Source organism: Tachypleus tridentatus, chromosome 13 (assembly GCF_004210375.1).
Source record: "Tachypleus tridentatus isolate NWPU-2018 chromosome 13, ASM421037v1, whole genome shotgun sequence".
In the NCBI taxonomy this organism is placed as follows: Eukaryota; Metazoa; Arthropoda; class Merostomata; order Xiphosura; family Limulidae; genus Tachypleus; species Tachypleus tridentatus.
Genome location: NC_134837.1, coordinates 119,885,925 through 120,012,110, shown reverse-complemented (window position 1 = coordinate 120,012,110; position 126,186 = coordinate 119,885,925). Strand labels below are relative to the sequence as shown.

The 126,186-nt window shown below is 32.4% G+C and overlaps 4 protein-coding genes across 12 annotated transcripts; 2 read left to right on the top strand and 2 right to left on the bottom strand.

Annotated features, from left to right (window-relative positions):
• The first annotated feature begins 10,676 nt into the window (after positions 1-10,676).
• On the top strand, positions 10,677-28,420 carry LOC143240353 (polyadenylate-binding protein 1A-like). 2 transcript variants are annotated; one of them, XM_076482664.1, is made up of 11 exons: positions 10,677-11,597; positions 14,640-14,833; positions 17,356-17,474; positions 18,415-18,574; positions 21,399-21,473; positions 21,902-22,135; positions 22,248-22,454; positions 23,158-23,314; positions 25,292-25,575; positions 26,606-26,830; positions 27,797-28,420. In XM_076482664.1, exons 1-11 carry the CDS (start codon positions 11,405-11,407, stop codon positions 27,881-27,883), a joined length of 1,935 nt encoding a protein of 644 aa, XP_076338779.1. In that variant the 5' UTR covers positions 10,677-11,404; the 3' UTR covers positions 27,884-28,420. The 2 variants fall into 2 exon arrangements, with proteins under 2 accessions (XP_076338779.1, XP_076338780.1); XM_076482665.1 differs by lacking the exon at positions 14,640-14,833 and having other exon boundaries at positions 10,896-11,597.
• A 153-nt stretch (positions 28,421-28,573) lies between these two features.
• On the top strand, positions 28,574-40,426 carry LOC143240354 (beta-1,4-mannosyl-glycoprotein 4-beta-N-acetylglucosaminyltransferase-like). 2 transcript variants are annotated; one of them, XM_076482666.1, is made up of 4 exons: positions 28,574-29,315; positions 32,964-33,009; positions 34,350-34,540; positions 35,914-40,426. In XM_076482666.1, the coding sequence occupies exons 3-4, from the start codon at positions 34,505-34,507 to the stop codon at positions 37,309-37,311; spliced, it is 1,434 nt and encodes a 477-aa protein (XP_076338781.1). In that variant the 5' UTR covers positions 28,574-29,315; positions 32,964-33,009; positions 34,350-34,504; the 3' UTR covers positions 37,312-40,426. The 2 variants fall into 2 exon arrangements, with proteins under 2 accessions (XP_076338781.1, XP_076338782.1); XM_076482667.1 differs by lacking the exon at positions 32,964-33,009.
• Positions 40,427-44,651: 4,225 nt separating this feature from the next.
• LOC143240352 (diacylglycerol kinase theta-like) lies at positions 44,652-98,604 on the bottom strand. 2 transcript variants are annotated; one of them, XM_076482662.1, is made up of 21 exons: positions 98,089-98,604; positions 96,276-96,355; positions 90,639-90,741; positions 87,606-87,694; positions 85,706-85,837; positions 84,540-84,696; positions 83,519-83,617; positions 82,805-82,923; positions 82,518-82,584; positions 79,759-79,900; positions 78,928-79,070; positions 74,900-74,964; positions 73,313-73,463; positions 70,383-70,567; positions 66,457-66,581; positions 60,336-60,593; positions 59,837-60,031; positions 59,397-59,552; positions 58,486-58,651; positions 57,559-57,657; positions 44,652-56,144 (listed from the first exon to the last, which is right to left on the bottom strand). In XM_076482662.1, the coding sequence occupies exons 1-21, from the start codon at positions 98,288-98,290 to the stop codon at positions 56,055-56,057; spliced, it is 2,823 nt and encodes a 940-aa protein (XP_076338777.1). In that variant the 5' UTR covers positions 98,291-98,604; the 3' UTR covers positions 44,652-56,054. The 2 variants fall into 2 exon arrangements, with proteins under 2 accessions (XP_076338777.1, XP_076338778.1); XM_076482663.1 differs by having other exon boundaries at positions 82,829-82,923; positions 98,089-98,603.
• A 5,133-nt stretch (positions 98,605-103,737) lies between these two features.
• Positions 103,738-121,819, bottom strand: LOC143236767 (tumor protein D53 homolog). Of its 6 annotated transcripts, none has more exons than XM_076475307.1 (7): positions 121,034-121,819; positions 119,892-120,019; positions 116,965-117,107; positions 116,278-116,379; positions 113,168-113,248; positions 112,293-112,353; positions 103,738-111,552 (listed from the first exon to the last, which is right to left on the bottom strand). In XM_076475307.1, the coding sequence occupies exons 1-7, from the start codon at positions 121,251-121,253 to the stop codon at positions 111,460-111,462; spliced, it is 828 nt and encodes a 275-aa protein (XP_076331422.1). In that variant the 5' UTR covers positions 121,254-121,819; the 3' UTR covers positions 103,738-111,459. The 6 variants fall into 6 exon arrangements, with proteins under 6 accessions (XP_076331422.1, XP_076331424.1, XP_076331423.1 ...); XM_076475309.1 differs by having other exon boundaries at positions 103,738-111,547; positions 121,034-121,818; XM_076475308.1 differs by having other exon boundaries at positions 113,183-113,248; positions 121,034-121,818.
• Between the last annotated feature and the right edge of the window lie 4,367 nt (positions 121,820-126,186).

The window sequence follows — 126,186 nt, the reverse complement described above, 5'->3', positions numbered from 1 at the left end:
CACTGTATCCACCACGGAGATATAACCAGAATTCTAAAGCTATCGATGATACCACCAGGAAGAGGAGAAATTTACATAATAAATGAGACAACTTATTGAATTTAATGAGAATTAAATTTAACCCTAACCTTCCCCTATGTCTGAATTATGTTTTCTGAAGAATCTAACGTCAACAAATTCAGGATGACACAAACTTCTGTCCTCATCATTGAGTCAAATATTATTTGATTTTGAAATGGTTCTGAGCCAAGGAGACAGTCACAGTTTTTATTACATCTGAAAAACTCTTGAGAAATGTGCGGAAATATATATTTTTTACTGTTACAGTTTAAAGCCTGTCCGTAATATTTTCCCTTGTTTGTTTTGAATTTCGCTCAAAGCTACTCGAAGGCTATCTGTGCTGGCCGTCCCTAATTTTCCAGTGTAAGACTAGAGGAAAGGAAGCTAGTCATTACCACCCACCGCCAATTCTTGGGCAACTCTTTTACCAACTGATAGTGGGATTGACCGTTATATTATAACGTCCCCACGGCTGAGAGGGCGGGCATGTTTGGTGCGACCGGCATTCGAACCATAGGCTCTCAGATCAAGAGTCGAGTGCCTTAATAACTGGTTATACTGGGACGAGTTTGTTTCAACTTAAAAAACAAGCCGAAACATGAAACGCTGCACGAGTTAAAAAGACCCCAGGGTACAAGCTATAATATGGGATTATAAAATGTACCTTAGGATTTGGAGGTAACTGCGGAAGTAAGACCCACAGTGATGTTTAAATACTGATACAAAAATTAATAGTTAGTGGATTTAATAAAGAAACGTTGAATAAAATTATTAAACTATTCTATAACAAACACAAGAATGTATTAAATAATTATGAAGAAATAAAAATAAGAGAAATTTTACTTAAAGTTTCCAGTCACCATTTTTAGCTATAAATAAAAGTATTTAACAACTTGACACTAATTTATGTGGATGTGAACCTTGCCGCATGTAAAGGCTTCTTTAGAACATGATAGTCACAGTAAACTTGGTGAATGGGTGATGGTCGGAAGGTATACCAGTTTGTTTGGACAGCTGGATAGGACGCTTCATGCTGGTATGGTTCGTTTGCTGTGCTGTCAATTAGTGCCTTTCTATCATGTTGGGGGCTGGAATGATAACTTCAAGAAGTAAGTTTTCAAGTTACTTACCCCCAAATGATAGTACCTTATTTCCTTATTTTTTCCTTCTTTTCTTAGGAGAGCAGTCACATTCTCACAACTGTCTGCAGGTGGTGGAGGGTGATATAAATGTGGAACGTTGTAGGCTTGAGCACCCACGTCTCGTTATCCTAATTTCTATTTCTATTTCTATTGTTGCTCTTTTATTTCTTATGTGAAACTGCTAAATGGAAGTTAAGACTGACAGACGGTGTATCCCCACCGCAATGCGAGTCCTATTCCACAGAAATCCAAAACCTATGGTACATTTCATAATCCTACATTATAGTTTGTTCCCTGGGATCTTTTCAGTTAGTGTGGCGTTTTTTTGTTTAATTTATATTTGTTTTAGCTTGTTTTTAAGTTGTAACAATAATATAATTAATCAGAGATTTTGATTTGTTGTTTTTAATACAGTTCTTCCTCGTGAGTTTGCTTATTTAACTTCATTAAAATGTATTCATTTTCCCTAAAACATAGTTATATGTATATATATATATATATTCACGGAGGGGGTCATCTCAACCTCAGAACAGTGAAAACTCAAGCATAAGAATCATTGAAAGTTGAAGAATGTTGGTCAATATAGATAATCGAAGGGATGTATTAGGATGTTTACTCCAATGACATTCTAGAATTTTTTGTAATTTTTTTCAAATAATTTATTATTTTTCTACAGTAAACTTCAGTTCAAATAAATTTAACAACTAGAATCCAAACTTTTGTTATATATATATGTCATGTATTATTTCTTGCTCCGTTTGTTACAAATGAAGAGACCACAGCCTAGGTGGTTGTTTAACTGACACATACAGATTATTTGATTTGATTTGTTTGTTGTTGTTATTTAGTTAAATTTTGCTAAAAACTATTCGAGGGTTATCTGGGCAAGTCGTCCCCAATATAGTAGTGATAGACAAGAGGATGGGTTTTTATCATCACTAAATCAAAGATTTGGTTGCATTTTTTTATGTAAAAAATCGAACTTTATACTTTTCTTTGAGAAAATGGACGATTATAGTTAGTTTTTTAAAATTAAAATAGCCACCTAAACATGACAATTGTTGCACTATCAAGCCCAGATTTTAGAATTGTATTATGAAAATATATACAAATATAAAAATTAACGCCTACTTATTAAATGAGCACAGTAAAAGCACAAATTAAGCCTAAAATATGAGAATTTAGATTAGTTTCGAAGCTGTACAGCCAGTATTTATAACCGTGCTGTTGTAGAAAAGCTTCATTGAAGGTCTCTTGGAATGTCACTCATTGGAGAAGCCATTGCATTGCTAAAAGTCACGGATTTTGAACTTCGTTTGTGTTTGCCAACATTAAATAATCTAAAACTGTGCAATGAAGTCTAGAAAAATCTCCAACCCATATCCATGAATATAACAACTGTTATCTTTTCATCAGTGTTACTTTCTCAAATTCTGGACCCCAGAAGAAGAAAAAAAATCAATTTTCGACCCATTGATGGATATAATATAGCTTAAAACTTAAAAACAAGAAGAATTTTTTTAGCCTATCTAGACTGTCTCATTAATTAAACTATACTTTAAAAAACTCGGAATCAGCCATCATATTTCATATTTTTACCACGTTTTCTCTTACAATTCTTTACTGCATCTATCACATATGAAGTCAACCTATTTCAAAGACCAACTGTCCTGTCGGAAAAAAAAAATTTATCTGAGCTGCAGATGATTCTTACCCATCCAAAATTCATATCTGTGTTCCCTAATCCTCACATTCTTACCACTTATCATAAAAAAGGATGATTCAAATACTACCAATTCCCTTAACAATCTTAAACATTTCAATTAGATCTCCCAACTCTCTTTTAACAGTTGTAATTTCAGATATCTTTACATGACAATCTTTTCATTCCAGGTATCACTCTAGTGACCATTCTCTGAATCCTTCACAAGAGTTCAATGTCTTTTTTTAAGGTAAGGAGCCCAAGACTGAACACAATACTCCAAGGATGGTCAAACCAGTGTCCTATACAATGACTCTGTATCATCTTTGCATTTGTGTTCGTTATTAATAATGTGGATGCAATATATGATTTTATTTTCTCCTCTAGCAATAGCTTACTGTTCTAACGGCATTGATGTAAATTAAAAAAAAAGAAAAGACTTATAACTGAGCCTTGAAGCACCAAACTTGTAACATTAATTCTGTTTAAAAGAGGTCCATTTGTAACAGCCCTCTACTTTCTTCCATCCAGCTACGTTTTTATCCAATTAATTCATCACACCTATAGAGATAATTTATGTAGCACCTTATCAAATACTTTATGAAAATCCAGATACACCATATCTACATCCTTGCCCTCATCTAAATTTTCAAATAATTTCAAAAGACAAATCCTCACATGGTGGACCCACGTTGGCTGTCCAACAAATCCTTAAGTTTTGTTAAATTATATATCAGCACATCTGTTATCCAGCTTTTAAACATTGTTTTCTGTCACTAATATAAGACTAATACGATTATAATTACTGTAACAATTTTATCACCTCGATGTAAAATAGTAGTCATACTGACCAACTTCCAGTATTCTTCCACCTGTCTGCTACTCAATGATATAACGCGTGGCTATATCACATTATTAACCTTCTCCTTAAACCTTAGAGATATATAATCTACTTTCGGAGACTACTGTTGTTTACATTTCTAAATTTCTTCAGAATAAGTTTAAAACTAATGTGATCATTTGATTTCCATCTATCAACTATTTAGAGTAAGGAATATTGTATAAGTATTCCTTTATAAAAACTGGAAGAAAACGTTGAACTCAGTAACCCACCCATTACATAATTAACACGAAATGAAATAGAGATTCTATAATCCGAACACTTTCGAAAGGTGGACCTTTCATCTTCAGGGGTCAACTGAGAGTGATGGTGTAATTGAAGGGTTGATATGTATATATAGAGAGTGTACTGACATCATGAAGGTCATAGAGTCTTCAAGAAATGTTTATTTTTCTATGTACTGTTGTAACTGTTTCATTTCCGGTACAATGTAGTCGATAGCGAGAGTGTATGTGAAAAGGTGTTAGGGATATTTTAATTTAGAAATGGCTAAATATATCAATATTTAAAACTAGAGACTTATTGAAAAAGATATGTTATACTAATCGATATATAAAAACAAACAGAAATTCAGCTTTCGTATGTCATGAAAAAATAAGCAAAGATAAAGTTATTTTTCTTTTTCTGACAGAGATGAAACCAGTAAATGGAGATCATTGATCTAGATTAATTCCGATAGGTTGAATAGTTTAGATTAACAACCAATAAGCTTTTGTTTTTTCTCTATCTGCTTTAGTGTTTAATCCTGTTTGAATGCCATTGAGAGTAACATCGTTAATGGAATAACCGGGTTGGTTAAAGTATTGAGTAACAGGGAGATCGTTTTTTGGTGTTAATAGAATATTTATGGTTGTTAAAACGTTCTCTAAGAGCTGTTTATGTATGTCGTAAGTACTGGTTATTCGTAAGATAAATTGTGTTTTTGTCTCACAAGTGAGCTCTTTATATATTTTAAAGTTTCTTTGATTGTGATTGTTAGAAAATGAGTCAGTGGTTTTTATGAACTTGAAGGACGAAAACCATTTTAGGTGGGTTGTAATTCACTTTTATGTGAACAAGGATATCTTTTAGAGTTTTGATATTTTTTGGAAAGAAACAGTGGGGACTTCATAAAATATGTGTTTGAGAGGATAAGCTGTAGGAGATGAAAATGTTTTTTCCCCAAATTTGTGAAATGTTTCTGAGCTTAAAGTTATAATAAGAGGAATTATATTTGAAAGTTTAGTATTACTCTGAATTAGGATATCTTTCCGCTGTAGCATTTTCAATCTGTTTGTCGATTTTAATATAGCTACATTCTCTTTGTTAAAAGATTTTAATGTGGACTTTAGAGTTTCTAGTCCTTTATCATGTGGAATGTTGGTGTGATGAAAAGAAACATCCATCGTACAAATAAGACTATTGGGTGATAACTGTCTTCTATAGAGTTAAGAATGTAAGTAGTATACTTTATGGAAGGGAGTATACAGAAAATACATTTTATGTGTCGGTTAAAAAAAGTGGACAGTATCCATATTTATATTAAAAAGTATGGATCGACCAGGATTGTTTGGTTTGTGTACTTTGGATAAGAGATAAAACGTACCAAGGAACATTTGTCTGGGTATTAAATACTGAAATGTTTCTTTGCTAATTTCATTATTTTGGATGAGTTATCTAAACTTATCAGTTGTAGTTTTAATAAACTCAATTGTAAGATCATGTGAAAGTTTTTTTTTTATATAAATTAGTGTCTTTTAGTTTTCTATTAGTTTCCATGGTACAGTCGTCTTTGTCGAGAATAACAACAGCTCCATCCTTCTCTTTCATTTTGGTTAAGGCCTGGCATGGTCAAGTGGTTAGGGCCCTCGACTCGCAATCTGAGGGTCACGGGTTCTAATCCCCGTCACATCAAACATGCTCGCCATTTCAACCCTGAGGGCGTTATAAAGTGACTGTCAATCCCACGTTTCCTTGGTAAAAGAGTATTCCAAGAGTTGACTGTGGATGGTGATGACTAGTTGCTTTCCCTCTAGTTTTACACAGCTAAATTAGGGACGACTTGGTTAATATTATTAGAACACTGCTTGGAAGATTTTAAAGTCTACATTATGTCATTTTCTACAACTTTAATATAGCTTTTTAAATGTGGTTCTCTCTGTGGCGGAGGTATCCAGAAAGACTTTTCTTTAAAGTTCTGTGTATGTTGATTTCAGTTGAGTGGGAACTGTTGTAAATAAATTCGCAAAGTCTTAATTTTATAGAGAATTCATGAGGGTCAGAAAAAAGTTCGGGGCTCATTAATATAGCTGTTATTTATTTGGTTTGTTTTGAATTTCGCACAAAACTACACGAGGGCTCTCTGCGATAGCCCTCCCTAATTTTGCAGTGTAAGACTACAGGGAAAGCAGCTAGTTATCAACACCCACATCCAACTCTTGGACAACTATTTTATCAACGAATAGTGGGATTGACCGTCACATTATAACGCCCCCACGGCTGAAAGGGCGTGTATGTTTGGTATGATAGGGACTCGAACCAGAAGCCCTCAGATTACGAGTCGAGTGCCTTACCCACCCGGCCATGCCGGGCCAGGCCTCATTAATATAGCTGTTATTTGGGCAGAAGTTGAGACCTATACTTGGGAGACGAAGTTCTGTTTCAGAGAGAGTTATGTCTGAAATATTAACAACATTAGAGATATGTTGGGAGTGTTCATTGTTATTTGTATGTTTTATTAGGTCACTGTTATTTTCAACAGATTTGTGAGAATGGGAATGTTTAGGGGTATTAGGGTATAAAGTGTTTTTAAACAGTTTTTTTAGGCTGTTCGTTGAGATATAAAGGGATTTTAATAGTTTCTCTTAGACTGCTTAACGATATGCCAGTTTTATATTGCAAGAAAGAATGCTGTTAGAAGCGCTTTTTGATTTGGTATTCTAGTAAAAAGCTAATTTTTGTTACATTTTTAAAGAAGGAATGAATAAGTTTTATTTGTGAATTTTTGTAGATTTCTTCCAGCGAAGGATTAGACAGGTGATGATAGTGGGAAATATCTTTTTCAAGAATATAGACAAACGTTTGACAGAATATTTTAGGGATATTCACGAGTTCTAAGAAGGTGTTTTGAACAATCTATTGCCATTTGTAGCAACAGTTTGATCATGCACTCCTATTATTATCAGTTCCTTTAATGCAAGAGATGAGGTATATTTCTGTTTTTTTTTTTTATGTCATTCACTAGCGGCTTAACATGTTGGTAATGTTTTGTGAATTTCTCAGTGAGTTTTCTAAGTTTCTGAAATAGTTATTTTCTGCTGTAATTGAGTGATTCGCCGCTAGGTTCATGACGGATGTTGACAGATATTGGTGTGAGGAAGTCGTTATAATCGTCCCTAATTTAGTAGTGGAAGACTAGAGGGAAGGCAGCTAGTCATCACCACCCACCGCCAGCTCTTGGACTACTCTTTTACCAACGAATAGTGGGATTGACCGTCACGTCATGACGCCCCCACGGCTGAAAGGGTGAGCATATTTGGCGTGACGGGGATTTGAACCCGAGACCCTCAGATTACGAGTCAAGTGCCTTAACCACCTGGCCATGCTGGGCCAATATTTAGAGGATGGTTGAGTTTAAAGGAAGAATGCAACTATCTTCTTCATTGGTTTCATCTCTGGCAGTAAAAGAAAAATAACGGGCCAGCATAGTTAGGTGGGTCGTTCGACTCGTAATCTGAGAGTCGGGGGTTCGAATCCTCGTCGCATCAAACATGCTCACCCTTTCAGCCGTGGGGGGTGTTATAACGTGACGGTCAATCTCACTATTCGTTGGTGAAAGAGTAGCCCAAGAGTTAACGGTGGGTGATGATGACTTGCTGCCTACCCTCTAGTGTTACACTGCTAAATTAGGGACGGCTAGCTCAGATACCCCTCGTGTAGCTTTGCGTGAAATTAAAGAAACAAAAGAAAAATAACTTTATATTTTGCTCATTTCTTCATGAAATACGAAAGCTGAATTTCTCTTTGTTTTTACAAATTGTTTACTATAACATATCTTTTTCAATCAGTCTCCAGGTGTCATCTTTATTTCACTTAAACACTTAAGTATGGTATAAATATAAATATATTTAGCCATTTCTAAATTAAAATATCTCTAAGATCTTTTTACATACACTCTCGCCATCGGCTACATTGTACCAGAAATGAAACACTTACAACAGCACATAGAAAAATAAACATTTCTTGATAAACCGGATGACCTTCATGATGTCACCAAACTTTCTCTATATACATATTCATGATGTTCTAAAAACATGTAGGTCCAAAAAGTTTGATAAAAATGTAACAGAAACCCTATGACCCGAGCGCTTTTCAGAGGTGGACTTTTGGAAAGTGCTCAGGTTATAGGGCTCCGTCTCTATATCTCACTTTTTCGACTACACCACCACTCCCAGTTTGCCCCTGAAGAAAAAAAGTCCACCTTAGAAAGTGCTCGAATTATAGGGTTTTTATTTCATTTTTATCAAGACTTTTGAACCTACATGTTTTTCTAACATCATGAATAATCAAAACGAATTAGCTTTCTTTTATCATCTCTCAAAAGACCCTGGTCTCATCATAATAGTTTGCTAAATCTTAATGTAATTAAAGGAATTATTTTTTATATTCAGTTAAAATCAACCTATATACGTTGCACCATTGAATGTACAACGTCTCTTTTCGTAAATATAAAATAATAGTTAAAATATCGATTCTACAAGAAGTAAAAAGATAAATTTACAAAATATTCGATAGAAAAAAGAAAGAAACTGCAGTAAGAAAATAGTGCAGTAAAAGTAATTATAAGTACAAGTAATCTAGAAGTAGAACAGGTTGGTGGCAACACTATAGAAATTTTCCTGATGGCAAAGACAGATGTTAACTTCTAGACAAAACAAATCAATTTATTCTGCTAAGTTGAACTTAGCAATGGTTTAAAAAGAAAAAAAAATGGCAACAATTTAAAATGCTAATTGTGTATACACAGTCTAAAACTAATTTTAAATGAAACGTCAGTAGTCCGTCGAAAATATCAAAATTATATGACATAAATTTTAAGGACAACAGTGGAACTAATTATCAACCTTGGCTACCCTTCTAACAAACTAAACTTTAACATGAAAATAAAACATTCAAAGTTAGCCCTATCGTTCAAATATTTATCAAGCCTTAAATTTTCTTAAATTAACTGCGTTTATGTAAAACTGGCTTGGAACCCGCGAAATTTATATTTAATCTATCGACTGATGGTTCGCTGTAAAAGGTACAGTATTCATTCGGCGGTTGAATGCAAATGTGCTATGTTCAGTGAACGACTCGAAAAATTTTGCGCGCGTTTAAAGCAGCCATAATCAAATGATTTGAAAATTAAAAATGTAAAGGTAAAATGTATCACGTTAAAAACAGCATTTTACATAAATTAAGGCTCACCAAATAAAAAAATTCTAAAACTACACTTGTTCAAGCCACACTCAGGTCCCTATTGGCAATAAACAGGTTATAGGAAATAACAAGAAGTACCTTACATTCAAGAATAAAACAATAACTTTAGATTGTTTCTATAATTTGTTTGTTTGTATTTAATCACAAAGTATACACAACGGGCTTGGATTTGGTCAGTATATTTATCACAGAGTAATTTTAAAACTCTGAACATCTAAATTTGAAAGAAAAAAAGAAACGTTGCACAAGGTAGTGCCTGAAGTAACGTATATTTAATGAAATCACAAATAAAGCGAGTGTCATCGCTGTTGTTACAATTCATTTCATTATATTTTCGCTGAAACTCCTGATTTTTTGAAATTCACAATCATGTACCAGTATTACTAATTAATTACGACGTTTATTACTTCAGGGGAGACGTCATATTTTACATAAAGCGACTAGCAGTAACAACGTGACTGGTCATTCTTATTCAAACAAAGATGAAGTTGTAATCAACTACCATTGAAGGACACTGTTGTCAACATTTGTGCACAATAAGCAGTGCGGCAACAAATACATCCTGGGCAGAACAGCCATAATCTTCTAGAAAATATCAAAAAATAAAGGCAGCTTGAACAAAATTAATTTTATCGACAACAGTGTTCCACTGTAGGTCATCGGCAAACGTGAAGGCAACAACGCTAAAAAATAGTTTTATGTGCTAGCCCTAATGAAGCCACAGAAGCGAAACATTTTTTTTAAATAAAGGTTCTTTTGTAATTATTTGAAGTTTAAATATAGTTTTGTAACTTTGTTGTCAAAACATTTAAAACCGTGTTTTGTTACCCTGCAGTTGCCAGAGAAGTATAACCCGATGTGTAATTTTATGTTTAAAAACTATATGCAAACAATTGATGTAACGTTATATGTGAAACCTGCACATATATACAGAATAAATTAAAAAATTAAAATAAAAGCTGTAATTAGACAGAAGACACGGTATATTCATGTTCCACATTCTTTAAATATATTCTCATATAACAAGGCTAGTCTTTTTTAATATTCATTTTTATACAAAGGTTCTCAGGATTACGACGTTAAATTCCACGTTTTCATTCATCCAAACTAAACAAAAAGTCCTTTTTTTATTACAGTTTGCAAATTATTTCAATAAATATATCTTTCATTATATAATTAATTTGATTTTACATTTCGCACCTGATTTACAACTAATATTATTTTAAACAGTTAAACATCTAAAACATTTTTATGTTTGTAATTTTAAAAAGCCTGATATCTTAAATTCGCTGAAGCGAATGCACCCATGACCTACTTAATGTTGTTGTATTGTAGTGTACCGCTAGGGAGAAATTTGTAGACCCCTCATTCGAGAAATGTAACCCCGTTTGAGAAAAGACGTTTAACGCAGTAGTAATCCGATAAATACAAATAATTAGATAAAATAGACAGGAATACAGACTTATAGTTTAAAATTTTATGATCATCTATGTAAAATGGGCTATATTTCTCGTTTACAAATACAATTAAGGGATCAAATAGTCAAAACATTAAAAAGGAATATTAAAATAATAATTTTCAACTCTTATGTGCGGAAGGATATATCCTTCATATATATAAACTTCTTTCGTAGAAACGTAGAGTCTCTTCCATCTTGTCGTTTATGAGTTAGGTTGTTCACGTGGGGTAAAAAAAATATTTGTACGCTTAAGCTAATAAAAATAAGTTTTAAAAAAATAAAAATAACAAAAAAATAGAAAAAGTGTAAAAATAACCAAAAAATTGTGGAAACAACAAACTAGAGAAGCAACTTAACGTTACTAGTTAGGCTAAATGAGAAATCTATAACTTGTATAAGACTACACTTTCTTAGTGACTGAGAGAAAGGCCTAACTTCTACGTAACATTTGTTGTATTGATATTATTAGCTTAAGCTTAATTCGTATTTTAAATAAATATTTGAGAATCTGAGTGAGTAGTTTGATCTGCGATTATTTACTCAAGTTACTGTACTTTGTAAAGGGCACACACGCTAAACCTTGTGGTCTGTCTGACATATTGACACTGTGACAGTATAGTTAAAAAGGGCGTTTTTCTGTGTTAGTGTAACTGTGAGTTTGAGATCGCTAACAAGACATCATGAACCCAAGTGGACCAAATTATCCAATGGCTTCTCTGTACGTTGGAGACCTTCATCCTGACATTACTGAAGCTATGCTGTTTGAAAAGTTTTCTTCTGCTGGACCAGTTTTATCAATTAGAGTATGCCGAGACATGATAACTAGAAGATCGCTAGGATATGCCTATGTAAATTTTCAGCAGCCTAGTGATGGTAAGAACAGTTAAATTTTAGATCTGAAGAAACTTAATTTGAAAATTACGTTTATATATATATATATATATATATATGTCTAAAATGAAAGTAACGGTTATTATGGTGTTACTTTGATTTAACAACTTTCCAAGACCAAGAAAACATACTGTATTTAAAAATCTACATGTTGGAGTTTGTGCGAGTAAATGGACTGTGTTTTTATGTTGTGAGTAAGGAAAATAAAGTTTGTTAATTTGTTGTACAAAAGAAATGACCATCTTTTATTTTTTAGCACAGTATAAAGTTGTAATTTTATGGAAGATGTACAAGAAAGCTAAAATAACCTAAAAATAATAGGATTTACTGTTTAAATAAAGACACTGCCAGAGTTGTACATCAGCTCTTATTTTCCAAAGCATGAAGTTTGTATCCCTTGCAATATATTTTCTGTAGTCTGTGAATCTTTCTTAAACCAAGAGGGCTGACAAAACACAAGTAACATTTCTTGGTGCGTTTTGTGAGAAATTGTCTGTTCATATTCCTATTATCAGCTTTAGTTGTGTTCAGGAGGGGGTAGGCTATTAGGACCATTTTGTATCTGAGCTGAACAAATTGTATTCACTAACTAAATTTATTTCTATTTTATAATGCATGGAACTGTCCATGTGCATCTTCATTCAAGAGAAGTGAATATTTAAACCTAAGCATTATTTTTCAGAAAATCTGTCTGCAGTTTAAATTCTTGTAAACTACTCATGACAACTTGTACTCCCTGGCAGTCACTTCCTTGAAAAAAAAAAAAAAGAAAAAAAAAAAGTAGCTTGAGGGAAGATTATTCTGTCTTACTGGGGTTTTTCATATTCTTAAGTGTATATCCTGAGAATTCAACAAAAACAACTACCACTCTCCAGATAATCTTGTGAACTTGTGCTGTTATGAGATTAACCTACCATCCACAGAATCGTCCTCCAGAGGTCTGCAAGAAGAGCTCTTATCTGTACATGTGAACTGCTAGATTTTGTGATCTGAGTAATAGCACACAGCAAAGATTGTTTTTTCATGATGATGAGAAACTCGCTTGAATGAAAAATGTATCTCATGATGGATATTAAGTTTAAAATAAAGAACAGAATGTTTCGACCTTCTTAAATCATCTTCAGGCTAACAAAAAATATCAAAGTTGTTCTGTACTTTATTTTAAAGTTTTAATACCTGTATCAGCTGTCTTGAGAAAGACAATTTTTTTATCTTTTTCAGAAAATGCTTAAATAACTTCAACATGCTGGATGTGTAAAAATGTCACTTACAAAACATCTACCCAGAATGGATGGTGAACAGAGTAAAGCTGGTGGTAAATTAGAAATAGAGAATAGAAAGGAAGTGGTGTTATTAAAATTATGTTAAGAGAAAATACGGTAGAGATGGAAACACCGGATGTAGTCTGTGATTGAAATTTCTGGTGGCATGCTGTTTGATGTTATTGCCTTTTCCTCAAAGGATCAATATACTATTTATTTTACATCATTAGACAAAGGTTTAGTCATTTATGTTAACTAATGGATAATAAGGTACGGTGCAAGCACAAAGGTTACATAAACTTTTTTTAAAGCATGGAAATATTGGTCTTGAACACTAGTTCTACATGACCTAACACACACTAGGTAAAGTCCAGTACTTAAATTATGATTTTTTTTCTTCCATTGCACTTTTATAAAGATGCTGCTACTTTTTTTATGAGTAACTTTTTAAAATTTACTACTAATTTAAATGAAATTATTTTTAAGCTGAATTTGAACTTCATACTAATTTTAACAGTTATGTTTATTCAGCTGAAACTTGTGTGAAAATGCTTTTAAGTGCATGTGTACTTTTGACATCAGCAGTAGATGGTAATGTGGGAAGTCTCATGTATGTGCAAAGGTATGCGCTTTGTGGCCACCAGGAAAGTGTAGAAACACTTAAGAATTGAAGTGAGTTACATTTTCAGGAAAATTCTAAATCTCCATTGGAAAATAAATTTGGTTAAGAATGATTGTATATCAGTATGTCCTATAGCATTAGGAAGCTGTCATTTCACAACTGTGCACAAGTGATGTTGATTCAATGGTAATAAGAAGCAATGAAAGTGTTTATGCAAATGCTTAAGGTTGTTTTAATGTACTGGATTATGGTGCATTTTCTCCTTATGTAGATTGTACCTTATTGTAGCTGCTGACTTTGGGACTGTTCATATAGCATCGTTTTAGTGTTATTCTCTTGTTGTAACGTACTTCTGAACTTTTTTTTTGTCACTTTGTATATAAATTGACAAGTGATGTAAATAGTTTGTTCTCCAATAGATCTGTAGATTTACTGTTTGATCCTTTGTGTATGATTTCAAGGAAACATCTGACAGTATGACTTTGCTTTATTTTCCTGCTTATTTGTGGAGTGTTGTTGGTATCCATGGCTACAAGTGATGTACTGGTGCCTTGTACTTTATTAACATCTGTAATCTTGTAGTGCATGACTTGTTTTACAGTATGTGTGTTTTTTGTGAACATGTATGATTAGTTTCTATAAATGGATGTTTCTGAACTGTGGTAGTAGGAATGTATGCTAAACATGTTTCTCCCTAACCATGGCCCTCTAAATTTGTTTTGAATTTCACACAAAGCTACTTGAGGGCTACATGCACTAGCCATCCCTAATTTAGCAGTGTAAGACTAGATGGAAGGCAGCTAGTCATCACCACCCACTGCCAACTCTTGGGCTACTCTTATCAATGAATAGTGGGATTGACCGTAACATTATAATGCCTCCACTGCTGAAAGGGTGAGCATGTTTGGTGCGACTGGGATTCAAACCCATGACCCTCTGATTATGAGTCAAACTCCTTAATACGCTTGGCTATGCTGGGCCTATGGCCCTCTGAAGAGCTTTTTGAAGGGTACTAATGGTAAAATGTTTGAGTTTAATCAGTATCCATGGGTTGAGTTTTTTGTTAATAGTATTGTTCCTAGATGCAAGGTGTGTTTTGATACAGAAAAAAAATAAAAAATTGTCTTCTAAATATTTTAGCGGAACGTGCCTTGGACACCATGAACTTCGACACAATTAAGGGTCGACCAATCAGAATCATGTGGTCTCAGCGAGATCCCTCACTAAGAAAGTCTGGTTTAGGAAATGTCTTCATTAAAAACTTGGACAAAAGTATTGACAATAAAGCCATGTATGACACCTTCTCAGCATTTGGAAACATTCTGTCCTGTAAGGTGAGATAGTAACCATGTTTGTATTTGTAATAGCATCAGTACTTGGATAAAACAAGGCAAAGTTAGCCATGCTGTGTCCATGCATCATAACAGTGAGTCTGCTTGTCCCATAGTTTCACATTAAACTTTAGTAAAAACTTAGTGTATTTCATCAGACTTGTTTTAAGACTGTGGAGAAGTAATGTACTTGGTACACAATGGTTTTTAATTCAGGTTTAACTTGATTATTTTTATCCCAAAAGTAGAGCTGGGTGATTAGCAGTAGTTAATTCTACTGTTTGGTATAATGTTCCATAAACAGGGGGTGCACATGGTAGAGAATTTAAAAAAAGATCATGAAAATACCATTGCTTTTCTTCTGAGTGACAGTTCACGTATGGTAGGTTTTATCATAATAGATTGGCTCTATTTCAGTTACCTGTGCAGTTGGAATAATTAAAAATAGTATTAATTTGCAACTGTAATGTGAGTGAGTTGGTTATCATGATAATCAAATTAATCATAATTATTAACTGCTAGTTTTATGCAGCACTAACTGATGTGATTGCTTATGGGTATTACCCAGTTTTACCTAAAGGGGTAAATAAATGGTAGTTATTTGAGCATTGTCACAGTTTATAACTGGTTACATTTGTAGGGAACTTTGTATGTGTCCATTTTCTCACTACATTCTGTTTAGTGCAGAGTACCATAGCTGTCATGTTATTTCTTAGTTTTGATTCCTACCATTTTTTTTGTGTAAACTGACAGTATTATACATCTAATTCAGTTTGAACCTATTCTGTCACTTTTTTATAAAATACTAGAGTATAGTCTATTAAAAAAAATATAGGACAAGTACAACCACCCTCACCCTGTAATATATCCAACCTCACATTTCTTAGATAGCTAAATAAACGAGTTTTGTGAAATTAACCTTGATCAACAAGGCAGAAAAGTACAGTCGAATGTTGGTAAATTACTTTTCAAACCAATAAAAACTTGAACCTTGTGTGTAGAACATTTTCTACATTGTTTAGTGATAGTATGTCAGATTATTGTTATAGGGAACACTAAAATGATGTACAAAAATTACACAAAAATATATTAGAAGTGAAAAATAATCCAAGAGGTATTCATCATTTAATTTGTCATTGAACTGATCTTGTTCTGAGTTATAGTTTGACTTGTGTAATTATAGTGTAACTAATGTATAAATATATTTTGTTTATTGAATGGCAAGCAGGCCTAATTTAGTACTCAGTTACTAATACCTCCTTGGTGGGTTAGGTTTAAGTCCCAGCTTTTCATTACTGTGTGCACGAGAAGACCAGGGATACAGTGAGTTTTCGTATTGTGGTATGTTTTCAGGTAACTGTTGAATAACATATGTGGCTGTAAAGCTAATCAGTTGGTGTTCTCTCATGCCATGTGAAATATGTGGCTGAGGGTCTAGCCCCCCTCCCCTTTATTGTATGTCATACATATTACACTGGTTACATTTGCAACAAGTAATATGGAAGCAGTATAAAGTTAGAACTGCAATATTTATTTTGAACAGGATACATTGTTGTGTTTTATGTATGGTATATAATTATTGTGGTTATTTAACTTGCAACTATATGTTTACAGGTAGAACACAATTACAGAAATGTTACTAGCTATGTTGTGTGAAATAAATCTGAACCTAAGCAAGCTGTGAGTTACAGAAAAAGTTACCTCTGATTTTGAACTGTTAACTAGACAAAAGACCATTGTATGGCAATATCCTTAAGTTGCCAAACAATTTGCCCATCCAACCATAAGGGAATTACAGTGTGATGGTCATTTCAAGTATTCATTGAGAAGAGATACCCTCTGTAGTTGGTGGAGAGTGTAGCTGGCTGGCAGTTCAAAATTAGGGTTAGTGGCAGCTAGAATAAATTAAAAAAAAAAAAAAAAGTTACTTCCATAACTGAAAAAGTAAGCATGTCTGAATGTAAAAGGAATTTAGTCCCAAGAACAGCTAATCACATCACCAAGCTGTCTTCCAGAAGCTGTACTTTAATAACTTGGATACTCAATGGCTGGTTATTTTATGATGTTGATTTCATTTTCATAAAAGATTTATTAATACTTTGGTTATCAGTTCTGGTTTTTAAATTACGTGTGTTTTTTGTGATTCTTCTGGGTGACATCCTTTAAGATCTAATCCTGTTGAATTGTCTTCATACTTTTTAAACTTCCCAGTGAAGAGGTTTTGGGTGACCAGTTGCTTGTGATCAGATCTGTTATCTTGTGTTTCTGTTAAAGCATGACATGTTGATGGTATAAAAATAAAATATCATGAAATTCAAAACAACTGAAGTGTACAGTTTCTTTATTTGTCTGCTAAAAGGTTATTGGAACAATTACTATAATTAAGTTATGAAGATTGTCTTGTTTCACATGTTCATAGTCACTCTAATTTGTTTTGTCAGTAACTATGGATGACAAAGGGAACTCCTAGAGGATGTGGATTTGTACATTTTGAATCAGTTTATGTAATCATTTTTTCATGTCAGGTAGCTACAGATGAGGAAGGGAACTCTAAAGGTTACGGATTTGTGCATTTTGAGACCGAAGAAGCTGCTAATAATGCCATTCAGAAAGTTAATGGGATGCTGCTTAATGGAAAGAAAGTGTAAGTACATGGTTATATTTAGCTTTCTTTTAATCAGTGAAAACAAAGTACAGGTGCTGGTTGTCTATAAAAATTACCCAGATATGAGTTGTATTTTTCTTTCCTTTTTCAGAATTGCTTAACATTTCATACTTTTAAGTGAAGAGTCGGAAAATTGTGATTGTTATTAGACATTATCTGCATTGTATGTGTTCTGTAGCACCTTATTTAATTACATAAGTTTAGTGTTGTAGTACTATAGTACAAAAAATGTTAAGTATTATCAACAGTTTGTCAGCAAATCCAAGTGACTGCTTGTTTTTTTTTTCCTTTTTCAAGTGTTTTTATTTATTATAAAGTTAACTGAAATCTAAAAATTGGAAGCTTTTTAGGTTAGATTAGTTCAGATAAAGAATAATACATTTTCACAAAGTAGGCTTGAGATAGTGACGTACAGCTGGTGTGGTGCATGTATTAGTTGAGATACCATTCAAAGGGCAATAAAACTTAAGTAGAAATAGATGTATACTGTTGCAGGCTTGAAACTATTTAGGATAAATGTAATTCCTTGTTAGTGTGAAGTCATTTATAAAGAAAGGATTTTTTTTTTGATGGGTTCCAAGGCCAATTAAATTGACTAACTTGGTATACAGTTAAGGTAGAGAAAATAAGTTGTACAAGAAAAAAGTTTGAAATTTATTTAAGGTTTTAGAAATTATGCAGATCAAAAGGTTTTTTTTTTACATGTGAAGAAAAGTATTTTTAATCTTAACATGAAAATCATTTTTCACTCGGTTGATGTTTTAAGGGGGGTGTAATTTAAAAGTACCGAACTTAATACCATATGTGGTAACTGATATGTACATACTTATCTGGTGATTAAGAGTGGTATTTTTGTTTGTTGTATTTTTCACTCATCTAACTTGAATCTGAGAGTAACAAATCAAATTTATATATTCAGGTTTGTTGGAAAATTTATACCACACAATGAACGAGAGAAGCTAATGGGTGAAAAGGCTCGTAGATTCACTAATGTTTATGTGAAAAACTTTGGAGATGATCTGGATGACGAAAAGCTGCGAGAATTTTTTGAAAAGTATGGAAAGATCACAAGTGCCAAGGTAAATGTACAAATATTTGTGATTCAAGTTGCATTGTATATTTCTGTGGTAGTTTTTGTGAACTACAGAATTGGGTCCTCTCTTCTGTACAGATATTTCTTCCATTAGGTAAATTAACGGTTCTTAATTTGTTTTTCAAGACTATCATTTAAGATGCATCTGTTGAAAAAACAATGTTCTGGAACAGCTTGGAATTGTTGGTCTCTTGGCTGCTGCTTTCTCTTAAACTAAATTAATTAAAAAAAAAAATTGTAAAGCAAAATCTACTCATTCATATACTTATTAAGCTTTGCCTTTAACTCTTTTAAATTTAATCTATACAACATCTGAAAGTAACACATTCCAAAACTAACCACTGTGTTAAAAAGTGAACCTTTCTTATCTGAAGGTGACTGCTATCCCTATTTCTACTATTCTTGTTATTAAAAGTGAGAAAATATTACCCATCAACACTGTCAATTTCTTTTACAATCTTAAACACCTCAATAAATCTCCCTCCCACTTTTCTTTTGTCAAGATAAATGTATTGGCCTCTCCTGTATAACACTTCCAACCCAGGTACCATTCTAGTCACTCTTCTCTGAACCCTTTTCAACAATTCAGTGTCTTTCCTAAGGTATGGAGTCAAGACTGAACACTACTCCAGATGTGGCCTAACCAGTGATCTTTACAATGAAATGATAACCTCTATAGACTTGTTTGAATATAACCTAAAATCTGACTTTATCACTAGCAATAAGACTCTGTTTGGGTGGTTTATAGATTGATCAACCATTATACCAAGATCTTTTTTTCATGTCAATGTTAAGATTATTTCTAACCCAATTATAATCAAATTATGATAATCCACATGCATTATCTTGCATTCATCATAATCAAAACTCGTATGCCATTTATTCACCAACTCTCTAAATGATCTAAATCCTCTGGTAAATCAGCATCATTCTCTTCACAGCTACCAACACCTAAGACCTTTATCATTATTAATTTAAATAATTTATTAACAATTTCTTTATCTGTGTCTCAATGACACAGTAAAATCAAAAACAGCAAAGGTCCTTACACTTGTTCTGACGTACCTCACTTTTGACATTTTAGTTTTAAGTGGATTTCATTTTGTAAGTCTCCTGCTTTCTTTCTTGATGTCCTAATTTCCTGTTTCACTAACTTTCTTCATCTTCTAAGAGTCCTGTAATACCACTCAATTTTGATTTATTTCTATAATTCTGTCTCCTAAACTCTGAGCTAATGTTATCTTTAAACTTTTCCACATCTGATCAGCGTGTCTGAATAACTCAGCTGTCCAATTCACAACAGATAATACTTGTTACATTTCTATGAAATTTACTTTTGAAATTTGTAACCAAAATATCATCATTCCTTATCTCCATATGCAGCAAAACAATGAACCCTGATAGAGCAATGATCACTTGTACCTAGGTGTTCTTCCATTTTCTACCCTCTCACTTATTTCTGTTTTAGAAGTTAACAATAAAATAGCATTGTTTCTAGCAAGTTCCTTGACCAATTAGTGAAGAAAACCATCCTGAACAGTTTCCAAAAAAACCTTTCTCCATCAAGATTTGACTTAAATATTTCGAAGTCAGTTTTCCATGAATTTAAGTCGCCCATAATTTTGACTTCTTATTATGTCAAGTTTCTCATTTATTTTATCACTATCATTTGATGGTTTGTAACAGATTCCCACTTAAAGTTTTTCCTTTTATGTCCATTAATTGAATCCTAAATGCATCTAGTTTTTTTGCAGTTATCTGTTCTCAACTTTAACAAGGTGTTACTCGGATATTGCACATCAAATGTTTGCAACTCTTGTGAGCTTCTGTGTGTGTCAGTTTGATACGGTGGAAGTTTTTCAAAAAAAACTTTAAAGTTAAACTGTTAAAAATTCCGTTTAACAAAAAAGGTGGGAAGGGTTTAGCACTTGGATATGTTGGCTTCTGAAAATCTATACTGTGTGACATTATCAATAAGGGTTTCATAATTAAGGTCCTTTCTTTAGGAAGTATTGTGTACTTGCTACTAGTCATGAATATCCTAACTTGTATTACTTCTGTAGCTTTCACACAAGTTAATATAAACAAGGAAGTTTTATGAAGCTATTTAAAAATCAATAATGATAATTATTTTTTATTGAATTTTATAAATTTCAATTAAATTATTAAACAGTGTTCTTTCAACTTGTGACTTAAATACAGCTTAGTTACTAACTTGATAAATTATAGTAGAATTACATAGTACTAATGGAGTAACCAAAAAAAAAATTTCAGATGTGTATCTATCTATCTACGAAATGTAAAGTGTTTTGTTTTAATCTATAGCAAGCAAATTCAGAGATTTTAACTATAAGAAATAATTGTTTGTTATACTTCATGTACTCTTGTATGTTTTAAGAAAAAAAACAAAACTGATATTTTGTGATTGAAACCTTGTGATGTTAACTGATAATATAACAGTTAAGGTAACTTACTGATTTAACTTGTATTGTGAAAAGTGTAACAAGCATGAAATGTTCAGTCCCAGGGACCTCTCCTGGGCTGACAGTGTTTAAGTTTTTCTAATTTTTGAGTTACATATAGCATTATTATATTGCTTGGAAGTGTTCATCGGGGTTTGAATTGGTACTTCCCTTTGTCTTTCTGCTAACTCGTATAGTTTTTGCACTTCTGCTTTCCTATCTTATGAAATGTCTGTTAATAACATAAAATAAAATGATTAGAAGTATAGTTAGGTAGTTCTTTGTGTATTGAGAACTTAATTAACCAGGCAAGGGTAATTTAAAAATTCTCCATTCTGTAATTATCAGGTAATGTCAGACAACGAAGGAAAATCTAGAGGCTTTGGTTTTGTAAGTTTTGAAGATCCAGAGAGTGCTGAAAGGGTGAGTTGCATTTATTAATCTGTTCTAAAGCATGATCACAAAGTTATGGTTTGCTAGTGTACTTTGATCCAAATATTTTAAACAGAAGTACGACGTGCATGTATTCTACATTTTATAGTAGTTTGAATAAACATCTCTACTTTCATAATACAACCAGTATAGAACGAGTGTTGTAACTAACAGTTACTCTGTTAAACAGGTTTATTTTGAAAAAATGTAAGTTTTGTTCTAGCCACAGAGGTGGAATCCAAATGTATCCTAGACCTTTATTTCACATGTATGAACTGACTTCTGGCTAGATTCACAGAAGTGTTAAGTACTGTTTAAAAAGACTGCTAGAAACATAATTCAGTATTTACCACCCATTTTAATAGAAGATAAGAATAGTACATTGATGTGTCCAATTAACTTTTTGTTTGTCTTTTAAGGCAGTTGATGATATGAACACTAAGGAAATGAATGGCAGACTTCTTCATGTGGGACGAGCCCAGAAGAAAACGGAACGTCAGGCAGAACTGAAGCGGAAGTTTGAACAACTCAAGATTGAACGTATCACACGATATCAGGGTGTCAATCTGTACGTGAAGAATCTTGATGATGTCATTGACGATGCTCGCCTGAGGAATGAGTTTGCTCCATACGGAACAATTACCAGTGCAAAGGTAGGGATAACCTTGTTGGGGAAAAAAATGTGAAGAACAGGTGCATGTTTAACCACTGATCACAAATTGGTTTGGAATGGATGTTTATCAGTGCTGCTCTCTTGTGTTTTAGGTGATGACAGACAGCAATGGTCGCTCCAAAGGTTTTGGGTTTGTGTGCTTCAGTTCACCAGAGGAAGCTACCAAAGCTGTGACTGAAATGAATGGTCGTATTGTTGTTTCGAAGCCCCTATATGTGGCACTAGCTCAGAGAAAGGAGGACCGCAAGGCACATTTGGCTTCCCAGTACATGCAGAGAATGGCTGGCATGCGAATGCAGGTAATTCTAATAGTGAATTAGAGATTGTAACTTAATGTTGTTTTTACTTTTAAAAAAGATGACAGTATAATAAAGGTGTTAAAGTTAATCCTTATTCTACTTTTAATGTGTTGTGACATAAGTAAATTGGACTTACTCCAGCACATGTTGGAACAGTTGCTACCAAATATTTTATTAATAGTTTGTTAACCACATTTCTGTGTATCAGCTAGCCTGAAGTGCACTGGTTTTGAGCAAAAGGTCTTATTGGCTCAAAATGTACAATGTGCTTTGGTTGTGATTTTGTTGTACTCTTTTTTTGTATTTGCCCAGAAGTTGTTAATTTAATAAATTGGAGTTGTTTGTAATTTATATAATACTTTTGAATATCAGTATTTATAGTTGGTATGTGTATTTTTGTGTATTTACCTTGGAAACTTAGTCTCGTAAACCTTGGCCAATCACTGTTTTATTTGTGATGCTAATGGATTGTCAAATGTTAGTTGATTTAAAAGAGCTACTTTTGTCATCTACCATCAGGTCACATATTCTAAGTTGTGAATTAGGTTATAACAGTATTTTTATAGCTCTGTTACTAGACAGTGCATGTTTTGTAGTATGAGAAAAGGTTGAAACATAGTTATGTGCACCTGGTAGTGCTAATGTATCCTAAAAAACTTGGACAGTATGACAGAAGGCTAACTATGACACCATCTCCTTCTAGCTTGGCCAGATGTTCCAACCAGGAGGAGCAGGTTATTTTGTACCTACCATGCCTCAAGCTCAACGTGGCTACTTCCCCACACAGATGCCTCAAATGCGAGCCGCTCCTCGCTGGCCAGGTCAGCCAGCCATCCGCCACAGTGGTCAGCCAAGTGCAGGTTTGTGACTATTAAGCCTAAATATTTTATTGCCTTTTTGAAAGCAACCTAAGATCATGTGAAATGAAATATTTCTTAAAATACTATTATATTTTTACAGTTACGACAAAGTGTTCGTACCCCTGCGTCCTGAGTGGTTTTTTGCTCATAACTTAAAAAGTATCATGAGTAAGCTAATAGAAGTATAATATATTATAAATATATTGACACGTATCTACATGAATTTTTATGTAAATTAAATGACAATTAAACTGTTTATAAACAACCAAACATAGGAGCAGAAAGTGTTTGTATAATTTAGAATGTGTGAAAAAACTGATACTCTTAAACATTTTGTTTAGTTTGGCAAACTACATTACACCATTCCAGAACTAGACACGGGGTTCATAATTATTGGAATTTAGCCAGCAAAAAATGTACTTCTGGCAATTTAGCGCAGTCTTCGTCATTTTCTGTTTGGTCATTATGGTAAACAGGAAACAACTGTCCAGTGATTTAAAAAACCGAATTATTGTAAAATACAAGTCTCGTGTGTCTCTTTCCGGTATTGCTTCACAACTTAATGTGCTGAACTCTACTGTTCAAAGCATAATTGTCAAGTTTAAGCTTAGAGGATGAACTGCTAACCTCCCTTGTTCCAGATGCCACACCAAAATTCCAGAGAGAACCAAGAGGAAGGTTCTCGGAGAAGTTAGTAGGAACCTTTGTTTAACATGTAATAACATACAGAAACCGATAAGGAAAACTGGGGTTGAAGTAAGCACCTCTACAGTTAAGAACGTTACGCTCTTCTGGGTTCAAAGCATGCCGTCCTTGTAGAACTCCATATTCAAAACCTGTTCATTTAGAAGCACGATTGAGGTATGCAAGAAAGCATGTAGATAAACCCTTTACCTATTGGAAGAGTATTCTTTGGTCAGACGAGACTAAAATCGATCTTTTTGGCCACAATAATGTTTGCTTCATTTTCCGTAAGAAGGGGAATGAAATCTTCCAAAGAACACCGTCCCTACAGTTAAACACGGAGGTGGCTTGATCATGCTATGGGGTTTCTTCAGCTCTTCTGATGTAGGCAGCTTTACCGTGTCAATGGAATCATGAAAAAAGAAGAGTACGTTGACATATTAGGCACTTGTACCAAGTATGATGCTCGGAACTTGTGGCTTGGGCATCGTTGAATCTTCCAGCACGACAGTGACCCTAAGCACACATTGAAAAGTAATTCACCTTAAAGGCTACACAACTGACCGTTAGACGCACAAACTCTTTCTGCCTCTCCTATGTTTGGTTATTTGTTTATAAACAGTTTATTTGTTGTTCAATTTACATAAGTTTATGTAGATGTGTGTTAGTATAGTATTTATGATACATTTTACTTCTATTAGCCCACTCGTGATGCTTTTTAAGTTATGAAGAAAAATAACTCGGGATGCAGGGGTACGAACACTTTGTCATAACTGTACATTAAGCAGACTTTTAAAAACAAAAATGCTTAAATTTATCATTTAATTTGTTAACAAGTGTGTTTGTTTCTTGTTACTTGCTTGGTTGTGATTATGGTAAGAATTTTGTCTTTTAATAATCATATTAATAGAAATTACATATCCATACCTGCTTTGTTTCAGTTGTATAAGTAAGTGTAGCAACATACTATGTGTTACGTGATAAAGCTGACAAACCAATAATCTCTGGAAACTGTAAGATACTTGGTATCTTTTTATCTTTTCAGCAACTTTTTCTTGTGTTATGATTTTTCTGTGGGAATAGTTCTGTGTGTGTGTGTGTGTAAAGGTTTTGACCAAAGGTTTTCTGCTTTTCATATGGTTCTATTGGCTATGGGTATATGTGTGTCAACATATTTAATGAACAGTAAAGAACAGAAAAACAGAACTTTGAAAATTAATTAAGAGAAAAGGAAAAGATGTATTGCTATTAGTTGAATACTTAAAAATATTGTGTATTTTGTCTATTTTAAAGCATTCCAAGGAGTTCACTCTGTTCCATTCCCTCGACAGTCACGACCTCCAGGAGGGGCTCAACCTGCAATACGAAGTGGAATGAGTGCTCGGCCAATTACGGGTCAGCAGGGAACAGCCCCAGGTCGTGTAGCAGGAATGCATCCATCTGGGGTACCTGGAGCTGGTCCAGCAACTATTCCAGGGGCTAATGTGAACCATCCTCGACCTGCTACCTTCAAGTATACAGCCAACATCCGTAACCCCCATCAACCAGTGCCTGTAGGCCAGCCAGCTGTTCAACAGGTAAATAAGGTTCACCGTGTGTTGCATATATAAAATTGTCCAGACGCATGGTTATGTAAAGTGATGTATGACTAAGTTAATATGAAGATCTGTCTGGCAGCATGGTTGAGGCAACCTTTGTTCTATACTTGTAGATAATGCTGTCCGAAATGATTGTTTGAAGCTTCCGTGCTAACTTATTTCTCTACAAACAGTTAGCTATATAATGTGCTGTTATGTATAAACCTTTAATGATTGACTTAAAAGCCAGCTTCTACACAATTTATTTTACAGATTCTGTGACTTGAGGTTCATTAGTATCTGTTATTTCACAAAATAATTAACTGCTGTTAAAATACTGTCTTTGTAGAATCATGTAATTTATTAAATGGTTCATCATTTTTAACAGCATCAAATTACAGTTGGACTGTAATGTTATTGAACTTTGTTTTAAAAAGAGAATTATAAAACTGCTGTGCTTAACATCTATGATTAAAATTTAGGTAAATTGACAGATGTTTTCCTTGTCTGCATTCCTCTTAATTTGTTTTTTACAAATTCAAAAGTATAACATATTTTTATTAGATTTATTTTGTAGGTGATTTGTTGTTATTAAATAAACAAGTCATATTATTAACTTAGATTTCTTTCGGTGATACCCTGGGAATTAACCTGTTGGTTTTATATAAAAACTAACAGGTTGTCTCTTTGCATTTTTGAGGAATTGAACTTGGTTGTTATGTTGTATTCTGAATTAGTGTTTTTTACCGTTTTAAGTTCTTGGAGTAGTAAGGGGCATAATGTTTGTGAATGTTAATGTTTGAAACCACCATGATCTTAATGAAATTGAGTTTTATAGTGAAACTGGTGTGGCATTAAAGATAATTGTAGTAATGTATTGTCTAAAAATAACTTTTTTATTCTTATGGCTCGTTATGAATCAATCAAATCATTTCATAATATTGCTTATTTAGCTGTAAGGAAAACTTGTGTCGATAAGAAACAAGGTAATTTGATGTTTACTGAAATGATAACTGCACGTATATTTCAGGTACCACAACAAGCTGTACACATTCAAGGACAGGAACCACTGACTGCTTCTATGTTAGCAGAGGCTAACCCTCAGGAACAGAAGCAGATGTTAGGAGAGCGTCTCTTCCCCCTAATTCATCGTATGTACCCAGAATTGGCTGGCAAGATCACTGGCATGCTACTTGAGATTGACAACACCGAACTACTACACATGTTGGAACACCATGAATCTCTGAAAGCTAAAGTACGTTAAATGTTAGTTGTATCTCGGTGGGTGACAAGTTTTGAACGTAGTGTTCACATGAGTATATTGAATATTTTAATAAATACTGTTTTAATTAAGTGCTATTCCAAAGAAGTTATCAGTTTAATTACAAATTGTTTCACTGATCTCTTTTTTTTTTTTTCCGTTTTTAGTTCATATATTTAAGCAAATTGCATGAAACTTGTAATAGAAACTTTTCTATCCATTGGATCCTGCAATAGAATGGGATATATGATGCTAGTATAATATTAGTAATTGTTAACCATTAGGCATATTTTGTTGGGCTTATCCATGACTTGGACTATCTGCATGTTGATAGTTTGTTGTTAAACTAGTTCTGTGTCTTTTTAAATCTTTAGTTGTGATCATGGTATGCCTTAAACCTGTTTTCTATAACCAAAGATGAGGTAACAAAAATTTATTGTTTTAATTAGTTACCTACTCTGTATATGTTTATGTGTGTGGGAAGGGATCATTGTATAATTTTATTCTGAAAATATATTTTTTGCAGTGTATTTAGATTAGTAGTTACAGTAATTTTTTTGTTTACAATGCTAAGATAAAACTAAGTAGGCAATAAAGATAGCAGTGCTTTGTATGTGTTGCTCAGGATCTGTCTGAATAATGACATCCCTGTCCCATAACTTGACATTTTAAGTCTCATCTGACTAGAAAAGTACCATACTTGGTACATGATTCATCATATTTCTAAAAAATGATCTTTGTGCTATAGATAGAAGTATCCTTGTATATTCTTTGTGTTCTTAATGGTTTACTTTATACACAAGTTTAGAGTAATGCAGATATAATTTTGTAGATGGAGTACCATGGTAATCATGTTTTAATGCTAAACAGTAGCTTATATGGTGGTAGTTGGTTATGCTTGGTCTTAACGCTTCTGTTGTGTGATGACACTGAATAGTTTTTATTTCTTGTCATATCTAGGTTGAAGAAGCTGTGGCTGTTCTCAAGGCTCATCAGGCCAAAGAAGCTTTGGCTGCTGTAGCTGTGGTTGGAGTTAAGAAGGAATAGATGGAAGAGCACTTCATACAAGATGGAAACTGTTCCACTGTTTAAAAGACAGTGTAACAGAACTTACTGTTGGCTATCTGACCATGCATTTATTCAAATCCTTAAGAGTTGAACTACTGAATGACATCTGGAACTGGTAGAATGTTTGTGCAACAGTTGTTCATGCTGCATTGTCTTTTAAACTCGGAACGACCCTTGTACTCTTCTCAGCTTTCAGCACCTTGCTTGATAATGATTAGTACGTATTTGTGGGGAGTACTTGTCTTTTGTTATATCTGAAGAAAAAAAAACCAACAAAAAACTTAACAATAAAAAAATACAGTAAAAATACGAAAAAATACCCACGTGAACACCAGAAATAGATGGTATAAGTGACATAAATATATACGTATATTTATATACACAAAAATGGAAAGAAAAAAATAGTAAAACATGAAAAATATAATTTTTTCTTTCGACTTAATTTTTATGTATGCTTTGAAATAATGGGGTTGTAAGTCACGTTCTTGTTTGACTCAATAAAGGGTTGTTATGGTACTTAATGATGTAATTGATATAGTCAAAGCATTGGTAAATCGTTTTGTCAGGCTAATTAATATATGCTAAGATAAGTATTTAAAGAAGAGCTTTATGTAACTTAGTTTCATTTATAAATGTAACATAGTCTCAAGAACTGGTTCAGGAAAAGTGTAGGTGAATACATTTTAACTACCCTCTAAAAAGATACGAACGACAACCTACATTTATGGTAAAATATTAACTTGTATGTAAAAGAACTGAATTTTTTCTTAATTAAGTAAGCAACTATAATTCAGATATATCCAACTTGAAGAAAACCCTCTTGATGGCTCTGTTCATCAACTGGTCATTTTGTAAAAAATACCAGCTAACCAGCCTCAAAGCTAAGAGTCCTTGTTATTTAATTGTAGCAATTTCTAAGCTTAAATTGTTTACGATTTACCTGGGAAAGCTTCCATAGTGTGTTTAAAGCACAAGATAAAGTATCGACACAAAGACAGGACGTGACTTTGACGGAAGAAAACATCGACTCTTTCTGTTGAAAGAAGATGACCCATGAAAATTCTTAAAATGACATTGTAGACCACTGGTAAAGTCAGTTAAGTGGAGAGGAAAACTAGTAAAGTAATGGAACATTCTAGAAAAACAGCTGGATTTATGTAGGAGAGAGAAGATGCTCTATTTTGGGACATATAATTTAATCTAAGGGAAGGTCAGCAGAGACTGAGCAAGTTGAAGGAAGATTTGGGGAAACGTTCAGAAAGTAAACACGGGCTCAACGAATTTGGCAAATGAGATGGACATGAAAACTGGTGCAGACGACAAGAAATGGAGAATACTTGACCCTTATGAGTGGGAGGACCTCGCCTTCCTCGTTATTAATGTTGGACGCTTTTTCTATACATCTTTATAAGTAAGATTTTAACCAATTTAGTTTTTCCACTTGATGTAAATAAACGAATATAAAATCGTCACTAACGATGAGAAAAAATATGAAAAACTTTTCAGAACAGGATTTTATGCTTTGAAATAATTATTTTACACTTGTATAAACTGACCTGTACTGGTAGTTGTATAGACTATTGACCATAAATGATACGCAGTTTAAAATCAAATAATTAAGCGGATCACAGATCATTGTAAAGTACGTGTTCAATGCAAGTGAATTATGTTTTATGTACTAACCAAGTTTCTGTCTAGTGTAAAGTACTGCTACGAGGTGGCGCTGTTATTAAATCGAAGGTTGCTCTTTGGAATTTAATGTATTACATGTTTTGGTTTTGTGGATAGGGTGACTAGACTTGGGGTATAACTGTAGGTGAAATAGGTCCTCGCTAACTATTGAATATTTATTATTTTTCTGAATGCTACGAGTGTAGCTATCAGTTTCGGCGCTAATTTGGGTTTTAATTGCTTTAAGTCACTCAGCCCTTTTGGCGTCTTTCTTTTTTCACAACTATATTTTTCCTAACATATAACGACTTTTTGTCAGTAGACACCAAAAAAATAAATGACATTAGTAACCAACTAATTTTAGAATCGTTGCCTTGCTATTCGGAAAAGGCATTCATAAACCCAACCAGATTCTTTAGAATGAATGGTGTTAATTTTCTTCTCTAAAACAGTGTTAACTTTCTTTATAGTAACACCGTGAAATCGAGGTTAACAGTTTATCGCCCGCATACACTCGGTACAATGAGTACTGAATAATAGCCATCTATAGGTATGATTCTTTTGAAAACTTGAGTTAGAAATTTCTAATCTAGCTTGCTTGGCACAGCTAGTACTTCTGTATTTTCATGTGCTTTCACCGTATATGATTTGTTGCTCTAAGTCAGCCATCTTTATCATAATAATAAAACTGTTATGCTTTTATTATATTAGGTGAAATTTGTAGGCTTATCTCGCGACTTTGTGTAGGCGTGTGTAAGAATTTGCCAAATTTGTTAACACTCCTACGAAAAGTGGAGCCTAATAGGCCCCAGAGCAACTTGAAAGGTTATTAATATTAAGCTAAAAATTTTGTATTTAAATGAAATTGCCATTTAAATCCATTAATGAATGGATTAACGAAATTCCCACTGTCCCTATCTACTATCTAGCAACACCACAGCCAGGGGAACAAGCTTTGAGAAATCAGGACTAGAAACGTCTTTTCGTAGTAGTGTTAAACGATTACACAAGTGGCTCATACTCAGGCCAAAAAGATCTTGGTCAAATTTTCAGTGCGAAGAAGTAAAGAAAAAAAAAAGGGGGGGTATGAGTTGTAAATTTAAAAGCCGGTAATCCTTAATGGATTATTTTGATATTTGTTATGTGTTTTTATAGATTCAGTGGAGCGAATTATAATTTACCAACGCGTGAAGTGCAGAAGGTGGAAGAATCGCTAAACTTTAACCCCTGTTAGTAACACGCAGTGTGTCCTACAAGTTGTTTAGGCTGCACAACACTATCGTATCTTGATTTTGCGTTAATGATACTGTTACGAGCTTGGAATACTTTCTATCTAACATCGGTCATACCAACTGTAAGTGCTGTCTGAAAATCGCGTTTTTAGTGCTAATGTCTCTGCCACGAAGAGCTGTGATATTAGCCGGACTTCACCAGCAAATACTCTCGTAACTAAGTTTGCCTTTGTGAGGGCTATTCATAACTTTTACATTACTAACGCCACAGTCTACAATGCCTTTGTTGAATTAACATTGTACATCAAAGTTTCATAGTCATCATGTTGGTCATTTGTTGTTTTAAAGGAATTAAGTAAGATGCAGTTCTCATCTGTCAGTGCCAGCAGTGGAATATAACAACAGGCGGACAAACAACGATTTATAAGCAAATTTTATTGATGACGAAATGTTGGTCTTTTTTTATACTGAAGTAACGTGATGGAATGTCATACTGAACCTCAACTTCACATAATGACGCCATATTTCGATTATGTATTCTCATTCTTCAATTTTTGCAGCCTTCAAAAGTTTCCTACTAGCGTTTTCCTTTAATGATTCAGTGTTATTTGAACAAATTACATTTTCCAAACAATTTATAACGTTTGAGTCCCTGGGTCTTTATACTAGTTGTAATTTCCTTGTATGCAAGACATATCCAAATGCAAACTACTTGGATAAATGATACAATTGAAAACCAAAAATTTTCGTTAATCAAAAACATTAGTAGTGTTGTAAACATACAACTGGATTTATGAACCTGCAATTTCGACAATTAGGAAAAGAATAAACAAAATCGTCTCTGCATCTTGCAGCTTGTACTTAGTGTTCTTTCACGGTTATAGGAAGTTTTGCTCAAAGTAGGTAACAGTGGTACTGAACACTCGGGAAGAGAAGTCTGAACATGATATTGTAAATTGTGGGTACAATGTGATTTGACTGTGTCGAGTTTGTTTAACGGGCTAAAGTTGTCATATCTTAATGTTCATCAAGTCTCATTTTCCGCTGGATCGAACTGTTTGTTTTTTAACTGCATCGTGTATATTTCTTAATATGTCGACAGCACTTTGACAAAAGTCTGCATCTATTAAATTGTAATGGGCAGGCTAAAAATACTTCCGACTTGCTTTGGCTGCTGCTTTATTTCAACGAAGTAAATAGAAATACCTTTTTAACTATTTGTACAAACATTTCCTATTTCAACAAAGTTTTTGAATTTTGCGAAAAGGCACGCTAGGATTGTTTGCGCTAGTCGTCCTTAATTTAGCAGTGTGAGACTAGAAGGGGAAGTTCAGCTAGTAGTCGCTACCTACCGTCAACTCTTGGGTTACTCTTATCAACCAATAGTGGGATTGACTGTAACATTATGACGCCCCAACGGCTGAAAGGGACGAACATGTTTGGTATGACTTGACTTCGAACCAGCGGCCCTCACATTACGAGTCGAGTGCACTTATCCACCGAGCTATGCCGGGCCTCTTAACGAAGTTAGGGTCTATCTTTTCACACTTCATTCAATGCTGCGATGAACCATAAAACACTTCAAGTTACCTGTCGTTGTTTTTTGATTGAATTGAACTTACCATGAACTTAAGACTTCGAATTTTAACAATATTTGAATACTAAGTTCAATTACAGTAAGTTTGTTATACTGCAGGATTCTTCTTTGACCATGACTCTCTTGCTGGGTATTCAATGTTGATTATATTTCGGAATATAACAACATACAATAAAACATAAGGACAATAATAGTTTGGTGCTATTAGTCAATATAGGCTATGCTATTCTTTAAACTAAGCTTTATGAAAACTAAATTAAACCTTAACGTTTAAATATTTATCAAACGTTTTGTTAAACTTGCTGGAGTCGTCACGTTATTTAATATAGGCAACAAATAGCAAACCCTAATCTTTCAATCGGAAAGATAAAATAACAACAATAAAAGACTCGAAAGTCTCAACTATTTTAATACCTGATAATATGCTATTTATTAAATCATTTTAATAACGAAATTTAAGCTGTAGTAAGATATGTTAAATCCATACGAACTTGATTTCGATGTTTTTGTATAATAAATATTAAATCGCTGAAACGTTATTTTGGGAATTTGTTTGCAGATGGCGCTCTAAATGTTTAGTGGCCAAGGTTTACTCCTGTGAGTGCGTAAGTGTTGTGTTTCCGAGAGCTCTTAAGAAAATATTAGTGAAACTTGTGTAACAAATTGAATGTAGAATATGTGTAGCTTAGTTTAAGAAATGTAACGCTATTAATGTCGAGTAGTTATTTGCAGTTGAGTGCAACTAGAATATTTTTGTAATGTGCGTAATGAGAGATGTTAACTATTGTATGATTTAGATAAATTACCGTTTTTATTTTTAAACACCCATTCCGAACATGTAGCGATGATGATATATACTCGAAGATATACACGTATATCTAACACTTAGTATAGTTTATACAGTCCGGAAATTTCTATTACTATTCAAAGTTACGGTTTTGTGGGTTGGTAGAATTCCAATTTACGTTCAACAAGCGAGTCGTTGAAACTTTTGATCACTTTAGCGTAAAATTTATGTTAAGCAAAATGAAAAATAGTTTATAATGTTAAAACAGTACCATTACTTATTTCTCTGATTAAACTTAAATTATTCATACGAATTGATTATTACTAATTTCTAGAAACATGTTGTGGGGTAGCTTCTTTTTTTTGCTTTCAAAAGTTCTGGCCTAATGTATACTTCAATTTTTGTGAATTGGTATGTACATGTTGTATTAATATCAGTATACTGCTGGTATATATCAGTTTAACATTGAAGAGTGTGAATTTAATTAATTGGTGACACTGGTATCTTTTTCTCAGTATATACCATACGAAAATATATAGTAATATTAAAACACTTAAGTATGTCATACACTGGAGTATATGCATTGTTTATCTTGTTACATTTATATCAAGTTATATATTCTCTCTAATTATTTAAACATATTAAATACAAATGCTAATTAATAACCTAACATCTACCTGCAACGTACAATCCCGTACCTGTTTATACTCTCGTCCGTAAGACGTGTCCGTCACATTCAAATTCTCTTAAGCTGACGATGACCTAGGAAGGTCGAATCGTTGTTCTCTGCTTATCAATAAAAGTGATAATACCCTTACCAGCCGTTCTGATATACATATTAAATACATATACATGAAGAGACAACAAAATAACGAATGAAGTATGAGAAACTGAAGCCAATGTAACTTGTGTGTTGAAATGATTGTGTATAAAGTTTATACGTTTTTGTACAATTCTTAAAAAAATTTATGTATAGAGTAATATTGTTTTGTAAAGTGAATAAATTTTCTAACCCTTATTTGTTTTTATAAATAAATACATGTATATATTAGTCATACTAGTAATTGTGGAAGTATGTGAAATTATCTTCTTGCATTACAAATACCACTGAGATAACATTTTAGATCAAAGTATTTCAGAAATTTATTTTATTTACAGGGAAGAAAATAATGATGTACAAGAATGTATACACTGTAATTACATCCCAGTGTATTTATGCTTGAGTGTTGTGTATCAGAAAGGAATGAATTAAAAAGCTGTGCTACTATTGTTGCATTAACCTACAAATAGATGTCCACCTAGAGTTTAATACAATGCTAATGCAAATAAAAGTTGGTATATCAAATCAGGTGAGCATGTATTACTCTTTCTTTAGGTTTCTACTTGTAATATTCTCTAGATAGTACACACACTTGTAGAAATTGCATATCACAGTCATTAGACATGTTTCTCTATTTTTCAGTTTACTGTGTTTAAAATGCAACATTTTATTTTATTAAGGTTTCTACTTTAATATTCTCTAGATATTACAAACAGTTGCAGAAAATGCATATCACAGTCATTAGACGTTTTTTTTTTTTTCAGCTTACTGTTTCAAATTGGTCATTAGATGTTTCTTTTTTTTCCCACCCAGCAAGTTTTTGACCTTCTGATTAGTGCCTTCAAACATGCCATGAAGCTTAATAAGTGATGTCTTGCAATAATTTAAGTTTTTAATTAATATTGTATGCAGAGAAAAATTAGTTACCAGTCTTGGTATTTGCTTTACAGACACATAGAAGGGTAGATTTATTAATCTCATAAATCTTAGTTATTTTTCTACATTCTATATAATAATAAAACATGACTAATTTGTATTTTTCATTTTTATAGTTCATTCAATATAGTATTTAGTTTTTGTATCAATAACGTTAACAAGCATTTAGCTTAATACTGTGGTTGTTAGGTCCGGTAATAAATAAAAAAAAAAAAAAAAAAATGAAGTCAGTATTGACTGGTTATAAAAATTATTAATCATATTGTAATATTATATTTTTCCAACAGAAAGCTTTCAAGATTTGCATAGCAGCTGTACATAAATATGTATGTTATTTAACATTCAGAACATTGTATAATTATTATTATTATTGTTTTAAGCCTCAAATTTGTGACTATATCTCTATAGTCGCCTCTATAATCTCTAAACAACTTTGGTTTTCAAATCTAGTTGTAATGATGGTTAACTTATAGTTGTTACATTTATTCTATAATCAGCACAGAGACTAATTTTTTATACAACTTCCAAACTAGTTGTGAAGGTTAGCCTATTACTTTTTTGTATAAATTTGACTAGAAACATAAGTATTTTAATTCAAATTTGTGCAGCACCAAATTCTTTGAATACAAATTAAAAAAAAATCTGTTAGTAGATCATATATTCTATATTCTTTATGAAAAACATACAAATAGCAACAGAAGTGTTTATTTAAAAAATTAAACATTTTCTTAAGCATATGTATACTATAAGTACTGGGTTAAGCTTCGTAACATAAGCGATATGCTGGAACAAATCTTTCCTTCATGAGACACCAACAGACTAAGGAGGACACATTTAAAAACTTCATAAGTAATAACTACAATGTTTTCTACTTGCATCTAGTAAATACACTTTCATAACAGTACTGGTGTTTTCTGATTTTCCAAATTTTAGTAAAATTCGTTTATTACCTTACTTTGTTTTCAGAACTGCCCTTACTTTGTCATGAAAGGATCCATGAAGAAAATATTGTTTCTGCTTGTTTTGTTACAAGGACTTCTGGTATGGTACTTCTATCACAGGGAGAAAGTTATTTCATCTTCTGTTTTTTCTGATCGTGAGCCCACTGGGTCTGCTCCTGGATACACATTTCAGGGCTTCTATCAATCAAGCCTCTTTCATATACCACTGACCTATCAAGAAGACATGAACTCCTTCTATACTGAAGTGGCTAAAGATACCTGGTGCTTTATCAGAGGACTGGATTTAACCAACTCTCAGAAACAGCATAGCTGTATCTGTCTGAATGGTTGGTATGGTTTAGACTGTGGTCTTCCACAGGCTGTTTGGAGCTCTGAGTTCCTGATGAATGGAAATAAACCAGGGGTTTGGATCAAGAGGAGGGGTCGACCTAGGAGATTAATCAACGGCGTTGTCTTTACGACAGACTTTGATCTTTTGGAGATTCGTATAAATGAACTGAATAATTCTGTGGATGTTTTCCTTGTGGCAGAACAAAATTGTTCAGCCTCAAGAGGAGAAGCATCTTTACCTCTGTTATCTAAACTGCAACAGGGCTTCCTTAAAGAATTCCAACGTAAAATCATTTATGTTTCTATTAGTGATATTAGTTTGCAGAGGTTTGAAGCCATGGAAGATGATGAATGGGAACATACAGCACAGGCAGACATGTGGAGAAATGGCATTCAGACATTAACAGACTTTAGGCCTGATGATATGTTTGTTTTTTCAAGAATGTCTGACATTCCCTCAGGTGATGTGCTTCTCTTTTTTAAACTCTATGATGGCTTTTCAGAGCCAATTGGCTTTCATTTAAGGTCTGTAATGTATAATTTTGCATTGGAGGAACCTCTACCTAGCAGCAGTAATAACAGCAATAACATTATGTTAATTGCTTGTTCCTTTGCATTTTTCAGTTCTATCTGTGATAACAATATAAATTATTTGCAAGAAAGCACATGGAAAAAGTCACTACATCTATCAAAATTTGAGAGCAACTTTGGGAAGGTGAACTACTGGAAAGTTGGGTCTTCAAAAACACCTGCTGGTTGGAGTTGCCGATGGTGTTTGCGGCCACTAGATCTTGGAAAAGCTTTGACTGACCAGAAGTGTCCAAACAAACCAATAGGAATTTCTCATATGGCCAGTAGCCTAGTAAAAGATAATATTTCACTTGCCTTGGAGATGTTTATCAAAAGAGGAATGTCACTGGACATGTCTTTCTTTGGTCATCAAGTATTTCAACCAGAAAATGGTTATTATGCCCCCAGTTACATTTTCCTGAACAAAAAAAAGTTTGATTTCCTTTTGGGAAACCTTAATGGAACAGATACTTTAAGGAATGAAACCTTAAATAAAAGTTAAATTATTGTTTGTTGTGTGCTACAAGTTAGTGACTAATTTATTAAACATGTATGTAAATTTGAAACTTCTGAGTGACAGATTCAGTTAACAAATGCAAGTTGGATGTCATTTCCTTTAGCATCACAATATGGGTTAGTGCACAAACATACATTAATACTATTAGTAAATGAGGCTTTGTCCTATATCTGATGATAATGCTGTGGGAGACACTTGTTAACTAGAGATAAGTGGAAAATTACTAATTAGTCTATTGTGACATTAAGAATTACTGTAATAAAGACCCCATCAGTAAGCTTTATCATGTTTATTTTTAAAATCAATTAAGATGGTAATTGCAGCTGTTGCTTTTGAAATCAAGTAAAATGTTTATAAAAACAGTTGTCATTAAAATCTGGCCCCTGTAGTGTGATGACTTCCATAACCAAGTTGGTATGGGTATGAACACTTTTTTTTCTCTTCAATGTTTGTAGAATGGTAGGGTAAACAAGATCTCTGCGAAATTGGGCCATCTCCTAGGTCCCACAAATCAAATCTTATGTTAAAAACATTTTGAAGAGTTAGTGTGCCCAGGACATCTAGAAATCAGTTGTGAAGAGAACATTATATGATACTAATTTTATTAGTTAATGAGGAATTTCGGAAACCTAAAAGTAGTGAGTTGAAATGTGTATTCTGTGTAAGATTTGTATAATGCATATATTTATGTTACATGCAATGTACAGTGTGTTGGGGTGGGGGTGTTTATTACTGTTGTATCCAACACTTCCAGTCCCCAAATGGAACAGTGATAACTCTTTGGATGTACAACTCTGAAATCAGAAAACACATCCTAACACCTACATTTCTGATAATTCAGCCCACTATCTAGTTGAGTAAAAACAAAACATACTAGCTGTTGATACAGAGAAACAATGAAAGTGAAACGTGTTTAAAATATTTAGTTAAACAGGGTTGATGTAAGAAGTTTTAAACATGCACAGGCTATTTTCCAATTGCTACATTTGAATGTACAATTATTAATAGAGCAATGACCTCTTGTACCTAGGTGTTCTCCCATTTTTACCCTCAATTATTTCTTTTAGAAGTTAACAACAAAATAGCAGTTTTTAGCAGATTTCTTGACCAATTAGTGAAGAATGTCACCCAAACAGTTTCCAAATAAAACCATAAAAAAAACCTTTCTCTATCATTGTTTAATTTTAACGTTTCACCAACTACATGTCTGAAGTTAAAATTGTCCACAATTATGACTTCATTGACAGTTGAAATCTTAAATCTCACTGTAAAGTTTTGTGACTTCCATCTGGTGATCTGTAACAACTTCCTAGTGAGAGCTTTTTCCCTTGATGTCCACTAACAGAAACCCAAATGGATTCAGTCTCACTGCTGTTATACTTAATATTATGAACTTCAAGATGTAACTTGCACTTACTGCCATACCTCCTCTCTCTACCACACTCTGTTCCCATTAAATATTGTGTGTATATATATACTGTATTTCAAATCAATGTTTTATCAAAATCATCTGTTTTAAACCATGTTTCAGGTATTCCCATTATACCAAAATCATCCATTCCTACTAATTCTTTAAAAGTCATTTATTTTATTTCTTGTACTCATGACATCACAATAGTAACAATTAATCCTACCCTTATAACCAAATTTATGCTTGTTTTGTTTGTTGGATTTTCTGTTGCCATTATGATTTCTCAAGTTGTTTCAGTCAGTTAGCCTGATGGCTGATAAAGAAAACAAGTGTCAAATTAACATTTTTAAAATTCAAAAATAATGTTTTGGTTTTAATTTAAACTGGATTGTTGTTGTGTTCAAAATGACCAAATTTATATCCATGATTATATATTCATCTACTTTTAACAAACTGTGATACTCTATACTAAGGTTACTGTCCTTTTTAAGGTGCTAACATGCTTAAACTATTCATTAGTTGTGTACTTTCTGTTCAGTGCCACGTGCCAATTACATGCTTATAGTCGTTTTACTCCAAGATCTTAGATTTGATTCCCTGAATTGAGAGTACATAAGTTATGTTGACCTATATTTAATAGTCAATAGTACATCTAATATTTGTTTCTTATAAAGTGTAGGAAGAAATTTGTGAAAAAATATTACTGTATTTTCTACACGTTAACAGTTTTTATACTATGATGATAACGCAACACATCTTCACATACAACAGTTTAGGATTAAAAAATAAACCTATTCTTAAACTGCAGTACATGAATGTGTCTATCTGATTAAACAGAAGTTTTAAAACTAGAAGATTAGTGTAGCTGATTAATGAGCCAGTTAATTAACAGATTGTTAAAACTTTTATTAAAATATGGTCGACCATTTCGGCCTTCTTAGGTCATCATAAGAATAACAAAGTTTTCAAACTCTTTTAACCTGCAGATGACCTAAGAAGGTCAAAAAAGTTGTTCTCTACTTTCTTTTAATTAAAGTTTTAATACCCATACCAGCATTCTTGAGATAAATATTTACTTCAAGTGGGTTTCTCATCATTGAACAGTCTGTTTAACAGTTAATAAGCTAGGGGTCGGTTTCATTGACAAGAGAGGTTGTTTCAGAGTTTTAACCATGATATTTAGGTTTTCGTGTCTAAGTTCAATACGGAACAACTTGGTTATTCACGTATCATTACACTGCTAGCTCTTGACATAAATCTAGAGGGTTGGGATGATTTTAGTTGTATGTTGATCTAGTTTTCTACTTCAGTGGTTAATGATTACTACTGTATGTTAGAATTTTCTCAACTTTTGTGGGCCTAGCATGGCCACTTGCTTAGGGTGCTTGACTCATCTTGAGATTGTGAGTTTGGATTCCCATAAACATGCTCACCCTTTCAGCCGTGTGTATGCTATAATGTTGCAATCAATCCCACTGTTGGTTGTTAAAGTAGTGGTCCACAAGTTTGCAGTGGGTGATGGTTTACATTAAGGGTAGCTTATGCACATTAGCAACATCATTAGCTCTGAGGTTGATAACAGGCCATATTGTTGTCTGCATTTTAACATTTTACTCCTAGGTTTGTTGATAGTTTTTATAATTCTATTAATATATTAATTGTATGTCAATAAATGGTTGATGTTATATATATCTGTGTGTGTGTGTTTATATATATTTGTCTTAAATGTGGAACACACTTAAAAATATTTCACATTCAGTCCTGTCTTACTATTGTAGTTGGATGCTGTGGCTTATTTGTTACTGTACTTTTTAGGACTAGTGCCTCTGCAGAAATAGAACAGATTTAAATAACCAATACATCTGATCACAAAAACATTAATACAATGTATACGTAAGTTATCACAGCTAAATCAATAAATTGAAATTATCCTTTTCAATATTTTTAATAAGTGATTAATCAAAATTATGCTTATGTTGCTTGTCATGGAAATCAACTAATCAAGATTAATAGTGTCTGTTTATTATGGTTTATTTCAACAACCTGTAAAAGTGAAAAGTTTCATAGTAGAATGTCTGATGCTCTGCCTGATTTTATCTCTAATTTGTTTTGTTTTTTACTTCAAATTTCTTCATTTTTGGTGGTTTAAAAGCCTTAGATTCAGTTATCAATTACTTGGAAACATAGCTTGACACCTTCAATCTGCTTCTAACATGGTTGGTATGAGAAACAACCAGCATATATTTAGGTTTGTGCTTTATCAAGCTAAGTTTCTGAGGTCTTCAGTCTGCTTCTACCATGGTTGATATGAGAAACAACCAGTATATATTTAGAGTTGTGCTTCCTCAGAAACAGCTTGACATCTTCAATCTGCTTCCAACATGGTTAGTATGAAAGACAAACAACCAACATGTATTTAGATTTGTGCTTCCTTAGATCAGAAATACAGCCTGATAGTTTTAGAAGTCTGTTTTCAGTGCACTTATCACTGCAGCCAAAGTTTTGTCATGGTACCCTCTCTGCTCCATCATTTCTACCATGTAATGGATGAATGATAGAGAAATTAACTGTAAATGTTTAACACTACAGCTTGTGTTATATTGACTAATGAATTTTTGTTGAATGTTTTGGTTTTTTCATAAAAATGTTAGTCATTTTACATATTCTGTAATAACCAAGTTTCTTTACTGAAAATATCTGGGTGGAACAGTCTTTTGTGTATTCGTATTAATTTGGGGATTTTCTTTTTACAGTTATGTTGGGTTAATAGTAATACATTTTTACAAATCTGCAGTTTCGAGGTGTTTCTCTTTTTATTTAAAAAATCAAACACTTCTGACTTGCAACTTACTGGTTTTACTATACAAAAGATATCAATACACATTAGTATGTAGCATACCTTAATTTCAAAGTAATTTTCATTTTTATATCCTTAATCTATGACTGAATTTACCATTTGTCACTGTGTTATGCCAGTTTTGGGGAATTTCACCCTTCATCAGTAACCCTACAGGGGAAAGTGAGAAACAAGTCTAGGTTTCTCAGAGTGGAAAACTGATATGTATATACACATATAGGGTCACTATAGCAAACATGATGAAAACACCATATTTGCAAATATTATACATCTTAAAACTAAATTTTGCATTTTCTGTTAAATATTTATTAATTCCCAATTAATGCCAGGAAAGTTTTATGCGTGTGTGTGTGTGTGTGTGTTTATAAATACCGAGGATCACTAGATTTTCTGTCTACAAATTTGAAATCAGTTTCACTATCTTTCAGAAAGCAAACAAATAAGTTTGTTTTATATCAGGTTTGAGGAAAGAACTGTGTGTGTTAAGACATGACAGGAAACTGAAGTCCAGCTAGGGTTGATAACTAGAAATAAATGAGGTCTAAAGAGTTACTGGTTTCTTGTTTAGTAGACTTAACATGTAGCCTGTAAGGTTAGTTGTTTATTTGTATATTTCAAAAACAATTGGACATATTCCTTCTCCTAAACATTCAGTATGAAGTTTCTAAACTAATCCTGAGTTATCTCTTCATATTAAAATTACTGCTTGTGGTACCTTAAACCTATATACACAGGTTTGTGTAGTTATAGATGTAGCTTTACACCTACCAGCTTTATTTGATAGTGATGTGATGTACCCTGATCTTTGTTGTTCGTTGGGTAGGAACAATTATGGATTGGGAAGTAACATTAAAAAATTATAATCTTCAAATATCTGTATAGATAGTCTTAATTCTATATGAAAAGAGAAGTTTTTAATTCCAAGGATTTGATTGGCCAATTTTTGTATTTTGTTGTCACTGTGGTTGAGGTTATGTTAGTTCTACAATTTGTCACTTGCAACAACTCCTTATAGACAGAAGAACTTGAGCAGCAGTTGAACAGTTGCACTAAGAGATAAAATGTGTTTGTTTTACTGCCAAATAGTGTTCATTCGTTTTGGTTAGGAGCTGAAAATGGCCCCTTAAAAAAATGCCATACTTCGAAATTTCTCTAATTTGGTAACCTTAACTTCAAGTGTTTATAGACATCTAGTCCATGATAATTCAGATAAAACATTTGGGATCAAAGCCACCATTAAATAATTTTCATTAGTTGATTCTTAATTGTAGTAAAGGTGTAGTTACAGACATGTTTATGTGACCTAGTGGTCACCCATTCTTAAACAATATCAACCTCACAAGTTGATTTCTTCTTGGGAACCAGTGGTGACATGATTTGCATGTGCAAAATTTCTGTTTGTAGATGGAAATCTGTTAATGTGGCCTTTCTCAGGCCTGACTTCAATATGATACAAAATATTTTGCATTTTAGTGCTAGCAAGTTCCTAAAAAATTCCAACCATTTTCATTTTTGTAAGTAAAGAGTCATATCTGGTTACTGTGGAGACATTTGTGTTAAAATATTAAACATACATTTAAAAAGTTCAAGTATCAATGTTAAAAAACTTGGATTCTACTTGTGATGGTTAAGCTACTTCATCTGGTAGCACAAAAAGTTGTCAAAAATGGCTCATAACATCTCTGAGAATATACACAAGCTGAGAGCTTTTGGAAGCTATGTCGACCTATAGTCAATATGTTTTATTCAAAATGATCAATGGATCATATGTTTTTGACACTTTTCTTGGCAAGTTATTTCACACTAACTGAAGAAATTCTTGGTTTTAATTTTGAAAAAACTAGTAATTAAATTGTTTAATCTGAAACAGTTTCTATATTTTAACACTAGCTGATTCCTTCATTAATGCCACTATGCTGTACCTTAAACATTTGTAAAAGTGAAAAGGTTGGATGTTGCTGTGGATTTTATCAGTAGAGGAAGGATATATTTTGAAAATTTTCACAATCACCTGTAAATTTAAGATGATGAAATAATAACTTTGTTTTACAACACATAGTAGCCAATAGAACAAATCTTTTCACATTCACAATTTATCCTGTTGTATTCTTAAACTAAAATTAATATTTCTCTTACAAAGGTCCACAGCATCTTCATCCATCTTGTAACTGAGTATCAGAAGGAAAGATCTTAGCTAGACCTACTGTTCTGAGTGAATGACTAGGTATTTGTAGAATATAACAACTGGATCATTCAGGTAAATTCACTGGAGAAACTAGTAAGTTTACTTTGATTAAAAGTAAATTCTTAAATACCTTGGTTGGATAATCTATCCTTATAATGTTAACACTACAGAAGTTTCACTTCCTTTTCCTTGTTAATCAGTTTTGTTCATAGTGAGTTCAAAAACATTATTTTTGTACTACTACTACTTATGAACAGTGAGGTCAGGTCAAGAATGTAAAAGTATCAACCATGTTATTAAAATATAGTATCTCTTACTGTCTCAAATGTAGCAATTCATGTCAAACCTTTCCACTTTATCTTTTGTTTTGTTTTTTTTCAAAGGGTGATGTCATAATAAAATTGTAATCTTTTATCTTTGTACCAAACAAGTAACCACAAAATTTTAATTCTGTTTTTCATAACTTGTACCTGGACAACCACAGTGTCTAAGAGGTCTGGAACCACAAGGAGTTTGCAGCTCTTCTTAATTTCAGATGCACGACTCATTATGTAGCCACAAAATCTTAGAAGGGTGAGATAACCCAAACCTGTTTCAAATTACAAGGGCACCATGTGGAACAGATTTAGTAAAATTTGTAGAAGTGCTTATGGTTCCATACTTTTTGGACACTGTGTATATGACAGAGATTAGTTCAAAAACATGTCTGTATCTGCAGAGAGATTTTGGTTTCAGTTTCTTGCATTTTTGATCCACTAAAAGTGTAGTTGGTAACATCAGGTATTATAAAGTGGATAAGAATATAAGAGATTGATTGTGTAGCAAACACGGCATGTCACAACTAATTTAACATGTTTACAATAACACTGACATTGTTGGTCACGTCATGTTTTAATTGATTTTCATATCTAACATTACATAGAAGTACATCAAAAACATGACAATAATTGTAACAAATAAAGTAAGGAACACCCACCTCCTGGAAAAGTAGTAAGTACAAGATTTGTTGCTCTATTCTGGATGTGCTCCAGAGCTACAACAGGTATATTTCAAGTCTACAATTTATTGTAAAGTTAAATGTTTACATAATGAAGACTATATCCAAAATGATAGATGCTGGTGTGAGAGACAATAAGTTAAAGATACACTAGTACGCTTGACAAACTAGACCACGTGTCTTGTATCTGTTTGTAAGGACTAGATGTAGATGAGTGAGAGACATGTACAAGTTTGGCTAAGATAAGAGATTTATCTCAACTGATATTTGTAGAATAATATGCTCTCACCTATAAGAATGTACAAAACTTATGGACAGAGGTCTTGTGCTACAATACTCATTAAGTTTTGAAGGGAAGAGAATGACATAGAGAAGAAATTTATTATAGTAACTTGTAGAGAAGCACCAGTTAAGTTTCAATTTTGAAATGAACGTTCCTGTTTGAAAATTAAAACATCCTTAAACTGCAGGTGAAACTTAAGATTACAAACTAAGTTAATTGGTAGTGTTTTTAAGAGCAGTTGATGATATATTACTACATTAATTTCCAACTTATTATTAAATCAAAACCCTCAACATTTATTTTTAAAATCTGCATATCTTCCAAGATGAAAGCAAACCATGAAAAATAAATTGACACTTTTTTAAAAAAACATGAATGAAACAATTTCATGTTTTTGCGTGTTTTAGCTCAGCCTCAAACCTAGAAAATGACAACTGTGGTTTGTTTTTCTCTAACTAATTTAAGTAAAAACTACAACATAAATGACTTACAAAGAATGCTAACATTGGTCCATATTTATACGTTCAGGCAACTATTACACATTTTTTAAGCGAGACAGTAAAGTCTCATGAATTATATATACATATAATACCTGACATAACACATGGAAAATAACACTGAAATAAAAGTGTCATTTGAAAAATGTGAACACATTTATTTTATTCCACTATTAGTATAGTGAGGTTATTTCTCAATTTACTTAACACCAACAAAATATTTACCACATTAATTTATTATAAAATTAGTGGAACACTGACTTTTCTCCAACTATTAAACTCATCTTGCACAAATAATACACCATTAAGATTGTAGTTTCTCTCTCACTGTGCTTGATCTTGCATCCAAAAAAAAAAGATACAAAGGATGTCATACTGTATTCATCGAGCTATTGTGAAATTAACAAAAATGCAGAATGCAGCCACTAGCGTTTGTAAGAATTGTGACAAATCACACTCAAATACATTTTTCTCTCTCAAACATTAGAGAATGTTTGCACCTCTAAGCACAGCATACAAGTGTGAAAAAACAATGAAGAATGATAATGTATGAATATATATGTACATAAAATATGTCCTTTCTAATGGTAAATTTTATACTTTAATGCTGTGGGAAAAAAGGGAAAACATTAGATTTTCAGTGAACGTGTACAATTAAAAGATCGCAGAACTTTGCCAGTACAGAATAATTCATATGTACAATTTTAAAATTAATAAATAATTAAAATGTAAGAACAAAGTATTAAAATTATTCTTTGCAAGAACAATATAAGTTTTAATACATGCAAACTATTGTCACAACTGTAATTATTTACACACAAATATACTGGTACTGCACTATCTTTTGTACTACTGGCATTTGACAATTTATGTGTCAGTTGTTTAAATTAGTTTATTTTAAATTGTTAAGTATTTTCTTAGCAAAATCACTAACAGTTTAATGGATTCTATAAATAATTACAGACTTAAAATCCATTTGCAAAATTAAAAAAAGACATTTTCTGAATGTATTTTAATGAATATATAAACATTTCAGGTCCAATATCATAAGATTAGGGCAGAAAACTATTAAAAACAAAAAATACACAGGTAGCACAGTGGAAATCTCAGATTTATACAAGTAACATAGAAAATATGTAGTCTGAGTAAATCAAATCTTTTTATTAACCAAACATTCTGTTGAAACCTATGACCTGAAGCATACCAAACCACCACAAGAAAGTAGGCCAACATAAACAACAAATACTATTCTATTTTATAATACAAATCAAATTACTTTGATTAAAAAAAAATTCCAATAAACCCAAAACTAACGTTTATGGAAGACAGACCTTTCTTTCGGTAATAATAGTTACAAACGCCATACTCAAAATTGATTGATTTATTCATTTATTTTAGATATCTGTACAGAAAATATACAAGGGTTATCTATCATGCTATTCCAAATGTTGAAATAAGACAAGGGAAAAAGACACCTAATCAATAGTTTAAAGAGAGCCTTTTATATGATCTCTTATGGACTAACTTAATCCAAACTTTTGATTAACTTTTAGTTTTAAAGGTGACAGAAAATGTCTATATGAATTGAAACATTGGTTTCCATCCTTATAAAGTATATATTTAAATTATTCACAGTATTTTTAACGTGTTTAACCCTTTGATATCCAACATCGTACATTCTATATACGTGTTTGTACTTTACTAATATTGGTAAAATTTGCCCAACGTCTAATAATAACTGATCAAAGATTACTCGCTAAGTTAAATTTTCCATACCAGAGGTATACTCAAGAACGATGTACATAAAACATACATGTCTGATATCTTGGTCAAAGAAGGCTGCCAAGACTGTAACAAGAACATCACAAGTAAAGGAATGTTAAATAACTGAAATTAAATGTAGGTAATATTTGAAACATCTAAGCAGAATTTCTAATTTGGCTTAAGCCTTTCAGTCTTACTTTCTTTGCTTGAATATTTACAAGCAATGCAGGGGCTATGTGCATTTGCTGTTCCTAATTTTGAACTGATAGCCTTGAGAGAAAGCCACTAGAAAATAAAACTCACTGCTACCTCACCTCTAACTAAATATTGGGATCTAACCATCACTCTTATAATGCACCTTATAAGCCATGGTCCCTTATGTCCACTGGCATTCTAAACAAGGCCACCTTCTGTCCATCTCTGTCATTAGTATATATGGTTTCTCAATTCATAAGGTCAAATAATTTCAAAATTTGTTAATTGAACTTGAAGTATTAGTTTTATCACCTTCTTTGATAGAGGTCACTGGAGTGTAAATAAATTAGTTTCATAATATAAAGAAAATGCTGGGGTATTGATGGTAAAAAAATTTACATTTGAGACAATTATAAATAGTAAATGAATGTTTGTTTTATAACATTAGTGCAAGTTAATTTTCTGAAACTCATACCAAAACTAAAGGCATAAATATATAAAAAAACAAAAAACTATATTGCAAGAAAGAGGAAATAAAAATTAAAAACAAAGAAACAATATTTGTTCTCTGCAATATGACACTTTTTGGAAAATATAGATATCTTTAAACAAAATTAAGGAAAGATATGGTTCCTTTGGTATATTAAGAATTTTTTAAATATTCTGTGAAATTATATAAAAGGTTTATACTATATCACATAAAACTTAACTTATATATTTAGTATAATAATGATAAATCCAGATACACTATAGACATTTAAGCTTCTTCCACGTTAACGTGTGGATGTTCAGATATGACATATCGATTTCATACCTGGGACCTGTATAAGAACACGCTACCAAGAAGTCTGTTAAGGAAGTGTGGAAAATATTCTCTGTACATTTCAAGCCTTGTGTTGAAATGGACTACCATAACAATTAACATAACTTATGTCTACTGTCACACGCGTTTATTATAAATTAATTACAAGATCATGTAATGATAGATATATCAGCTTATAAATCAATTATAAACCTTTTTAACCTTTCTCAGCTTTAACAGTACAATAAACATGCCCCAGTATAAGTGTATTTGTAAGATAAAAAACTATCTTAACTAGCAGATAGGTCCTCCCACCTCAAGAAAAAACAAACTTGTACAGTTAGAACAGATGTGAGGGGAGAATTGATGTAGTTTTTACCTTGGAACTGCTTCTGAGTGAAATTCAGGCATGAGAAGATAGTGTTACTGTGAACACAAGTACAACACATTTCTAACACAGCTGAATGTGTTAACTTGTGTCATCTACATCTGTAACACAAGTAATGACTAGTTAATAATCTAAAAGTCTAATGCAAGTAATGACTGGGTAATACATTTTATACATGTCTGTAATGCAAGTAATGACTAGTTAATACATTTTATACACGTCTGTAATGCAAGTAATGACTAGTTAATACATTTTATACACGTCTGTAATGCAAGTAATGACTAGTTAATACATCTTATACATGTCTGTAATGCAAATAATGACTGGTTGATAAATCTTCTAGAAGTCTGTAATGCAAGTCATGACTAGTTAATAATATTATACACAAGCCATGACAAGTTGATAGTCTTATACATATATCTGTAACAAAAGTAATGACTAGTTAATAAACTTCTACATTAAGTCTGTAACACAAGTAATGGCTAGTTAATAAATCTTATACATTAAGTCTGTAATACAAGTAATGGCTAGTTAATAATCTTCTACATTAAGTCTGTAACACAAGTAATGGCTAGTTAATAAATCTTATACATTAAGTCTGTAATACAAGTAATGGCTAGTTAATAATCTTCTACATTAGTGTGTAACATAAGCCATGACTAGTTTAATCTCTTTCTAAGTATAAAAGAGATGTAGATGTTGGTTAACTGTCTATTTAATATTATACCAAAGAAGACTAGTGACAAAAACACATTATGACTACCTAAGCAACACTCCTATCGATGCTTCGAAAACATTTAGAATACAATTTCATTTTAAAATACGTCTCACACAGAAGAAGGGATTAGCCAAATATCTATTTATTATCAGTACAATTTAAGTAACAGATGTATTTTTACAATTTTTAGATTCCAAGTAACCCTGGAAAAATATCTTGAAGTTGACGACTGTCTGCAAGAACCATTCTGTTGGAAAACATCTAACAAACATATGGAATCTCTCTCTCTCTCTTTTTTTTTATTCATATATAAAATGAAATTACCAGTTTTTCTATTTGTATCTAACCAATCAGTACTTACAAAACGTTTCTATTAGGAGGTTTAAATCAAAGGAAACATTACAGTTTATCCTCAAAGTTGTATCTTAAACCCATATAGGAATACACAGTTTCTGAATGGAATCAAACACCATTCCATTAATATTTGTTAAGCATGACATAAACCAAAAATAAATCTCAGAAAAATATGGTAGGTTTGAACGAGCGTAAAGTTTACCTTAAAATATTTATCTTGTTAATACTTGAAAGATTTGCAACATCCATTTTAGTGTATCTGAAATTTAAATCTCCCTTTTAGACAGTAAAACTGACATGAAAGAATACAAGTAACATACATACACAAAAACAAGTTTGTAATATTCAAGAAGAATGACAAACCACTTCAGATAAATCTCTTTCTTTTTTCTTTTACTTGAAACCAATCTTTACTGCTTTGCTAAAAAAAGACACAAGCTAAAAAATTTGGGTATTATAAAAAAACGTATATCTTAGGTTGGTGTTACCTTCCTTGAATATCATTTTACATTATACAGTCTGCACTAAAATCTTTAGAAAAATAATAATACATTTATAATATGCTGTGTTATTGGTTAGTTTTCAGTTAGTAAACCCACATGTACATTTTATAAGTTGTTTTTAGGTTTAACAAATATAATGTTCTTCAAACTCAAATAAAAATATAATTTTCTATAGATCACAGTCATAATTGTGTGCCAGATCCATCAGTAGAATAGAGAACCATAAACTAAGGAATACAAAAAAGGCATAACTACAACATAAGAACTTTCACGTGAGCACTGACAATAAACACAAATGTGGAATCATGTTTCCAGAGTTGAAGGAAGACAAGAAGCTTGCATAGGATGAAAAAAATGTATTGCAGTAGGAAGACAAGAGTACAAACACAGGGGTTAAGACTAAATGTCCTGAAACAGACAGGGTTTGCAGACTGGCTCACGTGACATCACAGTACACAGAGGACTAGAAATTAGCAGCTAGAAGGGGCCTGCTGTCTGGCTCACTATGATGGAGGCAGACACTCCTGGCTCTGCTCCCGATATCATCATGCTAGGTTCCGTGTTCCGTCTCTTGAATTTGCTCTTAGCCTTCTTTAGCATGGTGGCCTACAGAGCAAGAAAACAGATATGGGGAGAAGAGTACCACAGACAGAGGTGGGAAGCTATACAGCAGGTAAATAGAAAAACCAATGATCACACAAAGTTAGTACAGAAACAGCAACATTTGCACTGCAACACTGCTTAACAGGGTTAAAATTTCTACAAGTTTATGAAATATCAATTTGAAAACTTAAAATATAAAATGTGATTTCTATGAATATGAAAATACTTTTTTTAATTATAAAAATCTGTAATTATGTGAACATAAATAAAGGTTTAAAAGAATTTATCAGCCTTAAGAGTTATTAACTGAAACAACTTAATAGAACTGTGCAGGGTATGGCCAACATCCAGATCTACCTGATGAACATGTTTTATTGCTATACTCTGCCTACTGGACATTTTTTTTATTTTTTTTTACATCATCCATTCTACTTCTGGAAAAACAATCTAACAGTCATACAAGTTATTTAATATTTTGAATTGTGAAGTCTAGTGTATACACACACACACACACATTTAAGATAAGTATCTCTGAATCTCAAACCAAAGCTATATACACAAACATACATAATTCTTTAATCCACAAACACAGAAACAAACATGTTTAAATTAATATAACAGTACTGTTCCACTGTTTTTATCTACAGTAGGAATGCAATGAAGTTTATCTGTCATCTGTAAGGAGAATATACAACATATTAACAATCACAAAAAAACATTAATTTCACAGGAACAATAATATAAGTCATAATTTCTTTATTAGTGCCTGCATGAACTGTAACATTTTAATTATCAAACAGAATAACAAATGTGTACAAGATGTTAGGTGCTAAATACAGTATAAACCGTTCTTGACAAAACTGGTCTGCTGATGGAATAAAATAAACCCACATAATGTACTGCCTGTAGTCTGTTCAGCATAAAGACTCAAACCCCAGCTTTTAGTATTTTAATCCTATAAATTTATCAGTGATCCATCAGGTGACTAAACTGATTCTTAAATACAAGCAAGGTCCCAACTGAGCAATTTTTTTGCTAGATGGAGAGGGGTAAGAACATTTTATTTCTAGCACACTGTCTCTCAGGCAAAATTAAAAAAAAATTCCACTTCCACATACAGCCGTGAATTAACAGAAAAACAATAACATAATAACAATAAATCATCTTTATAGAAAGAAATGCATTAACATCAATGATTAGTCTTTAACAATCAGGTTTCATATTTATAGAAACTTTACCAGACCCGAGGTAAAAACTAATTAAATCAGTTAACTGTGAATTTGTAGATCACTAATCCCTTCTTCTGGCTGTAGCCATAAATCATAAGACTTCACATATAATAAACAACTCATATTTTAACCACGGTTCTTTATGTTGTAACCTAACCAACTCAACAAGTCCTGAAACTGACAGAATGGCTTGCTGATATGAAGCAAGTAGTAACACAATATACACCAATGCTTTCCTTAATAGAAGCTCTTGTATATTACACACTCAAAAGTTGCTTTTGAACCCCCAAATACTGAACGTGTGGATGTTCACATATGCTTTTATCCCACATGTCCATAGACCTAATAAAAGTCTTAGAGTAATGAAACAGTCAGTCAAAAACTGTAATCAGACACAACTAAATTTGACAGTTTTTTTTACAGTAATACTCCAATGTGGGCTTAAAAATTTATGTTGCCTTTCAAATCCTTGTGATCATCACGAAAGTAAACTATTATTGGCAAAGTGAGAAACTATATTTGTTAGCTATTGTAGTAAATCCTTGAAATATATGGCACCATTCTGAGACATTCCAAGAAATGAACAAGACAAATGGTCCATAGATGTCCAGTCCTGAACTTAGTTTTACCACCACACCTATTATAGATGCCCAGTCCCAACAACCTGGTCTGTAACATACAATGTGACAGAGTTGCAAGGTTTCATCAACATGTACTGATTTTTCAGACCTTCAAGCTTTTGAATGGAACTTTCAAAACTGAAGTCCTGGACTTAGTTTTACTACCACACCTATTACACTATGTAACAAAATTTTTACTTTTTCTTGTTCCTGGGCATAAAGTGTTATTTTCCAATTGCTTATGTCTAAAGTAAATGGAAAAGACTTATTTTTCTCTTCAAACTTTGCTTTTGTGACCAGAGTAATGAAATTTTCAAATTTATCCATTTTCCAGAACATTCTAGAATATTGTAAAACTTACAAAAATTTTCAAGAACCTTTTAGAATTCTCTAGAACTTTCCATGGTAACATATATATATACAGGGGCTCACCACTCACCACTTCAGTTTAGTTCTAGCTGCCTAAATGAACATATTGACCTATCATATTTTATAAGAAATGGCATCAAGAAGCTGCAAGCATTTTCCAGATGCATTCTGCTATGCATGTGGTCAATTTACCAAAATAAGAGCAAAAAAGTACTTTGTTATGGCAACTGCTAAAATATGTGAAGTCTACAAGGCATATTTCAACATACCTCTCGGGGATCAAGACAAACCCTGGGCACCTCATTTTACCTGCGAGCACTGCAAAAAAAAACTCTAGAAGGTAAGACAGACAATTTTTGTTTGCTTGAATAGTAAGATTTTATATTATACAAATTTTAGACCTTTTAAAATTCTGTGCACTTCAAAGAGGAATACAACAGCATCAAGACCTTGCTAGAAGCCTTGAAGTATGAAGAGCATGGCTGAGAGGTTATAGGAGACTTCAAAATGGTGGCATTTCTGATGGGTCTCCAAGGAGGCTTTACCAAGTTTCCCTGTTATCTTTGCCTTTGGGACAGCAGGGATACCGCAGTGCACTACAACAGGAAGCACTGACCACAATGAATCAAGTTCTGTGTGGAGAAGTACAACGTCAAGTGTAAGCCACTAGTTGTTAATAACCATGGGAGGATTTAGGACTAAAATGGGTGGGGCTAAAACATTCTGATAGAATTATTTAGGATGTCATGTGTATACTGTATTCCAAAGAAAGTGGATGAACCACTTTCCCTTACATCCTCCTACCCAAACTGCTGTTGATTTTAGTAATAAAATAATATAAATTTTTTTGCTACTTTTACAAAGAATAACTTACAACTACAACAGCAAGAGGCATGTGAAATTACATAAAGAAACATCTCTAAGAAATCTTAGTGAGTACTTTTAGATTAAAGAAATTGTTTCCAGGTGATATATTTTTATAGTAACTTCTTAAGTCACAGATCAGTTTTACACATCTATATCGTTTCACCAAAAGCATGACTTAATATTTCATCAGACTGGGTACACTGGTGAGGCTTTTAATACACACAATTAAGCTTAGAACATTTGATTAACAACTGTTCAAGTGGGTTCAACCTTTTGAATACTGGTTTGGCATACAGGATACAGTCCACTTCCAGTTGAATGCGAGTGTGCCATATACAGTTTAGGACTTGCAAAATGTCTTACGCATCAAAAGCAGCTGCAATCAAAGGGCTCAAACTTGGACACTCCATTATTATGAGTAGTACATGTTGTAAGTTACTGGTAGTTCATAAATCCTCACAAAAGAAGCTATTTTACAAAAAGATTTATAATGTCCTTGTTGGTTTATTTTGTACACCTTGTTCTAGAGGTGTGAAATATTTTAAATTGATTTAAAATCTTTGTTTCTGTTTGACAGCATCCTGAATCTAAGTTACCAACTGCACAGAAGTTAACCACGAAGTTGTATTTTATCACAAAGTAAATCAATAATAAAAAGACATCCAACTTCTAAACTGTTGGTCAGTCATGTATGCTAACACACACACACACAAACAAAAACACAATAAATTACTTAAGAAGTTCTATACTTTTAAAAAACCTTATTCAATAAAAGTTCTCATTTTTCAAAGTTAACAATACTAGAAAAAAATTAAATAGATTTTGTCAACACTACACTAAAAAATACATTTCTGTAAAAAATGGTTTTCACTCTATCTTGCTATTAAACATGAAAAATTTAGTGTTTAAGGTCAGAATCAATAATTGCTATGACGATGCAGTTTCCATGGCACCAAATAACTTTCCAACAAGTGGAAAAATCAGCACAAAAAACATACAGAATATGCTTTGTGTAAAAATAAAGCTTTAGGTCTGTGTCATTAAACACAAATTTTAGGAATATAAGTCCTCTGACACCAATATTAAGCCAGACCTAAAGTTACACAACTAGATTTGTAAACTGAATCCTGAAAATGAAATGTCATGTTTCTATCTCAGAATCTTCTGTGACCTTAAGTGTACACTACAGAACAGAATCTTGCAACTTTTTGTTAACATAACATAAAGTACTTTTCTCTCTTAAGGAATTTTCCTTTCTACTAAAATGCACCAAAAATTGTGACTTCTTTTGAGATTGTTTCTAAAAACTGTGTGAATGAAAGAAAATATAAAGAACTTGATGGGTAAATTTAACACAAACCAAGTAACTTTTAAAACAGTGAACCAAAAATAAAATTCCCAGTTCCACCTTAATTAAAACTGTTATTAGGCAATTGAAACAAATATAAATGAAACTGAATAAATTAGTTAAATAATGTAAAATAGGTGCTGTAGCTAACCTGCTGAGGTCTAGAACTTGTTGAATGTATATACAACACTTTAGTACTGTCGATCAATAATAAATCTGAAATGATATAACACATTTTAGCTTTTTTTTTCTGTGAGGTCATAAATTATATCTCTACTGCACAGTTGTTTGGACACACTCAACTATCTGATGAGGTCTTTGACGTTAAGAGAAATACAACTTGCACAAACAAAGCTTCATGTGTCCTTGACACAGCCTACAGAGCCAGTTGGACCACTATACCTAGTTAGGTTTCTTTCCAGGAAAAAAAACTTCTTCAGCCAGACCCTGCACTCTGAACTACATGGTCATTGATATTAAGAGAAACATAACTTACATGAGCAAATATTCCCATGTTCTTTACACTGCCTATAGAGTCAGAAATATCACTGTACCTAGCTAGATTTCTGTTTAATTAAACACTTCTTGAAACAGATCCCACAGATTGAACTACCAGCCAAGGTCTTCAATACCAAGAGAAGCATAACTTGCAGGAACAAAGTCTCCTGTGTTATTGACATTGCCTATGGAGCCACAGGGATCACTTGTCCCAGCTAGGTTTCTGTTTAATGTAACAAATCAGTCTTCATGAGATCGTTCTGCATTGGAGGAGGCAAGAACTGACTCAGTATTTCTACGTTTCATTTTACTTTTCCTGAGCATGGTAGCCTACGTAAAGAATCGTTGCAGATTTCATTTGAATCTCTTTGATATGTACAATGAAAGAAAGAAATATTTATGCTGGTTCACATTTACCTAATGCATTAGTTTTCTCTACATATTTTTATGTTAAGTTTTACTTCTGGTTATTACTAATTCTGAACTCACACTTCTAAATTAAAAAGGTTATTAACACCATAATTACTATTCACTTTCTCACTTATTTGTTATCCTATATATTATAAAGTTGTTTCATATTACCATCAATAAGTCACCTGTTTCTCTCATCACTTTTAATGTGGAAGATATCACAAAATCACAATAAAGCTAACAGATCTTTAACAAAATAGCTAAGTGTTAACTTTCTTGGTACCGTGCAGGACTGTCCAATTCCACATAAGTTTTAATTAAAAAAAAAATTAGCCCATTTAAAAAAATGAAAACAGATTTTTTTAAACAAATCTTAAAAATATTACAAAACAAGATATATATTGTATCTCTTTAAATTATACAATGATTTTTGGTTTGATATAGTTGTTAAACAGAACCCTACACAATGGATTATCTATATTGTGCCCATCATGTGTATCAAAACCTGGTGTTTAATGCCAAGTGCAGGGGGCATGATCTTTGGTAAACTTAATTTAAAAAAATACACAGCCTAGTAATTAATAGTATTATTTAACACATTGCCTAGTAATTAACACACTCATTGTGTAACATGTATTTTATAACATATAGCCTAGGAATTAACATACTCCTTAAACAATGTGTATTTTTCAATTACACTGTAGAAATCTATGATGCAACCATCAAGTCTAACTTGTATGTATCAACCTCTTCCACAATAATCTGAATACCTTTATTACTAGCGAAATTTGCGCGTGTGTACAGAATTTATATATTTTTTAACAAATGAAGACAAAAATCTTTAGAAATGTCCATTCTACCTGTTCCAGTTCTGTAGTTTAGTCCTACACGACTTTCTACCCAAGTACCCTGCTCTATTAGACAATTCCTGTCCATTCCACTTTTGTTTGTTCATCTTGACGACTCTGACTAAATCAGCTATAAGAGAATGCTCTCATCAAAACTGGCATTTTTCTCGAGATGAATCTGGACCACAATGACAATACACCAGTTTTCAACTAACATTAAGTCTGCAAAATATCTGATTTATGAAACTTCACCTCAAATGAATTTTCTAGGTTTGGTCAAAGAGTTTCATAATTTTGAACAGATGAGTCCTTATAAATCTAATGATAACTAAAATAAATTAAGATTACCTACACTGCCAAGATAAAGAAACCTGAAATGAAATGTTAAAATACAAACTCAAATACATATCGTGAGTATTCAATTAATTTAACATCAGGTGCAAGAACCATTAGTTAAAGAGAAATTAACCAAATTTTTTACTTACCTTGAGGGCAGAGCGAAGAACCACAACCTCTCCAGGACTTTGGATCCAAGGTTCTCCGTCCACTTGTACAGGCATGTCAGTGTTGAGTCGGATTCGGATCTGCAGAAACCAGAATATTTAATATAGCTACTTTTTGTCAGTGTTTTTCCACCATAAAATAATATAGTATTAGCTTACAGGAAAAATCTAAATCTAACAAGACTAGTAATAAAAAGCTGTGAGCAAAACTTACAAATTTGAAACTGGATTAGAATTCTTATATGTATTATTTAAGCCCACCAAACATTTGGATTATCTTTAGAATATTAAGTACATGTTATAAATAAAAATATTTAGAAGCTTATGATTATTTATTACCTTTTGCATTTGTAAAATAATAATAAAAGTAAGAAAATTTCCAGTTATCAATTATAATTATCATATTTCTTACATGTTATATGAACTCACTAAGGACTGTTGTGAACAATTACTAATTTCATGTATTTAGTTCTTCTATATTTTTCATCTGTCACTCTTAATAAGAAAAATGTAATTATAACCTTATGAAGGCAGTTTTCTTTAATGGTCTAACTCAACTGTTACAAGTTGTTAATAGTAGTGCTAATTAGACAGCTTTAGGTTTAAAATCAACTGTCATATCTGTTTCAGAATTTAAGGGTTTAACCTGAGTGTCATTTTTTTGTTATGTTAGCTTCAACGCTACTGTGCTTGTTGGAGTAATATTTCATTTAATAGTTTGTACCGCATACTTTTGTAGTAGAGGATTGGAATAAACAAAGAACATATGATAAATTATTATTTTTTATTAACATTGTACAAACAAGGTTTAACATAAAAAATACTAGGGTTTTTTTCAGTCACCTGGCCTTAGTGCACATAGTTACCATTTCAAACACATGCTGGATTTAATAATGAGTAAAAACTTACGTGTCCTCCCTGTGCAATCCTGATAGCATTCCGAAGTCCACTTTGAATCTGTCCCATATGGACTACTCCCATAACCCCCACTACCTCTAACATTCCATCGTAGTGGTTAGGCTTAGAGAACTGGTCCTCTCTTTCAGGGCCCCAAGGGTTGGCTCCTGATCCCCAGCTGAATGAAAGTAAAATTTCTATATTTACTGACTTGTGTCATAATGCACTATGAATTCTAGGATGACTAATTCATACAAGCTATTTTCCATACTAACCCAAACTCTCAACTACAAATTTCAACTGGATATCCAGGTGTTTGAATGTCCACAAGACACAAATAATTGTAAAATCTATATTTCTTCTATACACTAGGTGGGAAACCAGTTTGGTCACCCTTTCCTCAATAAGAATAATATACACAAAAGAAATAATTTATTGCACATTGACATTTTCATTTCTCATACTGACAAAAACAAACAAAAGGTTTTATTAATAATCCAAAATGTCTGTTCATTGGCCTTCAATTTCATGACATAGGATGATACGTCCCCACGTGTGATGTGTCGCCCTCCTTAACATATAAGGAATGACTTTAGCAAAACTTTCAATAATTGTTTGTTTCAAAGCATCAGTTGCTTCATATCATTCCTTTGCCAAAACCTGTTTAATAAAGCCCCACAATTAATTATCATAAAAGTTTTAAATAAGAGGGTGGTGTCCAGACTTTTTTGCCCACCCTGTACAATGTTGATAAATTGATGCTGGATTTTTAAGGACAATCAGCTATAGAAAATGCATCTGAAAGATGCTAACGTATATTTACCAAAGCAAAAATATTTCTGTTAGAATATCATTAATCTTTGTACCTGCATGAAACAAACTGTAAAAGTGATAAAAAATTCTCATGATAGTAACAGGTGTACCTCAAAATATTTAAAATGATGATTCCTTCAACCGGAGGAAGATCCACCATTTTGCCATCCACTTCAAGACGAACTTCTTTGTTCAAATCTCTCCACAGTTTCCTGCCCACCATCTTCCGAAGGCCCATTTTAAAATAAACTCCTTTGTTATGAAGTCTGGAACAAAGAAATAAAAATTATTGTAATGAAAATTATGGATATTTATTTACAGTACTAAAAATCTTATCTTTATCTTATCTGATGTAAGGTTATAGTAGTTTCGACAGCATTCTGCAAGGTTTCTTATGAGGTAGACTAAAGACAATATATCATATCAATGGGTTTTTGGAAGAATAAGTAACTCCTATTACACTAAAATTCAATTCTAGGATATTTAAGACTGATGATTGGAAAGTTCTGATTCAATTAAAGTTAAGGGATGATGGTGGAAAGTTTCCTACCTGCTGTTAAACTTATTTGGATTTTCTTCTCTGGCATTATGAAAGTCAAGACAGAGGTCAGCATCGATGCCAATTCCAAAGTAATTGTTCATTACAAAGATGGCTGTATTGTCCTCAGACGTGGATCCAGAGCTGTTAGTCACAATTCCTGGCCGTTCTTCAGGTTTTTCATCAGAGTGAAACACCACAGTCCACCTGTATGTACCAAGGATAATAACTATCACACTGAATCTTTGGTGTTTAACACTTGCAAAATTCAAATTCATAAATGAGTACTACAAAGTACTGTCACATTAAAACAGATACATCACAGAATAGTTTGTCTGCTTCTTAATCCCATAAACAAACTTTACTTTGAAGTTAATTCATTGACTGGAAATCTGCTAAAAATGCTTGCTATATTTCTGATCCTCCTTTTGATAATCAAGTTAAATTTACTTTATAACTTAAGACTTATTAACAAGGCACCTTTATCACTTTTATTCACACTTATACCTACCTATCTAACCTGATCTCTTCTGCATCTATAATATCCTTGAGAATTGTAAGTGGTTCCTCTCCACCAGTGTAGCCGGGACCCCAGCGAAGGACCCGTGCGAGGTCATTGCCTGTTCCAAGAGGCAGGATAGAACATGGAGGGGACGAGCATTCTGAATCTTGACCAACATTGTCTAGGCACTGTAGCGTCCAACCTACTGTACCATCCCCTCCACAAACAAGAATCTTGTAGTCCTTAACTCGTCTAAATACATAAAGACTGTAAAAACAGAAAATGAGATCTAATTAGCAATAATTATTCAATACTTTTAATAAGGTTCTAATTACATTTTACTTTCAAACTCACTTCCTTTCAAAACAAAACACACAAGACCATAAGGGTTAAAGCTGCTCTAGTTTGATTTACCTTCAGCTGATTGGTACAAAAGAACTGAGTTCCCTAATTAAATGTTAATTTCCAAACATGTTTTCCTTTCTTTTGGAAGTTCATAATTGTTTTACAGACTTCAGAAATACAGTTTCTTCTAGTGACTACACTTTTAATCATTACCTTAGTTAAGTTACTGCAACAATAGTCTTTGTTTAATGGCTTCATTTGACAAAATACATCTGCAAGATTATGATGTTTCTGAGATAAGTTTATTTTTTTTTATTTTATGCAAAGCTACACGAGGGCTATCTATGCTAGCTGTCCCTAATTTAGCAGTGTATGACTAGAAAGAAAGCAGTTGGTCATCTTCACCCACTGCCAACTCTTGGACCACTCTTTTACCAACAAATAATGGGACTGACTGTCAGATTATATTGCCCCCCACAACAGAATGAGCGAGCATATTTGGTGTGATCGGAAATTGAATTGTGATCCTCAGATTAGGAGTCGAATACCCTCACCACCTGGCCCTTTGAGAAGAGAACAAAGTCAACACATTAATCTGTCTGTCTTGGAAAATTGCTGATATCTCAAAGAATTATTAAACTTTTTGTCATACTTTGACACAACAAAAGCTCATCAAGCTAGACAACAAATATTTTCTTGTAAGAGGTAATTTGACAAATTATCAAAGCACCTGAAGTTGTCATAATTTTATTTTTTTTATAACAATAGGTAACTTAATAAATTACTCATACATTCCGATTTACTAAATGCACCCTTACATCACTCTGTCACCCCTGCCATTACCTATATTTTTGGCAGAGACTAAAGAGGAGCATGAATAGTTTTGTACACTTGAACAGATACATTTATCATATAAAAGTAAAACAACATAATATATTTATAATTTTGTTCCAAACACATCAATGATTAACGGTTCTTTCTTAGTTAGCATTTTCTAAGGATTCCAAAGGTTTAAATAATTAATAACAACATATTTAACACCTGTTACTAGATATCCACGGATTTGTAAGGTTATTTGAAATCTCTACTTCACAACAGGAAGTAGTTCCTTAAACACACACACATACACAAAAACCTGAACATAATTATCACACACAAGAAACAATAAAGTAACCAGAGTTTAAAATAATTTCATTCTCCTTTTTCTTAACTGAAAAATCATTCATTAAAACTCAAGGAATTCTTGTTCCAAGAGAAGCTTTATGCATATATAATGCACACTTTAATTCCTTGGTTTGTCCTTCTGTGTCAGAGCTATCAAAACTAGCTGTCTTTAATTTAGAAGTGATATACTAGAGGGAAGGTCGCTAGTCAACAATATCCATCTCTTTACCAATAAAATGTGGAATTAACCATCATATAATAACATTCCTATGAATGAAAGGGTGAACATATTTCAATTCAGAATGCATTCACAGCTTTATCATAGAAAAAAACTGTTAAATATTTTAAAAACTTTATGTGTCAAATCTAAAGAATCTTTCTCTAATTCATTGGAAGATGATCCATCTTTACAGGAGCTTGAACTGAGATAAAGGTTTAAGTTATATCATAAATTAGTAAATTAGGAATTTGATGTAGAAAAAAGTGTTTTTCTTGTCTTGCGTCCAGTTACACAAGAGATATCTGTGAATAACCAAATGTAATTCTGAAGTGATAAGCAGAGAGAGGTTACCCATTTTCAATTCTTGGGGCATCTTTGCCTGGTCAAATAGTGGAATGTGACTATCACTTGTACAGTGCATCTATGGGTTAAAAGTGTAGTTTGTTTTTGTGGTAAAGGGAGAGATGAGAAGCACAAATCCAACAACACACTAACCACTACATCATGTCTAGCCAAATAAAGGTGTACTTGTAATCTGCATGTTAAATACACTAACTACTACAACATGTCTAGCCAAATAAAGGTGTACTTGTAATCTGCATGTTAAACACACTAACCACTACATCATGTCTAGCCAAATAAAGGTGTACTTGTAATCTGCATGTTAAACACACTAACTACTACAACATGTCTAGCCAAATAAAGGTGTACTTGTAATCTGCATGTTAAACACACTAACTACTACATCATGTCTAGCCAAATAAAGGTGTACTTTGTAATCTGCATGTTAAACACACTAACTACTACATCATGTCTAGCCAAATAAAGGTGTAATTTGTAATCTGCATGTTAAACACACTAACCACTACATCATGTCTAGCCAAATAAAGGTGTACTTGTAATCTGCATGTTAAACACACTAACCACTACATCATGTCTAGCCAAATAAAGGTGTACTTGTAATCTGCATGTTAAACACACTAACCACTACAACATGTCTAGCCAAATAAAGGTGTACTTGTAATCTGCATGTTAAACACACTAACTACTACATCATGTCTAGCCAAATAAAGGTGTACTTGTAATCTGCATGTTAAACACACTAACCACTACATCATGTCTAGCCAAATAAAGGTGTACTTGTAATCTGCATGTTAAACACACTAACTACTACATCATGTCTAGCCAAATAAAGGTGTACTTGTAATCTGCATGTTAAACACACTAACTACTACAACATGTCTAGCCAAATAAAGGTGTACTTGTAATCTGCATGTTAAACACACTAACTACTACAACATGTCTAGCCAAATAAAGGTGTACTTGTAATCTGCATGTTAAACACACTAACCACTACATCATGTCTAGCCAAATAAAGGTGTACTTGTAATCTGCATGTTAAACACACTAACTACTACATCATGTCTAGCCAAATAAAGGTGTACTTGTAATCTGCATGTTAAACACACTAACCACTACATCATGTCTAGCCAAATAAAGGTGTACTTGTAATCTGCATGTTAAACACACTAACCACTACATCATGTCTAGCCAAATAAAGGTGTACTTGTAATCTGCATGTTAAACACACTAACCACTACAACATGTCTAGCCAAATAAAGGTGTACTTGTAATCTGCATGTTAAACACACTAACCACTACATCATGTCTAGCCAAATAAAGGTGTACTTGTAATCTGCATGTTAAACACACTAACCACTACATGATGTCTAGCCACATAAAGGTGTACTTGTAATCTGCATGTTAAACACACTAACCACTACATCATGTCTAGCCAAATAAAGGTGTACTTGTAATCTGCATGTTAAACACACTAACCACTACATCATGTCTAGCCAAATAAAGGTGTACTTGTAATCTGCATGTTAAATACACTAACCACTACATCATGTCTAGCCAAATAAAGGTGTATTTTGTAATCTGCATGTTAAACACACTAACCACTACATCATGTCTAGCCAAATAAAGGTGTACTTGTAATCTGCATGTTAAATACACTAACCACTACATCATGTCTAGCCAAATAAAGGTGTACTTGTAATCTGCATGTTAAACACACTAACCACTACATCATGTCTAGCCAAATAAAGGTGTACTTGTAATCTGCATGTTAAACACACTAACTACTACAACATGTCTAGCCAAATAAAGGTTACTTGTAATCTGCATGTTAAACACACTAACTACTACAACATGTCTAGCCAAATAAAGGTGTACTTGTAATCTGCATGTTAAACACACTAACTACTACAACATGTCTAGCCAAATAAAGGTGTACTTGTAATCTGCATGTTAAACACACTAACTACTACAACATGTCTAGCCAAATAAAGGCATACTTGTAATCTGCATGTTAAACACACTAACTACTACAACATGTCTAGCCAAATAAAGGCATACTTGTAATCTGCATGTTAAACACATTAACCACTACATCATGTCTAGCCAAATATAGACGTACTTGTAATCTGCACGTTAAACAGAAATATCCGAGCCATCTAAATGTTGAGAACCTCTCAAATATTTTCTTTTGTTTTAAATACAAAAGCAGCATGTCAACATAAACAGTATACTTACCACAGAATTTACTGTTTGTGCCTCTTTTTTTTTTTATACAGGTAATATTTTGATCAAATCCTGAAATTCTCTAATGAATTATTACAAATGTAACTCAAACTGTTGGTTCCAAAACAAGGTATGTATCTACATAATTAAATGAGTAATGCACACATGGAAAGCTTTTTTAAGCTTTATTAACCCATACAAAAATACATTAGGAGTAAAGAGCTACAGATGATGCCAACAGAGATGCAACAATGAGGTGGGTGTAGACAGTGGTAAAGGTACTTTGGGAATGGATCTGTCATATCTCAGAGCCCCACCTTAATCAATAGTGTGTACATGTTAAGGCTTTGTGTGTTTCTTCATCTATTTTGAGTACCAGTACCATCACCTTGTTGAGTTTTAATACTTGTCCCTGGTACTCAGGTTTTAAAAGCATTGATAGATGTGATGTCTCTTTCTAGAAACATTAATTAGTTTGTCATTTTCTTATCATATTCTTGATTATGCTCAAAGTGCTTTAATCGATATTAGGGGTGTTTACAGAATATCATGCATTCTGGAACAGTTTAACCTAATTAGGCTCAAACTTTAGGCATCCCACAAGGCCATCAGATTAATTTAAAATTCTGAATACCTAACCACATATGTGAGTAGTGTAGGTTGGTGTCAACTGATTTAATTACTTTAAATACAGGGTACTGCCATTACATTTTCTAAACTTTGTGCATTCATATCCACAATAAAACAATCAGAACATTGTTTTGTAAGCAAAGCACAAGTTTTTACCCTAGTATACAAGTCTTGTTGTTTTGCTACCACTGGCCAATTACATGGAGTAAATAATACATTATATAAGACATCTTTTTTATTTCCTTGTCTTTTAGATGCTTCATATCTATTTTATTCAGCCAATATTATGTGGCATCTGACTCAGTCAGATACTGTATCCACAGCTAGCTCAATTTCATTTTTTGAATCTAAATCCTAACAATACCTGAGTTTTATGTCCTTCCAAATAAATCCGGTTCAATTCTGATTGGAGAATGATCCAGAGACCAAATCACATGCATGTTTATCCCCATACACAATTAGGTTTTTCATGCACAGAGCCTGAATATATGAAAATCGATATTTACCCTTGAAATAAAGCATGTATTTGTATATCTAAGTCTTTTGTTATATTGCTTTTATACATTTTATGTTTTCACAATGTTGTCACAGTATAATTATGTCATCATTGTCAACCAAGCATGCAAGAATACTTGACTAAGAATACCTATAAATAGATTCACTTTGAGGTTAACATGGTCACAACCATGTCGGATTTCTTACAATAGACACTGGAGCCTTGGTATTTGAATTAGGAACTCCCCATTTGCCTGGTGGTTGAACGAGATATTGATTTGTTTATCTTTTGAAAACTTCCAAAGGTTGTCTTGATTTTGATAACATAAGAGTTGGAATGTACAAGATATTTAGTATATGTCTTAATTCATTGTTTCTATCTTGCCACGATCACGTGTTGAACTGATATGTCTGTTAAGCTGTAACTTTGTGCTCATACCAGTAACAATGACTTTTGTGTACAGTTGTCTTCTATGGTCCTGTAATCCGAATATGTACGTGTGTGTGTGTTTGCTCATATTAACTTTGCTAAACTTGTTAATTCTTGATTGTTACAGTTTCACAGTGTAGATGGTATGGATGTAGTTCATCACATTAAATTCCATTTAAACATCAGTGATCGTCGTGTGGGTTCATATGGGGCAACAGCTACTAAACAAATGTCATAAACCAAACAAAAAGTTAACATACCCTGGTAGAGGCCCACCATTCTCTAGGTCATACACTTGGTAAGGATTCAGCAATTTTCTGAAAGAGGATAGCAAATCCAGTCCCTGACCACCACCGCTTTTCACATTGACAAACACCAACAATGGCTGAAAACAGAACAATATAACTAACAACAACTGTTCTTTCTGAAAAAAAAATCACAAAATAAACTCACTGCCAACATCATTGCTTTTATTACACCTTGAAAACTTACACATCAGAACTGACAGATTAAACTTCTTAAGCTAACAACCAATGCTGAAGGACACCATCTTTTAAAATACACATCAAAAATGGTTAAAAACAAAGCAACAGCAATAACAATAGGTGCACATTCTAAAATATTACAGCATACAAAGTTAGTATTAACAGTTTTTATTCTTTCTCTTAGTCATATGTTTAGTGTCACTGAATCTCTAGCTCTAAGAACAAAATCAGATCTCAAAGACACTCAATCAGAAACAAGCAAAGTGCAAGATACGCCCTCAATTTACATTATTATAGCATCATTTCTAGTGACTTCTTCAAATACAAACATGTTTAATAGCTTATCAAAAGTTACATTTTAGTAGAGAAAAAGTCCAATAAAACAAGTAACAAAACATTTAGAAAATTCTGTTTTCTGTGTAACAATTTTTACCTTAAAAATACATTTTCAAATCAATTATAAATTTGGTTACAAATAAGAATCTGGAATTTGAACCTCCTGCCTTCTTGACTTGCTGAAATATAAATAATTTTGTCAAACTCACCAGAGTTTAAGCCTTTCTTCTATCTCTCTGACTGTCGAGATTTTTTTCTAATCAACTTAACATGGCTGACTGGCATGTTTTTTTAATAATGCAAAAGATCTGTCTTTACATAAGATCCATTGCAAATATATAATTTTGGCAACTACTGTAGCTTCCCTTGTCTGTGAATATCTTACTTCTGCCATAAATGACCAAAAAATATTTTAAAACTACTTATTGCTTACTTAAAAAGCCAGATCACTAATTTTAGGACATTCTATTCTTATGACTGATACAATTTTTGTGTTCTAAAATGTACATTTGAAAGCTATGTGAATTATCTTTTGGACACTCAAACTTATGAGACTTAGTTTCCAGAGAGAACAGCTTTAACTTTTACTCATGTGCAAATAAGCTCGAGGAAACAGCGAGTACTGCAAGTTCTGGTTTTTTTTATACATATTTTACATATATAATTAAATATATATTTTTTTAAAAACTAACTAAAGTGTAAAAATTAGAAAGTTATTATGTAAACCTAATGAAATTTCAGTGAAGTAAAAGATCTAAATATTCACGAGTTGGGCCTCTAATTGTTTCCCTTTAGACCTTCCATAAACACACAACATATGCTAATGCAGTACCACTGTGACTTATTAATACTTCAGTGACTACAAAGTAAGGTATTAAATTAAATCATAAAAATAACAAGTGTAATAAGTTTACCAGTTACAATTGTTAAGATAAGTAATCTCTAATTATCTGATCAAACCTGTAGTTAACAAAGAGTAAACAAATGATTTTTCTAATTTTATTTCACATTTTAAAATTTTCACTGCACACTAACAATACTTCTACAGTTAGTGTTAGAGAAAATAAGGAATATGATATAAAGTTCAACGTACACTTTAATTTTTATTCAGGAAGCTATAGAGGTTACACAAATGAGCTACAAAACACTAAAATGAATATAACTGTTCTTATTATGGACAAAAAAACTCACCTTTTATCTAGAATGACTCATTAAAAGGTTTCAAACATTTCTACATAGATCATTAGGAAGAAATACTTCATTATTAAATTATGTTTTTTTACACAATAGGCTTCCAATGTTTAGTAAAATCTTGCCAGTTTTCTCAAAGACAGATTCAATAAATTTACAGATATAAAGTGTAACAATTTCCCCAATTCTGGGTTGGTCAAAGTGACACACTTCATACTTACACTTGATATGCAAGCTACCATGTTGTGTACAAAATTTAATATAATTTTCCTTACCAACAACATAAAAGGTTGATATAAAGGTAAATACTAAAACGTTACTGTTTAAGACAATACGAACAAACTAACTTTTATAACAAATAACAAATAAGTAACAAATTTAATGAATAATATGACTGTGTAATAAACAGCAAAAACTAAATATAATACTCTAATTAGAATGTATCCAAGTTTAAAGTACTACAAATAATATAATAAACAAACAATGAGGTTTGTTTAATACAATTAATCCGAGTTTAAGGTAATATGAATAATACAACAAACGAACAATGAGGTGTGTTTAACACAGTTAATCCAAGTTTAGGGTAATACGAATAATATAACAAACAAGGTAATGACTTTGCTACATTATAATTTTGGTAATAATCACCTTTGTAACACAATTTTCAGATTTCCCTGATGACAGAACAAGCTATTCTGAAACGTTAAACTTGTAACTTAAATGTTGCATGCTTTGTCAACCATCTTCATTTTTTATCTAAATTAATTTACCATTGTTTAACATACTTTCTAAGCTTAATAAGTCTAAACTGGTGTTTTCTCAAATAAAATTCAGAAGCTTACAACCAAACATAATTTGAGTCAAGAATATTTAAGCGATGAAAGAAAAATCTAAAGAAATCATAAAAAATTTGGTTTGTTCCTAAGCATTAAAACTTTGTATTAGATCTCTTTAGTTCATCTCTAAACTTCAGAAAATATGGGTATAAGTCACATATTACTGTTCAAATCACTGTACGTATTATATATTAATTAGTGTAGGTAGATTATAATCTCTCCTAAACACATTTTGATCCACTGTTTCTAGCTACTTTGAAAGCTGTTCAGACCACATGTTGTGTGACATGTAATAAAAGGGTGGCACTGAAGGGTTGTATTAATAAAACAGTAAAGTTAAAAACAAAACATACAACATTATATTTTCAAGAAATGAAAGGTTTTAACATAGACAAATGTATACTATTGGATAGACAAAAAAAACTTTAAAACAATAATGCAGCATTCAAGAGCTATATTTATATGCAATAAACAAGTGTAACATAATATGAAGTTTAAATTGTTTTTGAGTTTAAAATTGTTGAAAGAGTTATAAGTATCATTTGTACTCAAGTTTTAAAATCTTATACCCAGGTCATGTGCATCTGACACCTTATGTATACCCACTTGTATTATGACAGGGATAATTACTTAATAAAAATGCCTTTATTTATTCATTTTTCCCTTGATTTATTTGGTAATAAATCACCTCAAAGATACCAGTACTCTAATCTACAAAAAAAAAAATGTTTTTTTCTCTTTACTGTGTTTTAACTTAGTCTTGCTGAACAGTTAACAAGTAGTATTATTATTTGTAATTACCAATAGAATACAGCTATTGCAATAAAAAATGTAATGGAACTTCCTTTGAGTCAACATCTAGGCCTTCACTCCTACATCAAGAGACCTTAGTCTCTTAAATACAATTACTGGGACATGTTTGATTTGTCTGAAACAAGGAATTAACACGAAACTGAATGACTTGTTTACTTTGAATATTTGAAAAAAAAGGTTCTGGAACAGTTTGGTTGAAGTTCACCTAAGCTTTACATGGGTGAACACTTACAAAGATTTGTTTTTATCAAGTTTATTACTAGTTTGTAAACAATTATCACAGTATTCATGTTTAAGATAATATTTGAAAAGACTTACCTAACATGAATATCTGAAAGAAGTTCATTTATCTGATTCATACTTATTTTCAAAGTAATTATGAAAGCAGCAAAAGGTTCAGAGTTGTATACTGACTGACAACTGAAAAAATATATTGACTTACAACTAGTATCTTAATTATAGGTTCATCTCTCTAATATCTTATGAAGACAGAAGTCATGCTTTACTCTGACAAGGTTTGCATACCCTGACTCCTGGTGGGATCATCTCTGAGCTAATATTTGGTAAAAGAAGAACTAGAATATTCTTATCATCAAAACTACACTCTCTTAACATGTAGAAGGTTTTCACTGCTATGTCTGCATTGTCATAGGAAACAATCAATGAACCATATTCATAGTAGATTGGCCCAATCTGTTTGAATCTGTAAGCTATTAAAAACAAACATAAACAATATTTACTGGGGTAGTATGAAAAAATGAAAACATTCAACATTTAGCAAAGTCTTAAACATGATGCATTTCTCCAAACTTGTATAAAAATTGTATATATTTCTAAGAAATTATTTTACAGACTTATACATTCTTACATGAAGCATATGCTACAGGCACTTTCAAAACAAAAATCTAGTTTCAAATCAGTACAAATGTTATAAAAATATCACCAACATGTTTTAGTTCCAAGGTCAGTAAAATAAAAACAACAAAAAACTGTTAAACTGAGCAGGTTATCATGATTTAGGAGATAACACCTTAGAAAAGAATGGCATGTTTACTATAGGTCATCATGATTTAGTAGCTAACATCTTAGAAAAAAATGGTATGTTTACCACAGGTCATCATGATTTAGTATCGAATACCTCAGAAAAGAATAGCATGTTTACTACAGGTCATTATGATTTAGTAAACAACACCTTAGAAAAGAATGGCATGTTTAGTATAGGTCATCATGATTTTATAGAATGTTGACTTTTCTCAGTAACACCTGCCATCACCTTTCAGCAGCTAGTATATTAAAAAATGACAGAATAAATTATAGTCATATTTTAGTTACCTAACATTTCAAGGAAGAATGACCTATTTAATAAATTACACTGCACAACAAAGTTTTTGCTTCTTGAACACTGTCGGGTGTTCCTTATAGATTTTTGGCTGCTGATCACGAAAATCATATCCAGATTTGTCTATCACGTACCTAATCATCGAAATATTCAGTTTCACCAGGACATTGTCACTATGAAAAAACGATATCAGGGCAATTGGAATCTATCAGTGCTTGCTGACTACTGTTGGACACTGCAACATGATGAACCGGACATTGAATACAAACGAAAATCAGGAGCAAAACACTATTATGTTGAACTTAATAAGAGTATTAGAAACATAAGCGCAATTAAATAGGTTATTGCTAGTAAACAGTTAACTGTCTGTTTCTCAAAGTTCCTAGTGATGAAGCAAAACCAAAACTATATTTGAGTATACCCACCAGGTACCTGTTACAATCAGCAAAACCTTTTTAGGAAGCAAAACTTTACAAAAAAATTTGTTGTGCAGTGTTATAGTCATGTTTCAGTAACCTGACATTTCAGTGAAGGATGACCCACTAAATAAATTATAGTCATGTTTTAGTGACCTGACATTTCAGTGAAGAATGACCTACTAAATAAATTATAGTCATGTTCTAGTGGCCTGACATTTCAGTGAAGAATGACCCACTCAATAAATTACAGTCATGTTTTAGTAAACTGACATTTCAGTGAAGGATGGCCCACTCAATAAATTACAGTCATGTTTTAGTAAACTGACATTTCAGTGAAGGATGGCCCACTCAATAAATTACAGTCATGTTTTAGTAAACTGACATTTCAGTGAAGGATGGCCCACTCAATAAATTATAGTCATGTTTTAGTAAACTGACATTTCAGTGAAGAATTACCTACTAAGTAAATTACAGTCATGTTTTAGTGACCTGACATTTCACTGAAAAATGACCTACTAAATAAATTATAGTCATGTTTTAGTGACCTGATATTTCAGTGAAATATGATCTACTAAATAAATTATAGTCATGTTTTAGTGACCTGACATTTCAGTGAAGAATGACCTACTGAATAAATTATAGTCATGTTTTAGTGACCTGACATTTCAGTGAAGAATGACCTACTGAATAAATTATAGTCATGTTTTAGTGACCTGACATTTCAATGAAGAATGACCTACTGAATAAATTATAGTCATGTTTTAGTGACCTGACATTTCAGTGAAGAATGACCTACTAAATAAATTATAGTCATGTTTTAGTGACCTGACATTTCAGTGAAGAATGACCTACTAAATAAATTATAGTCATGTTTTAGTGACCTGACATTTCAGTGAAGAATGACCTACTCAATAAATTATAGTCATGTTTCAGTAACCTGATATTTCAGTGAAAGATGACCTACTCAATAAATTATAGTCATGTTTTAATAACCTGACATTTTAGTAAAGGATAACATTCAATAACATTTACAGTAATTTTAATCCCTGACACTAATATACTTAAACAATATATTTCAGTGAAGATAACACTTAAAGAAAAGAATAACGTTTTCAATAACTGTTACCATTAAGTTTTAACCTTTTGAGCAACAGTTAATACAATGTTTGAACCTTTTCTGTAATGGTTAACAATGTGTATTAACATTTTCAATAGCTGATATTCTGATAAAAAGTAAGCACTCAGTACATTATTATCCTGTTTCAATAAGTGAAATTTCAAAACTTATTTGATAAGTGTGATGGGAAACCCAACAGCAGATACTACAATCCCCACATGGTAGTTTTTACAATCATGACCTTATTTTGTTTCATAATTACAAGTTTAGAAACTAAAATTTCAAACTGTTTGTTAATTTAACTACCTGTATATTAAACATATGGGATGTAAGTATTAATTACTTTCAGTATAATTAACACGAGACATGAAATGGAACATTTTAATTATCACCATTAAACATGGTACCTCATGCCATACTCAATATCGTTTATATACTTCAACAGTAATTCATATATCTGCTCCGCGAGATATTTACACAAGAAAAAACATATTAAAACACAATATCGATTATGTTATTTCTGATACACTTTGTTACTAAATAAAAACATAACAGAAGCAATAATAATAGGGTCACCCACGTTTGCCCAACATATCAATGAGAATCTTTTCATATTGTCGTTGTGATAGATTTGAAGGAAGGTTTCCAATAAACAGTGCTACTGTGGTATTATAAGACACATCTTTCTGTTGAAGATAGAACCTGGTCAAACTCATTTGTCTGATAGATTCCTGGATGATAAAAAGAAAGATATGAGACCATTTAACAACACTTTTATCTACAAGAGCTGAAACAAAAGCAATTTGAGTTTCCAACATAAATGAAAACAACTAATCAAAGATAAACTGTTACTGAGAAAGTCATGTTAAATCCCACCTAAACTGCAGAGAAATGTTAAAGGACTGAATCAGTGTTATTTGCTCTTCCTGATTTATCTAATTTCTAGTGGGGTATTTGAATCTAAAATACAAACATATTCAAACTGTACAAATGTTTATATATAAAGTTTAAATTGAGAATGCACCAAGTTTTATTATTAAACATGAAGTTTCTGTTGAATCTGGATTTATTCTGATTAACCCAATTACTATTTCAAGCAACCTTTATCTGTGGCAGAGCATAATTCTTAAATGCAAAGTTATTGAGTGTTCATATCTAATGTAATCCTAATTACAATCTTTAAGGTTAAATGTAAAACATTACTGCTTAGTCTGAAAATTTTCCTAGACTAGTAAATGTTGTGTTTTCATTGAACATTTAGATTTTAGCTAAATACCTAAAATTATTGTATTTCATATTATAGTTATCCTGAGCTATAACTCCTAGACCAACAGTTATTCTAAATAGAGTTATAATTACTGTACAACTAAACCAACAGTTACTCCATTTTAAGTACACACTGTTACACCAAGAGTTATTCTAATTACAATTATACTTACGACACTTCTATACCAACACTTACTCTATTTTAAGTATACATTGTTACACCAGCAGTTATTCTAAATACAGTTAACCTTACTATACTTCTAAACCGACAGTTACTGCATTTTAAGTACACACTGTTACACCAACAGTTATTCTAAGTACAGTTATACTTAGTACACCTCTAAACGAACAGTTACTGCATTTTAAGTACACACTGTTACACCAGCAGATATTCTAAGTACAGTTATACTTAGTACACCTCTAAACGAACAGTTACTGCATTTTAAGTACACACTGTTACACCAGCAAATATTCCAAGTACAGTTATACTTACTATACGTCTAAACCAACAGTTACTCCATCTTAAGTATACACTGCTACACCAACAGTTATTCCAAGTACAGTTATATTTACTATACTTCTAAACCAACAGTTACTCCATTTTAATACACACTGTTACACCAACAGTTATTCTAAGTACAGTTATACTTAGTATACTTCTAAACAAACAGTTACTGCATTTTAAGTACACACTGTTACACCAGCAGATATTCCAAGTACAGTTATACTTACTATACGTCTAAACCAACAGTTACTCCATCTTAAGTATACACTGCTACACCAACAGTTATTCCAAGTACAGTTATATTTACTATACTTCTAAACCAACTGTTTCTCCATTTTAAGTGCAGTTATACTAACTATACTCTTAAGCTGACAGTTACTCTAAGTCCACACTTACCCTGGCTATATTCCTAAGAAGTTCCCAGGGGCACTCCTGATTGTCCATGATCCTTTCATGAACAGCTAAAACAAAAATTGTAAGAGATATATTTTTATTACTTACTATAATGAGATTTATTTATAGTTAACTTGCAGAATCCATTATATGGATTACATTTTCAAATCTCTCTCATATTTTTGTTGAAATTTACTTCATACTACTGCCCTTCACATGGTTTAATAAAACATATACAACATCTGTTTCCTTCAATAAATTATTATAATCCAGTTGAATGAATTAACTCACCATATAAGATGTAAATTAGCTGTCACAGAGACTGAAAGACAGAACTATAAATGATGCTAATATTACACAGAGATAACAACAATGTGGGTTGATATTTGGTGTTGAGATGTTAAGAAGTCTACACTAATGAGGAGTAAAACCCTGAACATTTGGCTCCTACTAGCATGTTACAAGATCAATGTTCCTAGGATTAAAAATCCACACAGCTAAAATCAGTCCTAACCAATCAAAATCCTCTCATTTAAACAAGGCTTGTCCTAATTTCCTTAGCACAATTTTTCAGTTTTAAGCTGTAAACAAACACACAACAATGTATCCATGACAATCACTGTGGTAAAAAATGTAAATAAACAGGTGACTTGATTCACCATCATCTCAGCTTAGTGGCTTTCTGTGATAGAATGACTGACAGGTGAGCAAGTAGGTTTCAGTTTTATATTGTACTTACTGATGAACTGATCAGGAAAAACATTCTCCTGCCAGATCTGGTTAAAAACAGTTAGAAGAATATCAAGAGAAGCAGGAGAGAGATAGTGTAGCATGTCATAGTGTACATCATCAGATGTCCAGCAGATGTACTGCCAGACCAATGAAGGGCCATTTTTTAGTTCCACCAGTGTAAAGGGACAATTATAGTCAAAGAGACAGTCAGTTCGAAAGGAAAGAGGTGAACGCTCTGCCCGAGTCTTGATGGCCAAGAAGGTGGAGGAACAAGCAGAAGTGCTAGATACCCGACAAAAGCTTTCACCTGGAGTATTGGCGATGCTCTGAACATCAGCTACCTCTTGGCCATCAGAGAGTAAGATGGAGAGAAGGACAGAATTGTAGTGCCCATTGACCTTTCGATTCCTGTCCCATATGACCTTGGAATTGGTGTTAGGAAATATGCTAGTTGTGAACTTAATCCAAGATTCCTTCTGGCTTTGATGTCTTACCCACCTAGCATGTGCATGGGCACGTTGGAAAGCGATGCAGTTCGAAAGTGTGAGATATCTATGGAAAGTATCCCAGGCCCGTTATTGAGCCTTCCGTGCCAAGTGGCAAGCAGGATTCCACCACAGACAAGAATATCGTGGAAAAATGTGTCAAGGTTTTAGGAATGCACTGAGCAGTTGCTTGTATAATACAGCTAGTTACCACTGCCACACAGTCGTCTATTGATGGCTGATTCACGATGGCAGAATCAAGTTCTGCGATAGCAGTGAAAGTGGACCAGTTTGCCTGACCCAGCTTCCACTGGGACACGCAGGTAGGGTGGCATCGACCATGGCCAGTCTCTCTCAAAAGTATAGAAAAATGATCACTGCCTAGTGGATTATTGTCAATGCTCCATGCAAAATGGGAAAATAATGAAGGGGAGCAAACTGAGAGATCAATAGTGGTAAAGGACTGACTAGGTTCATGAAAATAAGTGGGAGAACCAGTATTGAAAAGAGAAAGATTGTGATCAGAGAGCATACGCTCTATCAATATCAGCTTTTCCCAAAGGAGATGATGTCCATTAAAGTCCCCCAGCATTAAAAAGGGAGCCGGAAACTTTCAATGAGAGCATCAAGGTCTGATTGATCATATGTCTCTCCAGACGACAGGAAGAGAGAACAAGGAAACACGGATGGCTATGGCCTCTAGGGTGTGTCGAGTAGCACAGACAGGGTTGGCACATGCTGATCAACAAACAGTGCCACCCCTCCATGCACTCGTCCATCACACAGCTTCTCATTTCTGTACAAAGTAAACTGCCAAAAGGTGACTGTATTGGTAGGTTTCAGAAATGTTTCCTGTAAGGAAAGACTGATGGGATGGTAGGAAGCAATCAGTGTTTTGATTTCATCTAGATTAGAACGAAAACTTCCATTATATCAAGATGGCCATTTGTATTTATGTGTATGTCAACTGGATGGAGAACCCTTCTGTTTACGACCACGTCTTTTTCTTTACTGTCTTTATTTGAGGGAGGTCTATCGACCTCCATGGATCCTGCCCTGGGTCGATTGGGCAGGTCTTTGCTCTAGAAAGAGGATTCCAGCGACTGAAGACGTGAAAGAATGATCATTTTGCATCTTGGTGTGGAAGAAGAAGATGTATCCGAGAAGATGCTCATACCTGGAACCAAAGAAAGTGGATCTTGGAATTTGGTGGAATGTGTGTGATGGACAGAAATGGGTGCTGAAGTTGCTTCATGAATTACCATGGAGGTTAAAAGACCTTTCATTTGTTTCAGAATGATTCTTTTGGATGCACAGAGAGATCTGTCTGCACTCCCACTGTAGTAGTGGAATGAAGTGCAGCATCGTACGTCCGAGATGGAGTGGCGGGCAGTAATTTCCGAGCCTCAGGATAACTAATGTTATGAGTCATTTTCAAACGCTGCACCTCTTTTCCCTCCAACCATTTTGGGCAAGAACGAAAGTAGGAAGGGTGGGAACCATTGCAGTTGACACAATGTGGGTCCGTATGACACTCATATGCATTATGGTCCTTGCCACCACAACGAGCACATGTCAGGGAACCACGACAGGATGTCTTTGAGTGGCCGAACCTCTGACAATGGAAACATCGGAGAGGGTTTTGAATGTACAGTCGTACCCTGCAAATTAGATAACCTGCCTTGATGGTGGCAGGTGCATGTGGTGATGTAAATGTCAAAACGAGGATATTTGTCAGCAGTGCAACTCCATCTTTGCGAGTGGAGATGTGCCTCACTGCAGAAACTCCTTGAGTGGAGAAACCAGTGAGAATCTCTAACTCGGGGACGTTCTTCAAATCCCTCTCAACAATAACTCCCTGTGATGAATTCAAGGTAGCATGAGGGGTAATCTCAATAAGTACATCCCCAACTGCCTTTGAATTCAAGAGGAGTTCACTGTGTTGGGATGTAGATGTTTCAACCAATATGTCTCCAGATTGAAGCTTCTTTATTGACTTTGGAGAGCCAGCAAGTCCCTCTAGTCCCTTCTGAATAAAAAAGGGGGACATTTGCCCTAAAGGTTTTTCTGAAAGAGAATGTAATATAAGAAAATGGGATACAGGTGTTACAGTTGTTGAAGATTGCTGCTCAGAGTCTTCAAGACATGGTCGTTTACCTATTGACTGAAGGAGGATCCATATGAAAAAAGGAAAATTTTTGTACCCACTGACCCCACCCATCATAGAGCCCTACAAGGGGACGCACTACAATGTCATGCAAGGACATTGCAGCAATGCCAGGGTATAGTGAGCACTATACCCAAACACCAGCATCAGACACAATGTCCACAACACCCGTTGAGAACTTCCAACACTGGTACTTAGTCGACTCTAGCCAAGTGGACCAGCCGACTGACCCAAGGGGGGGCCACCCAAAGGCTGCCCGTCTACAGGAATTCAAGGCCAAAGTGGTGTGTTAGGGTTGGACCTCTCAACCACCAAGATCCTCTCCTCCCCTTCACGAGTCACCACGCCCGGCAAACACATGGGTGGATGTTTAGATCCCAGAGGAGGTAAACCGAAAGAACAGAACCTTCCCTGGGAGGTCCCCTCACCACTTACATGAATCCACACCGAGGGGTGAATATTTAGGAATTATTTTAAAAAAATATTTTCATATGATAACCGATATACCCCATATGATATACTCATGTAATTTCTGATATAAGGAGCAAAATGCCAAAGGTTAGATCACTAACAGTGATTCTCTCAAATAACACAATTGTATAGTAAATCGATACTCTATATAACAGAGTTAGTAAATGTGAACTTACAGCCTCTATCAAGAGAAACTTCATTTAGACGAAACCTATTCATGTTGGTTGAATCAAGGCCAAGTTTTTGTAAGGCTTCCACCATTATTTCTTCTACGCTTGAGTCGGCAGTGACAGAAACAGTAACGTAAGTTTCCGTTACACTGCAATGGTAATAAAATATATTGTGTTTCTTCTTACTCTGCAATCCAGTAATAGAATAAATCACTAAAATAAATACAATGTAAAACTAGTTCATGAAGATTTGAAAGACAAGGGATACAAATACTATAGATTAAAACACAATTATTTCAACAGGAGTAGATTTTTATCCTGGATGAAATTCAATATTAACATGGTATTATGAAAATTAATGAAATTAATTTTTCTTTTCACAATAAAATAAATTCGTTTTTACTTTAGGACTTTAACCATGAAATTGATCTAGAGAGATAACTAATGACAGACTTTTAAAACCTTATGCTATGCCACTTAACACTGAAAGTACAGTAAAGTACTGACTTGAGGAGAACAGTGCACATACAAGTATGGTATTAACATTATTGAAGAACTAGCAGACCGTTAATAATTTATTCTGAAATTTTTATTCTAACCAGGTGCAGTAAGAGGAGGTTTTCCTAGTTAAACTATCATTTTGAGTTTGTACGTGAAATGCTAAATGAGTGACAAGTATCAAAAGGTATGTTCTTGAAATGATAAAAAAAAAAATTAAAATTTGACTGGTATATTACCTGTTCTCAATTCATGGGAGACTGAAAAATTTGTGTAAAGAATCCTTCCCTTTTTTAATAGAATGTATATAACATGCAGAAACAAATTGGACACACGTACCCTAAGTTACCAGGATAGATCTTTATAGGTCCCCTCTCTGGATCTGGTGGACGATACCTTAAGAAGATAGCTGGTCTCTTTCCTTCTCGTCTGGTTAGGTTCTGCACCGGCAGGAATTCCACAAGTTCCTTTTCATTGGGATCTAACACAAGAATGCAACAACTTGTATCACAACAACACAGATCAGTAAACGAAATCATATGCTAAAAACAAATTAATCTTTTCTTATACACTGCTGTGATAAACATTGAACATTAGTTTGGTATTACCAGATGGAAGTATATCAGACTTCTCTCATCAAAGTGAATATCAGAAGAAAAAAAATGTTCAAAAAAAAGTTTATAAACAAATAACCTATGTCCTCGTACCAACAAAGAATATTTTTTACTTTGAAAAATAAATAAAAGAAAACTAAGACCACTATTAAAAGCCAAACTCAATTATCTGTACAGTTGGAAACATGCAATTTACATACATGTCTGGCACAAATGGATTATTTAGGAGTTTTTCTAATCATAAAATGAATTTTCAACCAATGTAACAAATAATAAAACTTAATTATTCTTTTCACATCTCAAGGTTTTAAAATCTCATATCTGAGAGATAACACAGCATCATTTCAACCAGTTCAGCTATTTATTTTCTGTAACTATTCTATTTCAAACTACATGAATACTGCTTTTCTACATCCAGGCCTGGTCTCTTCAGTATTAATTTAATCTCCTCTTAAACTATTTCACTGATACAACTGCTACCACACCTGAAAGCCAACTAATCCATTAGAAATAATAAACACTGTGTTGAGTCACATATATGTTCTAAAGTAAACAGCGTTGAGTCACATGCGAGTTTTCCATACTTTAATTTAGTCTTACTGACTTCATGTTTTTTGAAAATGGTTTCCCTTTCACATGTTCACCACTTCAGCTTGGGGAACATTATAATGTGACAGTTAATCCCACTATTTGTTGGTAAAAGAGCAACATAACAGTTAGAAGCTGGAGGTGTTGACAAGCTGCCTTCTTTCCAGTCTGTCACTACTACATTAAAAACAGTTAGCACACATAGTGCTCAAGTAGCTGTGCACATAATTTATAACAGACCTTTTCTAACACTCTTAAAAACATAAGCTGTGGTTTCACTTGAATCTTTGCAAAAAGTATGTCACGAGATGTCAGCCTGTCACAAACCTATAACCTACTTAATAGCTCTGGTCAAAATGACCTTCAATAACTTGATATACATATTTGTTTTCCATTTTGTGAACACATTAGGCACTCCCAATTTTATTATTGAGTAAAATTACATATTAATTTACAGCAAGTTTCATTATTATTTAATAACTTTTCATGCTTTTATTATTTTCCACATCCAAGCCTCTCAACAATTTTCCCCCCCACTATCTGTTCAACGTGCAAGTTTCTCTACATCTATCATCATTTGATTTTTCTTTGACAAGGTCTATATCTTCTCTGTTTCATACTAATTTAATACATTACCACACCCTATTCTTTCTCTAGTTTAAACTGGTTTTCAATCTTCCTTTGATTTTATATCTCCTTCAACTACCATCCATTCTTTTATATTATTAAAACAGTGACAGTCCTTCCCAACTTTCTTACAATTTTTGCTCAGTGTTTTCATTACTGCCTTATGACTCTCATACTTGATTTTTCCAATTTTGTCTCCTTTAATATAACAGATACACCCTGCACTGATCACCACACTGAACCTCCCTTACTCCATCTTCCAAGCAGGGTGTTTATCTGCATGACTCACTATTCAGTTTATATATTTTGTTTGTATTCTCTCTTTCTTTTTAAAATCATTTCTTGTCCCTGAATTTCTGTTCCATAATTGATAACAGAACTTACAAGTGATTACAACTGTTCATTCATGTCCCATTTCTTTTAGCTGCACTTCATTATGCACTTACTGCTCATTGTGCTTTTGTCCCAATAAATTGTACTTGTTTTGTTGCTGTGTTAAACTGATAACTCAAATATTTATACCATTTAACAACCTCTAGTTCATGTAATTTCCATCCAAGGTTTTATTATGTGCTGTTACTCTTCCATTGACATTAAATGTGTTTTTACTTGCCATAGATAATCTATCATCATTATGATATTCTAGAACAACACAGTGAATACATTCACTATTTATCCACTGTCTTTTATACCTCATCCTGAATATACTTACAGTTTGTTCTCTGTCCCTTCTATTCATCCTTTCTTTTTATAGACTGCTGTGATAAACATTGCTATTACCAGATGGTTTGTCCACTGTCTTTTACATCCCTTCCTGAATATAACCGCTGTCTTTTACATCTCTTCCTGAATATAACCGCTGTCTTTTACATCTCTTCCTGAATATAACCACTGTCTTTTACATCTCTTCCTGAATATAACCATTGTTTGTCTACTCATTATTATAAACCAAAATGTTTTCTTCTTCTATTTTATTGTAATTCCTCTTATCTCTTTCTCCATCATCACTTGTCACCTGTCTTCTTTTTTTATTTAATCTCACTTTGCTATTCCTCTACTCTCCTCTCTCTGCCTATTTTAATTTCCTCTCACATTTGCTATCCAGTTTCTTTATCTTAATATTGATAAAAGAAAGATTTAAAAAAGCTCATTCCTCCAATATTAATAAAAAAACTGTAAGAACTTTACAGATGGGGATCTCTATTTATATTTTGTTATTAAAACCACAGTATAAAGACAACTTAGTTTTACCAAAGAATGTGAACTTACCAAAAACATCCACCAGGTAATAATTGTTTGGATCATCGTGAATGTGAAATGCTCTTAGTGCTGCACCCTAGAGAAAAAAACACAAAAAGTTACCATAGGTATTTATGCAAGTTATAGCACTTAAATTTCCATGCCTAATTAATTTTAAAACTGTTCATGTAAAATCTACCTATTTTTTAATAAATAATCAAAGCCTTCAGTTGTAGCTTACAGTAAAAATTATAAAAAAATCAAGGAAATGGAAAAACGTTTTATTTAAAAAAAAGCTTAATTACTAAAAAAATTACTTTCACTTGATAAGCAACACATACGATGACTTGTTCCCTCGTTGCTTTCTGAGAAACAATGATTGTTCTATGTGCCGACCTTTTCATTGATGAGTTTCCATCATACACCTTAATTAGTTCTGATGAAAGGGAAAAAAAAACAGAAAATTAATTTTTTAAGAGAGAACAGTTTATATATCATTATAGCAATGAAATAAACAAAACTATAAAATAAGACATTACAGTTAGCTAGAAAAAACAAAAGTAGTGTGTCCAAGGACCTGTCTCAATTTTTGTTAGTACTTACAGAGCACAATAAGTTCTTAGGAAAAAAATAAAATCAACTATTAACAAGACATCAAATAACCTACCCATATCAGATCTAAATAAATATATACAACAAGTACACTGAGTGTAATGTTCAACCGATAGTGATTAAAATACAGTGTTTCATCACTGTACCCTCATTGGTAAAAATATTATTGTTCTAGCATTTTATAAAGTTCAGCTAGCTAAGTCCATATAGTAAGCTAGCAATGCACAATGATCATTACATTAAAACAATAAAAATAAAAGTACATATATTAAACATTTTAACCATCAGCCATATTCATGCTGCAGTAATAAGGGCTGTATTTGGCTCAGCCAGTTTATTACATAATAAATGTTTTATACATTGTAGTGATAAAAATTTAGTTTAAATTAACTAAATTCTGTAGGTGTGGCAGAACTTGCCTTCCACTCGTTCTCTTTCCTTCGGAGATGGATAATCATCAAATTCTTTGTTTTTCAAGTCTCCACTGAAGGAAATTTCTTCCGATACACTTCGTGCAGCTAGGAATGAAACACACAAACAACAAATCCTTTAAAACACAGTGTAACAGTTCAAAACACATAAACTTCCCTAAAGCTGATAAGTGATTAACCTTATTTTTTACTTTTATTTTTTCATATTTTTATGACAGTCTTCACAGACTCACATACATTTATTTGGATGAAAACAGACCATCACATAAAGGTAATTTCACCGAGCCACACCTGCTGAAATGCCAATTTTATGAATGTTACTTTATAATAAGTCATGAAGATGTAATTCAGTTTTGCAATTAAAATTAAAGTGTATGAGTTGGCCATTTTCCCATAACCAAAAACTTTAGCCACTCACTAATTTAGTGATATATATATATATATATACACACACACAAAGTTCTCAGAAAGGTGGGGTTGGGGGAAATAGATACCCTAAATAAAAATCACTGGTAGAAATGTTTACCACAGAAATCTTTCTCTGCTTGAGTGAGTTTAGCTTTAGTCTGTTGAAGGAGTTACGCACAAGAACAATATACCTGAGGTAATATGTGAATGTTATTTTTCATACATTAGAGAATTTAAAGCTTACTGAAAAGCATCACTTTACAACATAAGAATAACTAAATCACATTTGAAACATTCTCTATAAAATGTAATCAAGAACTGTATGCTGTAAGTTGAAAAATATTGCAAAACAATATACTGCTTTAAAATATTTGATTTCCTCGGTGAATATAAATGAAAAACTTTTAACAGTTTAAATAAAAAATGATGTTGTCATAAAATTTAAATGGTATGTTTACTGATGCAAATGAAACTGACAGTTCTATAACTGGTTTCAAATACATGATGATACAGTCTTACAATACCTTCTGAAGACAAAATAAACCTAAATATGAGCAATCATATGAGTAGAGATATGAAACGAAAATATAGAAAGGCTTACGAGACACGGTCTCTCTTCTTTTGGTCTGAACCCCCATTATAGTCTCTAGAGGAACGTCTGTGCGTGGAATGCTAACACAACTTGGAGGAAGCATGATGCTAGCCAAGCATCCAAAATTACACTCAACTGGAAGGTTCTTGTAGCAAGTACCATGGGCCTGATGAAAGAAATCATGTTACATTCTGAGCCTACATACACACACAGTGATGATGTTATAAAGTGAAATGTGTGGTAACAACATTTTGAAACCCACATACAGGCCTTACATACATTTCCACCTGTGTTCCCATTTTACTGTTGTGTCTTATTTATTTAAACTTTATACATACTAATTACACACATTCTATTAAAATAACAAGATCTAAAGTATTTTTGGTACTATGTACATAAGTTTGTCCAATATCATTGTTTTTTTTTACCAAGTTCTAATTTATTTATTTAAACTTTATACATACTAATAACACACATTCTATTAAAATAACAAGATCTAAAGTCTTTTTGGTACTATGTACGGAAGTTTGTTCAATATCATTATGTTTTTTACCAAGTTCCTACATTAAATATCCTTCATAGATCACAAGAACTACCAACATTTTGTTTTGTTTATTCTACATTAAAAAATCAAATGTTTTTTTTGTGTCTCATATAAGTAATTTAATTTTGATCACCAAAACAATAATAACCCTTATAAAACTTCAAATATCTACTTGTAACGAATCCATCTGCTTAAAACTTGATACTTACAGGTCAACACCAACTTCTTAACACCCTGAGCACCCATGTTTATGGGTGGCCCTGGTAATTTCAAAATAACTTATAAGCTTCTAAAGCAGTCGGTACTGATAACACAACTAAAATTCAGAGTGCATTTGAATTTTTGGAAAGTAAAGACAATACAATTGCAGCAGCAATGGTGATTTTTGGATAGTAACTACAATGAAATTGGGATTAGAGAAATAATTCTTAGAAGACAATATATAAAAAGTGGCATTAGAAAACACTAGGAATTAAGTTTCTATTTCACTACACATTTCACTGTTAACAGTAGATGATTGTAAAATGGCTCAGTAAAGAATTACACAACTAATAGATTTCACATGGCTTTAAGTTTAAATTTATGTTATTTCCTTAAGAGGAAATATAAATAGAATGATTTGAAAACTTACCGTTAGACCACACCATTCACACCGTATGCCAGAGAGACATTCGGCTGACCAGCATGTTTTCTTACAGAAGTGGCACTTGGAGTTTGCCGGTAAGTTACCTTCCCTCCATTGATGAAACTGAGTTACAGAAGGCTGTCAAAGTTTGGAGTTTTAATAAGTGGCTTAATCTTGTCATTTACAGAAAGTTACAGAGAAATGCCAAAGAGAACCCATATACATCATTAGTAAAATCTACAAACTTTTAAAAACACAAAAAATATTAAAGGCTTGATATGTCACAAAAGGCACATGATGCTATCGACACAAGCTGGTGAAGATACTACTGACACCACAAACTGGTAAATATATTACTGGCATCCTGTACTTGAGATTACAACACAAATTGGTGGAGATACTGCTGACACCACAAATTAGCAAAGATGCCGCTGACACCACAAATTAGCAAAGATGCCGCTGACACCACAAATTAGCAAAGATGCCGCTGACACCACAAATTAGCAAAGATGCCGCTGACACCACAAATTAGCAAAGATGCCGCTGACACCACAAATTAGCAAAGATGCCGCTGACACCACAAATTAGCAAAGATGCGCTGACACCACAAATTAGCAAAGATGCCGCTGACACCACAAATTAGCAAAGATGCCGCTGACACCACAAATTAGCAAAGATGCCGCTGACACCACAAATTAGCAAAGATGCTGCTGACACCACAAATTAGCAAAGATGCCGCTGACACCACAAATTAGCAAAGATGCTGCTGACACCACAAATTAGCAAAGATGCCGCTGACACCACAAATTAGCAAAGATGCCGCTGACACCACAAATTAGCAAAGATGCCGCTGACACCACAAATTAGCAAAGATGCCGCTGACACCACAAATTAGCAAAGATGCCGCTGACACCACAAATTAGCAAAGATGCCGCTGACACCACAAATTAGCAAAGATGCCGCTGACACCACAAATTAGCAAAGATGCCGCTGACACCACAAATTAGCAAAGATGCCGCTGACACCACAAATTAGCAAAGATGCCGCTGACACCACAAATTAGCAAAGATACTGCTGACACCACAAATTAGCAAAGATACTGCTGACACCACAAATTAGCAAAGATACTGCTGACACCACAAATTAGCAAAGATACTGCTGACACCACAAATTAGCAAAGATACTGCTGACACCACAAATTAGCAAAGATACTGCTGACACCACAAATTAGCAAAGATACTACTGACACCCTGTACCTGACATCACAAACTGGCAAAGGAAGAATTAAAATGTGCAATAACACAGGTTCAAGAAGGTCCAAACATTTTTATTAAAACTAGAGTATAACTATCTTCTGTATATGACACATTCTTATAGATGAATATATCGATAGTACAATATAAACTATTGAAAGATTCACCCCAGTACTAATGCTGTCTATCTTCTCAACAGTAAAAAAATAAAATAACATTAGAAAAACTTCTTTTCATTAACTATGCAGTATTTTAAAAGTTTTCAACAAATATGTGCAAATATGACAAGATGTGAATGATTTACAAAAGAGTATAAAAGAAATGAGGTGATGAGTTACTAAACAACTGAAAGTTATGAAGAGCCACCAACATCTTTGAAATAATGTGTTGTGTATTTCCTAGCCTCTTGTTTATAGTATTTCTGGTTACGTTTAAACATTAATATAATGTATTTTATACTGAAATGTGATTAACAAAGTAGATAATGAAATGACTGCTATTCTAAAATAACTTAAACAGCTAAAACAATTACATTTAAGGACTTAACAGATATGACACCATTGAAGAAAAATTACTCTAGCAAGACAAGTAAAACATGAGCTGAAGTTCACATAAAACTGGCTTTAATCTAAAAGTATCAGAACAAAACTTACAAGGTTTCTACTAGCTGGATATGTGGCACATTCTTTACAGTTGGCAACACTAAAGTCATGGCACTCCACATGAACGCAGTATTCACAAACTAAAAAAAAAGGAAAACGTGTAGAAAAACACACATACAAACATCGAAAGTATACAAATAATACTTTATATGAATAAATGTGTATGTTGTAGCACAAAGGAGAAGTTAAGATATTCAATTCAACTGATTAATAACTGCCAAAATATTGTATAAAATAGAGTTCTTTTCTTGTTACACTTGCACCAGTGGCAGCGCCAGAATATTTTCGTTGGGGGGGGACTGAGGTAAACTGTGGAGAGGCTTCCCAAAACGACATCAATATGAAGTATAGATGGTAAATTATAATAATGTAAATACCAAGGTATATTTCAGAAAGGTGTGTTATTTTGAACTGTGTTTTCAATGCAGTTTTCATTGGAAACTCATACTCTGATTAATAATTCATTATTACAAATTAGAAATAATCTGTTTATGGTAAATATGTGTATGTGTAAAAGAGAAAGCTCACCTAAATTCCACCCAAGGTAATACAAAATAATAAAGAAAATCAAGATTAGCTTAGATTGAACATTTAATATACCATTAAGAGTAAAGCTACAAATCAAAAGAAATACAACATAATGACATAGTTTACATAGCAGAAACGAATTATCCCATGTGAAGTTAATACACTCTGAGGAAAAGTAAGGTCACTATCAGGCTAACTACCTTTCATAATGTGTTTATAGTCAATATTACTTCAAAACAATGCACCTGTTCTGTTGTAACTTGAAATCAACGTGATTGTCTAATCTTCGTCAAAGCTCAAGATAGAATGGCATAACACAGGGAGCGGAAATACAGCACAAGTTTCACTGCATTCAGTACGTTGCTATGGGACGCACGACACATACTTCTGTCTTAATGAAGATGTTGAGTTCTACAGATCTATGTCTCTTTGATGTTAATTGTTAAGCAATGACAATGATTGCGTTTTCCATATTTTATGAATATATATGTAGGTAACAATATTGGGGGCTGGGGGCTTTGGCTCAATCCCCCCCTGGCACCGCCACTGACTTGCACATAATGTTGAATAATAAAAATTTTCTTATTCAAGAAAAATTTTATAAAACTATGAAACAAGAAAAAAAATTCTTTTATTTATAGAAATACCATAATCACACAATAAATACATTATTTTACTCACCCAAATTACCATAGCCACCAACAAAAAGTTCATTATGTCCATAATGACATTAATAAAGTACTGTTATTCATGAATTGTCCATAGTGTCATCAAGAAGATGAGTACTGTTATTAACATCCCCCCCCATACAAGGATAACAATAGGGTCTCAGCATGTATCTTTCTGTGAGCATATCTCGAAAACTCATAGACCAATTTACACAAATATTTTACAGAATATGGGAAATCAGTAAGGGATAGTCATGCCTATATCTGTTGTGGATCCATACCCAAATTCTGGATTACTCTTAAAGATATTTTATAATTAGAAAATAGTTCTTAATCCAAAATCACAAAAATGCTCTGTGTGAAGTGTGTTTGGATTTCATGGGAACACTAAAATTGAAGCTCCTCATCAAACTAGAAAAAAAAATGTCCTGATTATTGATCATTCTGGATCTGAAAAGGATTTTACAGGTTTCCAAAAGCAAAATTTGATGTTATCCAATATAAATTCATGCAATCTCACAAAGAAAATGTGTGTTAAGCATATATAATCTCTTTGATTGTTATTGTTTGAACACAAAATTGTTCAATTTTACCAAGAAAAGTGTAAGTCTCTTAAACATGAAACTATTTGCAAGTTTACTGAACAATAAAGACGTTCTCATATTCATGAGAAATTCTAACATGGATTTTCTTTCAGTATGATTTCACTTCAAAAATATAAATAAGTTTGTTAAAACGATAATAAAAAGCTATTTAAAAACAAACTGTTCCACAAAATAATTGTTCTATTCAGTGTTTAATAAAAAGAGCAATAATTAAAATCAAACTTCTTAACGTTTTCTGCTGGGAAATGGATGCATTTATTCTATTTTGGATTATTGTTTTAAATCTTGTGAAAATATTTTAACACTTTACAAATGTTTGTTCTGTTCAAATACACAAATTTGATATACTGACTTTCTTAAGAGACAAAACCCAGTGCTTTCTCAAACAAATAAAAGTAATATTTTAACCTAAGTTAATTCAAGCAAACCATTTCTTACCAAGTTTTTACTTGCTCAAGTTTATTTGTATATCAACAAGCATTATAATTAGTGTTTCCTATCAGATTTTTTGTGAATTATGTATCACAAAAAAATAGTTTAAATGAAATAATATATATCATGTACAAATCCAGGTATGTAGTATTTATTTATCAAAAACATTTGGGAGGAGAAATTTAATAATAAACTGCAAAAAACATTTGTTTAATTGATATATAAGTACAAGCTATCAAGAACCTAAATAACCTTCACATGGAGGGGTTAATAAGTTTTATCCTCTCATTAGTAATAGGTTAACATTACTTTTCTTCACCTGATCAACCAATCAGTACATAATATGATAAACAACTATCTCATTTTGTTACATTCATATATAGATATGTTTACTATTGTTCTTTTAAATATTTTTCTTCATGAATATCATTTATCAAAAAAAGAAAGCATTTCTTGTTATAGGACTTTTTGACGACATTATTTTTAACATTCAATTATAAACAACTCAAGCTCCAAGTATAACTTAATTTGTTAAGCCTACTTTTCTTACCATTAACAATGCATTAAGTTACTAGTTAAATAGCCATTGCTATTTCAAAATGAGCTATTCTTTCAGTAACAAAGCAATTGCTCATAAACTGATAGCCATGGCTAATATAAAAATGTGTCCACTCACTTTTAAAATTTTATCTTTATATATTTCTCAGTGCTATTAATGCCATAATATATCAACTGATAGCCATGTCTTTTTAAAAAGGGTTAATAAACTGTTACTCATCAGAACATGTTACCTTCACATCTTACAGCACAGTTGTCCTCTATTCTCTTTCTACACACATTACAAAATTTCCTCTTCAGGTGCCCAGGCTCTGTCCAGCAGTGTGGAACAGGATTCTAGAAACACAAGGTACTTAGAATGTATACAAGATAAGAGGTAAGCATCAATATTAGAGTTACCTTCCCTCCAGCCATAAAACTGAGTTACAGACAACTACCAAAAACAAGGAAAACAAATTCAGAATACTGAAACAGTGGTTTGGTTTTGTCAGTCAAAAGAAATCATATACTGAAGAAGTAATAGCAACATTACTACCATTATTATGAACATCACAGTAACAAAAAGGCAGTAGAAAAACAGAAAAAAAATGTTTAAAGCCATTTTCATTAACTGAAAGGTGAAATCTATATTTACAATATCCTATTGTAACAGCATTTCAAACAGAATTTATAAAAAATATGGAACCCAGTACTTAAATATATTATATATATAAATGTTTCAATTTCCCAATAATTTCATTAAAATATTTCATGACTTCAAATACTAGTACCATGAACACTAGTACAAGGTGAATAGGTGCTGCATTCAATGTTTCCAGGAAATGCTATCAACTTACAGCCATACTGTATAATATATGTGAAGACAGTGCATCAGATCAGGTTCATCAGAGATAGTCCTGCTAATTTCAATAGTCCTAACATGCTCCAATAACTAGAACGATATTATTGGTAAAAAATACTATATTGTCGTTTCAACTTAAGAATGTTTATACACTTGCAATCAGTTTAAAATAAAACACTGCCTCCAACTGAAGGAAACTGTGACTAACTGTACATGAGAGAATTAATTCATACCAATGTTAGGTTAAATACCAGCACACAGTGGCCAATATCACAGAAGGTCTCTTGACATCACTTATAGAATTGCTCAGTGCTGTGGTATCTTATAGTTTTACATGATACAGCACATTTGAGACAAGGGTCAATTCTTCATGAAAATAAAACTATTTGATATGTTTTGGTATTTTATACTCGAACCTGATGTAAAATCAACAATACAAAGGAAAATGGAAAGCTCTGACAAAAATAGTAATTTTTTATAGGACTGAATTTAATGATGGATTTCTGTTCATTTATGTTTTAACTTAACACTCCTACGAAAAGACGTTTCTAGTCCTGATTTCTCCAAGCCCGTTCCCCTGGCTGTGGTTTCGCTAGATAGTAGATAGGGACAGTGGGAATCTCGTTAATCCATTCATTAATGGATTTAAATGGCAATTTCATTTAAATACAAAATTATTAGCCTAATATTAATAACCTTTCAAGTTGCTCTGGGGCCTATTAGGCCCAACTTTTCGTAGGAGTGTTAAACCTTTACACAGAATACCTTGTTCCTTGCTGTTGTGCTAGAGAAAGTAATTTCTGCATCAGACTGTTCTAACAGCGATCATTCTCACTTTAATGTTACTCATCTACATGCTAAGGGAGTACGTTTAGCACCGGTTCTCCTCGCTCCAGCTGTAAAACACTGTTACAGCAAACTGACAAATGTGTAGTCAAGCTAACATTGCACTATCCCTAATTCTGAACCACAATTACTGTAACAACTGTTATGAACTTAGCTATATCAAAATATGCTTCTCTGTCATGTTTCTCGAATATGTCAACTGTTTCAAAACTAAGTTCACAAAGCTTGTGATATTCAGTTATCAATTTTACAGCTGGTTTGTTTTTGCATGCTTGGTTGATAGCGATAAACAAAGTATCTTGATGATTCCAAACATCATATTTTACTCAGATTAAAACAACCTGTTATAAACTGACATCTGAGCTTGTCACACAATATTTTTTTATAGAATAAACATATCTCACTAATGATTCTGATTAACAATTTCATGTTGTTTGGAGCTAATGTCTCACACACAGTTTACCAGTTTGATTAAATCCTGTGTGCTCATTGCATTTTGCCAGACAATGACCAAATTTTGGACTTTCCTTAAAATTATTAGTTTTAGGTTATTTTGAAGTTTTTGTTAAAATTTTTTAAATAGAATGTTTTTTGGATAAAATACTTTCTTCAGATAGTAATTCACAATAATCTTCATTAGATATTTAAACACAGTCAACAAACTAATAAAACAGTTTAAATAAATATATTTGAATATCTAATTTAAAAAGACAAACCTTACAAAGTTCCCTCATATATGCTTTTAGCTTTATTGTTTCCTTGTAAATTTTAATACACTTTTGAGAATGCTTAAACTTAAAGCTGATAATGAATTTAAGATAAACCATATAAAATTAAGATAATTAAAACTGTGTGCATATAACAAACTGCAACTAGATGGACCACATAAAGGATTTAAAAACAAACCAATGGTCTTTAAATAATTTTTCTGAATTTCCTAATGTAAATATTTTCCAATGTTACCTTACCCATCATTTTTTTTATTTACCTTTGAAACTTTCATGAAGGGAAGGTTGATAAGCCTATTGCACAAGTTAAGCAACTATAATAGATTGTTAATTTGAGGCATTGTGGGAAATGTTTTTGATGCTCTCTACAAATTACATATATCTGTTGTTGGAAAATGAGTGTAATAGAAGAGATCTTAAGTTGCTTAAGTATCTCTCTGGTCTTGTCATCAATGTTTTAAACTGTCACTTTATGAAAAAATTTCAAAATAACTTCTTTATGTTTGAGTTTCAAAAACTTTTCAAATGTTGGATATTAATTTCATCTGAAAATTACTTTAAACTTGCAAGGTGATTCTAATAACCTGGTAAACAGTTCAATAAGTTTCTATAGATGCACATATATTAGAATGTTCTATAAATTATATTTGAGACCATTAACAAAAAACAGCCAATCATAACCTATATTTGTAAACTATTTGTTTGATGCCATGTTACTGGATCAGTAAGTTTGGTAATGACACACACACACACATTATTTGACTCAACACAGTTCAGAAGTAAAATTGGTACAACTGATTGGAAAATTTCTGTATTGTAAACAAAGATTTCAGTAATTTTGAAAACTGATATGTTAGCATTAAATGATAATTTTGTATCACAAACTGTTCCTCTTTGATTTTAAAAATGTGAAACAAAACTATTATATTTACTTATGAATTTGGTCATCAAATGGCTTGTTTAATTTCAAGTTGCTTCAGTCATACATGTGGTATTTGCCTTATAATGGCATCATATTTAATATACTTCATGCTTTATGTTCCTCTGAACTTGAATATATAACAATTCTAATATTAGTTTTTGAAATATCATTATAATAAGTTGCTCTTTGAAACAAATCTTTATGTGTGACTGATGAAGGGACACAAATGTATCAAAACCAATATTGGAGACTCTGGGTCAAAGTTTAAAAAAAGTGTTATAATTATTCATAAGAGTTTGAAAAAACCACATCACATATGAGATAGTTACCCAATATTCTAGATAAAGATATAGACCTACCAGTAGAGTCTGATACACTGGGGAGAAATAAATATAATAAAACTGGTCTATTTTGTATTTTTTAATTGATTCTGTTCATAAATAAAAGACAGTCTGTAAAATATAATTGTGAGTTATTACTTCTGCTTATGCAAACAGAAACTCATAATGGACAAACTAAACATATACATTTAAGAGAGCATTGACCATTACCATAACAACCAATACCAACTGTTAAGAATTAAATTAATATTACATCTTTCCAATATGCAAATTATTTTCTTTTATTTTATATTTTGCTCAGTATACATTTTTGATGTGAGAACTAACAATTCTGTCTTATCATAAAAGAAATACAAGAGAAGGCTTGAGGACAACTGGACAACAGCACAGATGTAAAGATACTTAATGCAGAACAGCAGAGTTACATGAAAAATAAATATCTAGACAGAAACCAGTCTGAAGACTAAACATGGTAGAGAACCCTCACTGTCTGGACAGGAATGTGTGTTTTCTTATAGCAAAGCCACATTGGGCTATCTTCTGAGTCAACTGAGGGAAATCAAACCCCTGATTTTAGCATTGCAAATACACAGACTTACCACTGTACCAGCAGGGGGACAACTAGAATGATGAAAGTAATAAGATATATATAGTTAAAGCTTTTTAGATACTATAGATAAAAGATAATATGAAATTATGTGATAGAACCAACCTATGTAAATTTGTATTTCACAATAAACAAATTGCAAAGACTGTTTTATTCTCTATCTGAAGATACATTACAATTCAGAACTGTGTATTTTATATAAAACATCATGTTAGACTAGTAAGCCAAACTTTTACATTGGTCAGAATCCAAGTTACAGCTATAGTTCAGCTGCAGTTCCCTGGGTCTTTGGTTCTTGTGGTGTTACTACTACTAGAGTTAACTCTCTCTCTCTCTTCTGTCCAATCAATATATAAACTTGTGTCTTTTGTCCTTGTGATGTTACTACTACTAGAGTTAACTCTCTCTCTCTTCTGTCCAATCAATCAATATATAAACTTGTGTCTTTGTCCTTGTGATGTTATTTCTACTAGAGTTAACTCTCTCTCTTCTGTCCAATCAATATATAAACTTGTGTCTTTTGTCCTTGTTATGTTGTGGTATTAAACATAACTGTAAATATGTATGTGATGAAAGACAATGGTCACCACCCCTACCTGTCTACTTTACACCTTAACACTCAATTCATAACATCATCGAGTTTGTAGCTAACATTAGATTTTCAGACATCATGCTATTTGTTATACCCACAGCCACAGTTATTTAAAATGAAGAAAGTGAACTTTCACTGAAATACAAAACTCCTATGACATTTTGAAAGGGCTATTTATGGGATAACAGATTTATTACTATACAACATTTTGTTTCTAATTATTGCTTAAATTTTATAAATGAACATGGTTTACTTTTAGAGATGAAACACTGTATAAAAATAATTCTATTATCCAATAAACAGATTGCTCGTGCCTTTCAAAAAAGTCTGTGTAAGATATCCTAAGTTCACAGATTTTTTGATTTTTTTTCCATATCCAAAATTTAGAATTAGCAATTACTTTAAATCACAGACAGGATGGTTAATACTGCCCAAATCATTAAATCTGTTCTTAAGCCTTATCCATTAAATGCACAATACCATGGTTATGCATATCATTCATGTTAATAAATATATTGTTACAATATTTTCAGTAATCAATACAAGAACTTCTGTGAACGGTGGCAATATACATCTCTTAACAATAATCTCTCTTGTAAAATATATATATTCAATTATGACACTGTACATCTTGCCTCTTAAAAATTAATTTTTATTGCACCAAATGTGGATGAGACTCAATGTTAGACTATACTGAAAACATTGAAACCATGAGTGATTTGTAAATTTTCTTAATTTCAGATATGTGACTTGTCAAGGGGCTGCCAAAGCATGAGAACATTGAGTTTATTCTGCTGGTAATTCAAAGTTGCTTCAAATTACATGGAAAACCTGTGGAACACTTTCTGTAAAATTTGTTAAAGTGCCTATAGTTCTAGACTTTATGGATACCCTGTAGTGATTTGTTATGCAGTTAACTGTGTGTCTAACAATTTGTATTCTAAGTTCATACAATGGCTTCCTGAAAAAAAAAACAAATATATATCAACATACCTTTAAGACATGAACAGCATTTGTAGAACAAGGAGATACGACTGTCTTCAGGCAGCGGTCATGGACAACAAAATTACAAACTACAAAAAAATAGTGCATCATTGCATCAGATATTGGATCAAATCTTATACATTTATAATAAAAATAACTGTTTTCTCACTAAAGTAGTTCAAGTGTAAATTACACTAGATATACCACATTGAATAAAGTTTCTTAGTATATCTTTAGTTTGTTATTATGAGGACTTATACAAGAAATAATATTGACTTATTAAAAAGGATTCAGAGAATGGAAAAGTTGCTTAACAGACACCAGTTAAGGCCTCTTGACATGTTTTCTCTTAAAGAAAGGAGAATAGCAGGTGATCTTATTCAAGTTTAAAGGATTATTTAGAGGATAAGCAGATTTCTTCATGCTGTATTCTGAAGACAGTAAAACAAGATAACAGAAGTTTATTATTTTAAAAACAAAGACAAGTCTCCCATTAAGATAATTGTATTTTTCTATTGAAAGGATTCAAATGAGGGCCATTGGAAGAATATGTGGAATGAAAAGTTTATCATGTAAGGATAAGTTGTCTAAAATTATTTTATTTTAAATAAAGAGTTAGAAAGGATTTGATTGAAGTGTTCTAGGTTCTTAAGGGTAATGACAGTATTGTTACAATATCTATTTTCATATCTAATGGTGGGGATACTAGGACATGGGAACACAAATATAAATTTGTACAGAGAAAACTATCATCATCAGAAAGCTTAACATTCCTAACATAAAGGTTAAACCTTTGGAACAGGCTGTCTTCAGATGAGATGGATGCAATAGGTTTATGGGTGTTAAAGAGAATCAATGGGTGTTTAAATGTTGAAATCTGGATATGAATTGATTTTCAACTGGAAGGGACACTTACTGAATCAACAGCTGTGTTGATACTTGTAATACTTAAACAAAAATGTGAAGTACCACATAAAGTAATCAATTATTAAAAAGCCAAATTATTACAATTTCAAAAACTGTTCTAAAGATGATTGGTTACTTTGACACGCCCATATCCCAAAATCATTGTAAGACATATCATTAAAAATGTCCTTAATCCTAAATTACTAAAATTAACTTGTTAACTGGTAAGTTAAGCTGCCTAGCTATTATAAATTAAAATAGTATTATAAAAGGTTTTTATGAATATAAATTTAAATATATATTTACTTTAACCAAAGAAATATCAAAATATATACAAAATGTTTTTTTCACAGAAAAATTAAAGAAAAGGAGTTAACATCAACTATTCAAGCTTGTTATGCAATGAATTGTTAATTTTCATTATTCATTTCACACATTCAAGAAAAAAGAAATATTAAAGTATAATTAATTTATAATTTGCATTTAAAAAACTGACAATTAGCTATGAGTAACTTATTTGTTCTACACCGTGGTCATACTTCCACCATAATTACTGTAAAGGAAAAATTTATTATACAAATTCAAAATCAACAGATTAATTTAACCAAGGTGTAATAAAAAACTGCTCTTTCTTAAGAAGTATATTATAACTCACGAGTTAAAAATACAATATCTCAATGATTGAGACATTCCAAATTATTCATTAATGTTATACGATTTATTATATGGAAAAAACAGTCCCTAATTCCTACAGCTTTTTCCAGAAATGTAAAAGAATTTTGTCATAAGAAGCAAGAGTCAGTAATTAATATTAACACTAACAGTATGTACAGATTATAATCATAATTACTAATTAGTAGCCTGTGTATCAGCAAATAAACTACGTTCATCTAAAATTTATTCTAGAGTAACTTACCTTCACAAATATACCCCTGTCCTATTAATCCCCACAACATATCTGTACAATGATGACAATATGTAGGCTTATGAAATGTTTTCTTTACAAAAAAATGGCCGTGATGACCCTGTTCATAATCCGTAAAAGGTATCGCTTCAGCGGTCGGGCTGGGGTCATCACTAGGCCTAATGCCCATGTTAAGCCTAGCACCAGAAGCCATATTGTACCACCTGAGCCGAAATAAATATGCCACCGCCTCTACAGCCAGCAGTTCAGACTTAAATATCTTCAATAAGCGTATAGCGAGATGTGTAATCACTTTACTTTAATATATCCCATTATCATGACTCAATGAAAATTAGTGTTCAACAACAGTGATACTCGCCATGTCATCCCACAAAATTTGATTATCATAATCCACAAACTTCATTACATCGTTTTCTTCACTGCTGGAACTCCGCGAAGCTTCTATTGATCAAGAAATCGCAGCGCTCTAAAATCACTTCTGTAAGTTAGATCCCCCCTTCTTCCTCCTTCATCCAAAAAAAATTTATTACAAACAAGTAATTTTTACTTGGGCTTAACAGTGGTATTCAAAAATTATATTGATAAACAGTAATTTGCAACGTCTTTCACTAAATTATATGTTGAAATATTTTAATATTGGTGAAATTAAATTGTCGGGAACACATCTGATAACATAAAAGTACATTGAAAAAAGACGTTGCAATTGGGACGTTATATGTCACTAAAAGCTTATGAGATTTTCATGAAATACACTAAATAACAATTTCAAGACAAAAGGAACAAGCAATTAAACTAGTAAACAATAAAAACCGTGAGAGATGATCTCAACAGACGTCATAAAATTCGTCTTCACCAATATAAACTTGTATATCACGTAAATTCCAGTGTTTATTGATTGATAGTTTACAAAACTGTTAATTTACTTCACTTAGTTAAACCGGATATTTTTTAGCTTTAAACCAGAGTTAAACAGTCTCTTTCAAAGGATCAAAATGCCGGTTCATCATAGAAAGAATCGCCTGTAAATGCGTTTTTTTTACACGACAACTTAATACAGTAAGGTAACAAACAATATAGGGCAAATCGACTCCGTCTGGTGTTTATAATGACATATAAACAAGAGTTCCACATACTGAGCAACTTTATGTTTTTAACTGTTGTATTGTTGGTTTGTAGTTAAGAACGAAGCCAGGCAATGGGCTATTTGTGTTATGTCCACCACTGATATCTGTTGTTTGTTTTAAAGAACCGACTAAAAATGAGTAAAATTGTCTATTTTACATAAAAAAATAGCTTGGAAACCCTGACATAATTAACGGGGTGACCGATATAACAGCATTATTGTTTTTGTTCACCGACGACTCACGAGTTATGTTTTGTAGCTGAGAGGTCGGTGGCACAGCTGTATGTCTGCGGACTCGCACCGCTAGAAACAATATATTAAATAGATGAAAATTCGAGCAACATTTATGAAAACATATGAATGAATACATGTGAAACCAACGTACCATTCGATTTATCTCTTCCCACTAACTTGTACCGATTTTGAGGAAATTTTCCACACCTCATCATCAACCCTGGACAAGAAAGGCAAATCGAAAAACACGACTAAGCTTCGCATGGTGTTCCGAGATGTCTTTAACTCATAAGTTATATAGGACAATCTCCAGGTCGCGGGTTCGAATCTCAATCGCCGAACACAGTTGCCCTTTCAAACATGGGAACGGAGGTAACAGAGTAATCCAAGAGTTGGCGATGTGCGTTATTGATTGGTTACCTTCACTCTTTTACTGTGAAATTAGAAACGACTACCTGGAGAAGAGATGATCGCCACCAGGTTAATCTGCCCGAGAATAATCGATGATTCATTAACATCTAACGTATCCCAAATGTCATAAGAAGATTCTGAATCTAATATACTTTCAATGAACTGCAAACTAAAAATATTTCAAATGCCTTTAGAGGTTTATATAGAAGAAACTCAATGTCGAAGTTTGGCTTACACATTTACGTAAACTTACTTCGATAAACATGTTTTGTAAACTGTCGTATGAAGTGTTATAAACATAAACATTTGCACTATTGTTTCCACAGAATTTCGAAGTCCAACGTCATGAGTTTATCATAAGCAGATGATAGCCAATACTTAAAAGAGCGGAGATCTCCCCTAAATAATTAATTTTTTTCTACACAAATACTTTGAGTGATTTAAATGAAAGTCAAAAATTTATCAAAAAAAAAACAAACAACGGAAAACAGTGGACATTTTTACAGAACATTAGAATGGTATTTTGTCCCTCTATACACACTCATATACATATCTTGTTTGTTTTACAGAAACACCACATTGAGCTATCTACTGTGTCCTCCGCCATCCCGAGGATAATCGAACTTCAAATTTTAATGTTTTAATTACGTAGACTTAACGTTTCCCCATTAAGGGACCATAAACAAATAAGACAATTATTTTTGAACTTAGGAAAAAAATACTAGGGTGCTATCTGCGCTGGTCGTCATTAATTTATCAGCGATAGACAAGAGAGAGAACAGCTACTTAACACCACTTGGCGTACGCTTTTACTTACGACTTTTAGCGCTATAATTACGTAGACTTAACGTTTTCCTATCAAGAGACCATAAACAAATAAAATAATTATTCTTTAAGTTAGGGAAAAAATAATAGGGGGCTATCTGCACTGTACGTCACTATTATTATCAGTGACAGACTAAAGGGAGAACAGCTACTTAACACCACTTGGGGTAAGCTTTTACTTACGAAGAGTGGCATTGAACGTTACATTATAACGACCCCAATGCTAAAAAGGCGATCATGTTTGGTGACGAGCTTAGGCTACTTTTTTACCAACGAATAGTGGGATTGACCGTCACATTATAACGTCCTCACGGCTGAAAATGGCGAGCATGTTTGGAGTGACGGGGATTCGCACTTTCGACCCTCCGATTACGAGTCGAGTGCCTTAAATCACGTGGCTATTCTGAGCCTATAATATCTGAATAGCTAAGTTTTTATAATTGTTTAATATATGCTGTATTACAATCGGATTATTATTTGAATACCAAATTAGTTAAACTTTAGTGCGCATTAAAATTTTGAAGTTTGATCTTTGTTATAAACTTCCGGGTATTTGTAAATAAATAATTTTAAGGACTCGTATATACTTTTTGTGGTGATCAGTTCAAAATCAATCTTAAAACTTAATTCGGTGATGTTCTGCAAAAAAGAAAAATATTTCTATAATAATCCGAGTACGTTAGTCAATGGTAATCAAAACAAAACATTTCTGAAGAACATTCTCAGACAATTTGTATCTGTAAGAAGTGATAAAGGTAAGCATATTTAATACAATTATTCCATAGTTATAACTTTAGATAGGTAGACGTAACTTAGCGTGTTTAAAACATTGAACTGCGAGTCATTTTTTGTTTGTTTTTTTAAGTTGCGTTTATTAATTCTTAAATAATTAGGATTATTTTAATAATTTATTTTAAGCCAATGAAATTCAAAACATATTTTGTCATTTTTCACTTGATCATTCAGTCGTACTTGTACCCTGCTGGAACAGCGGTAAGAAATTTGATTTACAACGCTAAAATCAGGGATTCGATTCCCCTTGGTGGACACAGCAAACAGTCCGTTGTAGCTTTGTACAAGAAAAAAAAAAAACAATTTTAAAATCACACTTTCTATGAATTCAACAAAACCGCTTTTGGTAATAGAATATCGGAAGATTTCTCCTACGTTTAGTAAGAGATAAGAGCTAAACTCCGATCCTATTGTAGTAATTAAATCAATACTGAAAATAAATTAATCAAATGCGGAAGGAAATAAGTCGTTTTTGAACCTGATCCACCCAGGTCTGCAAGACCTAAATGCCGATACCCGGAAAGCGAAAATTTAACTTCTAATACCTAACTTGTAACATCACACCCAAAGTTGGTTTCACAGAACGCCTAGCATAAATTAAATTTTAGTTATCTTAACCCAGCTGCATCCTCAATAAATTTAACCATAATTTTGTCTGATGCTCTTAAACACGTAGTTATGCAAGCAAAGCCTAAACGATTTTTGAACATAAAAACATTAGCATAAATTATTTACTTCAAGAGTACTGCATTGAAACTGATCTTTTGATTCACTATTAACCTTTTAATTTGTAACAAAATATCAAAATACTCTACAGTATATTTATAAATATAAATTCTAGCCTTATGACGAATGTTTCAAACCGAGACGAAGTAATGACCTTATCAACATTTACGTCAATCAAAATCTTGAACAGTGACGATACTTACCTCCAAATCTTGGGAAAAAACAAAACAACACAAATACAAATAATAATTAATATATTATACTATAGAAATAACATTCTAAAAGCAAGAATTATCAAAATAAAAACGGAATGCAACCTAGTTTAACAGCTAGAATGAAAATTTCCAACGTTGTGTTTAATATACATAGTTTCGGTTATAATCTGAATACACCTTTTAAATTTGTACGTATAAACAAATTTCTGAAACAAAGAGATAAACTAGGATGTTTTGGAATTACATCGAATAAGATTGTAACTAAGAGTTCGATATTACATTATCCAAACAAAAAACAAGTTGATGAAACTATTGGATTTTCAGTACTTGTATTAATAAATATTTCCATTATCTGAAATTCATTTAGGCTTTTGGTTGTGTTCTGGATATTCGTGCAAAACTAAACGAGGGCTATCTGCCTGATTAGTTCCCAAATTTTAACTGAAGAAAGGCAGCCAGTCAACAGTCTACCACCATCTCTGGAGTGATTCTGATTGAGCACCGAGATATGAAACTCACAGTACTTACTAGAAATTAACCACCCAGCAGCACTCGTCACCAACGATACGCAAGATTTTTAAAGAGCGTGTTGGCTGAAACAGCTAAATATGTTTGGTTGCACACTGCAGCTCGAGCTTTGGACCTCCCTATTAAAAGACCAACATATCTATCAGAAACCCACGCATGACCCATTTTTGGCTGAACCACTATAAATGACAACACAGACGGGGTTACAAGGAGTAAGGGGAAGCTGTTCTCCCCATGTTTTTTTCTATGAGATACAGTACACATCAGCATTCAAAATAATCAAGCCAGATCTGCTGTAGTCTCCCCACCACGGTCCCTTGTATTTGAATTTTGATTTTCATCAGCTGGAGAGAAGTTATAGAAACAAAATACAATGGTTTGTTGTACTCTTTTGTCTCATTACACAATTATTATGTAACAAACATATGGTGATCGCAGTCTTCTAACAGCCCAATGTTACATAAGCCGGAAACAAGCTTTAAATTTGTATCTTGCATCGACATAAAAACAGTAAAATATTAGTGGAGATATACTGTTTTTGTTTAAAAGAAATGCTTACAGACGTAACCTAAAAATTGACTTGGATTATCTAACAGAACTGATGGAAAGACAAATATACTATTTTAAAACGTGCATTTTTCAACTCATTAAAAGAATACTTTTCAAACTAATTTCGCAACATAATTTTATGGTATATACACCTTGCAGCACTTACAAATGAAATAGGACTAACAATAATGTTTTATTACTAGCAGAAATAGTTTAGAAACAATAAAACAAATCACATTTAATAAAACACTCAATTTTATTTTCAAAGTTCAATAAGTATTTATTTAGAAAAATAGACACAGACGCACAAAATAGAAGAACAAATAAAGAAACAACAAAATCAGTATTGGTCAATTAAAACTAATTATTACTGTGCTTCAGGCTACACTCTAAACTGGTGTAATTAGAACACTACGTAGAGAGTACATTTACAATGTTAGACTTTCAAAATAGTACTTAAATATCAGCATTTCCCCTTTCGTTTTGGTCTTGTAATGGAGAAGTAGAGAAAAAAAAATCGACCTTTACACTCCACATATGCTCGATACTAGAATATTCGTCAAATAGTTGTGTATATTAGCCCTGAAAAAGCCGCAAAGGCGAAATGTTGGTTTAAATAAAAATATATTTTATATTTATCTGAAGTGTAAAGGTCGTTTTACCTTTCATCAAAATTTGCAAATTCCTCTAGTATGCACTACAAATTTTGTAACGAAGGAAAACACCACATATTCTAAAAACTTATTGACGGAACTAGTTTATTGACAACACATATATTTAACCTGCTTTTGCAAAGCACTAAGATACAAACAGGATTATATGCACTGTGGCCACCACAGGAATCAAATTCCAATTATTAGTGTTACAATTTCTCAAACTTACCGTTCACGGCTATAACAATAAATATCAACAGTGTGTTGACTACATATGAACATTTTCATCGTGTCAAACATATTTGTTTTTCATGTTCACATTCCGAGATTTAAAAAGAAAGTAAAAGATGTGGGAAAGTAACCCTAACAAATCAATACAAAAAGGTGTAAATACGTTTTAAATATATGGGAAATGGCATTAAAAAAAAGAAAAAAAGACAGTAAAATCTGTCATTTAAATAAAAGGGTACATTTTCCTGCAATGGTTACTTTGCTTTTAAATTTAAGTCTTACTTTCTCTTTTATCGACACAAAGATTACACTTCAAATCTTCTAAACTCAATTATAATCAACATTTGTTTTTATCCTAACATTTCAAACTTTCTATACATCGTGTAGATAATTTATCTATGTAAGTAAACGTCAGTATCTTTTTCGTATACCTTTCCACATTTCTTGATCAATCAGCAATTAACATGACACAGTGATTACAGGATGATATGAGAAAGGTAATTGGAATCGGGATAAACTCCCCAGATTTAAATTCATATTAGTAGATTTCTTGAAAACAGTACGATTTTCTCTTCAGCATTGGTACTTTTATGTGTTTTGATTGTACTTTTAATAGTTTAAGTAAAAATAAATAAATAAATAAAAACTAAATTTCTTATCCCTTATCACAAACATTTTTATTTCATCTGAAACTTCAGGTACTCCCCTAGTGTATTATAAATGTAAACATTAAAATACAGATGAATACAATAGTAATAAAATATTAAAATAAGGGGAAAATAAAAGTGGCTACTTCAAAATAAGTATCAATACTACACTTTTCCTGCTACAAGATAACATTAAAGGAGAACATAAAAATTTTGGTTTATCTCGGCCCAACCCATCCACTAAACAAAAGATCTTAAAGGAGTCTCTTATAATTTGAATATTTATAAAGCTTTTCATTAAACTCTTAAATTAATTTTATCTACCACATCTGAAAGCAACTCAATCCAAAGGCCCATTACCCTGTTAAAAAAAAATCTGTCTTAGCTGAAGATGACTTCTACTCTGCTAAAATTAGTGTGAACACTAGTCTTACCATTCTCACCATTAAACAAGAAAATCCAATGCATCAACAGCATCAATTCCCTTAACAATCTTTAAGACCTCAATTAAATTCCCTCTAATTCTTCTCAACAAAAATAAGTTCAGACATCTTAACCTGTCCTCATACGATAAATTTTCCACCCTAAATGTCATCCTCATGTCCTCTTCTGAGCCCTTTCCATCAATTCAATGTCCTTTCTAAAATAAGGAGCTCAAGAATTGGACTTCAAACCTGTCTGACCAATGACCTACAGATCATCATTATAACTTCTTTAAACTTACATTCAACACTACTGTAAACTCAACCAAAAATCTGGTTCACCATACCACAAGCAACAGCTCACTGATGAACAAGAAGAGCAAGATCTCTTTCTTCTATAACACTATTAGGTTATTCCAATTACAATTATAATTCAAATGGTGATATTCCACATGCATTACCTTCCATTTATTACAATCAAAACTCATCTGTTATTTATTTGCCAACTCAGTATAGGATCCAAGTTATCAGGTAAAGCAGCTATATCCTCCTTTCAGTAGTGACATCTTCAAAGGCCAACAAGTTGTCACATTTTTCTGGTAGTCCACATTTAAGAAATTTTGAATTAACCTCCAACACAAATAACAGCTCTCACATTTCTATTACCCACTTTTCTTGATATTTATTGTATAATAAACACTTCAAAGGCTTTTGTAAAAGAAAAGATACTAGTATACCCCTCCTCATACACACCAAAATTATTAAGCTTAAAATAATTTTGAAATGCATTTTAGCCATGTTTTACAAAAGGAGCTCAAAACTATTAAGTCTACAAACAGATATCAAACTCTTAATAAAAATAATGCAAATTGTATATAAAAATTGAGGGAAAAATATCTGAGCCTTTAAGTCAATGACTAACTAAACTGGGTACTGAAGGATCCTGCACTACTAGAGAGACTAAGAAGTATAATACACATTCTTTCTTCTCCCACAAACACCCAGCATTTTTCAAGCAAGATCCCAGGTTTTCCAGACTTACACAACACATTGACTTTTCAACTCTTGTTCCCAACTCTACATAACAATACTTTACCTTGAAGTTTGGATATAAAGGGTACGTTACCCAGTGACTGTAACCGCTCTAAATGCTTGAAGAATTTTTGCAAGCTACACCATATACATCACAAATGCAGAAGCAGACTGTGCCAAATATGGTGAAACACCAGTCACCGAGTTAAACTTTCTGAATATACTTCAGACGATGAAATTGCAGAAAAGGGTTCTTCAGTTGAGGATTATTTATAAAAGAATATTTAATCTAACTTATCAAATATAATAAATTAACAATTACCACCACACAAAATACCAATAAATGGCTGATAGCATGGTTTCCATGCTAATGAGTGTATTAAAATAAAAATATATTAAGTCTTAAACCTAGCAATCTGCTAATATAGAACCATCAATAAACCAAAACAATCATCTCCAGAATATATGCATGTTTTGTTTACATTTATACAATATTTTACAAAACAGACCATGTATGTTACAACAGTTTAAAATAAAAAATTTTAACAAGATTTAAAAAATAACTTCAATTAGTTTTATGTGTTACCATTCAAAAAAGTGGTTTTTGAAACAAAAACAACAAATATTGTTTCCGTCTCACCTATATTCTTCCAGAGAGAAAGTATATATAAACAGAAAAGCCATAATTTTCAATAACTTGAAATTCAAGATTTTTTCTTAACCCCTACAACAGTTATTATGGACTTAAGATAGCTATTCTTTATATCAGTACCAATGAATCATGTTAAACATTTTGAACAATGAAATATAACATGCAGAAGACTGTACACTATATCAACACGAATATCACTATAAACACAACCAAGTTATAGATCAGACAATTATTCATTTATAATACTTTCAAAATATTATTTGAAAGATTGTCCAATTTGTCCACTTTCTTTCAAACAAATTTCACATCCACTTTTTAAAGAAAAATATACGTTTTAACACGAAAAAAAATACAAGTTTATGTAAACTCATTAGATAACAAAAATGGTTTTAAGATTTTTTCCCCAACTTCTTTGGCTAACAGCCAATTATTTAACCTGAACAAAAATCACAATTTCACTAGGATCAAAATTGATATTTTATATTTTTCCAAATATTTATCCATTTATTAAACTTTTATTACATATTTTGTTTACAGATGCAGTGATAAAATACATTCTTTTCTCTATTTTTAACACACCTTTAGAGAAATATAAACATACATACAAATTGTTCAGACTAGTTTAAAAATAGACTTTACAGGTTCACTGGAAGACTCAAAACTTTTAGCTTGTAATAACACAAGTAAATTATACACTTGTTAGAAATTGTAAGAATGTCACTTAATAACCAACCCTATCCAGTGAGTGAATTAACCAAGTGCTGTTAAAACTGTGTCTTGAATATCACAAGCTGTTATTGAACTAATTTCAAACAATGTGCGTACTATCTGGAATGTAAAGAAATATCACAAAAGTGAGATTTTTTTTAGTAAAATAAAGTGAAAGGAATAAACTAACTGCCCCCTGCCCCAGAATCCAGTAATTATTATAATGAGTAAAAACAACTTCTGACATGTATACATTATCACAGAATTCAAATATATTCTTGATGTGACCTCTAGTTTCATGTCCAAAGAACATTTTTTAGTTATTTCTATAGATAACAGCTTGAAACCAAGGTTATCATTTTTTAATTTATATTTTCTTTTTACTAAACAAACTTACATTTAAAAAAAAAAGAAATCAGAGCTACAAACTGTGTGCACTTTTCTGTACAACTTAGTTCATGATTATTGGTCAGTAATCAGGCCAAAAAAAGTTCCTCAATCAGACTACGAAAATTAATTAGCATAACAGTCTCTTAATGTGGACAAATTATTTATATTAATTCAAACTAGAGTTGATTATAATAAAGTTTTAACATTTTCCTCACCAGAGGGTCAAAACCAACTTTTAGTTATGGACAGTTTGATACACTGGTGGGTCACAGACAATTATGTTTCAAAGCCAAATTTTTATGTGGCATGTAAGGGGAGAATCTGGCTGCTTCCCACGACCTCTTGAAGGTTTATTTATAAATTAACTTACCATGTCAGCCAACATGTTAAGATTGAAAGTTACTAAAAGGGGACATTTCTTACAACATATCTTTAGAAGTGCAGATAACAGGTCTTTAACTAAAAGATTAACATATTATTAAAATACAACAATTTATCTAAGTATAGTTGTATTATAAAAAATTGCATTTATTACAAACCTGTTTCATGTAATTTGTTCCCTACACAAACAGTTTACCATTTTGAAATAAACAAAGACTGAAATGGACAGAGTTACAGGTACTTGTTTTTGTGCAAAACTATTCAATCACTTATCTACAATGAGTCTATCATGGTAGAATTATAAACCTTGAAGCTCAAAACCATCCACCAAGAGACTGGACTTAAAAGTGGAATCAACAGCTATAACAAATTTTATAACTATTTGCAAGATACTTTTTCTGTCAATTGCTAAATTACTGTTAAAATTCATTGTTCATTATCATGAAAAAAGGAAAGATGGTATACAGATTTAATTAGAGGGTAGTTTTTACATTTTCTGTTCAGTCTGGTGTGGACACCAGAGAGAATAAAAAACTTGTGCATACCTCAAGTTGAAAAATTGTCACAAAACCTGGTGAAGTTGATGGTTGCTATCCTGTTGTACATTCAACACTGTTACATCAAACAGTAGCATTAGTGCTTGTTCTACACCATGTGAGAGAGTTGAACTATTTGAAGACAATCATTTTTAACCCTAATTTTATCCACTAACTGAACCAAAACTTGTTTAGGTAGCATCATTATGCACGAAGCTACACGTTGGGCTATCTGTGCTCTGCTCATCACAGGTTTCTAAACATGACTTATTGCTAAGCCACTGGGGGTAAAAGGGTAACTTTGTACTTTGTTTTATATACAGTTTAACACTTATAATGAGCTAGTTTAACAATTTACATAAGCCAAATGGACCCACAGACTATCTAATAAGAACTATTTCATTAGACAGTCTTTGGAGAAAATGGAGTTTAAATAATAAAAAACAAAACAACTTTTTTTTGTCTGGAAATTTAAATCATCAAATCATAAGATTCCTTTTCTTCCTCAATAAAAGTATATCAATAAAAACCAACCGACCAACCAAGAAATATCAAGGCACTGGTACAAGCTTAACAATAAATGTTACACCTTGAGAATCTTACTAGCCTTCTACAGACCTTGCATCAGAAGATGCCCTATGCAAACAGCTGCTTATTTAGAAAGTAGACATTAAATTGTTGTTATCTCAAGATGCTGTTAACTAATTGTTAAATCTTGTACAGAGCCATTTAATCAATTTAACATTATCCCCTCTTTCCACCCAGGGACGTGCATGTGCGCCTGTGTTTCCACCTGAATCTCAAAAACTAAGAGACCAATGTGCACAATACTTTACACAAGATGGAAAACCAGTTTTCCCTAAATTTGGTCTGAAACCAATCCCAGATCACATGAAGCATTTTTTTTTCAGTAAAGAGAGAGATGATATGGCATTTTCATGGTTTTCTGTTAAGTGTGACAGAATTTGTACACCACATTTCATGGACATGTTAGGTTGAGACTCTATCACACTATAGAAAAATTATCTGCACTTGATGATATTCTCAAGAGGCAATTTGACCTTGTCCAATATAAATATATGCACTCTTGAAAAGGAGCAGCAAAGTGAAGGTAGGCATTCTTTGTAACTGTTCTTGTTCTGCAATAAAACCATCTTGCAACCATAATGTAAAAGGTACAAACCTCCAGCGTAAAGATAACCACTTTTCTTCTAAAACCAAAATCATGAAGAGACAGTATTAAAACCATGCTATACAAATACATCCCTGAGAAAATGGTGTTGACCTGTGTATGGGTTACAGCCTCTTTACTAATCTTTTCCTTCCCCTTTTGTATAAAACTTTATAATAGATTGTTAAAACTTAGTGCAGTCAAAATTAGCTCTACAATGAAAGCTGAAATAAATAAACAAAAGATGAATTTTAAGATACCATGAACAAAGACCCCAAAAATAAGATTTTGTACCAAAATTGTTCTTGGTGTGCCAAAGTGACCAACCCTACATTTGAATTCACAGAAATTTTTTTTGTTGCTAAAAGTTAAATCAATAATTAATGCATTTCAGTCCATACTCAAGAAACAAAACAAACAAATCTAAATCAGCAATGTTGAAATTGTTATTAAACTTGTCACATGGAAGAGCCAGTTACACTTGGAAGTATGGTAGAAAAACTACCTGGACGGTATCAATTAACACCATTGTACTCTGATTAATTTTCGTTTTTCTACACTTGCTAATATTAATATATATTAAAAAAACAAACAAACAGATTTATATGATCATGTTGCTTATGAACATTTCAACATTGCTGCTAAGTAAAATACATCTTAAACAAATGGAAAAATCAGTAGCAGACCAAGCATCACAATAACCTGGTCCAAAATACAAAAAAAGACAGAACCTTTAAAAGTGGTTTGCTTATCATTACCCCTGAAATTTCATTAATAATCTGACAAATAAATGATTTTAACTTAATACATATATATTCTTCTTCCTGATTATCTATTGATAAACATTTTCAGTTAAAGCATCGATAATAAATCAAGTTCCTACTAAACATAAAAGTATTAATCTGATTTTTTTAACAAAGCAACAAAACACCTTTTTTTTAAAAAAGTAAGTCTTTGTTTTTAAGTATAACAACCACTTTTACACATTAACTTTCCAATAAATTATTCCTCAAAAAAGGCTAAGGCAAAAGTCAATTGCATAAACTGTTTTCATCTAATACAGTCACTTAGAATTACAGTGTTCTCAGCCTGAGCTGCTGTCCCAACAGAATACTTTACAATACAAACACTTAGAATTACGGATCTACAGTGTTCTTAGCCTGAGCTGCTGTCCCAACAGAATATTTTACTTCACTCTGGTTGTCATTCATGGATCTGGGGATCCTGTTCTGAAAGAAGAATGAATGACATCAACTGCAAAATAATTTCTTAAACGTGATATCACAACAGAAGTAATGTTCAGATCAAATGGTAAGAAATGTAAACTTAGTTCTAGTTTTATCTATCTGTTACTTTTACAATAATCAGTAACAAAATGGTAACATCTGTCTTGTTTCTTTCTAACTTTAAATGGTAATCACAAAGTGATCAGAAGAAGGATAAATTAAGCTACAAACATCAAAACTACATTTCACATTTACTTACACATCTTTAATTAAACACTAATACATTTAATGACATACATAAATTCCATACTCTCAGACTGCCAAAAAAGCACCAATGTTACCTGTTTTGGTTTTTTAAGCTATATCGAGCAATGACAGTTTAGTTATTTTACGACACTGTAAAAACTTTAAGGAAATAAAACTCATACTTACCATATGACTTATTTTCATTTTACTAATGTTTACATCAGCCTAATTACATGTGGCCAACAAAAACTGCTTGAAACTGGTATGAGTTTTATTACCTGTATGAATGTCTTACAAAGATATGCACAATGTGTTCTAACCCTAAAGTTAATTTTTGTGCTAGTAGTAGTAGTGTTATCATTTTGATAAGTGTTGATTTTTAGTAAATTCACAGTTCAAAGTAACCCTTCCTGTAATAAAAGTAGTAGAACTAACAAATGCAATAAATCAAATTTACTAGAAACTAATTTAAAGTACAATTTAAAGGTAAACCATACTTTAACACTTTCATATGCTGTTTCCACTTTCTCTTCAATTGTCTTGAATGTCTGGGAGTTTCTAAATAATAAAAAAATCATATACTTGTAGGAAAATATTTTATTTGTAATAGGCAGGTTTATTGTTTGCTTCACATAACTTTCAAATTAAAGAAACTACTTATGATCTATAGAATGTGTATATAAAATCATATGAAAGCTACTGCCAGTTAGAATCAAGTTATATTTTATAGCATGAAGAAAATTATAAAAACAACTCCTAATGTTGTACATATTTACTCTATTAATATGTGAGAGTAATTCTTGATCTATCCAATAATAGTTAAACTTAGTTCTAGCTGTTTTATCAGTCTTTTTTGTTTTTTTAAATTTCATTCAAAGCTACATGACGGCTATCTGCACTAGCCATCCCTACTTTTCCACTGTAACACTAAAGAAAAGGCAGCTATTCATCACCACCCAAGAACAACTCTTGGGCTACTCTTTTGCCAACAAATAGTGGGATTGACCATAACATTATAATGCTCCCATGGCTGAAAGGGCAAGAATGTTTGGTGTGATGGGGATTCGAACCCGCAACCCTTGGAATACAAGTTGAGTGCCTTAACCACCTGGCTATGCCAGGTTGGTTTTATCAGTGAACCATTAAACCACTTCATGTGACATCACAAGGTTTCAACCAGGGTCTGTACAAAAACTAGGGAAAGGATTGAAAATTAAGAAATGGATAACATATTTTTAAGGGTTTATAGTTGAAAATAAAGTTTCTATTCATGAATTACTTTAAATAAATGTAAAAATATAAAATATTAATGTTAAAATAAGAGTTAAAAGTTATTTAAGTATTTAGAATTAACAAACAAAACTGTTCTAACGTTTGTTGCAAAAACCTTTCAAAAGCTAGAGGAAATCCAGTCTTCGGGTACAGTAACTTTGGATAAGACAGTCTGTTCATTCTTAATTGTTGTACATGAAAATACACCACATATGCTAAGTATACAAAACTTGTAATATAAAAAATAGTGATTAGTAGAGTTTCACGAGTTTCTCCCTATAAATATCCACAAGAACACTGTACTAAAACTACCAACTTTCTGTTGATAAAAATAAATTTATTACCTTGTGACACTTTCAAACAAAATTTTTTTATAACGTTTATCAACCAAAATATATTTACTAAAAAACAGCTAATTTTTGCCACAGGCCTACATCAGGTGTAACTTAGTTCACAATTTCTTTTAATATTGGAAATACAACTGTTTAAAAACAATTGTAAAAATCAAAATATATTCAATGAACAATACTGATAAAAAAACAAAAAAATTAAGACAGATGTGTTATTTGTTTAACATTTTTCAAACACAATTTACAGATGTTTCAAACTATGTTAAATGTTGTTGGAGATCCATGAAGGGGTCATCTACATATCGACCAGCACTCTTAATAAACGTGTATCACTTTCACTGTTTTTTTTATTTACAGCTACATGCTAACAGTAACGATAGCAATAAAATCAACTGGAAAGCCTAAAAATTCATTAACTCGCAACTCAGGTTATAATTCAAAAATCCTGAAACCTCTATTTTAATCTAGTAATACAAGTAAAAATAGTTAAAGGAAAATATTTCAATTTTGTAGCCAAGATTACATAATCCTTTAAATAAAATTTATTTTAGCACTCATAAACAGTATATGTTTTGTTTATCATTTACATGGTCACAGAACATTGATTTTCACTTATTTTAAACATCATGAATAAGAAAACATATTCCACCAAGGGGAAAAAAAATTGATCTAATAACAGGTTTTTCTACAAGTGTCCTAAGCAATACCAACTTCAATGAAAACAAATCTCTGAAACCTGGAGCAAACGTTTAGTTTGTCTGTAAAAATCAAAGGTGAGAAAAATCTAAGTTTACTATGGCAACAAATAACTAATCATAGTATTTCAGTATTCAATTGGAAACAACCACTTGTTTTCTGAGACCATAATAGAATTTCTGCAGACTCGAGCTGTGTTGACTTTAGATGAAAGTAAAAACATGCAGAAATACTCCTAGATCTGAGTCTACTTACATAGGTAAACCATCCTAGTTGATAAACAAACTTTATTTAAGATAGTTTCTACCCTACCTAAATCTATATTTCTGTTCCCTAGTTCTATATTTCTTACTGTTAAGTATTACAAATGTTAATAAACAAACATTATCAATTCCTTTTAAAATCTTAAACACTTCAATGAGATCCTTTTCTAGCTCATCTTTTTTGAAGAGAAAACAATTTTAAGGATCTTAATCTCTCTTCATATGACAACCCCTTCATCTAGGAACCATTTTAGTAGCCCTCCTCTTACAACAATTCAATGTCTTTCTTAAGGTAAGAAGTCCAAGACTGAACACAACACTCCAAATGTGGCCTAGCTAGTGACCTGGTGGTGTGGTTTTTCTAATAGCAAAGCCACATCAGGCTATCTGCTGAGCCCACCGAGGGGAATCGAACCCCTGATTTTAGAGTTGTAAATCCGTAGACTTACAGCTGTACTAACGGGTGATGAGCTAGTGACCCATACAATGAAATTATAACCTATTCTAAATTCTGTTTACCCCTAGTGTACTTAAAAAAAAAAAAATCCTTACTGTTAATTTATGTTTTCAGCCAAATTTGTTTTATATCCTTTTGGATGTCCCAATTTCCTATTTGACCAACTTTTATAATACTGGTTAGTTTAAATTTGTGATGCTTTTCTTTAAATTTTATCTCAAACTCTGTGAGCCAACCTGGTTTTTAATTGCAGCTACCCTTTGCTCAATGTCTCCGAATAACACAGCTGCCCAATTCACAATAAATAATTCTTGTTGAATCCCTTCAAAATTTACTTTCTTGCAATTTAGAATCAAAATATCACTATTCCCAATTTCCATACGCAGCAAAGCATCAAACCTAACACAGCAATGATAATTTATATGTGGGTGTTCCCCAATTTACATCCTCTCAACCATTTCTATATCAGAACAATAAAGCTAAAATAACATTATTTCTAGTAGGTTTCTTGATCAATTGAAAAAATCCAACTTCAAAAGTTTATACAAATCTCTCCCCTCATGGTTTGGCTCTAACAATTCTCAATCAATATGTATGATATAAAATCATCCATAATTATGACTTCATTAACAGTTGAAATCTTATTCTCACTGTAAAGTGTCAAGGAATCATCTATAACATCTTTAAGTTAATAATTCATGACCTCTATTCTTATTGCTTTATCTCCAACAGTTTTCTCATCTACATAAGCCAAAGGCTGAAATCTGTTGCTCAGTATAATAGGGTCTTTACAATTAAGTTCACTACTTTTAACCCTAATGCCATTTTTCTAACTTCCTGAATGACACTGCCAATCTTATCTGCTGCTGTCACTTTCCAGTGTTTATACTTCTCTTTAGTTAAAATAGCCATCAACTTTTTCTCCAATCTGTAAGCTCAGCATATAAATTCAACACCCTAAAAGTTCATGGTAGTCCAGAGTTCCTAAAGAATACCTATCATGCCTAACAAACTGGAAATGCTTAACCCCTGAACTGGTCTCAATCAATGTATTATTTGTAGAGTTAAAAATAAGCAATCAATATAGTGATTAAATAACAGTAGCCTGTCATTAACAAAGTTGAGCCATAGTTTGACAATTAACTAGTTTTCAGACTGTATTTATTAACTAATGTATTAAATGTCTTAAAATTACACTACAAGTTGAATTTTAACTAAGCCTAATCTAATTTTACACTATTAAAATCTAAATTAAAAGCTAATTATTTCAGTCCATAATCATATTATATCTAGTTATTTGTTATTCAACTCTAATTTCTAAAAGATAAAAATAATAAGACTGACTAATATTAAAATATCCACAAAATTATAAGAAGTTAGCTCTCTAACATCTTTTTTAAATCTACTTTTTAAATTTTTCAAAAAGTATAAAAACACTACTTACTTAACTTCTCCAAACTTCTTGCTCACACTTGATCCAATGTTGCTAAGAGCTACAGAAGTTTTTTCACCAGCTTGTTTTAGTGTTTGACTCGTCCTATGGTAGCTATATTTAAGAAAAACAATCTAGGTTACCAGGATGCTCATTCTCAAGCCATATAATAAAACATTTACACAAGTTTCTACAAGAATAAATAATTTGAAAGAGAAACATCCCAAGGACTGATCCATGGTGTACTTGTGTATAAAATCTCATGGGAGATGGGTTAATTAAACAAATAAAAGGTGATTCATCTCATTTTAGCTCACAAGTTCTAAGAAATTTAGTTACAACTACCACACAAACTTGACTATATTGATCCAGATGATGAAAATAAAAAAAGGTAGATGAAATAAAAGAAAGTTTTTCTACAATAACTAACTTCTCAGTTACAATATAATCAAGAACTACTACAGATTTAAGATATTTGATTTATTTCTGTACTTTGCCCAGTAACTACTTTTGTGTCAGTCTGTTCTTTTATTGAGTGCTTTACAAACATTAGATTTAGTTAATACATTCAAAATTGTTCATAAGTTAATGACACATGATAGAATTAAGTTAATGTTCAACTAACCAGAAATAAAGTTTTCAAAGTCTTATTTCTGACAGAAATCTGGTAATCCTACTACAGACTACTTATGTGCTAACCTTTCTTGAATCTGTCGAATTCCTTGTTCCATATCCTCTTTAAATTCCTTCCAGGGAGTGATTCCTAGTTTTTGTTTTAGTTCATTGGATCTTTTTAGCTTATAGGCCAGGACTTCACGGATGCCTGAGATTTCATAATCAATCTGAACAAAGGGAGAGAGCTTCATTAACCAATGAAAAACCTAGAATAAGGGCATAGTGGGTCAGAAGCTGAAACATTATGATGGTCCTATTCCATATGTTTAAAAAAAAACAACACAAAATCAAGCAAACAAACTTATGTTTGAAATCTCACTAAAAAACTGCCTTTTAGGAGTAATTTCTAAAGTAAAAACAATTTGTAAATATGTAGTAGAAACTTGTAATATTTTAGCCATTTAATGCTGTCTTTCACATTATAAACATAGTAAACTAAAATCTTATCTAATCAATATTACACCCACACAAAGTCTATACAAATTAAACTTCACTACTAAGTAAAATAAAACTAGAAATATTTTTGCAAATAACTACCTTTGTACTTTTAATGTTAAAATAAAAAATTTGCCTGAACTGCTAAAAACAGTATGTTATGTTTATAGAATAAGTAATGTCTCCAGAATTTCACAGGTGAGTTTATATATCTTTCTTAATGTAGTAGCAGGATAATATGTGGTAGCTGAATTCAGAACCTTCACCCATTACTATATTACTTGATGATGAGAAACCCACTTGAAATACAAATGTATCTCAGAGCAGCTGATATGGGTATTAGGGAAGGTCGAAACATTGTTCTTAGTAAAAGTGTTATTACTGTGTTTACAAAGAAATACTTATTTCATAGAGATATAACAACTTATACATATAAAGATTCATAGAACCACAAACTGTCATATTTAGTACCTAAATCAAAGAAGCTACGAGCTGATATCTATATGATTTAACTAATTATTCATCACAATCACAAAGTAAAAATCTTTCAGATGTATTTTCATTGAAGCAAAGGTACATTATTAGCTAATGTAAATTAATTTGTGACTGTTCTGATAAGTTATCAGGTTTTCCTTGCTCTGATAATTCCAGCATTTTACACCCAGTTTGAAAGAATAAAAAAACAGATGTTCTGTACACCATTCATTCCAGAGTTTTAAAGTCAATAACAAAAACAGGTAAACTTCATGCTACTAATTTCAGAAGTATGATATATATTGATGAGATATGTCCTCAAACTAACACCTATAGTTAGATATCACAGTATATACAATACAACTACCATAAGATTACAGACAAGGTCAGTAAACAAAACACACCCACTATCTATAGTGATACCTTTGTTTTTGCCCACATATCATACCATATCCTTCAAGCTAATTAACAGCAATTTTTGTTTCTTTGTTAGACTAAACTTATTACCACTTTCCAAATTTTCTCTCTCTCAATACAGGCCATTATTGTCTCTCACTTGGTTTGTTTTACACTTCTATAAAATTATAAAACTGGCTAGACTTTGTTACAAGCTTTAAAAAAAATCATAGGACATTTTATTAGCAAGATCTATCCATAACATGAACACTGATAAGTAGCAGTTTGAACATTATATTAGAAATAATAATATATACACAACACATCTGACTAGCAAGGACATATAAAACATTTAAACTAGTATCCATATAAATGTCTGTTAATATGGATTTAAACCATTGTTAATCAAATTACACACTAACTACTGTAATTTCAATAACAAAAGTAGTCCTAAATATTTATTCAATTATGATTTGTTCTGTTACCCATGGGTTTCAGATACAGATTGGGAATTAACCCAATACAATTGACTAGTGGTAAAATAATCAAAATAATAATTAAATCAATTAATGTCACATAAATAAACATTCAATAGATAACCAAAATATTTCTTTAATGATCATTCTTTATTTTTTATTAATTTTAGGTTGTTCATCTTAATCAGTTGAAATCACAACTCAAAATATAATTCTGATTATTGTTAGTTCTAATTATTCCTACCACTCAAGTCTCACGAGAGAATAATTCATTAGTTGAATGTAGTCAGTTAACAAGTTTGATGACTAACTTGTTAGTAAATCCAAGTAACCCTTAAGTTCTAGTCACAGACGAGATAAAGAAGTTAGTAGTTCTTGGAAAGCATACATAAAACTGGCTCAAATACCTGTTTAAAGAGAATGCTGGGCTAGGCCTATCTCATGCTACTCTTCCTTTGAGAAGACAGTGGCCATTATACACTTTTAAAATTGATATAATTTAAATTACTAGGAAGAATTCAGTTGGGTGAGACAGAGTGAAATTTGGAGATGCTCTGCTCACACTAACAGTTCAGCAACCCACCTTTATGGCCAGCCCCAACACAGGTACAGGTATATTCTGATTAAAAAGTTAGCATATGTAATGGTTTTCAAACAAGACCCAAAAGTTGAGTGTTTGAGTCTCTATGTAACTAGTGAAGTTTAAATTCTAGCCAAGTGACTTTTGAGCTTTACAAGTAAGAAAAAAATTCTTTCAGTAGCTGCAGAATATTTCTACAATTAGTACAAAAAATTAGTAAAACCAATCACGGTACATACACAAAATTTCTTTAACTGGAAAAATTACGCACTTAAGGTAAAAATAACACCTTTATTTTTACACAAGCTAAAAATAAATATCTTTGAAAGTTCTATGCAGAATTTAAAATTATAATTAGTGCTATTATTAACTGGTATTTCAATTGTTCCACTAGTCAAACAGCCATTTCAGCCAAACATGTAGCACCTTTAATATAGCCATTTCCTAATTCACTGACATTTTTTTAAATGTTTGATGGGCCAACTGCAAAAATTTAAGAAACCACCATTAAAAAGGTGTTTTGTAAGGCTACTAAACAAGCTATGCTTCTTCCAATTTCCACATTATACAGACCAGTTTGTCAGACCTACCTTTGACAGTTCTTCTCTCCATTCAGCTTCTTGCTTAGCCTTATCCTCAGAGTCTTCGGATGTACCAGACGCCTCACTTCCTTGAATACTGGGTTTACGTTTATAGCTCCCATCTTCTTCTCCAACATCTGAATGAATGATTACAAAATTAATTCTAGAAATTACAACATTAGCAATTAAGAGGGCAATGTAGATACAAGTGGACAGAAATGATAACTCACTAACACAGCTTGAAAGCCCTTAAAGAAGTTATGGCACCAACAGGCACCGAAATGTGACCTCGTGAAATAATTTTCTCTTACCTTTTTTTTTTCCAACATCCCAAACAAGTTCTAAACAGTTGTAGACTGTTTATAATTTCTGGGTAAAAAATTAAAATGTTTGATCTATATCTTATTTGATCTCAGTTCTTCGAGTTAGCGTGATTTCAGAAGTCCTCGATCACAGACAAATATCAATACAATTTTATTTAAAACAATACCTGCTATTTCTCTTCTTTCATTCTAAATACTGCATTAAATGGGTGAGAAAGCTTTGCATAATGTATTTTAACCTGACAAGGGAAATGTATTCAAAATTCAATCTTTCACAGAAGAGTGAGAAAGTAGTTCTGGTCTAGTTTGATCTAGTTTCTCCTGTCTGTAGTGTAATAATGAATAAAAATTACTCAGTCAATTATATTCTATTTTAGTAAGAAATTAACTAATAGTAGCAAGTAAAAAAAAAAAAAGTATGAAAGTATGATAGTTCTAACTTCTAAGAAGGATTAAAACTTTACAGGTAAAAGATAAAACCCTATTTTCGATTGTAATATTTCAAATAAAATACTGAGCTAGAAAGTGTAATTAAACATAAAAAGGAATGTTAATTAATTATTGTTCCTAAAATATGTAACGTGTTCAAAATAACATGAATTTGCTTTATGAATTACTTAGTAGTATTTAAATATCAAAGTTTAAGTGAACTATGAATCAGACGTTTGACAACGAACTCGTACCTGCAAACAAACTAGATGTTGAGTACCCGAAAAACAGCATTTATGCCTTGTAAAACTTAGCCACGTTTCTGATCGTAAAATGACGTGTTACAATTTTTTTATCTAAATCATGGCAAAACAATTTACATTTTAAATCTACAAATACCTAATTCTTCCAGTTCTTCTGCTGAAGCAAGTTTCAGGAAGTTTTTGTACTTTTCTTCTTCCTCTGAAGTCATTGAAAATGGTTTGGTTAAATCGTCATAACGTACAACAACCTGGCCGTTTCGGACTGTCACTTCTGTAAAAGCGCAACTGTGGCCAGTAAAGTCAAACATTCCGTAATCATCGTAATGATCCTCCTCTAAACTTGAAAGACGTTCCATTAGACTTTATAACTCTTTACACAACATGGGAAAATTATTGAAGAGCACGTGTATTCAAGAAATCACCCGTTGCTAAAACTGAAGCGATAGTTGTAAAGGGAAGAATCAAGTTTTACATAGTGTCTCGTGACTTAAACTTTCTACGTAAAACATGTACGTAGTTAAACCAAAGAGAAACACTTTATGAACACAATTACACGTAGCCGTTTCTTCTCTTATAATATTTGGTTTGCATGCTAAATCAGTCCATAATTTTGTATAATATATTTCGTTCGAACTAAGTTCTAAATCTTCATAGCACCATTTAGAGATTCAGTTTAACAAGTTACAACAAAGCTCATTACCATCGTACAGGTGGAGTGACTCGTGCAGTCTGACGTAAGCAGAACAATGATAAAACAGCTTCTACCCCGACTGTTTGCAGAGGTTTTTTGTCAGCCACACAAAGTAGCACACAATACTGCAACCTTCTACAGTAGTTTCGCTTCGGTGACAATGTGTAAACAGGTCAAAGACCACTGGAGCCACGTCAGCTACTGCAAGTCTATTGTTCAATCGTTAACACCCCCTGCTAACTTTCAAAGGTGTAGTTTAATATTGTATTTGCCAAAGTTTTATTAATTTGTACGTACTATGCCATTACGTTGGTGTACATATGTAAAACGTTTAAATAAACGTTACACAAAATAAATAACTTGGTAAAATAAATCGTAAAATATTTATGTTATTTTAAACATAATACTTGGCTTGAGATTTATAACCTGACAGTTACTTATTTGCGTGGTGCTTGTAAAGGTAATATATACTTTAATGAAAACAATAACACAAAAATGATATTTTGGTTAACTGAAAGAGGCATTACACACGAATATTACACCGGTACCTCTATTTTATTCAACTTAAATTTTCCACACAGTTAATTAATAAAACCGTTTACTATACGAACATCATTTTTTTTTGTTCTAATTTTATTTTTTTTGTAAATGTTTAATATACTTTATGTACTATAACAATATCTGATGTCGAGATGCTGAAAAACACCAGAAAAAAGAAAAAGAAACTTCTTTATAAGATTGGAATAACACATTCAGGGTACCGTAGTAACCTACAAAAATTAAAATTCGATTACTTCAGTCAGTTTGTTTGTTTTGGAATTTCGCACAAAGCTACTCGAGGGCTATCTGTGCTAGCCGTCCCTAATTTAGCAGTGTAAGACTAGAGGGAAGGCAGCTAGTCATCACCACACACCGCCAACTCTTGGGCTACTCTTTTACCAACGAATAGTGGGATTGACCGTCACATTATACACCCCACGGCTGGGAGGGCGAGCATGTTTAGCGCGACGCGGGCTCGAACCCGCGACCCTCGGATTACGAGTCGCACGCCTAACGCGCTTGGCCATGCCGGGCCAACTTCAGTCAGAAACCTGGCAAATGGCAGCCAAATTCACAAAGCTAGTAATGTTACAATTATATTCTTACGCCATTAGTAAGTGTGCAGGATCTTGTGAGTGCGTGTTTTTTCTTATAGCAAAGCCACATTGGGCTATTTACTGAGCTCACCGAAGGAAATCAACCCCTTATTTTAGCGTTCTAAATCCGTGGACTTACCGCTGTACTTGCGGGGAGCACAGGATCTCGTATTTCAAGCTCATGGATTTGTACGCACGCTCAGTACCTATATATATAACGCTGTGTTATCAAATATACACAACATCTGTTTTCTACTCTTCGCTGTTAGTCACTTATCACCCTAACTACTTAAATGAAAAAAAGTACTTGTATTAACCCTATGATATTTCACGTTAGGTGATTAAAATATTTTTTAATGTTTTTAAAATAATTCTTCCAATGCAATAAAGGTTTTTTATACGATTGTCATGGATCAAGTTAAAATGACACTTTTTAAACTGATCCAAAGTATGGTATTTTGTAATACGATAATAAAGTGCTGACTACCAAAGTAGTTTTGATTGAGAGTGAGAGGGCCCTACCTCATGACAGTAAGAAATAGATGTTTTTGTTTGTTGTAGTTTTTTTTTTTTTTTTTTTTCAAATTGAACTGTCTTGTTCTACATTATGAGTTCATATTATTGAGTTTTGAGTTAAGACATGAATCAGGAAAACTGAGAAACACTCTTACATTTATCTTTCTTTGAGATTGTTTCTACTCTAACCTTAAATTTACCGCAGATTGAACACGATCAATTAATGATATTCATCCTCGATTCCTATAAAAAAAATATTATTAAACGTACACCCACCTTTTGATGAAGGGATACGTTGAAACGTTGAGTTAATGAAATATGTAAAGTTTTCCGGTACTTATGGTTGTTCCATTTATTTCAATCATTTGTAAACATTGAAAATATAATATGCGAAATAGAGGCTTAATGTTTTATTTAATTTATCGCACCCGCTGCTGTGGACTTCAATTTCTCTTTTTCAAGGCTCCTCACTGAAACTTGGGTTTGCTAACCAATGACGTACAGTGAAGCATCTTAAAATCGTTATACGTTTATAACGTTCATTTTAATTCACCATACAGTAACCAAAATTAATTTAGGTACACAAACTAAGTACTATTGTGGAATAGTACCTAATTTATTATTCGGTTTTATAGAGTTGACTAATTGTTTAATCATTACATTTTACTTTTCTTCTCTTGTTACAAACTGACAATTTTCCCTAAATGCTTTCTTGTAGAAAATAAAAATTATCGTTTAAACGCTGAAAGTTGTCGAAATATTTGAAATTAATGCCTAAAATTTGTGATAAAAACTTGTTAACAGCACGTTTGTATTGTGTTGTTTTTTTAAAATTACATCTGTAACTTATCAATTTCAGGCGTCACACCAAAGTTGAAAAGGTATTCAATTGACTCTTTACTATCTTGAAGCTCACAAGTGGGAAAGCGGTAAATCCATGAACTTGTAACAATAAAATACGGCGTTTGATTATGCAATGCAAACACTGCAAATAGCTCAATGTTACTTTACTCTTGAACAAAAAAACACCCTCTTGAAAGTTCAATTTCACATTTAAAAACTTGTATTCATAAAAAAAATTCAAGTGTATAAAAAACACTAAAAATATTACATCTGGTTTTGTATAGTGATTAATAATTAAAGTAATATAATATTTATCACTTTTTGTTGGCAGAATGCGTTAAATTATTCCTGATTTTACCATCAACAATTATGATATTTTTACTTTACTTCTAACATGTGTAAAACTTGGAAAGCTTAAAATATACTCAGTGCGGTTCCTTACATGAATAATTATAGAAGATATAAAATATCTAATTTCCATTATAACGTAAATGTGGCCTGGCATGGCTAAGTGTGTTAAGGCGTTCGACTCGTAATCCGAGGGTCGTGGGTTCGAATCCCGGTCGCACCAAACATGCTCGTCCTTTCAGCCGTGGGGGCGTTATAATGCGACGGCCAATCCCACTATTCGTTGGTAAAAGAGTAGCCCAAGAGTTGGCGGTGAGTGGTGATGACCAGCTGCCTTCCCTCTCGTCTTACACTGCAAAATTAGGGACGGCTAGCGCAGATAACTCTAGAGTAGCTTTGCGTGACATTCAAATTATAACGTAAATAATCCAGTTGTTATTTTCACCTGATGGTGATACCTACACAAATCGAGCGCAGTGGGATAGAGGGCGCGAAATAAATTTGGGTCAGTATAATTCATGCAGAAATTTAAGGTCCCTGCTAATTACACAATATACGATATAACAAGGCTAAGGGAATAATTATACTTTGAGCATTGCAACGAAACCAACCAAACAATATTTTCATTTATACCTTCTATTATCATATAATGGCAGTAACTACGTACTTTCATTTGAAGAAAGCAACATAAATAATTTTGAAGCACATACACAAAATAGTTATCTTATAGAATTATTAGAAATTACAGAGTAGAAGGAACGGTAATTAATTTGTTTTTTTTGGGGGCATTACATACAATGGAATCTATTTTGCAATAATCAAACAGTTAATCTAGTGCATAATAACAATAATATATTGATGGAAAAGTCATAATATTATTCACACATCTAACTCAATTTAGATTACTATATAGCAAGTTAAAAATAATTGGAAACCTAATAAATATTATTTAAATATAATATTTATAAAATGCCTAACTATTTTTCTGACGCAACCTGTACTGATAAATCTTCAAATGTTTGTTCAATCGGTGAAATTCTAGTCCACAGCAAGGGCGAATCAAAAAATGTATTAAGCTTCTACATAAGAATATATTTTCAATTTTAACTTCAGTAAAATGAAACTTGTGATATAATTACCTGCTTTTTAACTTCAAAATAAAAGTGATATCTACCTGTACAGGTGGTAGTAACATGGAGGTTTAGGCGAAATAGTGTGAATAGATTACAGTTATAACCTTAGCAGATATTAGAATATGACTTTTGTTTTCAACTTCCAGTTTCAGGGCAAACATCTTTAACTTTTAAATTGTGAATATTAACAGAACTTGTACTTCATAATTCAAAAACACGTGCGTTTGTTTTTCTAATCTGTTTGTAAAATCATAACAGAAGTTGATAACAGCACAACATAGAAAAAAATAGAACAAAAGTTTTTTTTTTATTGTGGAATATTATCTACATAGTTACTTCAGTGCTATTGTTATATTAGAACTGGACCATGAACTCACGTCACTGATTATGATACTTCACCCAATTAGTAATTAGGAGGTCCCAATTTTTAACCGATTCTGAAAATATTGTTGTTGTTTTTGTAAGTCAGTAACTTATACGACAGTAATTTATATTATCGATACTTCCGTATCATTCTTACCTGTATGAAATAAAGCATAACTTATGTTGTACTTTTGAGACCTCTAATTTCAAAACTTAAACAGCAGATTATTCAGTAAGTGCAAGTTTTTTGTTGTTTTTT

What these genes read in the sequence shown, in the direction of transcription:
- LOC143240352 (XM_076482662.1), bottom strand. Translation starts at nt 98,290, where the DNA reads ATGGCTTCTGGTGCTAGGCTTAACATGGGCATTAGGCCTAGTGATGAC. An exon ending in CCAAATAAGTTTAACAGCAG is followed by an intron (nt 59,553 to 59,836) that starts GTAGGAAACTTT and finishes TCTTTGTTCCAG; the next exon opens with ACTTCATAACAAAGGAGTTT. An exon ending in TTCTTCGCTCTGCCCTCAAG is followed by an intron (nt 56,145 to 57,558) that starts GTAAGTAAAAAA and finishes TTCTTTACGTAG; the next exon opens with GCTACCATGCTCAGGAAAAG.
- LOC143240354 (XM_076482667.1), top strand. Translation starts at nt 34,505, where the DNA reads ATGCTAATGCAAATAAAAGTTGGTATATCAAATCAG. An exon ending in AAGTTGGTATATCAAATCAG is followed by an intron (nt 34,541 to 35,913) that starts GTGAGCATGTAT and finishes CTTTGTTTTCAG; the next exon opens with AACTGCCCTTACTTTGTCAT.
- LOC143236767 (XM_076475307.1), bottom strand. Translation starts at nt 121,253, where the DNA reads ATGGAACGTCTTTCAAGTTTAGAGGAGGATCATTACGATGATTACGGA. An exon ending in AGAAGAACTGGAAGAATTAG is followed by an intron (nt 120,020 to 121,033) that starts GTATTTGTAGAT and finishes TCATTCATTCAG; the next exon opens with ATGTTGGAGAAGAAGATGGG. An exon ending in ATTCGACAGATTCAAGAAAG is followed by an intron (nt 116,380 to 116,964) that starts GTTAGCACATAA and finishes TCTTAAATATAG; the next exon opens with CTACCATAGGACGAGTCAAA.
- LOC143240353 (XM_076482664.1), top strand. Translation starts at nt 11,405, where the DNA reads ATGAACCCAAGTGGACCAAATTATCCAATGGCTTCTCTGTACGTTGGA. An exon ending in CAGTGGTCAGCCAAGTGCAG is followed by an intron (nt 23,315 to 25,291) that starts GTTTGTGACTAT and finishes TCTATTTTAAAG; the next exon opens with CATTCCAAGGAGTTCACTCT. An exon ending in ATGAATCTCTGAAAGCTAAA is followed by an intron (nt 26,831 to 27,796) that starts GTACGTTAAATG and finishes TGTCATATCTAG; the next exon opens with GTTGAAGAAGCTGTGGCTGT.